The sequence below is a fragment of the Vigna unguiculata genome, chromosome 5, assembly GCF_004118075.2.
Source record: "Vigna unguiculata cultivar IT97K-499-35 chromosome 5, ASM411807v1, whole genome shotgun sequence".
Classification (NCBI taxonomy): Eukaryota; Viridiplantae; Streptophyta; class Magnoliopsida; order Fabales; family Fabaceae; genus Vigna; species Vigna unguiculata.
Genome location: NC_040283.1, coordinates 14,198,582 through 14,342,760, shown reverse-complemented (window position 1 = coordinate 14,342,760; position 144,179 = coordinate 14,198,582). Strand labels below are relative to the sequence as shown.

At 31.0% G+C, this 144,179-nt stretch overlaps 8 protein-coding genes across 17 annotated transcripts; 1 reads left to right on the top strand and 7 right to left on the bottom strand.

Moving 5' to 3' along the window:
• Positions 1-7,625: 7,625 nt before the first annotated feature.
• Positions 7,626-12,857, bottom strand: LOC114183027 (glycine-rich cell wall structural protein 1.8). Its single transcript, XM_028069858.1, has 8 exons — positions 12,603-12,857; positions 9,812-9,892; positions 9,460-9,548; positions 9,305-9,379; positions 9,053-9,153; positions 8,818-8,961; positions 8,577-8,639; positions 7,626-8,304 (listed from the first exon to the last, which is right to left on the bottom strand). The coding sequence occupies exons 1-8, from the start codon at positions 12,723-12,725 to the stop codon at positions 7,937-7,939; spliced, it is 1,044 nt and encodes a 347-aa protein (XP_027925659.1). The 5' UTR covers positions 12,726-12,857; the 3' UTR covers positions 7,626-7,936.
• A 10,102-nt stretch (positions 12,858-22,959) lies between these two features.
• On the bottom strand, positions 22,960-23,334 carry LOC114184382 (transcription factor GTE12-like). The gene has a single exon (XM_028071694.1). The coding sequence runs from the start codon at positions 23,332-23,334 to the stop codon at positions 22,960-22,962; it is 375 nt and encodes a 124-aa protein (XP_027927495.1).
• Positions 23,335-25,749: 2,415 nt separating this feature from the next.
• LOC114184381 (transcription factor GTE12-like) lies at positions 25,750-26,124 on the bottom strand. The gene has a single exon (XM_028071693.1). The coding sequence runs from the start codon at positions 26,122-26,124 to the stop codon at positions 25,750-25,752; it is 375 nt and encodes a 124-aa protein (XP_027927494.1).
• Positions 26,125-34,882: 8,758 nt separating this feature from the next.
• LOC114185269 (F-box/kelch-repeat protein At3g24760) lies at positions 34,883-37,214 on the bottom strand. The gene is made up of 2 exons (XM_028072899.1): positions 35,918-37,214; positions 34,883-35,233 (listed from the first exon to the last, which is right to left on the bottom strand). Exon 1 carries the CDS (start codon positions 37,067-37,069, stop codon positions 35,918-35,920), a length of 1,152 nt encoding a protein of 383 aa, XP_027928700.1. The 5' UTR covers positions 37,070-37,214; the 3' UTR covers positions 34,883-35,233.
• Positions 37,215-47,292: 10,078 nt separating this feature from the next.
• Positions 47,293-52,431, top strand: LOC114186106. 3 transcript variants are annotated; one of them, XM_028074129.1, is made up of 3 exons: positions 47,293-47,427; positions 49,000-49,361; positions 52,069-52,431. In XM_028074129.1, the coding sequence occupies exons 2-3, from the start codon at positions 49,002-49,004 to the stop codon at positions 52,150-52,152; spliced, it is 444 nt and encodes a 147-aa protein (XP_027929930.1). In that variant the 5' UTR covers positions 47,293-47,427; positions 49,000-49,001; the 3' UTR covers positions 52,153-52,431. The 3 variants fall into 3 exon arrangements, with proteins under 3 accessions (XP_027929930.1, XP_027929931.1, XP_027929929.1); XM_028074130.1 differs by lacking the exon at positions 52,069-52,431 and adding an exon at positions 51,584-51,811; XM_028074128.1 differs by lacking the exon at positions 52,069-52,431 and adding an exon at positions 49,440-49,863.
• Positions 52,432-65,161: 12,730 nt separating this feature from the next.
• On the bottom strand, positions 65,162-66,782 carry LOC114185637. The gene is made up of 5 exons (XM_028073490.1): positions 66,540-66,782; positions 66,331-66,427; positions 65,727-66,193; positions 65,375-65,636; positions 65,162-65,260 (listed from the first exon to the last, which is right to left on the bottom strand). Exons 1-5 carry the CDS (start codon positions 66,543-66,545, stop codon positions 65,241-65,243), a joined length of 852 nt encoding a protein of 283 aa, XP_027929291.1. The 5' UTR covers positions 66,546-66,782; the 3' UTR covers positions 65,162-65,240.
• A 9,071-nt stretch (positions 66,783-75,853) lies between these two features.
• On the bottom strand, positions 75,854-80,791 carry LOC114185113. 6 transcript variants are annotated; one of them, XM_028072639.1, is made up of 5 exons: positions 80,495-80,644; positions 78,800-79,015; positions 77,189-77,475; positions 76,282-77,083; positions 75,854-76,188 (listed from the first exon to the last, which is right to left on the bottom strand). In XM_028072639.1, exons 3-4 carry the CDS (start codon positions 77,454-77,456, stop codon positions 76,299-76,301), a joined length of 1,053 nt encoding a protein of 350 aa, XP_027928440.1. In that variant the 5' UTR covers positions 77,457-77,475; positions 78,800-79,015; positions 80,495-80,644; the 3' UTR covers positions 75,854-76,188; positions 76,282-76,298. The 6 variants fall into 6 exon arrangements, with proteins under 6 accessions (XP_027928440.1, XP_027928437.1, XP_027928436.1 ...); XM_028072636.1 differs by lacking the exon at positions 80,495-80,644 and adding an exon at positions 80,733-80,791 and having other exon boundaries at positions 76,282-77,475; XM_028072635.1 differs by having other exon boundaries at positions 76,282-77,475; positions 80,495-80,645.
• Positions 80,792-103,387: 22,596 nt separating this feature from the next.
• LOC114185620 lies at positions 103,388-124,610 on the bottom strand. Of its 3 annotated transcripts, XR_003604843.1 has the most exons (10): positions 124,328-124,610; positions 120,424-123,717; positions 120,273-120,350; positions 116,021-116,173; positions 110,565-110,728; positions 110,336-110,483; positions 108,241-108,363; positions 108,062-108,149; positions 105,037-107,791; positions 103,388-103,902 (listed from the first exon to the last, which is right to left on the bottom strand). XR_003604843.1 is itself a non-coding variant. In XM_028073461.1 (9 exons), exons 2-9 carry the CDS (start codon positions 123,262-123,264, stop codon positions 103,712-103,714), a joined length of 3,786 nt encoding a protein of 1,261 aa, XP_027929262.1. In that variant the 5' UTR covers positions 123,265-123,722; positions 124,328-124,600; the 3' UTR covers positions 103,388-103,711. The 3 variants fall into 3 exon arrangements, 2 of the variants coding, with proteins under 2 accessions (XP_027929262.1, XP_027929261.1); XM_028073461.1 differs by lacking the exon at positions 105,037-107,791 and having other exon boundaries at positions 120,424-123,722; positions 124,328-124,600; XM_028073460.1 differs by lacking the exon at positions 105,037-107,791 and having other exon boundaries at positions 124,328-124,600.
• Between the last annotated feature and the right edge of the window lie 19,569 nt (positions 124,611-144,179).

The following is a 144,179-nucleotide window of genomic DNA, read 5'->3' as shown; positions in this document are numbered from 1 at the left end:
TAATCCAAGTTTATTTTTCAAATACCTGTGACCGAAAACCCCTAAAAAGTTAATAATTGACGGCTGTGCATTTTTCCAACTTCAGGAATTGGAATTGCATTCTTTTGGGATACGATTATTGTCACTATCATGATGTTGACGTTGAATGCCGATGTTTTAGGAATTTTATCGTAAACTGTGATTTTTAGTTTGAAATTATTTATTGTTTAAATAGTTGATCATCAATTCTGGTAAGTCAACCGAGAAAAGTGATTTTATTAATTTTTTATTAAATATTAAGTATTTTTGTTCCAAGTTTTTTAATTTTGAAATAATTTTATTGTTTGTTTTGAAGATAAGAACAGTTATTTATGTTTTTATATAACCATGAGATTAAGGATTTGAATGCAGAAGTCACGTGATTACATTATCTTGTAGGAATTGTGGTTGATTGAAAATGTTCAAATAATGTTATTGAATTTTGTTTCATGAATTGATATTTTTATTGATTACTTTAGTATCTAGATTATGTATGTTAAGTATATAGTATGTTGTTTCGAACCAAGCTTTAATTATGAGTTCGATAAATAGAATAAATTCCTACATCTTTCTTTAAGAGTTTGATGAGTGTAAATATGCACTCTTTTAGTTAAGGAACCAATGTTTATTTGTAATGAACAAACAATAATATTTGAACAAAGCACAATTTTTGGATTAGGCATTTGAATTAATTAGAAGTTGTATTAAGATATTTCTGGAATTATATTTGAAAATTTGGTTTCATTTATATTATACTAAATGAGGTTGATTTTTTGATATTTTGCTCAAGAAAAAAATTTTGCTCAAGAGAGCATATTTTCTTTCAATCCAAAATATTGTTGCTCAAGCTAAAATTTTATTTCTTCTTCTGGTCTCTTAACTCATTGAATAAAAATGTTTTTATAAATACAAAATTGAATGTTAATTTCCATATATGATTTAATTTATGGTTTTAGTTAAATGAGTTATATTATATAACAATATTTACTAAGGATGGAATTTACATGTTATATGAAAATTATTATCAAGATTGATGAAAATCATGTGAATTTCTAATCTTATATTTGTGATTATATGTGAATTATTTTTTATTTGAGTATTAAGTATTGACGCTTATGTTCTGATGGTCTAACTCGGATAGACTAAGATATCATGTGATAAAAATTTGAGGGGGAGTTCTTTTACACTCACATGTGTAAATGTGCAAAGGTTATAATAAACTTACCTTGATTATTTTTCCTAGATTCGCTTGCAAAATTAAATCTTGCGTATTATGTGTTAGTTTGCGATAGGACATACTTATCACATGTATTTTGGAATGCGTCAATTAATATTTTGTTTGTTGAATATCTTGATATATAGATACACATGGTTTATGTGGTTATTGTATGTTAGATTTTGAATGAAAATGAATTGTTTTGACTTATTAATTAAAATATATTTTTATATATTTTTCCTTAACTTACAAATTTGTTTCAATTTAAGTTTTGGTATTAACATTTTAAAATATTTATTTTAGTTATAATTTTATTTCAATTTCCATTTAGGTTTTAAAAGCATATTTTTCACATTATTTATTTAATGACCGAATCAAATAATTCACTATTATTATTTATAAATAGGTTATTTGTATTTATTATTTATTTCATTTGAAATTTCCTCTTTAAACTTATTCAGTAATAAAAAAATGTAACTACTGTAATAACATAATACAATCTTAAAGAGGTAGTCATCTGCATCGATATTCAATAAACTTCATGGCAAAGAGGGAATGACATGTCCCTAATGAAACTTACATGCCTCGTCTCAAACAATTTATTCATATATTATTGTTACAAAAAAAGTTGACATAAGTACAAACAAAAATGGTTAAATGTACCCTAGTATCTAAGAAATTGTCTAAATTAATTCCATGTCTATATTATTCTAAAAATTTTGGTAGATGCTCGTGAAATCAAACAATATCTAATCTATTCTTTGTCCATCTTTCCATCATATATACATTTTAGTATCTCCCAACATGATGATACTTTTGGCCCTTACACTAACAATAACACTGTTGAATGTTTAACACTTATTATTTACATGTGTGTCATAGTTAGCGATAAGGGTGAATAGAAATTTGGACCAATACCTAATTTAATAACAACCACATAAGAAATACATTAATAACCACTCAAATGAAAATTGTTCTTAAATTTAATGAATGCCTTACGAGTGTTTGAAAGCCTCTAGGTTAACTTCTTTAATATGCATCATTTCCCACTCTCATACTTGTGGATATGTGGTTGTTGTGTCTTTCACATCACATTCTCTAGTTTTTTTTTCTAGGAACTTGCTATAAAAATTTTATTATATATATTGAGTGCAAAACCTTTTATCAACTTCAACAAGTAAAATTTTAGGGGTAAAACCTATATTTGATCAACTTCAAGTAAACCCCACCAGAATTTTACCAAAAAAATTAATCATATGTTTTCCGGTTGGGTCGAGATATTCTCAAAGGCACACTAGTCTTTTGTTTAGGTCGAGACATATCAGGTAGCTCTATTATCCAGTGTTCTATTTGTTCTTCAGATAACAAGTCTTCTTCACTACAGATGTCAGGATGTTCTCTTCCGATGAGGATGATGAGACCTTGGCGGGGGAGATTGCAAAGACACTTTCACGCTCAAGTTAATTACTAGCAATAAGATAACAAGATTGTAATAAATGATATCACTTATATACTTTGTGAACGATGACTATTTATAATACCTGGATTGCCCCTGCTTGTTGGGCCTAGGGTTACCTTGCTTTTAGGGTTTCCATATATGTTTACTTCCCTATGACTTATCATTTTGCTTATGTGGATTCGTACTACAGTAGTGATACACGTGTCCATAACTTTTTGGTGTAGGTCGAGCACAAAGGTGTACTAGGCCCATGTATGTACACTAACCCCTTAGAGTCGAGACGTGTTAGGTGAGAGTTTTGTTTAGGTTTCTTGGGGAAGTAGGACAAGCACCCTTAAGACCCTTGGATCTGGTCAGATTTGACGGTTGGGAGGCGAAGGGGTGCGACTCTTTACCTTTGGTCATTTCCCTATAAATAGGCTAGTGGGGGTACTAAGGGGCCACTTGTACTCGTTGTGATAGTTGGTGAGATTCCTAATTACTTATTCTTTCTACTTTGTAGGTATGTATCCATCCTCATCTTCTTCTGATTCTAGTTCCCTAGCCAATAATGCCCATTTAGATCGTGTTAGCATGTCTTCGGTAGTCTCTTCCAGTAGTTCCAGTAGTGTCACCACCTCTTTCACGGAGATACTAAGACAACCGAGCAGAGGAACAAACCTATGTACAACAGGTAGGGCTAACACATCCAATATGCTCCTAGGCACAAGGAGGCATCCTCTCATAGATGGTATTGTTGAGACGCTTCTCCCCCTTAGATGGAAGGCGCTCCATATGAATAAGTATATTGGCAATACTGACTCGGATGACTATACACATGTCTACCTTACCCAATAAAAATATTATTAAAAAAAAATATTGATGAAGATAAATTTTGTCACTACTAATATCCTATTTGTAACAAATTTTCTATTGTTACAAATATTTTATAATAGCTGACAAAATGAAAAAAAAAATGACATAAGTTTATTAAAATATTAAAATACAATTTTACTAACATGTAAATTAATAATTAATAATTAATTATTATTATTTATTAAAATATTTGTCTCAATAATAACGTGTTACAAATTATTTTATATTTAATAAAAAATTTATTATTATATATAATATTTGTGGAAAAAAATACTAAATTTGTGTTATTTTGTCAATGTTGTTTTTTGAGTAATATAGGTAACAGTGATAAATTTTGTATTTGTCACAAATTTATTAAAATTTATAAAATATATATATCACAAATAATTATTTATTAATGAAATGTTATACGATAAACTTATTTTTATTAGATAAAAATATAATTAATAAAATTTTTAAATATTTATAAATTAAAAATAATCATATAATAGTAATAATTATTAATTGCTAATAACAAAATTAAATTAAATTTGTTCTAACTTCACTAAAAAAAATAATTTTTATTAGCGTGTTTTTTGTTGAGGTTATACTAAACCGCTAAAAAGAATGTTATTTCTATTATTTTATTCTAACCGCAACACATTTATATCATTTAAATATTTTTAACTTTTTATTAAGATGTAATTTGAATATTTCACATCGTTTTTTTTTTCTTGTGTACCGTCTTCTTCATCTCCTTGCTTGGTTTTTACTTCTTGAGCTCATAATCAATGGACTCTCACATGTTTATTCAATTTGTTGTCTAAAGTTTTCAGAAGCTTCTGAAATTTCTGCAACCATCCAAAGAGGTATGTGATAATGTTATTTTTTTCAAATTTCATGTGAGATTTCTCATCTTCCTTTGAAGCAACGTGACCTATTTGTTATTGTCTTCGTAAAATAGTAGTAATTTTCTACTCTACTATTTTTTTTTATTTAGTGTCAATGTTTGTAACTTTCAATTCTATTGATTTTTTTTCATTTTGCAACAAAAGATCTAATCACGAATAAGCATGGCTAAGTATGGATTTATAATGAGAAATATAAATACATGCGACATGAGTCAGAGCTAAAAACATGCCAAGAAAAAAACAAACAAAGATAACACTCACAAAGTAATGTCTAGACCTCCGCTATCCAAAACACCAAGATTCACTAGGTACACCCCTTTGAACGCCCCCAAGTTTTTGGTACTACAGGAGGCTTTGCATGCCGACCTTCTCACTACCTTGAGGAAGGGAAACTCACCTCCCAATGCAGACACACTCGACAATGCTTTGCATGCCACTCTCTCCTTCACCAACACAGATTTTAAGGCCATAAATACTAAGCAGGATGACCCAACGATGATAAAGGTGGAAATAGAATGTTTTGCGATCAAGAAGGTGTTAGTTAATCAAGGAAGCTCAATAGAGATCCTCTACTGGGAAATGTTCAAGAAACTACAAATCCTGAAGGACATGATGTGTCCATACATTGATGAACGTTGAATTTTCAGGAGAAAGAGTAGAAACCTAGGGATATATAGACTTGTACACCACGTTTGGTGAAGGCAACACCAAGACTATATCCATAAAGTATTTTGTACTTGACGCAAACACTTCGTACAACATTTTCCTCGGACATCCCTCCATAAATAGCTTAGGAGCTATTATATCAACACCTCATTTAGCTATAAAATTCTTATTCTCGACAGGAGACATTATCACAGTTCATGTGAATCAGAAGACATCGCGGGAATGCTACATCGCTAGTTTGTAGCTTCCTACACCACAAACTCCTCCAACAACGTATAGAAAGATACTCCCTAGAATGAGCATGAAGCTAAAGATATCGACCCAAAGGGAACACCAAGTCTTTTACAATGATCCCAGAAAAGTGTTTACAAATTAAAACTACTCTCTCAGAACAAGATGAGGAAACGTTGGTTGTCGTTCTAAAAGACAATATTAAGTCATTCACCAGCATAGCAGCAAAACTACCCGATATACATCCTAGAGTAGCGTGTCACAAGCTAAGGAGGTCAAGCCTGTAGCCCAAAAGAAAATGTTGACTCAGCTCGACCTTCGGCCTAGACCAACTAAGGTCGATCATCAACCCAAGCCAACTCAAGTCGTCTATCAACTCAGTTGACTTAGCTCAACCATCGGTCCAGACCGACTCGGCTTGACCTTTGTCCCGGACCGACTCAACTCGAACTTTCATCTCGGGCTATGTCGTCCCAACCTACGAACCGACTCAAATCGTATATCAACCCTGGCCGATTTAACTTGGATCAACCATTGATCTAGATCGACTTGGATCGAGCATTGGTTAAAATCGTCTCTGCTCAACTTTTTCGTCATGTAATAACTCAATTCGACTTTCGCCACGTACTAACTTGGCTTGACTTTCGTCATGTACTAACTCGACTCGACTTTTGTCATGTACTAACTCGACTTGGCTTTCATTACGTACTAACTCGACTTGACCTCAATCTCAAGCTAACTCAGGTCGAGCTTCATGAATAGAGTGATAGTGAAAGGAAATGAGTGGATTTTTCAAATTTCTTTATACTTATGAAAGTATTTGAGATTCTTTTATTTCATTCATTTGAAATACTTCTAAATTTTCTTAAATTTAAATTTCTTTTTAATTACTTTATCCAAACAAGTTATTTTGGTATAAAATATTTTAAATTTTTCAAATAAATAAATTATCCTTCTAAAAACTTCATCCAAATACAACATTAAGAAAATTACCCCCATAGTTACAAATAAATGAAACTTTGGAGTCTAATTGATGGGTATATCTCATTTCCTTAAAAATCCCTAATATTTCCAAATAACCCCATCTATTTACGTTATAGGACCATGTAAATAACTAACAACATATTTCATTTCATACATATTAGCAAACTCTCCCATGGTCAACTTCGAAAGATCCCTTGTACCTAAAAATATAATAGTTATATAACACTCTCAGATACGAGAATTCACAAATAAACTATAAATATTATAAATAAAACCAATGGCACGTACACTGACAAACAAATAGTGAACCACTGACTAAAAGTATTTGGGTGTTGTGTGACAAAGTGAACTAAAATTACAACTCATAATTAATTACTCAAGCCAGCCAAAATCCTATCTGTGCACTATTTCAATCTCTTCGTTAAGCAGTGAAAGAAACATCACAACATTAATCAAATAGTCACAAATGATATTGACCTTAAGAAGTAAATGCAAAACCAGCGAACTCCACAAACCCATAACGACTCAAAGACACCTCAGATACCAAGCAACGACCACCAATGTATTCTTCAAAAATCTCACCAACAAACCACTGATCCAAAAATATTTGTACTTCACTTTAAGTGACCAATTAATTTCCACCCAGAAAACAATGTCAAATTACTATCACGGTTCACTCTATTGCTAACTAATGCAATGACATCAAAAGAAATTACATTAACTCCTTTTATACCTTGAAAATGCCCATAAGTTGACGCTCTTAAAGGTTAATCATGTGAGGCTCATGACTCTCCTCAAGATGTTGGAAGGATAGAATCTCTAAAGCGTGAGGGAATTGTCTTCAGCATATAAACTATATGCAAATTGATCACTAGCACATTGCAGGCAGAAAAGGACTTCATTAATTTATCAAAAATAAGACTAAATACACATTTTTTTAAAAAAATATACTAAAATATTAATTACTTAATTAACTTATAAGCCATTTAGTTTAATTAAACTTAACATAGATAATTATGAAAATAAAAGTTTGTAATTTAACAATTGAATTGAAAAAACATTCAGTTACTAATAATTTAACATTCGATAAGAATTTATTATACCTGTTAATTCAAACAGTATACTTTTTATCATTAACATTATTGTTCACATGAATGAGTTGCATTAATAACATATCACTTCGAAGCACTATGAATCTTAAACTACTTATGCATAGATGGAATTCACAATTTACAAGCTCCAGCGTCCATGAAGGCTGTCTTCGTAAAACATAGGAATACACATGGATTTATTTGAACCCCGTAAGTTTATCAAAGAAAAAGCTACTTTTTGATTAAAATAAAAGCCATATATAAACCAGATACAGATAAAAATATGGTGTTGGCAACCATAAAAGTTGAAATGAATTACAGCAATCATAACCAAGATGCTTTGCAACTAAATCTAAAGATGAACAAAACCTTGCCCATTTCAATTTCATGACAAATGAAACATAAAATACTGCCTAATAATGCTGGATCATGAAGCCACATCACACTATCAACACAGTATTCTTAAAACATTAACCCCACTGTCAAGGCAAGCATTTAGCAAGAATGACAAGAGCACCCTTCGCAATCATGCCTGGTTTGCACCACCCCTTGTACGTCCACCCATTCGGCCCCTCCCACGTCCATAACCCCTTCCTCCACCTCTGCCTCTTTCATAACCACCACCTCTTCCACCTTCATAACCACCACCTCTGCCGCCTTCATAACCACCACCTCTGCCGCCTTCATAACCACCACCTCTGCCACCTTCATAACCACCACCTCTGCCACCTTCATACCCACCACCTCTTCCACCCTCATACCCACCACCTCTTCCACCCTCATACCCACCACCCCTCCCACCCTCATACCCACCACCCCTCCCACCTTCATAACCACCGCCCCTCCCACCCTCATACCCTGCACCTCCACCCCTGCCACCATCATAACCTGTACCTGTTGCAAAATGCGACAGTTGAAGGATCAGATTAAACCTGGACGAGAATCTTTCAGGGCATACATCCTTAAAAATTTATAACAAGTTTTTCCTTTCTGATAGGATCGATGCGAACACTGAGAAAAGCATATACTTCAGGCATAGACACAAGACTAGGTCAAGAGTAGAAAAAAAACTCTATCCATAGACAACAGTTGAAAATAATCCCATAGATGGAAAACCTCATAACACATCACAAAAAATAGGGAGAATAAATATCTAATAAACTTACCACGATAACCCCAACCTCTACCTCGCCCACCACCTCGTCCCCGGTTTGAATAACCCCCATTATCTGCAGTGGACAAAGCACAAATAAAAATTCTAATAAAAGAGAAAGGTATATAAGCATCCAAAATTAAGATGAACAATCAAAGCAAATGAAATGCCCAATATATTGAAAAGTACATAAACCACCAAAAATAATATGAACAACCAACGCATTACAGCTCAATGAACAAAATGGATAATACCTTGATAATTTGCATAACCCCCCTGGTAGTATCCATATCCACCTTGATAATTTCCATAACCACCTTGATAGCCATAACCGCCTCTTCCCCAATTCCTTCCTCTTCCTCTCCCCCGACCCCGACCTCGTCCTCGCCCATATGAGTCTAAATTAAGATATTAGATGTGCTGAAAGTTAGAAATTATTGTATTTAACAATTTCATTATTAATTATTGTAGTAGCTATATCCAGAGCACCTTCATTTACAGCATTATATGGAACACGTGCTGGTTTTATAGGTTGCTGCTGATAATTGGTGTGTTGCTTTGGTTGTTCAACGTTACTTGGAGCTTGATACCTGTAAACAAAATTGTATAGAAAACATTCCAGATTTGTCAGATCAAACATCCAGAAGAGGATTCCAGATTTGTCGGAAAGACCATTTTTACTGGCAATAACTCAACCGAACAAAAAGATTGAAAATAGGGCCCCAATTTAGTTAAACTCACCCAGGAGAATTTTTGTTTAATTCTCTAGCTGATAAGGTGATTGAGATCATAGAAACATGTCGAGTCATTTCCACACTGCATTAAAAGTAGAAGTTCAATCTTAGCCACCAAACATACATAAATGCATGCAGGTTAAAACTTCATATAACACTTACGGTACAAGACCCTCTTCAATGGGTTCCCACACATCTGTTATGCTAACTGAGCTGATGCCAGTATCTTGGTGCAGCCTGGGAATTCTCTTCTGTTTAAGATGAGAGCCAACTATGAAAACCAACCTCGATTTTAATGTTTCTCATATCCTCTAGACTATATTATATGAAATTTTAACCAACAAGTTAATATAAATTTATATGCCTGGTAACTTTCCAATTTCCACAGCCAATTAACTTAGTTATTTGCAATTTTTGTGTTCAACTCCAATTCACAACATAGACCTAACAGTCATTTGCATGCATTTCAAAGTATATACAAGAAACACAAGGATATCTTTCAAGGAAAAGTAACCTTTAAAATCTCTGCAATGGCAACTGTCTTGCTGATTGCTTGTCCCATTGCCTTTAAGACAATCTCTCTTGCATGCTTTTCCTGGATAAATTACAACAGAAATCAATAAGAAAGGATAAGCATGGATAATAGGCATAATTAATTGAAGTGTATTAAACATGATAAAAAATACATGGAGAGATGCACGTACATGAGTGTATATAGTTTTAGTCATTCATGACTATGCAGACACAACAAATATACTTAAAAATAACTCGTACATATTATATTTACTACAAGGACTACGTCAATTTTATAACTAACCAGGCCAATCACAAGCTTCAACAAGTCAACCAAAACTTTTTTTTTTTTCCATTTAAAAAGTGTATAAAGCTTGAATCAATATATTTTCACAATCTAAGTTGAGGAAAAAGTGCTCACAATCAAACTAATATCATAAAGATAAATGTGAGAGATAAACTAACTAGAAATGTTCTTTTGTGAATGGAAAAACAAAACTTATCATATAACAGGTTAACAAAATGATATATAACTTGGAGTGTGTGTGTGTGTGTGTGTGTGTGTATATATATATATATATCAGTATCTGGACATAAAATGAACAAAAGATATCAATTCACAATAGCACAAATAACAACACATTACACCGGACCAAATGTTTACCAACATAGGTTTAAACAAGTTAGGCATAAGTCAAAACACACATTCATAAATCAGAAAATAAAGCAACATGCATGAATCTCGAGCAAATTTTGCATAATGTCAATTATGCAACAATATTAAGCTATGCCATTTGGAGAAGAGAGTTGGACAGTCGAGAAATAACCTAAATTTTAAGAGGATTGGAAAAACTAGCACAATCAACAGATTCTTTTATTGGCTATGTGAATTTTCAAGTGATCATATATGCTCATTGGGGAAACATCAACAAACTAAATGTTCTGTCAATTGTGGCACAGCCTGGGTTGGATGTGACCAATCAATTTAAAGCACTTAATGGTATTCTAACAATCATAATTACAATTTACAAAAGATTCCTAATTGAACTTCGGATTGGAATTGTTGCAATTATTTATTAGATTGAATTGGACAATTTGAATAAAACATTGTATATTATCCGTTACTGTGGTTATTGTTATTAGTGCAACAAAAGTGAAAAATGGAGTAAGGAAGTAAAATAAAGATAAAATAAGATTGGTAAAAATTCAATCAGAATAATGTAGAATAAACACCTATACATGAGAAGATCAGACTAAATCATAATAGAAAGTGTGCTAACGTTAGAGAACCAACCAAGGCATCAGTGCAAAAAATATCAATTTTGATCTTGTGAATTTCGTATCTGACAGGATTCAAAAGCATTTATTGATCTATGCAGCGAATGCCATCATGTGCAGTAACGTTTGACATATTGATTTAGTCCTGATACTTCTATCGCAAAACTTTCTAGTTAACAAACACAACATACTTAATTTGTACTATTCTCGGTCTGTATATATACACACGCACACACATAAATAACACGCACGATTGAATACATCCGTAATTAATAAGATGAATCTTAGAGAAACATAAAAGAAGTAAGGGTTGAGTAAAGGAAGAGAGGGTAATAGAGTGTGCTTGGTGGAGTTTGAATAGCAGGGGGCAGCAATCAGTAGGGTTGTAGAGAACAGATAATGCAGGTGTTGGCCATAAATAGTAAGGTGATCAGTGGGCTGGAGTTCTCGACGACGGATTTAAATTTGCTGCAGTTTGCTTTAAATGTGAATAGGGGAGAAAAATGAACACAAGGCTTAATGTTTTCTGGTGCCATATATGCTGGGGATGCTACAAAAATAATTTAAAACAAATAATATGGTGAAAAAAGTCAGTGAGAGCAAAATAGTGCTTCAGAAAGGATGCAATAGCATCGCAAAGAGCTCTGAAATGATGCAATTGACGAACAAGACCTCTAAATGCTTCCTGACTGAAAATCCATAGCGGCCACCAGCCACAAAGAGCTTCAATGGTATACGATTGGTCACACGTTTTAGCATCGTTTCAAAAGCTTGGCTGATATACAAAACCCTAATTCCATATCCATAGCACAGCCTTTTAGTGTACTTCCCCTAAGCCTTCGAATTGAAGCCACAATACTATGACTTTGAAGGCCTCCGCAATAGGATAGGAACCAAAATAGAAGCCGCATGTCACATTTTCCCAAAATTTTGGCAAATGCCAAACAACCGCTACGTCAAACCTTGACATTTCCTATTGCAAGGAATAACTGCCAATTTAAATCAGTCATGGAACAAACAGGCAAAACACGCACATCGTACATCACCCCATTCCGCAATTACCATATGTAAGCGCCCATGTTTGTTATCATCATAATAAAACATGACAAATCGATCATCGATCATCAAAACACGAACCCCAAATAGTGAAACAAAACAAAAACATCATATCAAAGCATGTAGCCAACAACCTGAACAATAAAAAAACCGAGACAATCTCCACACTCAACCCACAGAAAATGCATTCTAACACAAATAAAGGGTTTCCATAACCAAAGACCAAACAAAAACAAACCCAAACACAAAATGCCACCAATCACAAACCAAACCCAATCAATCGAACCCCGACACACCAGCATTGAGCAAACAACCAGAAGAACAAATAAAAAAAAACGAATCCCAAAGCCAGGAAATGCAACCCTCAAAGAAAACCCCAATCAGTAGAAAATGCGAGGGTTTCTCATTCAGCGGAATCATCGACTCATTCACCAAACGGTAACTGAACATCAAAGGACCTGAAGAAGCGAAGTGGCGTAGGTGATGTAGTTGCGAATAGCGCCCTGAGTCGTGATTCGGATCTCATTCTCGTTGATAGGAGACTCTGGCTTTGGTTTCTCCACCTTCTGGTACCTATCCATGGCTATGCCGAGAGAGAGAGAGAGAAACAGAGTAAAAGAAGAATAGAGAGTGAAACACTGAAACCCTAGCGTTAAAACCCTAGGGAAGAAGAGAAAAGAAAATAGAATAGAATAAAAGGGTAAAGTGTTTTCTTAAACCTCAGGCTCCGTATTATTCTCAGGTTTGTTTACTCTGCTTTGCAGGTGCAGGCGGGTATCTTATGCTCCTCTCTCACCCGCGCGCGTGCATTTCACGCACTGCTGCGATTCATTTTCATTGGGACCTTCTCTCTTGTTTTCGGATAAAGGACCTTTTATTTCATTCCTTTTGCGAAAACGGGTAACGGATAGGTTGTTTCGCAAGCGTGGTACATGTGCTTTCCTTTGTTAGACACATAATTTTACTCTTTTTTTTTCATTTTTAAGAGATTATGCAGATCATATATGTTTCAATTAAAAATCAACGTAAATTATGAAGTTAAAATCTTAATTTTCAATAAAAATCATTGTAACGTTTAGAAAATTCTACCTGAATTTCACGTCTTAGGTACAAGTTTAACAGACTTTATTTTTTATTAAAATAAAACGATTCAATTAAATATAAATTTTTTCCAGTACATATATTATCACTATCAAAATTCAGTTGTGACTTAACGTAAGATGATGAGATTTATATAAAAATTAGAAAGCACAAATTAACCAGGTATGGTATGTATGCAATTGGATTCAATTTTTACAATAAGAGCCAAAATCTAAAGAAATCACAATATTTTTTTAGGTATGACTATTAAAATGGTTTTCTTCAATTTAAGAGTCCCTAAAATTTTAACATAATTTTTACGAATTTTCTTGGAAGTCGAAAACTTGTGAAAATCTTGCCCCTTATTTAATTTTGCGCGAGTACCACTTTTATTTAATTAATTACAGTTATAATTTTGTAGTATGAACTTGTAATTAATTTTAACTAAGAGGACATGATCAGTTAAAAATGTTATTAGCGCGATGAATTTAAGTAATTGGAATAGATAAGTTGGAATAGTAAAATAGGAAAATGTTATATAACAATCTCTCTGACGTAATATTTTCAAAACTCGATTATTCACAAAGATTTATTGAAAATCAGGTGGCTTGATGAATCTTATTTTTTATTTAATTATTCTCCATTATGATCTTTTAGTTTTTAATAATTTTTTAAATGTTAATATAGATAATTTCTTAAAAGAAATGAGTTAGAAAGCATGATGCGCTACATTTCATTTATATATATATATATATATATATATATATATATATATATATATATATATATATATTGGCGGAGGATTAAAAGGGCCTGTTTTCTTGGGTGGATTAAACTGTTCACAGAAATAACCGAGCGCGGATTGATGAATATAGTTGTGTTCCATTGCATTGATTTGGACGGATAAGCGAAGGCGGAGTTGAGGGATCTACAATTTTTTTCATCCATCATCCAAGGAGAAGATTAGCGAGTATTATGAGCACATTATCATATTGCCCTCGCTTTTCATTTCACACGCAGTACAATATTGCATGAGAGGTGTTGTGGTTGGGCTGTGATTGGTGTTGCGGGGTGGTGGCGTGAATGGTGTTGGAGGTGGAGTGGCGCACCGATGTGTTGGGGTGGTCATAGATGGCACTGGCAGGTGAGGGGTGGTGAGCGAGGCACCGGTGTCATTGTTGCGTGAGGTTGGATGGCACCAGTGTGGGCACCGGTGTTGTGAGTGATGTTGCAGGGGGCGTGGCAAGTGTTGAGGTGGTGAGTGGGTGGCACTAGCAGGTGAGGGTGGTGAGTGAGGCACCGGTGTCTTCCAGTGGTGGTGAGGTGTTGTGTATTTGCGTGAGGTTGGGATGGCACCGATGTTGTGCTGAGAAGAGAGAGGGACGACACCGGTTACGTAACCGGTGCCTTGTTTTCGAAGGGGTTACGTAACCGGTGTTTTCATAAAATTTGACTTTTTTTATTTTAAAATTTTAGGTATAATTAATCGTATAGTACCAAGTTTGGGGCTAGTGTGTCAAATAGGTACCCGGTTTTTAAAAAGTGTCAATTGCATCCCAATTTTTGAAAATTGCTTCAATTAGGTCCCTTTCAAACAGAGTTGACTAACGCCGTTAGTCAACGTGCCACGTGTCAATCTGTGGTTTTTTTGATTTTTTTTTTTTAAATTTAATTTTTTTTAATTTTTAATTTTAATTTTTTTTAAGAAAAATTAAAAATGCCACGTGTCAAGTCCCTGTGTGTGCCACGTGGCATTGTCAGTGCCACGTGACATTGTAATGCCATGTGTCAGTGTTTTCCGTTTCAATTTAGTACCTACTCATGTGTATTTGATTCAATTTTGACCTAATAATATTTAATAATTAAAATATTTTTTTATAAAATTAAAAGTAATTAAGTATAAAAGTTTTACAAAAATTAAATATTTGATATTTATATTAAAATTTAGTGGTAAAAGTTATTTTATTAAGTCATTTTTAATAAAAAAAATTAGTATAAAATTCATACCAATAAAAATTTTGATTTAAAATTAGTAAGAGACAATATTGTTCTATTTTGAAAAAAAAATAAAAATTAACAAAACATGAGTACTTAATAAAAAAGTAATTAATAAAGTAATATGTTAAAAAGTCGTTTTTAATTAAAAATATTAGTATAACATTTATACAAATAATAAATTTGGTCTGAAATTGAGAGAAACATTATAAATATTAGTACTTAATTTTGTAAAAATATTTATACTTAATTAATTTTAATCTTATAAAAAATGGATTACAAAATATTTTAATTATTAAAAAAAAATTGGGATAAAATTGAATCAGATACACATACTTAGGTACTAAATTGAAACAAAAAGACATATATGGGGACTAAATCGAAATCAACACAATGACATCTGATAGTGACACTGACACGTGACACACACAGGGACTTAACACGTGGCATTTTTAAATTTTTTTTTTAAATTAAAAAAATTAAAAAATTAAAAAAAATAAACTTTTTTAAAAAAAATCAAAAAAATCATAGATTGACACGTGGCACGTTGACTAACGGCGTTAGTCAACTCTGTCTGAAAGGGACCTAATTGAAGCAATTTTCAAAAGTTGGGATGCAATTTATACTTTTTTAAAACCGGATACCTATTTGACACAGTAGCCCCAAACTGGGTACTATACAATTAATTATACCAAAATTTTATATAATTATAATATTTTTTTAATTCGTATTAATTAATTATAATTATTTTTATAACATCAAATTACAAAATCATTTTCTTTTTTTACACAAGAGTATTATGGTAACTTAATAAATATATCTATTTTAACATATAATTTTATCTATCACATCAATCAAATCTTTCACTAACTTTCATAAAAATTATCTCCAAATCTACTCACTTTACCCTCTAAATCCACTCAAAAAAACGCAAATATTCATCCACCTAAATCTACACAAATTCATCTTCACACTCTCCCCCATATCCCTCTACACAAAGGAACACACCCTAAAGGGGCAAGCAGGGGCCACGCCCCCCTCCCCCAATCTTTTTTATTTTTTTTTCATTATTTTGTATTTATTTTTTTAAAAAATTATATAAATTTTTAAAACTATTTGTATTTTTTTAAATTAAATAATATTATATTCAAAATTAATAAAAATTAAATTAAGTATTTATTTATTTATTTTATAAAGTACAATAATAAATAATAAAATATAAAATTAAATATATAAAGAAACAAAATTATTAAGATATTTTTTATTTTCTTTTTTATTGTCTTTTGAGTTTTTCATAAGTTGTATTCTTCTTTCATGCTTATTTATTTTCTTTTATTACTAGAAAAAGTTAGACATAAACTCAGTATTTTTATTCTCATCTTTTCATATTTTCTCTTCCATTATTAAATAAATAAATAAGGTAATTTTCTCCTATCTCACTTGATAGTGAACTATTTGTTTAACATTTAACATTATTTTTTATCTCATAACCTTTTTGTATATTCATTTTTTATTAATATAGAAGAAGAAACAATGTACTATGTGATTTTTCATAGTCGATTTTTAATTATAACTTGATTATCATAGTTTTTTTTTAGTAATTATGTCTCTCAACTTTTGATTAGATGATGATAAATTATTTTTTAGTCTTAAAATTATTTTTTAAATAGGTATATTAATGAAAAACAAAAGAATAAATTTATTTTTTTAAATTGATAAAGAAACTACTAGTGAAAATGAAAACATGATAATATGGTTATTTATCGCATAACAATAAAATAAAAGCTTGTGAATATTTTTGAATCAAATACATGTTAATAAAATGGAAGATGAATATTTTGCAGATAATATGGTTATTTACATCGAAAAAAAATTAACTGAAAAATTTAATTATAATTTAATTACTCTCAGTTCAAAAATATGAAAAAATGATAGACATTTCTTTATATATGTGTAATTTCTTTGATAATTATAAATGTACTAGATTATGTATTCATTTTTATTGAATTAGTCATAATAATATTAAATATATAAATTTTGAGTATATTATTTTGGCTACTCCAAAAATTTTGGTGAAGATCCGCCATTATATATATATATATATATATATATATATATATATATATATATATATATATATATATATATATATATATATATATATATATATAAGTTAAAGAAACAAGAATTAGTAATTTATATTGCTCACATATAGTTTTATAATGGTAGTTAGTTTATATTTCTAACAAATTATTATGACAAGTAAATTTAACAATTTTTTCAAATTTTAGTTTTAATAATTCTTTTACAACCCAAGTATCATCTATTATCAACAATTTTGCATAACCTAAATAAGATACTTTTAAATAATTATGATCATCTGTATTTCAAATGATTTTATCATTGTTTAAAATTTTGATTGTCGATGTTTAGTATTTATCATTGTTTAAAATTTCGAGTGTCGATGTTTATCATTGATATGATAAATATTAATAATATGAAATAAAAGTTATATATTTTTTCAAGCAAATTTTAATACATGTGTCTAGTTTTATTTCTTTTTCTTCGTAAATAATTTTGTGAGATAACAAGTGTCAAATTGACTTAATGTATATTATTTATTGTCAAAATCTTAAGACTGTAGGATTTACTTTGTTGTAATAAATTAACGTTTGATTGATATATGTTGAAGTTTGAACGTAATACTATTCCGTTAGTATTATCAATTTATCTCTTTTTTTAAACTTTAAATTATAAAAATGGATGTTGGTGAGTTACAACGGTAAGAAAGTGTTTAGAAGAGGTGACATTGCAACAATGAGAATCTCCATGATAGATATTGTCATAAACAACAATTATATTATCGGAGCCAAGTGTTGAGTATTAACAAAAAATCCACCTTGACTTGAGTTTGAAACAAATTTAAATGAGTGATATCAAGCAATTGTTAGCATGAGTTTGCTTTAAGGAATAGGCTTCATGAATATACCAATTGGATTCTGCTTCGTAACAATTTTTCACCCTTCAACTTGTTTATTTTGTGAGAAGAAAGTGATCACTAAGATTATTTAATTACTTAAGAAAAATAAAAACATATTTAAATTTATATTTAGTATTTAATTATTGAAAAATCATTCAGATATTACAAATTTTGTGAAAATTAAATATAGTTTTAAATGAAATTAAGGATTAAATATATTTTTGTCTCTCAACTTTCCCGATTAGAATTAGTTCTTTTTTGAAACTTTTGATCAATTTAGTTCTTCATCTTTATAAATGCATCGATTTAGTCTTTTAACCAATTTTTTTAAAAATTTATTTGATGTTTCAAATGTGTTTCTCAACTAACATTGAACTGAGTGCAAATATGTCAAACGGTGCAAACAACTCAAATGCTATCATAAAACGCGTTTGAAATGTCAAATAAACTTATCAAATGTTGGTTACAATGACTAAATCAACACATTTATAAAGATGAAGTACTAACTTGGGCCAAATTTGCGAGGAGAGACTAATTTCAATTTTCACTTAAAGTTATGGGACCAAAAATATATTTAATCCTACAATTAATGTAATAATTAACATTATTAACATACAATTTACACTATTTTTGTTTAATATATAATTTGTAAACAAAATATTTGACAAAGTATATTATATCACCGTGAACGATATAAATTATAAAAAAGAGTTATGTTCTTCCTATATGGCTATAGTGGGACAAGAAAAACATTCATGTGGAAAACATTGGCTTCAGCTTTGCGTAGTCAACGAAAAATTGTCTTAACAGTCGCATCAAGTGGAATTGCATCTCTATTGTTACAAGGAGGAAGAACAGTGCATTCAAAATTTAAAATTCCAGTACCAACACTAGATACCTCAGTTTGTAATATCCAACAAGGAAGTGAGGTTTCTGAATTATTACAGCAGGATGAGTTCATTATAAGGGATGAGGCACCAATGGCACATAAATTATGTTTCGAAGCACTAGACAGAACATTGAATGATATAATGAGAAAAGAAAATAAATCTAAGTTTGTATTTGGTGGAAAAGTAATAGTTTTTGGAGGTGATTTCAAACAAATTCTACTTGTTATTCCTAGAGGAAACAGATATTGTTCATGCAACAATTAATGCTTCATATCTTTGGGACCAATGTCAAATATTAACATTTACAAAGGATATGCGTTTATTTTAAAACAGGTTACAAAAAGTCAATGTAAGACAAATTCAAGAATTCTCTGAATGGATAGTGAAACTCGGAGATGGTAAATTATTTGAACCTAATGATGGTATAGCTGAAATACAAATCCCGCTAGAATTGCTAATCACAAACTTTGTTGATCCTGTTGAAGCTATAGTTACAAGTACTTATCCAGAATTAATTGAAAACTTCAGAGATCTTAATTTCTTACAATGTAGGGCAATATTGGCTAGCAGAATTGAAATAGTTGATCAGATCAATGACTATGTTTTATCGTTAATACTTGGAACTTTTACATGACATATCCTAAAATTTATTTTATTTAATGATATACATATTTATAAAAAAGTATTCCATATCAATAGCTTTTATTGACTATTTTTGCAGGAGAACAAAAGGAGTATCTTATCTCTGATATCATAGACAATTCTGAGGGAATAGAAGCCGATGTTTTTGATCAAATTACTCCAAAGTTTTTAAATTCATTAACCACATCAGGTATTCCAAACCATAAACTTAAGTTGAAAATTGAAACACCAATAATGCTCTTGAGGAACTTGGATCAAACTCAAGGTTTATGTAATGGAAGTAGATTGATAATAACAAGGCTAGCAAATCATGTTATTGGTGCAAAAGTTATCACAGGAAGCACAAGTGGTGATGAAATATATATTTCGCGAATGTCTATGTCTCTATCACAATCACCATGACCTTTTAAACTTATTAGAAGACAATTTCCTATCATGGTATCATATGCTATGATAATAAACAAATCCCAAGGTCAATCTTTAGCTTCAATGGGACTATATTTACCAACACCAGTTTTTAGCCACAAACAACTGTATGTTGTTGTGTTTAGGATTCAAAGCAAATATAGATTAAAGATTCTTATTCATGACAACAACAAAAGGGCTTTGGACTCTACAACTTATGTGGTTTTCAAAGAAGTTCTCCAAAATTTATAGCAAATAAGTACACACCAATAACTAAATTAATATTGCATAGTCTAACACTAATTTAACTTGATTGACAAATTTTGTTCTAAATGTAAAGGATTTTAAACAACTTCAACATTTACCAACATCCAATAAACATTACATGGTGCTCTTCTATTCAACCTCAAGTTATTTTATTCACAACATTACACTATTCATGGCGGTCTTTCAAATCCCTTGCTCATGAATCTTTGTTTGGTTTATATATACTTACCACTTACCATGTCTTATGCCTATACGAACTTAAAGATCCCCTTATTCTAATATGTGTAAAAATATTAAATAAAAATTAATATAATTACTGTTAATAAAATACAATAATATAGTAATAGTAAAGTTTAAATTAAAATAAAATATATTAATAAGTGAAAATTATGTTTTTTATACCTACCAACATCTTAATATTTTTTGAAAAATTTGGAAAAAGTAGATTGATCGAAGCAAGTTAAAAATATATGAAAAGAACTTTACCAAAAGAAAACGACGAGAATAATCGAGTAAATCAGAAATCAAAACCTAAGAATCCAATATGATAGACTTGCTTCCATTTATGATGCGTTCCTAGTTGTTGAAATCCAGATTTTTTGGTTTGGGTGATTCTTTGAGCGGCGTTTATTCTTGAAGAGCGAGATGGGAGAAAAGTGTTTTGCTTTTTACCTTTTTGAAGTAAGATCGAAGAATGTGCTATGTAATTGTTGAATATATTCAATTATAATAATGAAATTTTACAGTTGTTTATATATTTTTAAATTAGGTTAAAATACTTCGTTGGTCCTCGTTTTTGTCGCAAAATCTCAATTTGGTCCTCGTATTTTTATTAGTCTCAATTAGGTCCTCATTTTTGTAAATTAGTATCAATTAAGTCCTTTCCGTTAGTAGAGAACTAACACCGTTAAGTAGATGCCACGTGTCAGCTCCTCGTTTTTTTGATTTTTTTTAAATTTTTTTAAATTTTTAAATTTTTTTAAATTTTTATTTTTTTTAAAAAAATATTTATGCCACGTGTCATGTCTGTAGTGTGCCACGTGTCAATTTAATATGGTGACACGTGTCAAATTATTGTATGAATATCAATTTGGTCCTCATATTTGTTAATTTGATTTGATTTGAGTCCCAATTTTTTTTAAAAGTTTTCAATTTCAAGCACTCCATATTTAGACCAAATTTTACTTTTATATAATGTTATTTATATAATGTTATGATTATTTTTATTAAAATTGATATTTTTATTAAATTTTTTAATAATATTAATTGTATTTAATATTAAAATTTTAAATATATTTATTTTAATTTGTTATAAAATTATTTTAAAATTTTACATTTGAATTTATAAAATTGTTATTTTTAAGTCAACTCTAAAATATTGTTGATATTGAATATTATACAAATATTTCGAATATAAATTTATTAATCTATATATTTATAATTTTAAAATAAAATTCAAATAAAGTTTAATGTAAAATATAAATATAAATATAAATAAATTAAATATTGTTAAAAATATGTAATAGAAAAATCACTTATAATAAAAGTATCATCATTAAATTTATAAAAATATTAAATTTGTTCTAAATTTAGAGCACATGAAATTAAAATTTTTAAAAAAAATTTGGGACTGAAATCAAATAAAATTAACAAATATGAGGACCAAATTGAGATTCATACAATAATTTGACACGTGTCACCATATTAGATTGACACGTGGCACACTACAAACCTGACACGTGGCATAAATATTTTTTTAAAAATTAAAAAAAATTAAAAAAATAAAAAAAACGTGGAGTTGACATGTGGCACCGACTTAACGCTGTTAGTTCTCTACTAACGAAAATGACCTAATTGATACTAATTTACAAAAATGAGGACCTAATTGAGACTAATAAAAATACGATGAACAAATTGAGATTTTGCAACAAAAACGAGGACCAACGGAGTATTTTAACTTTAAAATTACTATTCCACTTTTTATACAATTACTTTTATATACTTATACACTTAAATGTTTTATTACCATGACTTATTTTTATACATTTACAAATTATAATTATAATTCTAAATGTAATATAAACTAAATTTAACATAGTGTAATAGAAATTTTAATATGTAAAATAATTATTTTTAAAATTACTATATCATTAGTTATTCAATTAAGTTGTTTTAAGCAATATGAAGATTATTATGTCACAATTTATTTTTTATTTTTTTATTTTTTCAAAAATCTCATTTAATAAAATATATATTATAAACAAAATTTAATATAATACAATACAAATTTTAATATAAATAATTATTTCTAAAATTACTAATACCGAATTAATATTATTAAACTATAACAAACATTTACCACTGATATCAACTAAATTACTCTTAATAAAAATATCTTAATAATTATACACAAAATATTTAAACAAAATCAATAAATAAAACATGAATTACCCGTGCCTAGTAAATTATAAAAACACATAACCTCAATAAAATATAAAATAATATTGAAACTTTAAAATCGTCATTTGATTGAATAAGGCATAAAGGCAAAATCTATTACAAATTTTGTTTTTCTAATATCCATTTCCTTTTGGTAATTTTCCACTTAAACTCAAAAGATTGACTAATCTCCCTTGCAATTCTATGAACTTCACTTTTGGAAGGATACCCCAATGGATAAGAGAACACCTTCCTCATGTCATCTGCAAAGTCATCAACTTTTGAATATTCCAATCTTTTCAACTTTAACTCAATATCCTGCAAACTCATTATCTTTTTGTTTAGATCATTCTTCTTGAAAACCCATGCATATCTTCCCACCATCAAACGCTTCATCATCGTCCAACACTGCATCCTTTTGCAATTGTCCATTCTCGTTGCATCTTCTACCTTCCATTTCTTCTCTCTTTTCTTCCACTCTTTCTGCGACATTTCCTTATCTTCTCTCTTATCACACTTCTCGTACCTAATTTTTTGATTACTCTCACAAGAGTTTGATGTATTTTTCACATCAACCCATATTGCTGTTGCATAATATTCTCTTTTATTCTTCAATTCACATACTCCTTCATGATTCTTAGGACATGAAGGAGAAATTTTTATGATGAGTTTCTTCTTATATTGTTGTGTTTCTTCCATGAAGAAAATGGGTATAGAAAATGAATAAAGAAAGTGTGAAGAGAATTCAAAATATTGAAAGCTATGAGTGAAATGAATATAATTATACTATGTTATTATATAGAGATTTAGAGATATGAAAATATTTACAAAATCATATTATCTACTTAAATATGCTTTAAATAATGATGATAGTGAACCTAAACGGTTAAATCATTCATCATATATAATCTAACATAATTTAGTTAGATACTGTAAGATTTAGTAAGTCATATTTCCGCCATCATCTTATCTAATCATATGAAAAACTTAATTAAATGGTATTCAATTAATAATTGAGTGTAACGAAATCTAGTTTAGTTAGATATAATAGTAATAATTAACCATATCTTTTTTAGGTAATTATCTTGTTAAATAATGTAAATGTAGTAACATGTATAATTAGTTATATTATCTAATCATATTTAATTTAAAAATAGATTAAGTAATTATCTTTCGGATTAAAATTATTTGATTTCGTGGTAATTAAGTCAAATTAAAAATATTATTTGATCAATTGAAATCTAATTTGTATATGATATCGTGATAATTGGTTAAATTATCTTATGAATTTAATTAAATTGTATTTAATTTATTCACATGTTATAGAAATTTTATAGATGATTATGAGAATTGAACATTGTCGAGTACGTCCCTAAAACTTAATGGTCGACGTAGGATGAAACGACAAACACGTGTGTCACTGTTGCAACGGATCCACCTAGACAAAATGGTGAGTGACAAAACAATTAAGGGTAAGTTAACATGTTAAGCGAAACCTTAAGATGATCTAATCATGCATAATCCCATGCCTAACAATTTGGACCCATCCAGATAGTATAAATACGACGTTCACGATGTGAGAGACTGATCACATTTATTGCAAACACTCTATTTACTGCAGAAATTTACTTAAGCGTCAGAGTTAGGTATCCTCGCCGTCGAGGACTCTACCCTCTTATATGAAAAGGATATCTCATATAGAAGAAAATGGAAAGGACTAGTAACTTATAGAAAAGATTGAAGAGTGGACCCAAGTGTCGACCTGACCCGAGACATGTTGACCTTGATAAAAGGTTTGTCCCTTTGCGAACATTTTGGTCCTTGCAGGAACAATAATGTTTTTACTTTTCTAAATTATTACAAATTTATATTTTATTTTATTGAATAATAATATGTTAAATTCACTATATAAGAAACTAACATAGAATTAATATATGTGAATTCTTATTACATTTAAACAATATTAAATTCACCTTTTTCTTTTATCACAAAACACGGACCAAGTTAAGAAAGAAAGAGAAAATGATACCTCTATATTTCAAAGATATATATAAACTTTAAAAATATATGTATAATCATAAATAATATTTTATATTTGATATTTAATTATCAAGAACAATCTAAACATAATAAATATTAGAAATAATTATTTTAAAATATGTATGATGATTCAAGTCAATTTATTTTATTTTTGTTATCTTATTTGATTAAATAAACTTTAAAAGTTACTTCTTTAAACGTTATTTATTTATTTTTACTATTTAAAAATTACTTAAGAAGAATAAAAAGATATTTAAATATAAATTTGGTATTTAATTATTTAAAAATCATTCAGATATTATAAATTTTATGTCAATTAAATATAACTTTAAATGAAATTAATGATTAAATATGTTTTACTCCCTTAATTTTCCCAGCGTGAATATAGTACTTCATCTTTAAGTTTATTTGATAAGTTTATTTGACGTTTCAAACACATTTTATGATAGCATTTGAGTTGTTTACACCGTTTGACATATTTCCATTTTAATGTTAGATGAGAAACACATCTGAAACATCAAATAAATTTTAAAAAAATTTGGTTGAAAAACTAAATTCACTCATTTATAAAGATGAAGAACTAACTTGGGCCAAACGTGCGAGAAAAGACTAATTCCAATTTTCACTGAAAGTAATGAGACCAAAAACATATTTAATCCTAAAATTAATCTAATAATTTACATTATTAACATACAATTTACACTATTTTTGTTTAATATATAATTTGTAAACAGAATATTTGACAGAGTATATTATATCACCGCGAACGATATAAATTATAAAAATACATAACCTCAATAAAATATAAAATAATATTGAAACTTTAAAATCGTCATTTGATTGAATAAGGCACAAAGGCAAAATCTATTACAAATTTTGTTTTTCTAATATCCACTTATTTTTCGTAGTTTTCCACTTAAACTCAAAAGATTGACTAATCTCCCTTGCAATTCTATGAACTTCACTTTTGGAAGGATACCCCAATGGATAAGAGAACACCTTCCTCATGTCATCTGCAAAGTCATCAACTTTTGAATATTCTAATCTTTTCAACTTTAACTCAATATCCCGCAAACTCATTATCTTTTTGTTTAGATCATTCTTCTTGAAAACCCATGCATATCTTCCCACCATCAAACGCTTCATCATCATCCAACACTGCATCCTTTTGCAATTGTCCATTCTCGTTGCATCTTCTACCTTCCGTTTCTTCTCTCTTTTCTTCCACTCTTTCTGCGACATTTCCTTATCTTCTCTCTTATCACACTTCTCGTACCTAATTTTTTGATTACTCTCACAAGAGTTTGATGTATTTTTCACATCAACCCATATTGCTGTTGCATAATATTCCCTTTTATTCTTCAATTCGCATACTCCTTCACGATTCTTAGGACATGAAGAAGAAATTTTTATGATGAGTTTCTTCCTATATTGTTGTGTTTCTTCCATGAAGAAAATGGGTATAGAAAATGAATAAAGAAAGTGTGAAGAGAATTCAAAATATTGAAAGCTATGAAAAATATCGAAAGCTATGAGTGAAATGAATATTATTATAGTGTGTTATTATATAGAGATCTAGAGATATGAAAATATTTACAAAATCATATTATCTAGTTATATTATAAATTTAAATATGCTTTAAATAATGATGATAGTGAACCTAAACGGTTAAATAATTCATCATATATAATCTAACATAATTTAATTAGATACTGTAAGATTTGGTTAAGTCATATTTCCGCCATGATCTTATCTAATCATATGAAAAACTTAATTAAATGGTATTCAATTAATAATTAAGTGTAACGAAATCTAGTTTAGTTAGATATAATAGTAATAATTAACCATATCTTTTTTAGGTAATTATCTTGTTAAATAATGTAAATGTAGTAACACGTATAATTAGTTATATTATCTAATCAGATCTAATTTAAAAATAGATTAAATAATTATCTTTCGGATTAAAATTATTTGATTTCGTGGTAATTAAATCAAATTTAAAATATTATTTGATCAATTGAAATCTAATTTGTATATGATATCGGGATAATTGGTTAAAATATCTTATGAATTTAATTAAATTGTATTTAATTTATTCACATGTTATGGAAATTTTTTAAGTTGACACAAGATTAATATTTTTATTGTTTTCAATAATATTGTAATTTTTTAATTTTTTATTACATATTCTCTGAAAGTATTCTTGAATTAGCTGTTTTAATCATTTTGATTTGCCAAAAAAAATGTACTCATTTATTTTGTGTGATGAAAATTTTTCACGCATAAACATTTATTTAGCTACTCTATATTTCAGTGTGTGTAAAAGAAACATCACTTTTATAAATTTTATTCGTGAGGGTGATTCTTTCTTTTTTTCTTTTTGTAAAGCTCATTTTTTTCTCTTTTAAAGATTTGATTTTAAATATTTGATTCCAAATCTAATTTATCTTTAAGTAATTTAATTAGTTTTGAATCTTTCTTTAAGTATGGTGATTGTATGTTGGTGTCCTTGAATTTTAATCTTGCATGCTTCATGTCTAACAATTTGAACTCATCGATGTAATATAAATAGTATTGTTGATGTAATATAAATAGTATTGTTCACGAAGTGAGAGACTGATCACATCTATTGTAACCACCATATTTACTGCAAAAACTAACTTGAGCGTCAGAGTTAGGCACCCTCGCCACTAAGGACTCTACCCTTTGAAAAAGATATTTCAATAGAAAAAATGAAAATGACTAGTGACTTATAGAAAAAAATTGAAGAGTGAACCCAAGTATCAACCTGATCTGAAATATCTTGATCTTAATTAAAGATTTGTATATTTGACTCTTTGCGAACGTTTTTGGTTTCTTTAGGAACAATACTGTTTTTACTTTTCTAAATTGTTACAAATTTATATATTTTATTTTATTGAATAATAATATGTTAAATTCATTGTATAAGAAACTAACATAGAATTAACATTTGTGTACTCTTATTACATTTAAACAATAATTAAGCATATCTTTTTTAGGTAATTATCTTATTAAATAATGTAAATGTAGTGACATATATAATTAGTTATATTATCTAATCAAATCTAATTTAAAAAATAGATTAAGTAATCATCTTTCAGATCAAAATTTTTTTTTTTGGTGATAATTAAGTCCTTTTTAAAAGGTTTAATTATGCCTTTGGTCCCCATTTTAGAGTCAAAATCTCAAAATGGTACCCATATTTTTAAAAGTCTCAAAATAGTCCTCTTTTTTGTTGAAACGTAACGTTTGCCCTTGCCGTTAAGTCAAGGTTGACGCCGTTAGAGGAAGTGCCACGTGTCAGTTCCTCGATTTTTTGAATTTTTTTATTAATTTTTTTTGAATTTTTTTTTATTTTTATTTTTTATTTTGAATTTTTTTTAAAAAAATCAAAAAATTGCCACGTGTCAAGTTGTCATCGTGCCACGTGGCAGTGACAGTGACACGTGTCAGTATTACGCCAGGTGTCATTTCCTTAGTCTCAATTTGGTCCCTTTATTTTAATTTGTCTCAATTTAGTCCCAATTTTTGTAAAAAATGAGCAATTTTGTCCCTCTCCAAATTGAAATCAAATTTAATTTATGTATAAATGTACACAAATATTTCCATCAAAATTGATATTTCAAGTAAATATTTTTAACCAAATTAAGTTCATTTAATTAATATTTTACATTGAACTTTAATTAAAATGGTTTAAAAGTTGTTAATAGAAAATAATGTTCATAGAAAAAAATTCATAAATTACCTAGTTCATGTTACAATAAAACACATATAAATTTAAAATTTTAAAACAATTTTAAGTAAAGTTAAATGTGAAACATAATTTTAACTAAACTTAGCTATGTTAAAATATATAATAAAAATATCAATTTGAATACAAATATCAAATTTAATAAAAATATTTGTATAACATTTATATAAAATTAAATTTTGTTTCAATTTGAAGGGGGACAAAATTGCTAATTTTTACAAAAATTGGGACTAAATTGAGACAAATTAAAATAAAGAAACCAAATTGAGACTAACAAAATGACACATGTCAGTATTATGCCACGTGTCACTGTCACTGCCATGTGGCACGATGACAATAAAAAAACTATTATTAAAAGAACATATTATACCCACATTTTCTATGTTATTAATAATACTATTTAAGGATGTAAGTAAAGAAAAAATATCAATAAGTATCAAAAATATATTTTACAATGAATTTAAGTAAATTTTTGAAAGGTCTCTTTTTCAATAACAATCAGGTATATCAAACATAAATCAATCCTAGCTTCACAACCAATCATTACACTAATTAAAAGTCAACCACAAAATTTTAAACTTTAACCTCAAATAAAATTTAAAATAATCATAAAATTCAAAAACACCGAAATACAAACACTGTACTCAGATAAAGATTCGAACCTAATTAAATAAAGTAATTTTGAAATCAAATATTTTAAATCAAATCTTGAAGAGAACAAAAACTCACAGAGTCTACAAAAAGAATAAAAATTGCAACAACTTCACGAAATAAAATTTATAAAATTGGTATGTATTTTTTATTAACACTGGAATATAAAGTAGCTAAATAACTGTTTATGCGTGAAAAGACTTTCATCACACAAAATAAATGAGAACAAATTTTCATTAAAATACAATGATGAGAATAGTTAATTAGAAAACAAATTACCACGTGTCATTAAAATAATATTAAAACACTTAAAACAATTTTAAGAAAAATTAAAAAGCTATAATTTTATTATTGAAAAAAAATAAAATTATTAGTCTTGTGTAAACTTAAAAGATTATACACAATTTATTTTAGTGAGTAAATTAAATATAATTTAATTAAACTCAAAAGATAACAATGGTTAAATATAATTATCACGACATCTTATTAAATTAGATTTCAATAGATGAAATAATATTTTAAAAAGGTTTAATTATGCCTTTGGTCCCTATTTTTATTATTATTTTTTGAATTTTTTTTTATTTTTTATTTTTTTTGATTTTTTTTTAAAAATTGTCACGTGTCAAGCTGTCATCGTGCCACGTGGCAGTGACAGTGACACATGGTATAATACTGACACGTGTCATTTTGTTAGTCTCAATTTGGTCCATTTATTTTAATTTGTCTCAATTTAGTTCCAATTTTTGTAAAAATTAGCAATTTTGTCCCCCTTCAAATTGAAACAAAATTTAATTTTATATAAATGTTATACAAATATTTTTATTAAATTTGATATTTGTATTCAAATTGATATTTTTATTATATATTTTTAACATAGCTAAGTTTAATTAAAATTATGTTTCACATTCAACTTTACTTAAAATTGTTTTAAAATTTTAAATTTATATGTGTTTTATTGTAACATGAACTAGGTAATTTATGAATTTTTTCTATGAACATTATTTTCTATTAACAACTTTTAAACCATTTTAATTAAAGTTCAATGTAAAATATTAATTAAATGAACTTAATTTGGTTAAAAATATTTACTTGAAATATCAATTTTGATGGAAATATTTGTGTACATTTATACATAAATTAAATTTGATTTCAATTTGGAGAGGGACAAAATTGCTCATTTTTTACAAAAATTGGGACTAAATTGAGACAAATTAAAATAAAGGGATCAAATTGAGACTACGGAAATGACACATGGCGTAATACTGACACGTGTCACTGTCACTGCCACGTGGCACGATGATAGCTTGACATGTGGCAATTTTTTTTTTTTTAAATTCAAAAAAAAAATAAATAAAAAATTTTCAAAAAAATAAAAATAAAAAAATTCAAAAAATCGAGGAACTGACACGTGGCACTCCCTCTAACGGCGTCAACGTTGACTTAACGGCAAGGGCAAACGTGAGACGTTTCAACAAAAAAGGGGACTATTTGGAGACTTTTAAAAATATGGGTACCATTTTGAGATTTTGACTCCAAAATGGGGACCAAAGGCATAATTAAACCTTATATATAATACTAATTATTTAATATAAATATATTATCATTTACTATTATAAATTATTAAATACATTAAAACATGAATAATAGATATAAAAAAATATTATCATTGAATAAAATAAAAATATTAAATCTTAACAAAATTTTTATTACTATTATTAATTATTATAGACATTTATATAAATTTTAGTTTTATTGAATATTATATACATTATTAAAAAAATATTATATATATTATTTATTACATCTATTATTAATTAATATATATATATATATATATATTTCAATAAATGTATTGTTTATTATATATTATTTATTACATCTATTATTAATATATATATATATATATATTTCAATGTATTATTAATTAGAACATAAATTTTTAATAACTAAAAAATATACTAATCATTATTAAATAAAATATTTATTATTATTATTTTATTATATATATATATAAATAATTAAAATTATTAATAATTAATAATATACAATAAAATATTTATTGTAAATAAATGAAATAATAATATATTATAATTAAGAATTATATTAATAGATATATATTTATATAAAATTTATAGAGGGTATAAGTGAAAAATATTTATTGATCTTCTCAAATCTTTAAAAAATAAGTGGGATAGATTTTTAAATGTTATTGGCAAATCTATCCTCGTTTTTTCTTTCAAAAATCATGCAATGTGAACATAAATTCTTTTTAAATTAATCATTGGAAATCGTTATACACATTACAATCTATCATCCAAAACACAGTACAATCTATCATCCAAACAGGGTTTTAGGGCATGTTCTCATGCATAGATTTATTGTAGTGGATGAAATAAGATAGATTTATTGTAGTGGATGAAATAAGGGCGATGATTTAACAAAGATTTGATTGTTCATTTTTAGTGAAAACAAGTGATTGACAGGCGATGATTTGCAAGATTATAGCATGTGATCTATCTTGCTGTTTTAAAGAGATTAACAAGATTAATGTGCCAAATTACCACTCTATTCTTTTATTATATTGCAAAAAAATTAGCTCCGCGCTACTACTTATCTGATTACAAAATTTATGTATCCGATTCCATGCTTCAGTATCCAGATCCATATTAATTATATCCGATTCCACTTCTTTTTAATTTTTTGATTGTATTATGTGGCATGAAGTTTGGATAGTTCTAAAGGAGTTCAAAACACTTTTTTGTTTCTGTATTGAAAAAATTTAAATATTTTATTTTTCAGTTTAGATACATTAATTTTTTTTCAATTAAAATTTATCTTTAATATTTAAATTTATGTAGAAAAAAATTCAAAATTAATTACCACTTATCTAAACATCATTTTATACTATATTTAACACTAAGGACAATTTGGTAATCTAACTTTTTCATACGTTAAATTTTATTTTTTATTAGTCACATCATTCAAATCCTACACAAATTTTTACAAAATTTACTCTTAAATCAACTCTTCTATCACCTCCAAATCCCTTAAAAAAAACAACACAAACTTCACCTTTAAATCTACTCAAATCAATCATTCCCTCTCCCTTAAATCAATCCTTTTATAAGAACACACCCTTAGGCAGTGTTTCTTTGTGCCATCCGCACTGTTTGAATGCATGCATTTCCGCTGATGGATTTATGTGCGGGTCGTTGTTCTTTTGAGTGAATATGAATCGATTTATAAGAGCGGATTTGCGGGATCCCTATCATATTCCATCTTTGTATATATGCAACGATTTGAAAATGTTATAATTACTTTTACCAAATTAACCTACAGTTTTACTAACATGTGACCAAACTTGTCTCTCATTGTTTGAAGGTGATGCACGGGTTTGGATGGAGTGAAGCAGTGGTGGTGGTGTTATGTAATGGCATGCATTGGTGTGGGGAAAGTGAAGTAGTGTTGGTGTGAGTGTGTGAGTGAAGGAGATGGGCAAGAGTGTGAGTGCATGTGAGGGTTTCAGAGTGTGAGTGCATGTGAGGGGTTGTGCACCGGTGCAATGCATTGTGTGCAGTGGCGAATTTTGACTAAAAATGTTGGAGGAGTCAAAGTAATATAATTTTAATATCATTATATTTCGTCATTAGTATAATGCTTTGAAAAAATGTCTTATCTACTAAACAATTTGATTATAATGTTTCAAAATATGTGAATTTATCTTATTTTCATCAATAATTTTCTTTTTTTTTATCACTTTTTAGTAATGAATTTATTCTTTTATTCTTTATCAACATATTTTTTTACATAATATTAAAAAATAATTTATCAAAATTTAATAAAAAATTGAGGCACAAAATTATTAAAAGAAAAATATATTATAGTTAAGTCACAATTAGAAATCAATTATGAAAAAATACATGATACATTTTTTTCTATATTCATAAAAAATGAATAAACAAAAAGCTAATGAGATAACAAATAATGTTTTCATTATCAAGTGACACAAGAGACAAGATAGGAAGAGGATAAAGATAAATGAAAGCAAAAATAATTTTGTGTCTAACTTTTATTTCTTAAAATACAAAAAGAAAATATATGAGATGAGAGATTATTACAATTTGTGAAAAAATTAAAAAGAAAATAAGAAGGAAAATAAAAATTGTGTTAATAAATATTTGATTTAAGTACTCTTTTGATTTATGTTTCCGTTTACAAATATTAAATTGGTCCTTCAATTTTTTAGTTTCAATTTGGTCCCAAATTTTTGAAAAATTAATACAATTTGGTCTTTTACTTAAATTTCTTGAAACAGGTAGATGATTCTTTCATTAAAATTGAAATTTTTAATATGAATGATTTACTTCGTTGATGTGATTAATATAATCCTAGTGTCAATTTTTTGACAAAAACAGGAACCAAAAGAAAAGTTAAGCCTAAATATTTTTATTCTTTACTATCTATTAACATTAAATATTGTGTTTTATAAAAGAAATAAAAAATACACCATTTAATGTAATTAATATACACCATTCATTGATGTGATTAATATAATCCTAGTGTCAATTTTTTGACATAAAAAGGAACCAAATGAAAAATTAAGTTTAAATATTTTTATTCCTTATTATTTATTAATATTAAATATTGTGCTTTATAAAAAAAAATAAAAAAACACACCATTTAATTTTCATCAATTCCTAAAATATATTACCTATAATTTAAAAAATTTAATAAAATTTTAATATTATATATATATATATATGTAATTAAAAAAATTTAAAATTTTGGGAAGACCATGGCCCCTCCCTACACTAATAAACATCCGTCCCTGATTGTGTGTTTGTATGACACCGGTGTAACCGATGCTTTTGCAAAAAGAGGGTGACACCGATTATGTAACCGGTGTCGTATATTTTGTTTTGTTTTGTTTTTTTTTTACTTTTTTGTATTGTTTAACATTTATTTATATAACCAATTTTTTAATTTTAGTTGTACAATTTTTTTATATTTAAAAAATTTAAATTTTTTTATTTTATAATTTCATATAATTTTAATATTTTTTTAATTCATATTAATTATTTATAATTATTTTTATAACATCAAATTACAAAATCACTCTCTTTTTTTTATCAAGGGTATTTTGGTAACTTCCTAATTCTATCAATTTTTATAATTAATTTTATCTATTCCATCAATAAATCTAACTTTCATAAGACTTATCTCCAAATCCACTCACTTAAAACACACAAAAATTCATCTACCCAAATCTACACAAATCCATCTTCACACTCTCTTCCATATCCATCCCCTCAAACGAACATACCCTTGGGGTCTTAATCTATCCGTCTCTTGAAATCAGCTTGAATAATCAACTTAAATAGTGTAATTGGCACAAAGGAACACTACGTTAAAGGAACACTACATTAATGTTGACAGAATAGAATCCAGAAAAACCAGTCTCAACAAAAATCTTATATTTAAGATTGAACTGGGACAACGTTCATGTTGAAAGAGTAGAATTAAGAGGAACTAAGAATAGAATCAGAATAGAAATATGTAGAGATCCAACTATGTTACTATCAGCATTACCCAAAAATGATTTGAGTAATTCATTTTGATTGTAGACTGAAGTTTTCAGTTGAATAGTCTTTCGAACGGTGATACAAGAAAATGGATCACTCTTGCAATTTTAAAATGTAGTTATATCAACATGAAACTAAATAATTCACATGATTATTAATTAAAATTACAAAATGTCAACATCCATGCTTTGTAACAGCTAAACTAGACATAAAATACATATAGAACTATTGCCTATTACATACTTTATGTCAGCTTCTGTTCCTGATTCTGTCAATGTTGCACATACTTTTCGTAATTCTTCAAACTCATATTTTCTTCTTTCAGAAGTTGTGTTCCGTTACTTTTCTGATTAATAGATATAAAAGGAAACAACATCATATTGCTGAATGTTGAACAATTGAGAAATGGAGTACTTGTCTTAAAAAGGGAGAAACCAAGATCATAAACTTTCACAATGGAGTACTTGTTTTAAAAACCCAAGCACTTTACTACAACCCAGATGCTTCAATGTAGAAGATCATACACAAAAGCGTATTTCATACCCAGTTCATTAACAATTCAAACCTCTAAGGCTTATTTCACTAGTTCATATGAAAAATAATGAATCTTCACCATATTTCGATCATAAAAGGATTTTGTTCATCAAGAAAGATTGTTTTAGTCAATTCTAATTTTCTTCAGCCCTATACGGTAAAGTAGTGAAGATTAATTGTTCCTATGATAACAAGTGGGAACAATTCCCACTTCACATGAATACCCTTAAGCCAACTAATAAGAAACTTATCTATAATTGAACCAAAGAGATGATAAGATAATTGGGACTACAAATAATATCATGATCAAAAGGCACAAACAGAACATTTACAAACAAGGGCAAAAGAACACACATTTAACTTAATTTCACAATCACAAGCCACTATAATCATTGGTAAAACAGAAAAAAAAAAGACATTTTATGAGGTTAATTAAATTAAGTGCTCCCTAAAAAACTATGAACCGAAAATTGGTAATGTCAAGAAACAAAGATACCTAGAATTGAAGAGCAGGGCCTGGAAGTTCACGCAGAACACTATGCAGCGAAACTGTGGAACAAAAGCTACTAACTTTGTGAAACCTGTTCATCAGTGATGGCAACGGTGGCACTTTCCTCCACACACACCTCCCACTCTCCGCATCAATCTCACACACACAAGCAGGGTACATCCTATGATAATCCTCATTGTAAACATATATAAGATCCCCCAACCCAACACACTTCAAGCTTGCAAATTTATCATCCTCATCACCATCAAACAAGCTACAGAGCAAATCATGTGGCATGACATCAATCTGGGTGAGCCTCATGGTCCTCTCATCAACCTTCCACAGCACAAAGGAAGAAGATCCATGGGGGAAATTGCAGACCCCAGCAAGCACCAGCATCTCCCTGCAAGCGACCAAGAAGGAGAACACAGCCCCATGAGGCCTAAGGGTGTGAACCTCACTCCAAACCCTATGATGCAAGTCAAAAGAGGAAACAAAGCAAGAGTATATCCCAAAGACATAAAATTTCCCTTCGAAGAGGGCAGAGGATAGGGAAGAGGAGGAGTTTCCTGATCTGAAATCAGGAGGGAGAGGAGGCCCAAGGTCCCAATTCCCCAGAAGAGGGTCATAAATCTCCACATCCAAACGGTCCTCTATGTCAACAAGGTTCCCGATGAACTTGACCCCACCAACGACAATGAAGTTGGGGTGATTAAAGTTGGTAGCTTTAGCATCGTGGAAGACACCCATGAGAGGATTGATCCTGGGGAAGTGGAGGGGCGGGGCGAGGTGCCAGGAGGGGTGGAGGATAGGGGTGTAGAGGAAGTTGGGGGCGGTGATGAAGAAGAAGGAGTTGGTGCCGATGAAGGAGGTGTTGGGTTGGTGTGGATGGTGGTGTTGGGGTGTGGGGAGGAGGAACCAGGTGTTGGAGGAAGGGTCAAAGGCAAAGGTCTGGTTGTTCTTGGAGGAGATGTTATGGATGCCATGGAGGAAGAACCATGGGTGGTTGGAATGATTGGAGAGAGTGGAGAAAGAAGGAGAGGAGATGATGGAGTGCCATAGCTTGCACACTGTTGAGACTCTGATGAGGTTGGGGATTGGGAGCAGGGACAGGATCAGCTCTACGAGGTCGGAACTTAGGTTTGTGATCTCTGTCATCTCATCTTCATCAGATTTTGCAACACAGAAAAGGGAAGAAGAAGGAAAGAGAAGACTAATGGTGAGTGGTTGAAGAGATGATTGGTGCCGTGTTGAAGTGTGTCACACTTTATCATAAATTCAAGTTTCTTCCTTCTGGCAAGTTCTCTCGTCAGAAACCACACGTGTCTATTGGAAGCAGTTGGGTCTGATTCCAACACAATCACTGTGTGAACATGATCTGATTAGCATTTACTCTAGAACAATTCTCGCGTTGAAAAATAATGCGAATTTGCTTTACTATATTATACGATTTTTCAAAAATTTATATTTAAAATTATATTTTTTTAATGTTTTGATTTAAATTTAATTGTGATACAAAATAATATTTATTATTGAAAATTTACGAAAATTTAATTATCTTATTATAAAAATAAATTATATTTTCAAAAAATTGTTTATTTTTTTATAATTTATGTACCACACCTAGTCGGCTTAGTCGAATAATAACCAGAAAATTCGTCCATGTAACTACCAAGACTATAAATAATAACAATTACCATACACATGTTAGGGTACCCCGACTAAACCGCTCAGGGGCGACATTGATCAAACAAACCAACACAACAATAGCGGCTTAAGCCGCTAAAGGGTAACCGGCCTAGGCCGATAACTCCACGAAACTAACCAAGGACTTGGCAAAAACAAAATATTTCAATAAGATTCATCAAGCCCACAATAATCGAACTAAGAGCCTGGACTAGGGCCCAGGCCCATCTACAGCTCAAACAAGGGCCCAGCCCATGACGTGACCAGACATAATTAATAATCTATAAATATGTCTGGACCCCACAAATTAAAGGTACGCATTAATTACTTCCCTAATCACCAGATTTGGATTTGACTTTCTTAGAGATTTCGCTGACTTGAGCTTCGAAGTCCCTTCTACAGGTAACCCCTCTCGGGTCCAAACCGATCACACCGAGATACCCATAAGCGACATGTATCAACCGGGAAGAAGCCTACTGAGGAGATAGCGGACCAGGACAAGGTAATACCTGTGTCTAACATATCTTGTTTGTTCTCTGCAGGGACAATTTATAATAATATCATAATTTAAAAAAATAATACAAGTATTTAGCATGCATAACGTAAAAAGTACACACAAAAATCTTTTACAAAATAAATTTCCATTATTTTCTCTTCTGTGTTTTTTTTTAAATATATTTGAAATCTTGATTAATTTAGAAAGAATGTAGATAACAAATCTAAGAATTTAAGAATGATTAACTATAAGGTGTCATGTTTTATTAGATTTAATCAATATGATTTTGAATTGAGATTGAAATATTTTAGATATACCTGGAATTTTTTTAACTTATCTTTGTTATTATTATATAATGAAATTATTTTCACAAATATATAGTTTTCATAAATTCATAAGTTTTATATTTTACTGTTTTAAGAATGATACTCTAATAAATTATTTCCATGTAATTGGATAATTTTTTCATACATACAACTAATTGATTTTAATATATTTGGAAATTCGAATCTCTCTCTAGTTTTTAGTTTTTAGTAGTGAATTGGTGCTTTGTTGTTCAACCTCTTTGCCAATCATCTTTAGATATTACAAAACATTCTTGTACAAATTCTCAGTAGGAAAGTCATAAGTCAATACACAATACTATCAATAGTGTTATCGTTATCATCACCAAAAATCAATACAATTTCTATAAATAGATTTGTTTGCATGTTAAAATAATGAAAATGAGTTTTTGTGTACACTCAATCTTTTGAACAATAATTATGACCTTTCTTCTTTAATTGTCATTACTAATGTTATGACTTATTGTTGGGGCTTAAATATTAACCTGATGATTTCTTCATCAATAATGGTTTTTCAAGATTTTAATGTATGCTTTAACCCAACGTTGATATAAAATTCGTGTTTTTCAAAATTCATGGTATAAATAATTGAAACAAAAGCATGTGACAATGAGATAACACTACAAAATTACATAGTTTTGTAACTATTAGTTTTATATTACTAGGTTTTTTACAATAAATACAAATAAATTTGTTAGTTATAAAATTGATTAATTGATAATATATAATAATATTTTAATTTAACAATAATTTCAATTACATAAAATTTAAATAAACACATAACAATTAAATGATTATTACATTTTAAACCCTTATTTTCTACCTAATAAAGTCAAAATATTTTTCATGGTCTTTCCATTTCTTTAAAGCATGTTAAATTTATCTTTACGAGAATTTCATATGCCAAACACATTTTTTGTTTTTTTTTAATCTTTCGTGAAAATTTCATGTGTGAATGACATGATATTTGTCTCAACCCAACCATCAGTACAAAAAAAATTACATTTAACGAGGGTTATTTAGCAAAGGTTAATATAACCTTAGCAATGAATTAACTTAACTAAGGTTTTTAAAATCTCTGTTAAATTATAAAGGTTTAGTGTTAAACTTTTATAAAAATAGTGTAGGTTTTCAAAACCTCCGTTAAATTACAAAGGTTTAACTTTAAACCTCTAAAAAATAGTATACGTTTTTAAAACCTCCCTTAAATTACAAAAGTTTAGTGTTAAACCTCTAAAAGGTAGTATAGGTTTTTAAAATCTTTGCTAAATTACAAAGATTTAGTTTTAAACTTCTAGAAAATAGTCTAAGTTTCTTTCAAACTCCATAAAATGTATACAATTATTACTAATAATATTTTTTCCAAATATATGTAATGTTCCTTAAAAATTATTTATTAAAAAAATACATGTAGATTATTTTCTTTTAAAAAAAACCTTCCACAATTAATTCACGTGAATTTTATTATATAAAATTATCATAAAGTAATTATACTTATTATGATTTATTTTTTAATAATTAAATTAAGTATTGTTATCAAATTAAAGAAAAGATGTTTTATTTTTATGATAATTTTTATTTTAAGAAATATGAAAGTAATTTTATAATAAATAAAATTAATTTGCAGCAAATTAAAGATCCATTTTTTAAATTATAAGACATTCTTCCTCAAGCCAAATTTCCTCTCACAGTCAACCACCCGATCACATTATCAACCCTTCCAATCCTCTTTATCTCCATCCTGGCGAAAACCCGGCGATTGTTCATGTTACTTCGCTTCTTACCGAAAGCAACTTTTATCAATGGGAAAAGGAAATGATGGTTGCCTTAGAAACCAAGAATAAGGAAAGATTCCTCTTTCCTGATTTTGTTTGTCCTCCAATCTCCGACCCTCTACATGATGCCTGGAAGCGATGTAATAGAATGGTGATTTCTTGGCTCACTCGATCCATGACTCCAGCCATCAAGCATTATGTGATGTGGATGGAGACCACTGCTAAAATTTGGAAGGATCTCAAAGATCGGTTTTCCCATGCTGACAAATTTCGCATTGCTGATCTTCAGGATCAAATTCAAAATTGTAAACAAGGAGATTCTTCTATTTCTGAATACTATACTCGATTGAAAATCATGTGGAAAGAACTTGAAATGTATCATTGTGTTCTTTCTTGTTCTTATTCACCGCCCTGTTCTTGTGGCCTTCTTCTCAAACTTCAAAAAGAGCGTGAAGACGACCATGTCATTCGGTTTTTGCGTGGATTAAATGATACCTATGCGCATGTTCGTTCCCAAATTATGTTGATGGACCCAATGCCTACACTGGTCAAAAGCTTTTCTTTGGTTTTGCAACATGAAAGAGAATTTATTAGTATTTCTCCCAATATTTCTTCACAAGATTCAATAGCTTTCACTGCTTCCTCAAAAGGCACATCAACTTCAAACAAGAATGGTTCATCTAGCAAACCTACGGGTCGCAATACAAAATATTGTGACAATTGCAAGAAAACCAATCACACCATAGATACTTGTTATTGGCGTATTGGTTTTCCTCCTGGCTATTGAAAATCTGTTCGTAACACCATTTCCAACCCAAATGCTTCGACCAGTTTGCCAAACGTAAATTCAGCAACCTCCTCACAATCTCCTTCCTTGGCTGACAGTTCTAGTCATGATCACTTTCAATTCTCTAAAGAGCAATATCAAGCCCTCATGACCCTTCTCCAACAGACCAAGGATCCTTCTTCTTCCATCAACCATACCACTACTTCATCAAACACTACTTCAGGTGCTGGTTTTTATTACTCTCACTGGATCTTAGATAGTGGGGCCACATATCATATTTGTCCCTCTAAATTTTCTTTTGTTTCTTTACATTCTATCGCACCCATTCCTATAAAATTACCAAATAAAACTACTGTGTTTGCAAAATTTGCTGGCACCATTCATCTTGGTTCTTTAACTCTCAAAAATGCTCTTTATGTACCAAATTTTTCTGTTCATTTAATCTCCATTCCTAAACTCATTTCCACTCTTAATTGCATGATTTTATTTTGTGACATTCATTGTTTCATCATGCAGACATCCCCTCTTCAGATGATTGGTACAGTTAGACAACAACATGGCTTATTTTACCTACAACAATTCAGTGACTCGGTTCTGAACAGAAACATTTCTCATAAGCCTTGTTTTCCTGCACATTTTTCTTCTGTAATGACCATTGATAATTCTTAGTTGTGGCATCTCGCTTAGGCCATACATCTCATAAAGTGTTGAAACATTTATCTTCCATATATACTGATATTCCGTTTCAGTCTTTACCACCATGTGACACTTGCCATTTTGCAAAGCAAAAGAAATTACCTTTTTCACACAGTCATAATCGTGCTTCCAAGTTTTTTGAGTTAATCCATGTAGATATATGGGGTCCTGTTTCTCATACTTCTCTTGATGGTTTTCAATATTTTTTAACGGTTGTCGATGACTTCACAAGATTTACATGGACACATTTTTTAACTGTTAAGTCTGCTGTTAAAACTATCCTACCATCTTTTGTTCAACTAATAGAGACACAATTTACTGTCAAACTTAAGAAAGTTCGTTCAGATAATGGAAGAGAATTTTTCTTACATGATTTCTTCTCTAGCAAAGGTATTTTACATGAGGTATCGTGTGTTGAAACCCCTCAACAAAATGGGATTGTTGAGCGGAAACATCAACACTTGCTTAATGTTGATCGTGCTTTACTCTTTCAAGCTAAATTACCGATATGTTTTTGGTCCTATGCCATAAAACATGCCATTTATCTTATTAACAGATTACCAACTCCTTTTTTAAAATTAAAATCCCCTTATGAACTTGTACATGGTAATCCACCTGATTTACATCTCTTACGTGTTTTCGGATGTTTAGCTTTTGCTTCTACTATTAAGGCTGCACGCACCAAGTTTGACAATAGAGCCTCTAAATGTGTTTTCTTGGGTTTTAAAACTGGAATTAAAGGTTATGTTTTATATAATCTCACCCACAAATCATGCTTCATATCACGCAATGTTCTTTTTTATGAGACACATTTCCCATATGACAAAGCGGATTGCCATTTCCCACACACTGATCAGGTCAAGGACATTATCGATCCACCTTATTTTCCCAATTTGATACAATTTGAAACAGATTCTGTTACTACCCTTATACATGATGAGGTTTCTGTTTCTAAATATGATGCACCTTCAAGTTCTGTTCATTTTCCAGCCACTGAATCTGTTGCACGAGTTCCCACTCGAGTAAGAAAGCCACCTTCCTATCTAGCTGACTATCAATGTAACAATGCTTCTTCCCCTATATCTTCTTCTACTGTTCTTTATCCTTTGGATTCTTACTTATCTTATTCACAATGCTTTTCTAACCATATTGCTTTTTGCCTTTCTGTTTCTGGTACAATTGATCCCACTTCCTACAAAGAAGCAAGTCAACTTGAATGTTGGAGGAAGGCTATGATGGTTGAATTGCAAGCTCTTGAACGAAATAAAACCTGGTCGTTGATTACTCTTCCTCCTGGGAAGAAAATTGTAGGTTGCAAATGGGTTTACCGCACCAAACACCGTGCAGATGGCTCCATCGAATGTCATAAAGCACGCCTAGTCGTGCAAGGTTTCACACAAACAGAGGGGGTCAATTTTTTTGAAACCTTTTCTCCTGTTGTCAAGCTAACTACTTTCAGGTTTCTCTTATCTTTTGTTGTCTCTTCTGGATGGTTTCTCCATCAATTAGATGTAGACAATACATTTTTACATGGTGACCTCCATGAAGAGGTTTATATGCGTCTCCCTCCCGGGCTCCAATCATCCTCCCCCAACATGGTTTGCAAGCTGCATAAGTCTTTATATGGGTTGCGTTAGGCCAGCAGGCAGTGGAATGCGAAGTTGACATCTGCCTTACTTTCTTTTGGCTTTGTTCAAAGCACCGCTGACCATTCGCTTTTCACACATAATAAGGACCATTCTTTTACGGTCTTTTTGATATATGTTGATGATGTTGTTCTAGCCGGCAATGATTTATCCTTCATTAATCACGTCAAGCACTATCTTCATGCTCAATTTCATATTAAGGATCTTGGTGATCTTAAATATTTTCTTGGTTTTGAGGTTGCTAGATCTCGTCGTGGTCTTGTTCTCAATCAACGCAAATATTGCCTTGACATTTTATCTGAGTTTGGTCTTACTGCATGTAAACCAATCAACACACCTTCTTCACCCACTGTGAAGTTAAATGATGATACTAGTGATTTGCTAGATGATCCTATCAATTTTCGACGCTTAATTGGCAAACTAGTTTATTTGACGAACACCCGTCCAGATATATGCTTTGCTGTTCAACAGATTAGTCAATTCATGTCACAGCCGAGACAACCTCATCTTCAAGCTGCTTTTCGAATCCTCAAGTATCTCAAAGGTGCACCGGCCAAAGGTCTATTCTATCTCGTCAATAATCCCCACAAGCTTCAAGCTTTTTCTGATTCAGATTGGGCAACTTGCAACACCACAAGGAAATCTATAACTGGTTACTGTGTTTTCTATGGTAAATGTTTGATCTCTTGGAAGTCCAAGAAGCAGAATTCTGTCTCACGCTGCTCCACCGAGGCTGAATACAGGGCTCTAGCTTCCCTAGCTTGTGAATTACAATGGTTGAAGTATATTGCTGCTAATTTAACCATGTCCATTCCTATGCCCTTTGCAGTTTATTGTGACAATCAATATGCTATTCAACAAGCCAAAAATCCCTCATTTCATGAACGTACGAAACACATAGAAGTGGATTGTCACTTCATTCGATCCAAGGTTCATGAAGGTCTTCTTATTCTTTCTCATGTTCCCTCTAAACATCAACTCGCGGACATGCTTACGAAATCTCTCTTTCCCACTGCTTTTCAGACCAATATGAGCAAGATGAGGTTGCTTAACATCCACACTCCATCTTGAGAGGGGGTATTAGGACAAGATTTATAAATAACTGTTTTTCAGTTACTTTGTATATGGTTATTTTCAGTTTCGTTTCACATTTATTGTGTTGGGTATATAATTCATGTATCTTATAACTTTCTGTGTTCGTTGATCAATAATATTTTTGGCTTTTATCCTTTAAGCCATTTTTCATATCATTATATCTGTTTCTCCAATATGTGTCTATAATCTAGGTTTTATTTGTTTGAATTTGGATTTGTTGCTCCCCGAGTATACAATGAATCGATTTCAACTTCCTTTCAATTTCTTTATCGATTTTGCAGAGCTTTTTTGCCTTCATTGTCAATATTTAGTTCACTGCAAAAGTTTTCAGAGGGAGTATTTTAAGAATTCCTGCTTAGTAAGTGAAATTTATTCTCTTTATGTTTTGGAAGCATTTCTAATTTTGAATTGATTTTTGTTTGCTCTCTCTGTTGTCAGTTAATCAATTCGGCTGAAACATTTGGTGACATCGTTATTGATTATCCGTAAGCTATCAAATGTTTGCTAAATATCATTTTTTGTATTTATCTTTTATTTCTCTTACTCCACTATTTTAATTTTTTATTTTAACTTGATGGTTCCTTATGTGCTCTATAGTTATGTGGAATGTACATCAACAACAATTCAAGCTTTGGCATCATTTAGGAAATTATCGCCGAGAAGAAATACAATGTTGTATAGAGAAAGCCGCTGCCTTCATTGAAAAAATACAAGCTTCAGATGGTTCATGGTATGCTCCGCCTATTTGGGAATTTTCTACTGATATTGTGTATAATGGTAAAGTGTGTTTTTTGGGATATTCACACATCTCATATTTGGTCTATACGCTTTTTTCTTCCTTCCTGCTTCTGTTTCTGCATGGATTTGAAATTAATATTATGCATTGATTTAAGTTGTCAACATTCCTTCTTATTTTTTTAGCTAGTATCTTTTCATGTGCGTGTCTGTCTTTTGTTCTACAGACTAACAAGAGAAAAGACCCTTGTAGTGTTGCTGATTCAAGATTCTCAATATAATGTGGAAGTTAATTGAATCATTTTATGTTTTGAGAATCATTGCAGTACTTCATGATAGTTTTTGCTGACTAATATTGTACTTGAATTTGAATTTGAATTTGTATATTTGTTATACTTTGATATACATTTAGTCATCTATAAATAATTTGTCAATTTGATGAGTTTATATCTATTTATGTATAATTTCATTAAATATAGATTAAAAAAATAAAATAAATGTAAATAATTGTGATTGAAAAAATATATATGAATACATAAATGATAAATGAGTAAAAAAAATATAATAATAATAATTTAAAAATCTATGGTACTTTACGGAGGTTTTGAAACCTATAGCATTTTACGGAGGTTTTGAAACCCAGGGTATTTTAGGGGGTTTTGAAACCCATGGTATTTTATGGGGGTTCTGAAACCTATGTTATTTTATGGAGATTCTAAAACCCATAGTATTTTATGGAGGTTTCAAAATCCACGATATTTTACGGAGGTTTCAAAATTCATGGTAATTAACCGGGAGTTTTAAACCCACAAAACTTAACTAAGGTTTTAAAACCTATGTTAAATACAAGAGGATAAAAAATCTCCGTTATTGATTGGTGTTTCCTGGGGTTCGTAGAAACCCCGACTAACACATTCTCCAGGGATGACTTAGCGGGAGAAATCGAAACCCCGGGTAAAGAACTTAGTATAGATTTTAACCCTGGGTAATGTAAAAATAAACCTCCGTTAAAAATATTTTTTCTTGCATTATTCCTTTATTGATTGTTTCTTTACACTTAGTTTATTTCTAACAAAAATAAAAAAAATATACATGTATATTTTTCTTTTCTTAAAAAATTTTAATATTTTCATTTGAAATATAAGTAGTTTTCTTTTTAATTAACTTCTCTTTAAGAGTAAAATGGTAAGTCTAATTTGAATTCTATTCTTAAGTGATAATTGATCTCAACTCTTTACTAAGAAACAGAAATGACTCGTCCGTAATAATAATGGAAGTTATTTTTAAACTATTCGTATGATTGTATATTATCAGTTACCGGCTATAAATCTTTTTTTTAATCACTGACAACTATAGAATATATCTTTTTTTTCTTCTCATTTTTTGTTTTATTAATAAATATTTATAACGATATATACCTAAACATGTTCTTAAATATCTCCACTTATGGTTATAAATATCTTTGTGATAATGACCCTTTATTCTTTAACTTCTTATAACTTATGTTTAAAAAATAATAGTCACCCTCTCAACATATCTTAAGAGTTTCAAAATTAATAAAGAACTTTTTATACGTAATTTCAAGAATGCCAACATTTTTTCTTTCGGCTTATTTGTTAGGTAGAAAAAAAAAGACAAATATTCAAAGAAAATTAAAATAAAAAATAATAAAAATTATTAGAATAAAGTAAATGTAAATTAAATTACATAAATAAAATATTTAATAAAAAAGGGGAAACAAAATAGAATTTTATGAATTTTATTTGTTAATCCTTATTTATCTTTTTTTTTCTCTCGTTTTTTTTTTTTTTTTTTTTTTTATGTTTTCCAACAGAACAATACAATTACTAAAGGCCCACATTTAATTTTGGTATGGATAACCTTAGTTTGGTTATTGCTTTCTGCACCACTCAATTATTAACTGTACTTGTGTAATAAGATGAAAAAAGACAAACACTCTTTATCAGTGTCCCACACCATCACTATTGGGTTTTTCTTCCTGCAACCCCAATATTTCTTCTGCACCTCCAAACTTTTCATAAATTCCAAAACTACCCTTTTAGTATTTTAAAATCTTAAATCAATCAATTTCTATTTCTCTCTCCTATTTAATGCCTCACTTTCTTTTCACTCAACCCTAGCCGCCGTACACCCTCCAGTCTCTCATCTGCCCACTTTCCTCCTCTCTAACGTGCCCCACTGCTGTCTATTTTTTTATCCGCTCTCCCTCTTCCCTTCACCATTCCTCTCCAACAGGTAAGTAAACCTATCCCTGTTGTATATTTTAATTTTTTAATTTTTTGTTTGTTTCTGCCATGTTTGTTGTATGGTATGTAGTTATTTTTTTATTTGAATATAGATTTGTAAAAACACGGGAGTCGATTACGGAAGTAGACTTCCATAAAACCAATTTCGGTAGTGTAGACGACGCAAAAAAAAATGGCACTTACGGAAGTCGACTTCCATAAGCCATCAATACCGGAAGTCGACTTCCGTAGTTAAAACTGAGTGACTTCCGTAAACATTATTGACTTCCGTAAGAGCATATGATCGGTAGAGTGTGGTGCGACTTTCGTACGCGACTTCCACTTCCGTAACGACGTGTTGCGTTATTTTGTTTTACTTAATTTTAATTTTAATGTAAATAATTTTGATATTAATTAATTTTAATTATTATTAATTATAATTAATTATAATTTTAAATAAGTAAAATTTAGAATAATTAAAATTTTAGTTATTTACGATTTTGAATAATTTTAATTTTATTTAATTTTATTATTGAGTAAATATAATTTTAAAAAATTAGAATTTTAAATAATTAGAATTTTAAATAATTATAATTTAAAATAATTAAAATTATAGTTATTTACGATTTTGAATAATTTAAATTTAAATTAATTTTATTATTGAGTAAATATAATTTTAAATAATTATAATTTAGAATAATTAAATTTTTAGTTATTAACGATTTAGAATAATTTTAATTTTAATTATTTTTATTATTGAGCAAATATAAATATAAATAATTGTAATTTAGAATAATTAAAATTTTAGTTATTTATGATTTTGATAAATTTTAATTTTAATTAATTTTATTATTGAGTAAATATAAATTTAAATAATTATAATTTTGAATAATTAAAAATTTAGTTATTTACGATATTGAATAATTTTAATTTTAATTAATTTTATTATTGAGTAAACATAATTTTAAATAATTAAAATTTTAGTTATTTACGATTTTGAATAATTTAAATTTTAATTAATTTTATTATTGAGTAAATATAAATTTAAATAATTATAAATTTAAATAATTATAATTTTGAATAATTAAAATTTTGGTTATTTATGATTTTTGAATAATTTAAACTTTAATTAATTTTATTATTGAGTAAATATAATTTTAAATAATTATAATTTTGAATAATTTTAATTTTAATTAATTTAATTATTGAGTAAATATAAATTTAAATAATTATAATTTTAAATAATTATAATTTTGAATAATTAAAATTTTAGTTATTTACGATTTTGAATAATTTTAATTTTAATTAATTTTATTATTGAGTAAATATAATTTTAAATAATTATAATTTTGAACAAATTTATTTGAAATTTATTTTAATATTAATATAATATAATATAATTAATTAAAATATTAATTAATTTTATTTATAAATAATTATAATTTTGAATAATAATAATATATTATAATTTTGAATTTAATAATTATAAATAATTATTATTTGTAAAAATTATAATTATTATTTATAATTTTGGATAATTTTAATTAATTATATTGTTCGAATAATTTATTTTTAATGACAGACATGGCTGGGACAAGAGGAGCACATCGTGGTGGCTCAAGTTCTTCACATGCTGAGGCTTCTGAGCAAGAGCCTAGGCAGAGACCTACTGCATCTGTTCGTAGAAGAGGTAAGGGTCGTCATAGAGAGAGTGGTCCATCATCTCATGGGGAAGCTGGTTCATCAACTGGTCATGGAGAAGCTGGTCCATCATTACCAACTCCTACAGATATTCATGAGGAGCAAGAAAATATAATTCACCATGAGAAGGTTGTTGCTAGGCAGGACCACGATGTTTTAGGAGGATTTCCTGGAGGACCCGAGGATACATCTTTGTTGACCGAATTTGCTGATCATGTTGCATGTGCTATTTGGGATGACCAGGTTAGTATTATACTTTAATAATTTATTTGTTGAAATTGGTGGATGAATTTAAAATATTTGTATAATGGTTTTTATCAGGACCGAGTGGACATGAAGTTAGTGTCCCATGGCAAGAATACGATATTAAATGCATTCAACAATTTAACAGAATTAGGATGTGTCCAAAACAGATCACTAACCACTTCAGATTCTTCTTGACATCTACTCTAATGGATGTAATTATCACGATCTAACAACATCATCAAGTGTTGTAATTCAGTTCTTGAACCTCTCAACGATCGTTTATAAGTGTATCTTGCATTATAAATTTGCTTTATCGTTGTGACATTACACTCACTATTTTCTTTGAGAGTGAGTAGAATATTTGCTGGCTTGACTTGACTCTTGGACATGTCAACAAGCAAGGATTGTTCAGAAGATTTTAACCTCCCAGCAAATGGGTGACCAACTAGTGTATGAGACACATCATGGTTATGATATCCACACATTACCTTCAACATCCAACCATCTCCATTACAAATTGGTTTGCCTATGAGTTTAAATGGACAATCACATTTTCTTGTGCCAGAGACACTAGGCTGAACATCAGATTTATACTTCCTATACTTACCACCCCTTTCACAGCCTAACAATACATACGTTTTCCTCCCAGGTTGACCGGTAGCTTTGTCAGATCTGATAGTGACAACAACAAAACCAAGATGAAATGCTATTCCTCGAATCCACTGAATCAACTCATCTCGTGTTGAAAATATCTGATCAGTCGTAAAATTATTTGTATAGTCTCCATCACTCATCTCATTTATAAAAGAAGAGAAATCTGAGATGAAACTCGAATTTACTTGTGAATCCATGAAATTTAAAGGGAGATCGTCCATCTTAGATAACTTTAACCACCTATAATCTAACATTAGTAATCAATACCACTTTTTACAAAATAAAATAAATATAAAAAAATTAAAATATTCCTCAAACAATTAAATAAATATAAAAAAATTAAAATATACATAAACACTCAACCATAAAAAATCAAAATAAATAAAATTAAATCAATAAAAAAATAAAAATATTCATTCAAAAATATAAAACAAACACACAATAAATAAATAATAAACTTAAACAAATAATAATTAAAACACACAAAAATATAACAATAAAAAATATATAAACAAAAAATAAATATTCATGTAAATAAAAGTTAAATAAATAATATAAATAAATAATAAATAAAACATAAGTTATTATTCAAATCCTAACAAAATTATAAATTACAAAATAAAATAAATTAAAATATCACTAAGACTAAAAGCATGGAAGTAGAAAAGTGAAAGAAAAAAGAAAAAAGAAAACTTAGTGTAAAAGCATCTACGGAAGTGGAAAACTGAAAAAAAAAAAACAAAGTAGTCTAAAACCATCTACGGAAGTGGAGTGGAAAAGTAAAAAAAAAAGAAACCATCGGAAGTGGAAAAAAAGAAAAACAAGATAAACCATTAACTACGGAAGTGGAAAAAATTTACTCACCACACTACTTACCAAATAAATACTCGACTTCCGGGCGAAAAATTCACTTAACAGACCGGAAGTCCACTTTCATAACAGTCTAAAAATTTTACTTCACCGGAAGTCCACTCCCGATTTAATCATACACTTCCAGAAGTCGACTTCCGTTTCACACATACATTTCCGGAAGTCGACTTCCGTAGAAGGGAAAAAATAATTTGATTTCGTGAAATTTCACTTGCCTTCCGGAAGTCGACTTCCGTTTTACATATACACTTTCGGAAGTCAACTTCCGTATATGGAAATAATAACTTGACTTCATGACACTTCCGTAAATAAAAATGACTTCCACAAACGTAAGAATGAAATATTAAAAACGCAGCAACATAAGCAACATTTATCTGAGACATAAACTTATCAAATATAAACTTCTATTCTAAATGCGCGTACCTTTTTCTGAGAAGAAATGAAGCAAATGGTAAAATAGGAGTGGACCCTCGACTGAAAATTACAAACCTCAACCACCAACGAAATTTTTTACAGTGAAAGTGAAAGTGAAAATAAGTGTAAGTGAAAGTGTAAGTGAAACTGAAGAGCGGGTGCAGGGTATATAAACCACTGGCTGGTAATTAATTCAGGCTGCCAACTAACTCTGCCATTCATTATTGTTTAATTATTGTGTCTACCTAATTAAACTTTTTTTATTTATTTAATTTTCCAAGGGCATAAATGGAAGAGCATGAATATTTGGAGGTGCAGAAGAAATATTGGGGGTGCAAGAAGAAACCCCCCACTATTTCTCTCATTACTATCATCATTGCTGCCACGAATCTAGGGGTGGCAATGGGACCGGCCCGACCCCTTTAGGCCCGACCTGCACAACGTGAGCTGGCCTGCCCTGCCCATTTTTTTTTTTTTAGTTTTTATGATAAAACTTTCAATGTTTAAAAATTGAGAAATTTTAAGAAGTTCACAAAATTAAGTAAAGACTTTGGGAAATTAGATGATAAATTGATAATTCAACATTTTCATCATATTCATACTATGACATACACAATGTATTCTTTAAATTTTAGCACATTAAAAGTTACATAATACTTGTCTTTTCCAGTTATACAAGAATTTGAAACGTTAATACAATAGTTCATAAAAAAAGTAATTAATATACATAAGTGCAATTTTTTTTTAATTTTATGTGGGCTTGCAGACCGGCCCGTGCAGGCCTATGCGGACCTGCAGGCTCACTACCCTGGTCCGCCTCGACGGGCTAAGCCATAATTGCCACCCCTAGCCACGAACATCACCATTGTTGCAGAGGAAGAAGAAGAGTGAAAGAACGCCAACAGAAAAAGAAGGGAGAAAATACAAAAAGAAAAAACTCTCTCTTTTATGGTAACCATGGTGGGGATGTTTTTGGTTTCCGGTGGTTGGCAAAAAGTTGTGTTAGAACTAAAGATGTTCAAGCTAAGTAGTGTGGTAAGTGTTATTATGTAATTCACAAAGCATCTTGATTAATTATGAAGTTTTTGACATTGATTTTTATATTTTTCAAATTGTGTAATTCATACTATTGTATATCGGATAATCTAGGATACTAATTAAGATGATTATTGTTATGAATTTTACTTTCTGAAGTATGAATGTAATCTTCTGAAAATTATATATGTAATAATAACATGAGATTTTTTTTAATAACTTTATTTAAGAATACCAATTAAAGTATTTCAGATTATGCAACCTAATTTCATTTTTTAAATTTAGAATAGGTTGATATAAAAGATAACTCAAAAGGGTTATATTGGACAATGTAATTAGGTAGATACTTCATAAGGCATTTATTGATTATTTAATCTCTTAAATATGTTTTTGTCTTTTAATTTTTATCGAAAATTAGAATTAGTCATTCTTCAATACTTTGACCCAATTTAGTCATCTAATCTTAGAAATGCGTAGATTTAGTCATTTTAACCAGAGTTTGTTAGTTTATTTAACGTTGAAAATATGTTTCTTAGATAACATTGAAGAGACATTAAAGCGAAAATGTGTCAAAAAATATAAACAACTCAAATGCTACATGAAACATGTTTGAAATGTTAAATAAACTTAACAAAATTTGGTTAAAAAGATTAAATTCACGCATTTTTAAAGTTGGAGGACTAAATTGGGTCAAAATTTCGAAGATGAATCAATTTTAATTTTCACTAGAAGTTGAGGGGTCAAAAACATATTTAACCCTTACTTAATCTTAAAGTGAATTTATGACTTTGAAATTTGTCAATTGAAAATATATTTTGATAATTTTGTTTTCACCAATTGTGTCATGGATTCTATAATCTAGTTGATTTTTTATAATTTTGAATTACATGTTTTAGAATGTAATTTGTTGTATTGTATTTCATTTGTTTGATTAATAAATTTTCGAATAAAATATCAAACAAAGTTGATATATGGAATGGTATGAAAGTTGATGATGTTATGACATGTGGTTCAACAACAAAATAATTAGTTAAAAGGTCATAACAAAAATTACTTTAGCAACAACATAAAATCATGGTTTGAAGTATAAAAATTGTGGCCTAAAGTTTAGGCAATGTTTTTTAGTCATGGTCTGGATTTGTGTGGTTGTAGGTAATATGCCATAGTTTTTAATATGACAATATTTTCAAAACCGTGGCTTAAAGTTCTAAGAATGACCATGGTTTCTAATGGACTTTAGACCACACTTATATGTGTATTGCCTTTGAGTTTAGGCCATTAGTTAAACTCTTGTTTTATACTTTAGACCACACTTACAAATGTGTTGTCTTTGGATTTAGGCTACGTTTATTAAACTATTTTTTTTATGTGAACTAAGTGTTTTTAATTTTGTATGAATCGCTCATAGAAGACTTGAAGATGGACAATTTATTAAATATGTTTTCAAATCACAACATTACACAGCTAAAGGCCACACAACATTAAGTGAAAACAACACTTAAATGTTCATAGACAAAATATATAAAACTGAATCCATAAATTGTTGAAAATATATTTCAAGGTTATAAGAACCAACATGACATGACTAAAATGGTTGTCTTCAGCGGGAAATCTTGACCAATAAGTTTGGGAGAGCCAAAATAATATACTCAAAATTTATATTTTTAATTATTGTCACTAATACAATAAAAATTAATACATAATTTAGTATAATTGTAACTAGAAAACAAATCACACATATATAAAATATTGTTCTTTCTTGAACTCATCAATAATTAAATTAGAACTAAAATTTTCAACTATTTTTTTCCAACTTAAATATGAAAACCTTTCCAAAGAATTGATACGAAATTTCTCACTTGTAATTTATTGAACATTAAGAGAAAGGCTCATCTAATTGAACGATATGATCATTAGTATTATGTTTCAGAATATGTAAAAAAGATAAATTTGTTTTGTTTTCATCCTCACAAGTAGTTTCCCTTTTATCACTTTCAAAAATGAATCTATTATTTTATTTTTCATCAATATTTATGACAATCTAATCAAAAATTGAGAGTTCCTAAAAAAAGTTTAAAATAAAAAATAAGTTATCACAATTTAATCAAAAATTGAGAGTTCCTAAAGAAAATCTATGAAAATCAAGCAACAATTAGAAGCCGGTTATGAAACAACACATAGTACATTACTTTTACTTCTATATTCATAAAAAATGAACATAAGACTCATGAGATAAAAAATATGCTAACTATTAAACAAATATTCTAAGATCAAGTGAGACCAGAGAATTACCTTTTTTTTTTCTTTAATAATGGAAGATAACAAATGAAACCAAATAAAAAATAATGAATGTGTCCTGTTATGAATTAATGATTGTCCATTAATTTGATACATTTACTCATATGATTGATAGATTGATACTCATATGATTCATTACTCTTTATGTAAATATTTTGTTTCCTTTATGGATTACATGTTGTATCTATAAATAGGACTCTTCCTATCAATAATAATACACAGATGAGTTGCTCCCTATTCTCTATTATCCATTGTTTCTTCTCTTCTCTATTATCTATTATTCTCTCTCTATTATTCGCTTTATTTCATAACACGTTATCAGCACGAAGCTCCAACCAATTGAGGACTAGTGGAAGTTTTTTATCTCTAACGATAATGTTCTGCATGTCTCAATTCAGGCTCTTTCTATTCTTTTCTCAAATTATAATTTTACCTTATATTCTTCCCCTTGTGATAGAATTGTTTGACTTTATCAATTTTCATCTCCATCTCCATCTTATTATTTTTATTATGACGGTGATTATTATTATTATTTTGATGATTATTATTATTAATATTATTATTTTATGTTATAGTTCTAAACACGCGGAACGTTGCAAAATTTGGATTTGTGACCCTTTATATTACAAAAAAGAATTCCTTATATCGGATTTTAAATGTTGAAATACATTTAGATGCAATGGATATTGGGATACCATTAAATAAAGAATTAAAGCATCTAAGCAACTAATTTGCTCATGAGACAAAAATATTGTGAAAAGAGATTTCACAAATATTATGAATCTATTTCATGCCTATGTATGGTTGGCTGGACAAAGCAATAAAGCTTTTGATGAAAAATCATGAAACCTGTCCAAATTGGTTCTGCTCCATTCCCAGAAGTGAATGCAACAACATTTGATTTATATTTTCATGATCGTGATCATGATCTTGATTTTGGACATGGTTATAAAGAAAATTTCAAAGACACATTTTGTCACTAGAAGTGACACAATAATGTGAAAAAAGGAAAAAGAAAAGGAAAATGTGAAAATATTGACAAAAAGATAAAAGTATATATTATTATTACGGTGGTAAAGGCCATTTGAGTTGTACTTATTGTACACCAAAGCATCTTACAAATAATGAGAAGAACATGGAAACACACTTTGCGTATGAAGATGGTGATTCTGATTACGACCATATGGATGCTACTCATCTTGATATTGTTATTTTCTTTGCTAAAGAAAATGGGAGCATTGATCACCTCATTGATTATGCGAGTGTTAAAAAAAAATCTCATATTGATATTTATGTTTATATGAAAAATGAATGTTTGCACTAGTACCAAAAGATATGTGTCTTATTGATAGTGCAACAACTTATACAATTCTCAAGAGTAATAAATTTTTCTCTTGTTTGATAATGTGATACATCGATGTTAGTATTATTTATAGTACTACATATATTTTAAGACTCTAGAAGAGCTATTATACTTCTACCAAGAAGTTGAATAGAAACTTATTAAGTTTCAATGATATTTGTCTAAATGGATATTATATTGAGAAAAACAATAAAAAAATATGAAATATCTTTATATCTCTATGATTGAGTTGAAAAAGAAAGTGTATTGGAGAAATTATCAACATTCTCTTATAGTTTGTACTACAAGTTTATTAGTACAATTGAAATGCATGTCATGGTAAACCAGAAATTTACAAATCAAAATGATTGCCTTGTTTGACATGATCAGTTATTATGATGCGAAAAAAAAAGGTTGAAAAACTCATGTGGACACGTTTGAAGCATGGTAGACCTATTGGTTCCAAACATAAAAGCTCTTGAATGAAAAAGGGAGCTAATATGTAAAATGACCTAATCGAAAAGGTTGAAATCCCAAAAAGATTCATTTGACATAATTAATGGTTCGTTCTAAAAGAACCTCAGGTACCTGAAATGGTTGAAAATGATGAGATCTCAATAAATTATGTCATGAATCATATAATATGGAACCAAAATGAAGTCAACATTGATGAAACTTTTACATATAATATAGCGATGAATGCTATGAATGACAATGAACATCAATAGCCAATGATCATTGAAGATTGTCGACAAAGACATGATTGGCCAAAATGAAAATATGCAAAGAAGCATAATTGCTTGCTAAATGAAAGATTTTTGGACCTATAGTTCTCACACCTGAATGTGTGAAACCCGTTGGGTACATATGGATTTTTGCGCAAAAATCAAATAAAGAATGATAAGATACAAAGCACAATTGGTTGCTCAAGGTTGTTCACAAAACTTTGTATTGATTTGTGAAAAAAACATATTCACTATTATTGGATGCAACAACATTGCAATATTCGATTATCCTAATTGCACAACAAGGTTTGCATTTACATCTAATGGATTATGTTACAACCTATTTGTACGGTTCTTTTGAGAATCATATTTATATGAAAATCCTTGAAGGATTTTATTTGCCTAACAATGCAAATTTTAAAGAGGATTATTCAGTAAAATTGAATAAGTCCCTTTATGGATTGAAACAATCAAGACGTATGTGGTATAATTGTCTTAGTGAGTACTTGTTAAAGGAAGGGTATAAAAATGACTCTATTTCTCCTAGTATTTATATGAAAAAATTTGAAAATGAATTTTCCATAATTATTGTTTATGTAAGTGACATAAACATTGAAACTCCTAATGAGCTTACAAAGGCAATTGATTGCTTAAAGAAAGGATTTGAGATGAAGGATCTTGAAAAGGCAATTTTTTTTTGAGATTACAAATTGAGTATTTAACAAAGATGTTTTCATACATCAAGAGGCTTGTATAATTAAGGTGTGTAAAATGTTCTAAATGGACAAGTCACATTCATTATGCACTCTAATAGTTGTGAGGTCGTTAGATGTTGATAAATGCTCTTCTTAGACCTCTAGAAAATGAAGAGATCTTCTTGGTCCAGAAGCACCATATTTTAGTGTCATAGAAACACTAATGTATCTTGCTAATTATACTCGATATGATATTGCATTTGCTGTAAATTTGTTAAGCAAAATATATTTCTTCAACTACAAGAAGAAAATGATTTGGAGTAAAACATATGTTTCATTACCTTAAGGGTACTATGAATATGAGATTATTTCATCCAAATGATTTAGAATCAGACCTAATGGGTTATGTATATGCATGTTATTTTACATATTCTCACAATGTCAGAATGGTTGATCACAACAAGATGTTTGTTCACATGTGGTAGCATAATGGTTTCATGATGGTATATGAAACAAACCATAGTAGCAACATCGTCTAATCATACAAAATTACGAGAAAAGTTGTGAATATGTTTGGTTAAGGTTTATAATTCAACATGTGCAAGAAACTTGTGACTATCCCCGACAAAGATGGAATCAACAACCATATATGAAGACAACAGTGTATTATTCAATTGGTTCAATTGAAAGGATGATATAGATATCCAAAAATTCATTCATCTGAAAATATGGCAGGTCTATTTGTAAAGTTTTTGCTAAGAAGAACTTTTGAGCAAATGACTCACAAGTTTGAACTCCGTCACCTTAATGATGTAAGTTTATATGAGGGGAAGAAATAGAATATGTGATGAACAATATTGTATTAAAGAATACATAATGTTGTACTCTTTTTCCTTCACTAGGTTTTTTATCCCAACGGGTTTTTCCTAGTAAGGTTTTAATGAGGCACATTCTCTTATATCAATGGACACTTAAGGGGGAGTGTTATAAATTAATGATTGTCCATTGATTTGATACATTTACTCATATGATTGATAGATTGATACTCATATGATTCATTACTCTTTATGTAAATATTTGTATTAACTGATTTGATTTGTTTCCTTTATGGATTACATGTTGTATCTATAAATAAGACTCTTCCTATCAATAATAATACACAAATGAGTTGCTCCCTATTCTCTATTCTCTATTGTTTCTTCTCTTCTCTATTATCTATTATTCTCTCTCTGTTATTCGCTTTATTTCATAACATGTCCAACTGTTTTTTCTTTTAAAAACAAAAAGAAAACAAGTGAAAGTGAGAAAAAACTCAAAAAGAGAATAAAAAAGAAAATAAAATATATCTTAATAAATATTTTTATTCTTTATTATATTTGATTTTATGTTTTATTATTTATTATTATTAAATATTATGCTTTATAAAAAAATAAAATGATACCTAATTTAATAACCATCAATTTTGAATATAAATTACATATAATTTAAAAATTGAAAAAAATTAAAAATTATTAAATTACATATAATATAAAAAAAAGTAAAAAAAGAAAATAGGGGAACATGGCCACCCCTGCCCTTGAAAAGCTCCGCCACTAGTTTTCTTGAAGTCATTACTAAAGATCACTTTATCAAAATTAAAACTACAAAATAAAAAAACAACATATCTAGAAGTATTTCTTTACTGCATAACAATAATTTTATTAATATAAAAAGACAACATCTTCACCATCTAAGCTTCAATGCCTTAATATCATGCCCATCTAGTATTACTTATCCTGCAAAACAGTGTAGTAAGACACACAAGTTACATGAGTAGATCACTAACAGCGTGTTCGTTTGTGGGGATACACTATTAAAAGAGAATGATGAGCGATGATTATGAATGATTTTATGTGTTCGTTTGGGTGTATTTGAATGGAAGGGAAGATACGGATTAGCGGGAGGAGTAGCGGACTATAGTTATGACAAAGGGGGGCCATGGCCTCCCCATTTTTTTTATATTTATATAATTTTAAATATATTTTTAAAAATTAAAATTTATTAATATATTTTAATATTTGATATTCTAAAAAAATTTATACATCTATATTTATATACAAGAATTTTCTTTTTGATGTCTATATTTATTTTTCAATCTTAACTTTTAAATGTTTTTTAAATAAAAATAATTATTTTATTAATATTATCTTTTAAGTGATTATTTTCTTAATTTAACCATTTTTTTATTTTCTATTTTCAAAAATTAATTATTATAAATGAAAATTAAATATTATAAAACTATAAAAATTATTTATATTTAATTTTATAATTATAATAATAACAATAATTATAGTTTTATTTTTTTTATTAGCATAAAAAAACTTAAATACAATGTTTTTACTAGTTTATATAAAAAATTGAAATTACTCTTTTAGTTTTTATTTTCATTCAAAAATATGAAGTTTGTCTTTTGGTGTTTTTTAGTCTCAATATAGTATCGATGTTTGAAAAAAATGATGCAATTTAGTCATTTTTTGTTAAATTTCTTGAATTATATAAATGTTTTTACATAAAAATTGAAGTTGTGAATAAGAATGGTTTGCTTTGTTGGTATAATTGACATAATCATAGTGTCAATTTTGAAAAATCGATTTTAAAAATCGAGACCAAATTGAGACTAAAAAACACTAAAGAACCAACTTGATATTTTTGGTCTAAAAATATAGATCAAAAGAGTAATTCAACCAAAATTTTGGCACCCCCAAAATATTGATCGAAGATCCACCACTGAGCGGGAGAAGTTAAAATCCCATCCTACTTCATCTAATAAGATTTGCAGGTGGATGTTGGTAATTTACGAAGCTAACCTCGCACCCCGTCCCACTTCATCTGATCCTATTCCTCATATATGTGTTGGAGTTGTGGTGCGTGATGAAGAACCCATCGTTGAAGGTGGCCTATGTGGTCCAACATGGGGAGAAAATGAAGTAGCCGTTGGCCAAAATGATGCATGAATAAAGGCCACACATGAATGGAATCAACTCTGTTTTCTTTGTAACCTATTTCACTTTCTCAAAAATATGATAACAAATATTTAACTTTTTGAGCTTTAATATTGAAAATAAAAAAACATTAAATTTGTTATACCAAATATATTATAATTTTTATTTATTTCAATTAATAATTATTTTTAATAATTTTATTCATCATAAAAAATTTCAAAAATAATTACAACTAATCTAAATATCATTTTATATTACTTTTAACACCAAGGACAATTATGTCATTCTACATTTTCATATATTAAATTTAATTTTTTTAGTCACATAAATCAAAATTTTCACAAACTTTCACAAAAATTACTTTCAAATCCACTCCACTATCACCTCCAAATCTATAAAAAAGAACAGTATAAATATCACCTTATAATCAACTCAAATCAATCATCTACCTCTCCCTTCAATCATCATCCACATAAGAACACACCCTAAGAGAAACTACCACAACTTTAGTAAGCCGATTTTAACCTCTCAAATAACAAGTTAAATTTCTAATTTAGTTTATTTTCAATGTGAATGAATTTGCAGTAATTAGTACTTTAGAAGTATGCATTTAAATCAATATGAGCATGTTGAAATTAAGAAAAGAACTTTAATAAAAACCATTTATAACTAAAATCTGTCTTACTGATATAATTACTGATATAATTACCCATCTCTCAGCGTATGGTTTCACAATAAATTAAAGTACCTATAAAAGATTAAATGGACTTAATATAAATAATGCCCAATTTTAATTCACTAAAGTTGTCACTCATTCATTGTTTTAATCAATACACATAAATTTGACCTATAGACCAATAAAGTTTTAGAAGTATTAATTAATAGAAAAATATAAGAATAGAAAAAAGATAATGAGAACTCTTATACATGCTATTAACGTCATTAATATTACTAAAATTTTGGATTTTTGCGTCAGTTTAATGTGTTATTTAGTGGCGGTTAGAATCGTCACTATTTTTTTTTACCATCAATTAATTAATTGTCATAGAATCTAGCGCCACAAAGTAATATAACATCAGTTTACTGTAACCGTCGGAATAACCGCCAGTAAAATGATTAAAGTCAGTTTCAACCGCCTCTAAATCAAATTTTTTAAAAATTAAATAAATACTTAGCGGCACTTATAATCACCAGTAAGCCTAGGAATTTAAAAAATTGGTGGCGGTTGTAATTGCCAGTAAGTTTAGGAATATAAAAAATTTTAGTGGTGGTGGAAACAGTCAAGAAGTTTTAAAGTTTGGTAGCAGTTGTAACCGCCAGGCTAAAAAACTAATCTTTTAGCAAAATATAAATTACAAAGAGCGAAAAAAGAAAAACACTTCCAAAATTCAACAATACTTTTTCAATTGCATTAACTCTCAAATCTTTGCTCTCTGTTTCATGACTGTGGGATGGAGCTACTATCTATCATAGTGAAAAAAAACAAAACCTACTACACCTCTATTTATGAAACTAGATTTTTTCCCCGTTTTTTAAGGAAGACACAACAAACATTTTTATAAGTCAATAATCGTTGTAGACTTTATAACTTCATAGATCCAACAGTTTCATAAATAGGCACAATCTAAAATATTAAAAAAGCATAAAACCAAGAATAAACTCTAATCAACAACTGATTATCACCGAAACACAAAATTTCAAGTTAGAGTTAATAGAATTGAAATTAGGTTTATAACAAGGTGAAACTAAAATTTGCAGTGAGAAGAAAAACAACTACTATAAAGGGGGAAAACATTTACAAAAAGGATTTTCATGAGGAAATGAGTGTAGATGATGGCTCTAACAAAAGAGAAAATGATTTGAACTTTGAGAAAAGATGATGGTTCGTCCGTGGAGAGGATGAGCGGGGAGATGATGGCTCTGCAACATTTTCATTTTGGTTCAGTGAGAAGCTCGTGCACGAGACTTAGTAAGAAAGAAGCATCTCACTTGTGCAAGAAGAGAGTGCGTTGTTGAAGGGAAAGATGGAGCGGGAAGAAAAATAAAGTAAAAGAAGAAGAAGTAAACTTACCGCCAGTTTTAAACTGACCACAAATATTTATGTAAATTTAAATTTTTTTAATAAAGTAAAGTCAGCTTTTATAACCACAAGAAAACTATTGACGCTATTAAATATTTTTGTTATAGTGTAATATTTTTTTTAAATGACCTAATTGATACACTTATCCAAAAGATGGGATACAATTGAAATAAATAGTAAAGTGGGGACAATAAAACAAGTAATTGAGTCTTGTTTTATCTACAATATACAAAAAAACAATCAATTATAAATTATTCTTGAAAAGATTTTACAATTTCATTTTCAACATTTTTATCAAATTATTTCTTTCTATTATTAATGATTTTTTTTAGAATCTTAAGCTCTGTATGCATTTTCAAATTCATCTTTTCTGTATTTTTCAAAAAATGAAAGAAGATCTTTTACCTATTCAATAACTCTATCGATTTACATATCTTTTTATCGTAAATTCTTACCAAGTTAATTGTAAATAAAATGTCATACAAATTATCCATATTTAGCAAAAGTTCAAAATTTTCTTACTTATGAGTAGATGAGAAATCACGAGAAAAAAAAATCAGAACTAATTATTTAATAACCATTTTTTAAAAAATAAAATTATGATTTATTAAAAAAATTATATTTAGTACTAATAAAAATTAACAGTTTAGCCTTTTTGGTACAACTAAATATCCAGGACGTTATAAGCCTTCATGGCTTTCTCGGTTTCGCGACTCTTTCCCTCCTGTATTTTTGTTTCACGTTTATTATGAATTAACAAACTTTACCTTTTAGTTTCTATATTTATCATAATTCAATTCAATTCTTTTTTTAGTTTCTTTTAACCTCTTTAGTTCTTAATATTCAGATTTTATTTAACCTATAAAAATATTGTATAATTTCTTAATATATTCTGTCTCTTTTGTACTTTTCCAGATTTTCTCACTCTACAATAAATGGTTAGAGATATTATAAGAACAAAATATTTAGTTTTTCAGTGGTACTATAGTGTGTAGTTAAAATGAGACAACTTTTTGTGATTAAACCGTTAAATAAAATGGAAGAATGCAAGTGACTACAATGGATAATCAAAAGTTACATAACGATCAGAATAGCAATTATTGAAATTTAGAAAGAGATGAAATGATTAAATAGTGGAACCCAATTTTGAGGTGAACAACATAATTAGAATAAAGGTTACTTTTCATGCATGGCACTTAGAGGTTGGTGGTGGATTTTGGATACACTACCACTCACATGAGTATAGGACGTGGCTATTTATAGGCTTCATTAAGTTATACACATTCTAAAGTTTTCTAAGAAAATCTTTTAAAGTGTTTCATCATGTAAGACCTAAACATTTCTAGAATTTTCTACTTCATTCCCTTCATTCCCTTTAAGCTTTCACATCCTTGCCTTTTAATTCTTATATTTTCTTCAATTTACATATTTTTATTATATTATATCCAGAAATTTGAAATATGTTAAAAATTTAAGTATAAGTTTTAAGTCTCGGTAGGTAGAGATTATAAAAGTGAACATTTTATAGAAAAAAAAACTTATAATTCATTATTTTAAGGTTTTTCGTGATTTCAATCTCGTAAATAAATTAAATTCAAATTTTATTAGTGTTGTATTTTGTCGGTGATTCCTACCTTTTTAGAAGTCTTATATTAATGTTAGAAAATGGATTTTAAATCTAATTTTAGCTTATCAAATTAACTTATAAAATAAGGTTTGCACTCATTTATATATTGTGAATTGATCTCATTTTTAGTCGATGTAGGACATTCAACACACTCCTTTCATGTCGAGTCATATACATATCGTACGTGAGATTAAATATTGATAAGGGATTCGACATAGTGAGTGGAATAGTAAACCCAACAAACAATAATTTTAACAAAATAGATTATAACCCGTGTCTATAATACTGTAAGGTGAGGTTTACACCTATCTATATGTATTATGAATTGACCTTATTTATAACGAAACATCCAACTATTAATCATATTAAAGTTGATAATAACTTTATTATTTCTATTTAATGCGTGACTCTTAATTTATATTTAAATTTTTAATACAAAATTAATTATTTTAAAGGAGTGGTAAAGCAATATGGTGCAATATATATGGTCCATGAGTTAATCTCAAAATACTTCTGGGCATGTATGATCCATTCAATAAATATCAAGTTAATTAATTAATTAACATCTTTGCAAAATTCACTCTCCTTCTCCTAGTCTAATTGCTTGAACCATTTAAGTTCCAATTCCAAAAAAAAACAATTACAATAAACCAACTTTGAAGCTCTTGCACTTCACAATAGAGATGTTTGTTATATGAACATATTCAAAAAATTTAATGTTGGTTACACATGACTACTATACTAATAGCATAAACATGACATTAAACTTTAACTTCAGACAATCATCAAAAGAGATTTACAGGAATAAGTGGTTCCACTGATTGGGAAAACCATCTACATTAATTAGTTGAGTCAACAAGTAATTAATTTATACTCCTAATAATGCAGACACCAAACATTCTCATGTCATGCACATGGGCATTCCATCTGTTTGATCACCATAGCACATTCAGATAATTAATTACTGATTTTGCATCTTTTTTCCTTATGCCTCTTCATCTCTCTATCTTTAGTTAAGTTACATAAAATCTCTAGGAATAATATCTCACAAAATAATCCATCATCAACATGACACATTTTAGAGCATTAACTTCTGATGTAGATTGCCACCAAACACTTCACCACACATGCAATATCCCCTTCACCATATTCTTTTCACAGTTCCAGCACCACAACTGCAAAAGATGGTGAACAAAATATTAGTCATATTAGTCAAAGTGGTGAAGCTAAAGATGAAGCTTGTGATCTTAGAATGAAAATGAACAAATATGTGTGGAGATGTTGCATACATTCAGAATCTGTTGTGATCCAGTTTCCTTTTCTGGCAGATTTATGGTGGCAAGTGTGTTCATGAGGGATGGATAAAGTGGAAGTTGAAATTTGGTTAAGTCCATTTTTTGATGAGGAAGCTATTGAAATAGCTGAGTAAACAGAGGAAGTGGTGGAGCAACTTTCCACATCCCATCTGAAACTGATCTTGGGTGACTCAGTGCACCCTTGATCATCATCTGGAACTGCTTTCAGGTTTCCACGCCTTCTGAACATTAAAACCTGAAAATATTTTGAAGTTGAGAACATCCAATTTCGTCCGAGTAAATAAATTAAATGGAAAGTCATTTTAGAGATTGAAAAATAGTTCACCTTTCTTCCATTGAATTTCCCTCCTTTCTCTGACTTGGCAGAAGCAGAAGCCCATCTAAGAAGCTCTTTCATTCTTGACATTGGTTTTTTCTTGTTTTGATCTTTAGTTTCTGTGGCATCACCACCACATTGGTCTTTTCTTTCAGACAGTGGTGTCTCACTTATGGGCAAAACCTTGTTTCCAACATGGCTACCTGAATCTGCTTTGTTACCACTTCCAACATCTTTGGAGGCCTCTTCTTTCTTCATCTTCATGAAGTACAGAAACTGTTTACTGTTAAAACTTCCTAACCTCTTCAAGTTGAGGGTGCTGTAAAAGAAAGCTTTCGGAATGTCTTTTCTGTATACAAAAGTGAATATCTTAAAGTTCTTGCAACCAAACGTGCCCCATTTGTCTCTTCTTCCTCCTCTTTTCTGCGATCTCTCACGCTTTAGCAGATTCACCTCTTTCCCTTTACCATTTTTCCCTGAAAATGAAACCATTAGCATCAAGATTCCTCATTCATCACACCAAAAATCAGAAAAACAAGTTCATTTTCATTTGACAAATATTAAGCACTACTAATGATTGTAACTTGTAAGAACAAGAAAGAGTTGATCTTACCACTGGAATCTTCCCTTTTGGGAGGGATACTGAAGTTGTTGCTGCTGCTCCTCTTTCTTTCTGGTTCATGTGCACCTTTAAAGAGCCATTGAAGAATCTGATATATATAATATATCACACACCAAAAAAAAGAAGAGGTGTTAGCTTTGATGTGAATAATGCATGGTGTAGATTCCACTATATATATTATGATCACATAACAATCATACCTGCATGCCTAGAGTGGATAGTTTTTGATAAAAAATAAAAAAAATTTGTCTGTGTTTGTGGGTCTGTGTGTGACTGTACCAGTCAAATGAACAGGTTTGCAGATCTATCTGTGCTGTCTGGATGCCAAAGATTCCTGTCTACTCTATGAGTCCTTTGGTGAGATAAGACAAACAAGATTGCAGTGAATCTAAGGATGATGGTGAGACAACCAGGCTGTGAATGGGGAATAGTTGGCTTGTGATTCTTTCTAACATGGGGTTTAATGCTTTATTATATATATATATACAACATCATCAAGTGGCACATTCCTAAGTAAAACCACTTCAAATTTTGATATTAATTAAGAAACAACATGTTTCAGTGCAGCCTCTGCGGCAATGTTCTTGGCCATACGTTTTTGTGTGTCTGTGAGATGTTTGGACCCCATCTTGGAAGTGCCACCAATTGGAGATTTGTTTAATAGGGTAGTTTCTAATGAAGGTGGTGCAGAGTTAGCATGGATTTCTACCAAAATGCAGAACAATTGTTAATGTTGCTTCAAACAAAAAGCTACTTGCAATAGGGTGAGAATAAAAGAATGAAACAAGCAACAACGTTCAATGTCATCATTTGTTTCAACCAAGATTACTTGATGGTCTCAATTATAATTTGTGTACTTGTCCTTTCAGCTATGCACAGGTATCAATATGCCTTTTAAGACCTTCGAATATATATATAAGTAATATTTTTTTTAATGTTATTCTTAGAATATTTTTGTTCTGAGATGATGATATATAGACACTTTAATATATCATCAAGCTTCTGTTCTTTTTTTTGTTCTGTTATTCAATATTAGATTTCTGCGAACCCATCCTCTTCTTTCTGTTTTGTTGAATGATATTTTTGTAGGTTTACCACTTTGGGAATTGAATCAGTAAATAGAAAATGAGACTGACACATCATCTCTTGGGATCTACATTAATATCAAGTATAAAATATGAAAGTGTGTTAAAAGAGAGAAATTATCTGATAATCAATACTCACATGAAACATAATCACATTACTCTTTTAAGTTAGAAAACTAATAACATGCACTGATAAAAGAAATTAACCGCATATCATATGAAAATAGACCCAAACTGCATTAGCTTAAAAGAATGTCTTGTTTTTCTTGTTCCTTGAATCGATGCTCCAATGCAAAGGCAAAAGCAACATTTTTGTGCAAAGTAAATATGATACGACTTTACTTAAAAGTATTTTTTTAAGTTGAAATTGTATTAATGTATAATGGTTTTTTGAAAAATGTTTTTTGACTACTAAAATGTATTTTCAAATAATTTTTTTACTATTAAATTTTGAAAATTTTCTCTTACACGTTTATGTGACATTTTCTAAATAATTTTTCATTTTTTAATGTTGTCAATCATGGTATTCCAAAACCACTTAAAAAATATCATTTTATGTGGTAAGAGAAAGTTGTCAAAATTTAATAATAAAAAAATTATTGCATTTATTTTTTAGGATATTTTAAATTGAAGTTATGTGACCATCAACTTCTATTATGATTAAACTATCATTATATTATTATATCATTCAAACATAATTTCAATTTAAAATATACCGAACTAAGTTGGAATTTGAAATTTTTTACACTAAAGTTATGTAACTTTAACTTATATCCATAATTATTTTTCAAAACTGCTTGTTAATTTTTCAAAAAAATTGATTGGATGCTGAATCATGGAAAGCAATTATATGGTTGAAGGAAATTATGTAACCAATAGAGAAATATGTGTGCAATGAGAGAAAAAAAAAAGGATAAGATGTATGAGTTTTTAAAGGCAAAGGTCCTTGCAAAAGAGGGAGATAAGATGCATAGAAAGAGTAGTTTATATCGAAAGTGGCCAATATTTGGGGGGGCACATGGAAATAGAAGACAGATTTGGATTAAGAAACAAAATTTGGATGCACATGGTGCATGGTGATCCCTTTGAAAATAAAAATGTTGTAAAATGATGTGTATTTGAGAAAAGTTACATAGGTATATTTTTTGTTGTTGATGTTGCAGTTAAGCATGTGGGGGCTTGCAGAAGATATTTAGCCAGCGGTGAATTCCTGTGGGTACAAATTGGGGAACCATCAGTATCACATGGCTGAGCTATGCAACGCACCACACTCTCTCACAAACACCTAGGAACGCCTTTTCATTAGGAAAATCATCATTTTTACAACTAAATTTTTACATTTTTTTAAATAGTATTTTTTTATATTTTAAAAATATTTAAAAAATATCATCTTAAATTATAAAAAAAAAAACTGTTAAAATTTACTTATCAAAATATCCTTTGATTAATATGTTTTAAAAGAATTTAGACGTAATAAAGTTTAAAATATCTTGTAGATTTCATTTTTTTTAATATATTTTCTTTATTCCTTATTCCTTATAATTTTAATATAAAAAAATGACAAAAACTTCAACTATTATTGAGGTATTAAAAAGTAGGTTAGCAACGAAAAAATCAGACTAATTTACGGTTGATTCTTACCCATTTTTCTTTTGCCAGATGAATCTTTCAAGTTTTAAGCTTTTTTTTTTTTAATTTGTAATAATGAATCAAATGATTTATGGATTAAATTAGAAATAAGTCCACTTAAAACGAGATTAATTAAGTCAAATATAAGTAATATAAGCTTTCACTTCTTATTGATGTTTTTTTTATCAGCTCTCACTTCTTATTGATGTTTTTTTTTTTTTTTTTTATCATTTCACTTCTTATTAATGTGTTTGAAAATTGAAGAATAATTTCTTTCATTGTTATTATATGAACTAGAATATACCTAATAAAAAAAGGTTAAATATTTTTTCATTCCTAAATTGTTAGTAAAAATTATATTTCTTCCGTAAATTAGATTAAGTATTTTGCTCCTGGATTCTAAAGATACTTAAAACATCATTCTCAATAAATTGCATATAAAGGTTATATATATTATAGTTCACGTATAACTCCTTAAATACTTTACTCTTTGTTGAAGAAATATTTTACATGAGTTTCATAAAGCATAATACTAAATACTTTATAATTAAATTTGAGATAAAAGCACAAATTTTTACAATAGTTTAGAGATGAAAAAAATATTTAATCTTAAAAAATAATAATTTTAACATCATTATGAAAAATATGAATAACATAAAATGTTTTCTCATTTCCTTTTCGTTATCAAATTTGTGAAGATATTTATTGTCATTATTATTAAAAAAAAGTAGTTTAATTTTAGTCTTTTAAATTTGTGTTATTTTTTCTCCTCTAAATTCAAAATAGATTTTTAAGGTTTTGAATTTCATAAAATGTTAGTTTTAGACCTTGTCCTTAATGGCATAAATGAATTCATTTATGACATCGAGATGAATGAACCATATCAATGTATGTCACATATAATCATTCAATGAATGAAATGAGATTTCTTTTTTAATTTTAAATATCTTTTAGTTTCTTTAATTAATATATATATATATATATATATATATATATATATATATATATATATATATATATATATATATATTGTTCTGAAAATTAAAAAAATATTTTTGTCCATTAATTCAAAAGTGATTATTTTAGTTTTCATATCAAACCTTCTCTTACACATTTTTCCTCTAACTCATTCTTTTCAAATTCTTGTTCGTCCTTGCGATCTCTCCCTTTTTGCTAGTCATATTATCATTTATGGCATTTTTCCTTGATTTTGTTAGGAATTAAGATATGATGACTAGTGATTAGATTATGAAAAATGTAATGTTTGCATTTATTAGAAAAGAGAATGATTTTAGATGGTAAGTTGAACTATAGATTCTGATGAAAAAAAGAGATTTATTTAAATGGAGATTCAGTGTCAATTACTTTTCGACCCTTAAGTTAATAATACATTAAACAAATTAATAGTAAATAGAAAAAGAATATGAATTGGATTGGAACTCTCTATGGTGTATGTATTATTATATAGATTTTTAGAAGTTTTTATAAGGACAAAATATATATGAATTATGATATCAAATTTATTCTTAGGAAGATTTGTTCCAATTGACATTATTCCGTAGATAAATTAAAAAATGATTAGTTATTATCTAATAATAAAACTTTTTTTATAAGATATTGAACTTATATTAAGAGTATCTTTTATACGAGTAAGAACAAGTTCCTTGAATAAAAATTTGAGAAATCTTCTGTACTGTACATTTCTTTATTGAATTCAATCGTTATTCTTTATTAAAACTATTCAAATATATTTTCACATACCTATAGATATAAAAGACTCCACCCATTAGAAATTGAAATATGACTTGGATTATAATAAATGAGCTTGGATAAGCGATATTGTTTTATTGGATAAATAGTTCTATTTGAGTATTGGTTTATAATAAAAATATTTGTTTTCTAATATGAAGATAGAGACGACTCAGTCAGTCAATGGTCAATACGTGTTGACTTATGACAATGGTCAAGTCGAGTCGGTTTAGGACGAATATTAAGTTGAGTTGATTCGAATTAAAAGTCGAACTAAGTCAGTTTGAGATAAAAGTCGAATTGAGTCGGCTCGTATTGAAGGTTGAGTTGATTTAGCTCAAGCTAAAGGTCGTACCAAGACAGTCTGAACCGAAGGTTAAGCTAGATCAGTTTGGTCTGAAGGTTAAGCAGGTACAAGTTTAAGAGACGTGTCTAACAAGGTTGAAGGTTTAGTTGAGTTGACCTGAGCTAAAGGACTAACTGAATCAGTCTATTTCAAATGTTAATATAGGTCGAACGAGCCCATGTCGAGTTGAGTTGGCTCATCCCAAATTGAGCCTAGTCAACCTAGGTCTAGGACGAGTTGAGTTAGTTTGGACCCAAATAAACTCAGTCAACTCTAGTTGAAGGTGAGGTGAGGTGGCCTGATTTAGGTCGACACAAGTTAGCCCATGTCCAAATCGATTCAGATCCAAACCCATACCCAAAACCGATCCCAAGTCAAGTCGAGTCGAGTTAAGTCCAATTGGAAATAAATAATGTCCGGACCCAAAGCAAGTTAAATTGACTTGGACTCATGTATAAGAGACCTAATAACTAGTTTTATTAGATCAATCTCACTATATGTAATCTAATTGACAAAAGTGAATTCAATATATATTTAGTATAATTTAAATTGAATTGAAAAAAAATCAAATCTATTTTATCTAATTAAAAATTGAAGTGTAGATCCATTCTATTTTATTGGAACTAGATTAAATTTTAATTCAGAAGTATTGCTAAGGACATTCAGAAATTCAAAATTATCATTTTGTAATGGAGACTAAAAGTTGAATTTTAGTTTGAGAAGAAAATGTTTTAAGTATAAAATAAATATTTCGATGCTTCGATTTTTTTTTTTAATTTTCATTATTGTTAATTAATATAATTTTACTTGAATTGTTAAATAATACTTCTAACATATATTAAGAGCAAAATAATTTGAAGTTAGCTAAATGAATATATTTTATTGATGGATTTAATATAGTTAACTTCTATAATTGATCAAAATATGAAATAAAAAATTATTTATATACCATGGAGAAATGAAATAGTTTTAATCATATGAGTGGGAGAGAAATGTAAAATAATTAAGTGGAGAATAAATAGAAATATAAACCTCCAAATGAGAGTAAAGACCTAGAAAATGATATTTCAGAATTCAAAGTGGTTTAAAAATAGTGAGACTTAACTATTTTAATATTAAAAGATTTTAGTATAAATAGAAATGTTATAAATGAGTTTCATTATTTTAAAATCCATAATCTCTAGAAACCACATTTCTGAGTTTTTTGATTTCTCTATAAGAGTTCTTCATTGTTGCTCATCTGATTGAAGAATCAAGATCGTAGGATTGATCCTTACGACAAGCTCTTCAATTTGGACCGACTAGTTTCACCGTTTGGGCAAGTTCAGTTTCATCCCTTTTTTTCTTGGTTTTTATTCTGTCTTCTATTGTACGCAAGTCTTCTTTCACTTACATGCACCTTTTTAGTCATTAACATAAGTCATTATTGATCAATGATCATAACAGTAGGTCCTGATCGTTTTTGTGATGTTTCTATGTGTAGATAGAACATCCTGTGTGATTGGAGGTAGTTTGGAGTTCTTAGAGTTGTTTGGGTCTGTTAAGCTGTTTTGTCAGGTAAGGGAAGCTAGTTGCTTTTGGTGTGCATGAGTTTCATAAATTTGATGTTTTGCATTTTGATGATTAATTTTATTTTGAGAATGGAATTGGGCCATTATGATAATTTTGATTGGTGTGTATGATTGGTTTAAATTGAATGATTGATTCATGCTTGAGTGATTTTGTTTGATTTTGTATTAATTGGGAGAATTTATAATATGAATCATTGATCAAATTGATACAAGCTCAAATGTTTCTTAAAATTGTTTTTCAAACGTACTCTAAGAGAGGAGTACCAATTTGAGCAGTGGAATAGGTCCAAATTTCCCCAAAACCATAAAAGTTCATCTGTTTATGGTGCAGTGTTGAGCGGCAATAAGGTGCCGCTGAGCATTAGTTGTGTACTATAAGTCTGGGAGCATTTTAACTCCAGGGTGCTAAGCGGTGCCAAGGTGGTGTTGAGCACCACTTATTGCAAGAAGAATGGCGTTGAGCGCCAATTTCCTCTGCTGATCCTATTTTGCTTTTTCTTCTTTGTGATGGTTCTATTTGGATGAGTTGATTTTGTTTATTGTTTCAATAATTGATAATTGATATGAGAATAATGTTATGAGCATGTGAAATAATGGTATTAAGGAGTTTCAAGGAAAATTCTTTGTGATGGTAATTAGTGTATGCCTTAACATAGGAGATGTCAATAAAGAGGTATCCTAAACTCTAATCACACTTAAATAGAGTAGAATGAGTTATGTGTTGAGAGTTGTAGGAGGTCCTAGTCATTGAGTCGATTTGGTTCTAGACGCAAAGAGAATTTACCTTGTTTGTGGTTAGGTGATATCCCATTAAGGCTAGGCTTTGCAAAGTTTAAGTACCAACATATGTGTAAACCTCCAGGAATTCTATGTCAAGTACATATATACGAATAATTGAGTTTAGTATCAATCGCTTTAGGTTTAATTATGCCTTTGGTCTGTATTTTCTTAGCGAAATCTCAATTTCGTCCCTCTATTTTTTTCATCTCAATTTGGTTCCTGTTTTGGAAAATTGGATCTCAATGTAGTCCTTTCCGTTAGTGGTACAATAACAACGTCAAATGGGGTGCCACGTGTCGTTCTTCAATTTTTTTGAATTATTTATTTATTTTTTAATTTTTTTTTAATTGCCACGTGTCAAGATGTCATCGTGCCACGTGGCAATGACAGAGTGATGTGGTAGTGACAATGACACGTGCCACTTATGTCATTTCCACTTTCTCAATTTGGTCCCTTTATTTTAATTATTGTTTCAATTCAGTCCCAATTTTTGTAAAAATTGAGCAATTTTGTAAATGTACACCAATATTTGTATTAAAATTGATATTTCAAGTAAATATTTTTAACAAAATTAAGTTCATTTAATTAATATTTTACATTGAACTTTATTTAAAATTTTTTAAAGTTGTTAATAAAAAGTAATGTTAATAGAAAAAAAAATCATAAATTAACCAATTCATGTAAAAAAACATATAAATTTAAAATTTATAAACAATTTTAAGTAAAGTTGAATGTGACACACAAATTTAAATAAACTTAGCTATGTTAAAAATATATAATAAAAATATCAATTTGAATAAAAATATCAAATTTAAGAAAAATATTTGTATAACATTTATATAAAAATTAATTTTTGTTTCAATTTGGAGAGGGACGAAATTGCACTATTTTTACAAAAATGAGAACTAAATTGAGATAAAAATTAGAATATAGGGACCAAATTGAGATGGAGAAAATGACACTTGACATAATATTGACACTTGGCATTATCACTGTCACATCACTCTGTCATTGCTACATGGCACGACGACAGCTCGACATATGGCAAATTTTTTATTTTTTAAAAAAAATTAAAAAAATAAATAAATAAATAAAAAATTCAAAAAATTCAAAAAATTGAGGAACTAACATGTGGCACCCCAGCCCCATTAATGTTGTTACTGTACCACTAACGGAAAGGACTACATTGAGATCAAATTTTCCAAAACAAAGACCAAATTGAGATGAAAAAAAAATAGAGAGACTAAATTGAGATTTCGCTACGAAAATAAGGACCAAAGACATAATTAAACCATTGCTTTATGCGCATATCTATTTTATCTATGTTGGTGTGCAATTCACAAAATTTACTTATTTTTATACATTAGCTTACCTTTTTCTGCGCTTTTTGTTATCTTGTGTTTGTTCATCTCTTTCTTTTGCGATGATCACCTATTCAGTAGGAGCCGATGAAATTGCAAGTTTAAAGACACATTTGAAAAATGAAGAACCATCAGTTAGAGTAGTGGAAGATCTTGAGAAATTTTCGCTTTAGTTTGTTTTTTAATAAAACTTGATAGTTTAATTTGAGTGTATAAATATTATTTTTAGTCTTATTTTTTTGTAAAACTATATTAATATACTTTATACACAGTATTGAATATTATGATAAAGTGTTCTATTTATTAATTTTAAACTACTAAAATGATCTAGTAACTAGAAAGAGGAGAGAAAGTGAGCAATTTAAGTAATGGAGAGACAATAAGAGATTGGCTAAAACTTAATAAATTGACAATGTAATCGTAGACACTGACCAAATATTTTATATTTATAAATTCTCTTAATACTTTCCAAAATCTTTAATAAAACTAGAATTGATATTTTAGAAATAAGAAACACATTAAAAGGAATCTAAAACATAAACAATATCAATTGAAATTTAGACTTATTCTATCTTTAGTCACGAATTTGAATTCATTATATACTAATCTTGATTAAATAAATCATTCCCACACAGCCTTATATTTTATTTATTTATTATTCCGTAACGTGGCAAGGCAGCGTTTCAAGGAGGAGAGAAGAGGGGTTGGCCGTACAAAGGAGGTTGAGCCATGTTGAACAGTCAACACATAAATCATTTGATTCCATCACCATTCTGAAACCTTTTGAACACACCCTCCGATGTCTTCCAAATCACACACACTTTCTTTTGTCCCTTTCATGCTTTTTCTTCAATGACCTCCCAAAAATAATAACCAGTTTGAACCATTGCTTCAAACGTGTGACAATGTTTCAGGTGAAGTCACTTGTCTTGATTTTTTTCATCATGTCCCAACAAACAAAGAATCAACGAGTCTTAAAAGAATCACACAATATTCCCCAGCTCAAAGCAAACGATTTAGTTCAGATAAGGATTGAACAGCAGCATAGGTTCAAAGTACAAATTATGCATGATAACTATATTAACAGTGGAACAACCTTCCAAAACACCAAATGTTTAGTGTTTCCAAGGCTATATGCATTTTACAATAAACGTGTTTTTGAAAACATCCTTCTGAGATTCTCCTTGTTTCAATGAAACTAATGTTCAAGCAAACGAATATGCTTTATTCTGAACTTGCTGCTTCAGCATATTCTTCTGGGTCCCAAGCTGGAACATAGGTCTGAATGCATGCATTTCCCACATAACTTTGAACAAGTTCAAACAATTCTAATGAATAAACCAAGTGTGTTAAGTGATGAATTATTCAAAACAATTCAAGTAATACAAGTCTCTGCCATAAAACTGAACTATAAACATTACCAAGTAAGTGATGGCAATCATCGTGGTTGATCTTCATTGGATCTTGTCCGGGTCAAACGCCTTCGCCTCCTTGGGACAGGGGATGGATCTTCACCTGCATCACTGAATATCCTAAGATCATCTTCAATGTCGTTTTCATGAAGACCCAATAAATTTTCACCCCAAAGATAGCGCCGGCGTTCAGACGAACGCCGGTGCCTTGTCCATGTACTTGAATGAGCTCTTGGTTCCCTAACTATTTCAATGGTACTATCCATCACTTGAAACAATATAGTGGTGGTTAACCAAGGTCCATTTGCATTGCTGATGTTGCCTTCACGTTCATCTGATAACCTACCAATACCATCTCCATTCTCAAGAACATAGTCTCCAACCAGCACAGCTCCTGGCATGGCAGACTGAATAGCACTCATAATATCGCCATATTCTCTCTGGCGCTCAAAATTTCGCCACGCTCTTTCTCTTGTAGGATCAATGTCAGAGGGTCGAGAAGTAGGATGAACTCTCCTTGCATGCCTTCGCAGTTCCAGATAATCACCAACAAATGAGCATGAGTCCCTTGAGCAACTTCTCTTCTTCACGTTCAGATAGTTTCTAGCCTCTTCATCCACCTCCCAGCTCAATACTGCACCTCGGCACAAAGGGCATTTTAGTTTCAATTTTGAATCAGATGAATTATCTGCATCTAAATCCTCAAGCACAGCCCTGTCCTGCAAGGTCTCAGAATCAGCAGTTTCTAAAATTCCTTCATCATGTTGGTTTAAATGCCTACTTGGATCTTGGGCATCACCCTGTCTTGATCCTTGTGCAAGTCCAACAGACAATAGAGTATTAATTTCATTTGCATGGAGTTCATTAACATCATGCATGTCAGATTGCATAGTAATGTTAATATCAAAACTATTACCAGAATTGTTTGTGTTAACTAAAGAACTGGGTAAATTTTGGTTCTCCTTAGAATTGTCCCTCATTTTTTTAAATCTGTCCAGGCAATTTGAATGTCTATAACTTGTATCACAAATGTATGATCTGCAGCCCTTCTCATGAGAGCTGCAAAGTAGGAGAACAGCATTATGTGGATGGTCCATGCAGATAGGACATGAAACTTCATCCAGTTCTTTGTGAAGAGCATGGATATCTGAATCACTACATAATCTTCTCTTAACACCAGCCATCTTCTTCGCAAGGTGTTAACTACTCAACATATTGAACCAATTAGAAAAGGATGCAAGTAACCGGACCAAATTTTTTTCACTTTTACAAACTTGGATATCATACACACGATTCTTTGGCATTAAATTAAAAATAAAATACATGATCAGCAGTAGAAGAGAAATTCTATTAGTCTAGGAACAAGCAAAGAGTTACAAAAAAAATGTAAGGAACAAAAACTAGATATAATAAGAACTCCACACAAACCACTTAAGCTTAGTCTATTGTGAAATGCTCAAGAAAAGCAATAACTGACAAGCTTTATGTATAATATTGCTCGGACTTGTAGTCACTGGCTTCCCTCTAATTTCTATGTATTCATCTAGTTTTAGTTCTATTTGCCCTTACCCATTAAAACATGAAAAAGGATTAAATAATACAAAATGCATAACGTTTTCCTATTACATCCTTCCTACACAACATGATAAGAGGATAATGTTTAGATTCTATGTGTGATTTTGAGATTTAAATAAACAAGGTATAATTTACATCTGGAGGGCATCGATTTATAATTCAAAATGATATATATCACACCTTTTACACTGCTCAAAAGATCAAACTTTACTGACACAAAACCTGTTATTTTGTTTGACTCTATATAATTATATAAGAAAAGTAAAAAAGGAAAAGAAAAAAAAAACTGATAAGAAGCACAGGCTGTTTTAACACAAAATGAAGCATAACTAAATGATTAGGTAGCCCCATATTTACAACACGTGCAGTAACTTCTTCATACATCTCCAAAGACAACAATATAACAATCTTGGATCCAAAACCAAGCATTTGGCTAGTATTATTAATCATCATTCAAGATTAATGGCACCTTCGTCATCGGATTCTTTAAGCTAAAAGACCTATAGTAGAATGGTGTCCTTGCTTCAGACTAAACTAAAACTAATTTGACAAAGACTGACAATTACTCTTATCTGTTGTAACAGCACCCTGTATCCTTACCCAAATGTTATAACTTCCAATATAACGGCACCTTGCTCTAGTGACTATTAACGAAGACTTTCTTGTCAATAGAAAAATCTAGATTCCTCATAGAAGAAAATTAGGTATACTCATTGTAAAGTCCAGCTTTTTTCATAGAAGAAAACTATGTATAAGAAAAAGAGAGTTTTAACAGATAAAAATGACTAGAAAAGTATTTGTCAATGAAAAATATGAAAAAGGAGATCCATACAAAAAATGAAATGAAATAGTTCAACAAATATGTAGTGAGCACAATGCAAAAGGAATTTTTCAGACATTAATAAAGGACATGAGATTAACAATATGATGTATTGTTAGCTTATAAACTTACCAAGGCGATAAGCTCTAGCTATATTCACTACCAGCTTCTGGCTCAGTTTGTAATTATAAGAACTTTAGATGACTTCACAAAAGAATCAGAGGGCAATCCCTCATGCAATGCTCCAAAGTACGATACTAAAAATGAATCAATGTATACAATAATCTTGGACACATGTATAACTAACGAACACTTCTGTACAACAGAATCACCAACAAGCCCCAAAATCTGCGGGTACACCATAAAAAAAAGAAGAAAAAGACCATGTTCAGCAACACAAGATCTCAATCCAATAAATTTCAATAACAATTAAGTTTAAAATCTACAAATCGTCAATTAGAAACAGAACCATATATACAGAGAAATAAGGACAGTTCAATCAAACTGATTCATTAACCCAACACTATACTTAGAATGAGATGATACTAAGAGTGTTTACTATTCTCACAAGTTTATACCTAGTATGCCAGATCACATTACCAGAAGTCAACATGGATTATGTGATGCAGACTCCCGTTTATTTTTGTTTTGCATCTAAGATCAAACAAGTCAACATGGATTCAACCCAGCAGAGGATATGAATGGAACTGACATAATGAAATGTCATATATGTGGGAATGAGTTTTTCTAGTTATTTGAGTAAAACTCAAATGAGCATGCAGGAAAATAAATGAGAAACAAAAGCACTTCAGTGCATTATTGTTACAGAAGCAACACTCCGGATATATCATGATGGTGAGGACAGAAAAGTTCAGGAAATTACAAAGACATTATCAGGGTGAGTTGTAAAAATGTAAGTAAGGATTACTGCATTGGTAATAGCCAAAAAAAGGTAAGGTTAGCAGTGTAGGCAAGAATTCTTCTTATCCAATAAAACCCAACATTTCAAGTACTCTGGAAAATCAAATCAAATTTTACACATTCAGGATGTCTATCCCACATACTCTTCAAAAGTCCTAAAGCATGGCAGCCATTAGCACTATTAAGTCATATAATCAATCAAATGGACATGGATCATAACATAGAGTATCAAATTCGATTCTTCGCCCGTATATCAAATATTATAAGTAGAAACCAATAATAGAATAAAAATAGACATCAAGAAAAATAACAAAATCCCATACAGAAATATCAAGCCACAAAGTGTTGCAAGTTCACAAGATTCATGAACAACAACAACCCCTTATTTGCCAAATAAGACATCTACCACACAAATTTATATAGATAATCAAGCAAAAAAGTAATGATTTTCACGCACAAACCTCTGTTTCACTAAAAAGAACAGGGCAATTGCAGAACATTCCAATTGCACGCATCCAAACCAAATCAATCACAAAAAAAATTTAAACTAAGTGGAATGAAGAAACAGAAAGGAGTCCCACAGTAGATTGGAGATAACCAAGCACCAAATTCCAAAACCTAATTAAATCCCAAGGAAGGTCATACATGGCCGGCACTAACCCCAGATGAACCTTCAACCACCACACCCATGAGAAACAAACCCTAAACCTAACCCCCAAACCCTGAACAAAATTCAATCACCATTAAATTTCAAGATTTTTTTTGGGAAAATTAAAATCCAAAAGCAACACAACACAATTATCAAATTGAGAGAGAAAGATCAAACCGAATTACGATCGACAAAGATGATACAGAAACTAAGAAAGAAAAAAGAAATCGTTAGCAGAAAAAAAGGTGGGGATTTACAAAAGGTTAATTTTTTTTTTTATTTATTTCCTTCTTCTTCTTCTTCTTCTTCTGGGGTTGGTCTATGCACGAGATCCCATAGATGCAGAGAACAAACTAGACAAGGAAGAGAATGGATTTCCAAAATCGAAGGCTTTATTATTTAATTATATATATACATATATATATATATATATATATATATTATTATTTTATATAATAGAATTGTGACGAACAAAGAAGAAAATGCAGTGTGCACCTATCAACAAGGATATTGATTCACGGGTCCAAACACATTTTGGGCTAAATTGTGGGTTTAAATACTCAGCGTACATGAAACTGCTAGGATACGTATACGATACAATTACGGCTAAGGTACATCTGTACATACCTCTTTTGTAAAAATATACGATTTATTTTATTTATACTGATGGAAATATATATATATATATATAGAATAGTAAAGATATATGAATTTATTTTTTTATGATATTAAAAATATTAATTTTTATTTTTCTGTAAATATTTTTTTATAATAAATACAATTTATTTTAATTTTAAAAGTAATCATTATATAATAGTATAGATGAAACGAGTATGATAGTAACATTTCAAAAGATAATATTAATAAAAAAGTTGTGTATAATAAAAATAATAAAATATTCTTTATATCGGTTATTATGGAGTTTAGTGAGATACATATTTTTCGTTAACGGAAAAAAGTTTCATGAGATTCCTTTCCTTAGTGCTGTCACGCATATTTTTTTAAAATTTTACAACAAGGTTAAATTTTTTTTTTTCATTTATTTGTTATAAAATTTTAGTTTGATTTTCATTATCTCAATTTGGTCATCATATTTTTAAAAGTGACTTAATTTGGTTTTCATCGTGAATTTTGATCAAACAGTGTTAAAATCAATGTCATTTGTCAATTTCTGTTTTTTTTTTGAATTTTTTTAAATTTTTTTTAAATTTTTTATTTTTGACACGTGTCACTTCATAGTTGTGCCACGTGTCAAAGTGATTCAATTTGGTCCCTATATTTGTTTTTAGTTTCAATTTAATCTTAATTTTGTAAAAATAAAACAATATTATCCTTTCTTAAATTGACACTAAATTTATTTTTTTATAAATTTTATGGTGATATTCTTACTAAAATTAACGTTTTTATTAAATATTTTTATAAATATTTTAAATTAACTTTAAATTCTACAAAAACATTAGACTTTGGTTTTGTTTTGAACTTGAAATTTAGTTCCTAAACTTATGTGTGACAAGTTATTTGATTTTTAATCTTTACTAAGTTTGTATAATATGATACACTTGATGCCTTTATATATGATGACAAAATTGTTAATTTTTGAAATTAAGTTTGGGGTTTAACTTTGTTTAATAATAAAACTAAAAAAAAACTTATTTAAAAATATTTCTACAAATATTTAATAAAAACGTTAATTTTATTAAGAATATCATCATAAATTTTATATAAAGATTAAAGAGTGTCAATTTAAGGAGGAATAATATTGCTTCATTTTTACAAATATTGAGACTAAATTGAAACTAAAAACAAATATAGAGACCAAATTGAGTCACTTTGACACGTGGCACAACACGTGGCACATGTCAAAAATAAAAAAAAATTAACAAAAAATCAACAAAAATCCAAAAAACCAGAAATTGACACGTGGCGTTGACTTTAACACCATCTGGTCAAAATTAACGGTAAGGACCAAATTGAGTCATTTTTAAGAAAATGAGGACCAAATTGAGACAACGAAGAACTTGAGGACCAAAAGAATAATTTAACCTTTGATTTATAATAAAATATTTGAAAATGATAATAGTTGTAATAATTATATTTAAAGATAATTCATTTAAAAAAATTACATTAAACAAAAAATATTTTTTGTATGTTGATATTATTTTTATTTGAATTAGTTATAAATATTATAAAATTATCTTAACTATTTTTATTTTACAATAGAATAAATACACATAAAATGTTTTTTTTTATCAAAATGGAGAAATTTTAAAAAAATTATAGATATGGATAAATTGTGTTAAGGTGACGTAATTTTGAAGTATGTTAAAACCTCTAAAATAAAACAATAGAATTAAAGATAAAAAGTAAAGCAACATAATCAACGATGAAAAGTACACCATCATGAGCAATTGATTATATTATTTAATAGATATGCAATTTCTTTAGTTAGTTATGATATTTTATCTTAGATTATGTTATGTACATATTTTATCTTTATATTATCTTAGAATCATTTATTTAAACACTTTATCTTTAGATTATCTTAGAGCCACAACAATAGAATTTTGTTAGCTTGTGTCTCTATAGATGAACTTATCATGTAACTTTCAAAAGATTAGAAATTGATTTAAGAGGTTATCTTTTGTGAAGTTTGTGGACTTAACTCGAAAAAAAGCTCAACATTGGTGCTTTAATTGATTCATTCCATGATGGATGCAACAAGACTTAATAAAATTAAGGGTGAGTCGTCTCGTATTAAGGCACAAAACTCCAAATTCCAAAAACGCATGGAAACCCAAATAAATCAACTTATGTCTCTCTTACAAAAGAATAAATCAAATACGGACAACCATGACGTCAAATCTACACATTCCATTCCATACACCTTATCATGCTTTGTCACACGCATCTCCACTAAAGATTTCAAATTTTTTTATATTACAAAATCCCCTTTGGAGTAACATATCAAAGTTGCAAGTTTTCATATGATCATGGTCATTCATATTTGATTTATTCCATAGTAAGAGAGACATGAGTTGGTCCATTTGGATTTCCATGCGTTCTTGAAAACTGGAGTTTTATGCCTCAATACGAGACAACCCACCCTCAACTTTGCTAAGCCTTGCTCCGTTCGCCATGGAATGAATCAAAGAAAGCACCAATATTGAGTCAAGCCCACAAACTTCCCAAGGTAGCACAACTTTAATTCAAAACATTTTAAGCTGAAGTCTTGCCACCTTGTTACAACTTGAACTAGAGTCGTATTGCCTTGGCACAACTTCCATTTAAAATACACAGATGTCATGTCATCTTGGCACAATTCCAACTTAAAAATGTTTTGCATTAAAGTTATCATCCTAACACAACTTTTCTACAACATATATGTAATTTCTTTTAAATGATCATTTTGATAATTTTTTTAAAAAAATACACTAGTTAGGTAAAAAAAAAACAATCAAATTTACCCATAATAAATATATTTATATAGTTTAAACAAAATAAAAATGTGAAAATCCATATATATATATATATATATATATATATAAAAGAAAAAAATAATAACAACAAATTATTATTTGAAATATTCTTTTACATATCCATATTTTCTCATATTTCTATTTATTATACTTTTTGTTGGATAATATTAAATATTGATATTTTTCTATTAAAGTTTCTCTTAAATGCAACCTTCCACGTTGGTCATTATTTCATTTAACTCTCATTTATCAATTAAATTAATGACAAATAGTTTTGTAATTCTATATTATTACTATAAAAACAAATTAAAAAATAACAATAACTATTGTAGAAATAAAATATTCCTTTATATTCAAAATCAACTTCTATGACATCAAAACTTATATAACAACTATTTTAATGTTACACAAGTGTTGGTTAAACAAATTAAAAACAAAAAAGAAAATTACACTAGTTTGGTAAAATGTCCACACAAATTTAGCCATAATAAATACATTTATATAATTTAAACAAAATAGAAGTGTGAAAAATCTCACACACACACACACATATATATATATATATATATATATATATATATATATATATATATATATATAAACTAAATTAAAATCAAAATAACGACATTTGAGACCGAAAATGACATTTGATACTGACACTAATATTGACATATCACATTGTCTTATGTGACATTGACAATGTTATGTGTCATACCAAAGACCTAACACGTGGACCACAAAAAATTTCCATAAAAAAATTTAAAGAATAAAAAAAATCACATATTGATCCGTGATATATTGTTAACGTTGTTTGTAATTTTTTTTAAATGACTTAATTAAGACATTTTTTTAAAAAGTTGGAAAACAATTGAAACATAAGTTTAGCAGGAACCAATTTGAAACTTTCCAACTAAAGTGAGACCAAATGAGGAATTAAGTCTAAATAATAAATTTTGTATATTTTTTAATTTTCATCATATTAAAATGTATGGATAGTAGGTTTTTCTTTCTTATACCTAGGGATGTCAAAAATATCCATACCTGTGGGTATCCGTGAATAAAACTCGCAACAGGTAGGAAACAAATATTAAAAATGGATACCCGCTACCCATAGGTACGTATATTTTTGATACCCGCATGTTAAGGTGGCGGGTACAGTATTATAGTATCAGTACCTGTGGATATCCGTACCCGCTAAACTTTAATTCACAAAAAATACCCTTATATATATAAGTAAAAAACATTCTGACCTAATTTTTTCTAAGCTACACATCTTTTCTTGTCTTCTATCTTCATTCGTTCAGGTTCAAGTATTGGTACGCTGTCTTCTTCCAAGTACACCCCTTGACATTCTTCTCTTTTCTTTCTTTGAAATTGGGCATATACATCAAACCCTATATAGACAGTGACGTTTATGGTATGCTTGTTGTCAACTGATGAATCAAAATAAGAATACTTGTGGCAGTTGAGGTTTATTATTTGTTTATTTTGTTTATTTTTCAGGAATCAATCAGAGAAAGTGAACTTGTTGATCAAAGCACTAATTAAAGAATTTCCATTGTGTTGAACATAATTTTATATTTATTTTTATAATTATTTGGACTTGTATGAACTTGAGTTTATTTGAACTTTTTTAAAATTTATGACATTGATGTATTTTATTTTATTTTATTTGAATTTATGATTAAATATGTTTTTTAAATAATTTTGTAAATACCCGCAGGTACTCGTGGATATCCACGGATATGAAAAAAATAGGCGGGTACCCACATAACGGATACCCGATGGACATGGGTGTGGGTACGGGACAAATATTTATCCAGCGGGTAGGGTACGAGGGAGGTACTACCCGTACTCTACCCGCCCCGTTGACATCCCTACTTATACCCCTTAATTACTATTTGCATATCTGTAACTTTTTATATGATCATCCTACCCTTAGCGTTTTATTTGAATGTAAGACCTCCTATATGGAGGCTCCAAACAACTTTGGTGGTGGCTTGAAGTTGGACGGTGAATTTTTGTTTACTTTATAAAACTATTTTAAAAATTTGAAATTAGCATTATTGGAATCACTAATATAAATGCTAAATTTACCATTTACCAACCGAAATTTATCAACAGATGAAAATTCATCGATAACATGCACTTACTGTGGGAAATTAGTGATGAATTTTGATATTTCACCAAAAATTTCCATATGTAAGTGAATGGGTAATTGTGGACCAACTCTTCGTAGTAATATCCGTCAATAAGGTTGGTGTGGTTGTTTATCGATGAATGCAGGTCATCGGTAATTGAGTGGGAAAATTAAAATGAAATTTTGAGATTTAGAGGAGGTGTTTCCTCCATTCCCCATTTTGTGAAGAAGCCTTATCTTCCCTTATATCTTCCATTTCCTAAATTTCACCTCAAATTCGTCTTCCCAAAGTCCCAATTTCCCGGACCTTCGTTGCCATATCATATGGCCTTAAAAAACCCATCTCCGAGCGCGGTTTCTATAATGTAAGAAGTGATTAAAGGTGACGCCACTTGATATGATCCTAAGAAGTATTTTGAATTCTTTTTGTAATTTAATGAAATGATCTTGATGAGTTTTTTGAATTCTCTTTGTAATTTTTATCTTTTAATTTAATATAGGAAATACTGATTCATATAATACTGTTAACTACAACATTAGTGGGTTTTAAATATTAGTTATTGAAAATTAATGTGGAATGTAGAGGGTTTTGTCTAATTTATCTTATAAAAGGATACACTTGTAATACAAATATAACATATATGAATGTGATAGAAAGAGTTTTCTCGTTGTGAGAATTTGTGGAGTTTTGAGTTGTGAGAATTTGTGGAGTTTTGAGTTATAAAAACCCTAATTTCGATCTTATTAGGGTACCCTGGTCATCATCCCCATGACTTATCACTCACCTTCTCATCTTTTTTTTAGTGTGACATCAATATGCTTTCCCAAACTGAATATGAAAACGAACTCCCTTGGTTTGTCATCACTTGGTATCAAGAGGTTCTTACTAGTGTTTATTTATTTTAGGATTTATTTATTTATTTAAGAGATTATATCTTGCTAAAAAAAGCAAAAAAGAAAACTCAATTTTCTATCAAATATCACTAGTGCAGAAATAACATATTACAACAAGATATTATAACAATTACAAAAAACTGATGTAGCATAGTGCGATGTGGCATTTTTGAAATTTCTGCGAACTTTATTACCTTGGTTGCCCCATATAACCGATGTAATACCCATTTTTTAAAAAAAAAAATTGAAAAAACCTAGGTATTTTGCACAAAACACATATACTACATCGATTCCCCCATATAACCGATGTAGTACAACCTTTTTTTCCCAGCAGGGGTTTCCCCCTCATTTCTCCTTTTCGTCTTTGTAACGTCCTAGCCGGAAATTACTTAATAAAATAAAAAAAAAATTAATAAAACAACCTCATTTATTATTCAACAATTTCCCAAAACGCGGGAAATATTTAAAACCTTAAGCTCAACGCGCCAAAACAGATAAAATAATTCGCGTTAATACTGTAATACAATTAAAATGGTCTATAAAATTATTACAATAACACCATAGTCCAATAAAATAAACTAGTGAGAAAATCCCCAAGAGTTCCCCACTCCGTCTCTATGCATCCGTCCGTTCACCCGCATCAACAGTTGCTCCCATGTAACAAGTTACATGATCATCGCCACACACACAGATAGGGTGAGCTCATTTAAATAAACCAACCAATAAAATATTAAATACAACAACAAAACAATTAAACCTGGGTTAGTATTCTTCTCCATTTTTCCTTACTTCTCTACTTCCAATACTTTCATTAGACGTCTAACATTTCTATACCCTTTAGGTGAGAACAATGATCGATCTTCGCTGCACGAGTGTCTACTCGCCCCTCCGACTACAGGCCACCACCTGATAGTCCACATGTGGGAATAACCTTGCCAAAACATCTCACCGTGACACCAAGTAGAGCTCCCCGAAACAAACATAAAGTTTGTAGCTGTTCCAGACTACCAAAACTCTATCAGAATACTCTGAAGAGGGCAATCACCCAAACCTCGACGTACGAGCCACAACTCGCACACTCCACTGGACTTCCTAAACCACCAGGCTACAACCTAAAGTGGTCACGTGTTATTCCAATACAGGTTACACTCGTAACTGGACCCCCAGCCAAAGCCTCACATCATGAACATCACCTAAAGCTGTGTAGAAACCCTTTCCTCGCGCTCCATCACTGAACCAAAACCGCCTAGCGCGCATCCCACGTCGCTTGGTGGACACTGGGTCCAAACCGCCTGGCGGGCATCACACATCGCCAGGCGCCGCGCGCCTACAGCATCATCACTGCACCGTCATTGCCGGGCGGACTCCACCATGCCGTCGGACGCCACTTGCCGCCACCGCCTCGCGCATCCGCCTCGCGCCGCCAAGCGCCACTGCCCCTTCAGGGTCTCTGCTGCACCACTTCACCTGGTGGAACCCTCCCTACCGCCAGCCGCCCTGCTCGCATTGTGACCCTTGTCACAGATTTGTGTCCTGTCCGCCTGGCGGCTCACTCGCGCCGTCAGGCGCCATACCAGCAGCGCAATGCTACTGGTTTTTGGCACTTAAACAGATCCTATTGGACCTCAAATCACACATTAACCAAACTCCAATCACATTCACAATTATTCATTTATACTACATAGCTCAATTACAATACACACATTTAAGTCACATCAACAAGACAATTCTTTTCATTTATACGCACCATGTTGTTTTTCAGGTACTGAATTGAAACCTATCTCATCCCACTCAATATGGTCCAAATCTTATACTCATACTAATCAATATTCATACACATCATGCTATCAAGATTTTCAATAATATACATTTAATTTTGAACTATACAAACATGGATGCGTACAAACTCAATCATTCTTGGCATTACACACCTTCATTCATTTATGAATATAATTACAGTAAGCACTCCTACTCACCCTGTACCTACCATCTTACTAAGTTATTAGCATATATTTTAATTAACTATAATGCACATTCTTGTACACAATTCACTTCACAACTTCTAGCACCCAAAGTTCATCATCTCACATGTAAGGTTTTATTCTCACACTTCGGTCCCTTACATAAATTTTACATGCCAAGGTTTCATTCCCTTCCACTCCCGAACCCATCACGAGACAAATCAATGTCTTTTCTTGTGTCTACGTTGTCGCCTGGCGGTAACCGAGGTGCCGCCAAGCGGTGTATAAAAATTTTGGATCTTGCCCAGATTGCTCTCGCCCAGCCATGACTCAAACATCCCACTTACAGCACACCATCATATTGACATAAATTCTAGTGCACACATCATACCATATTAGACATCATCCATATTATTCTCAAATCTGTAAAATCTGTGTACTAATTATTGAGATAGTTTATGTTCATTGTCCCCAATCCTAGCATAAACCCTAACCCCCAATTTCCTTCACGAGTTCATGCAACTTCCATCAATTTAGGAACTGTAGACCACAATTCGTCATACAATTCATATATGTGCAATAAGAATACCACCTACTACCACAACATCATTGACAACACATCAAAAAGAGAGAGAGAAATAACAATAGCGAGAACAGCGCCTGGCGGGTCACTGCCGGCCGTCAGGCGGATCATACGAAAACCCAGAAACTGGGTGCAACCACATGTGCCACCTGGCGGCAGTTCATGCGTCGCCAGGTGGTTTCTGGAAAATTCCAGAAAAATGCAAACAGAACCAGGATTCAAAGTTTTCACAATTCAAACATGATCCAAAACACATCATTATAAGATAGCAAAAAATAAACACAGAATAGGAACTCCCCTAACCTGTATTCCTTGCTTAATTTGATAAGTTCTCTATTTCCTCCTTGATCGCCAATAGCCTTCTTGCTCTTCTTCCAACTCAGCCCCCAACCTCACTCAACACTCATCAAAACTCACAATTTCGTGCTCTCTTCTGCAACCACAATTACAGCCCAACCAAAACCTTCTCTCCTACCTCAAAATACCCTTTTAAAAAGGTCTTAAAGTGGGTTTAATGTGAGAAAACGAAAATGGCATTAATCCTAAGTTAATTACCATTCAATATCCTAATTAACTTCTATTTTTCAGCCACTCTTGGCTGCCATGTCCATTAGAGTTTTCCTTTAACCCTTCAAATTCGAATCCAAAGCCAAAATAGCCAAAAATGAAGTTCAATTTAGGTTCCCCAAGGTTTGAACCCACAACCCTGAAATGCCAAGTCAATACCAAACCATCATGTCAATTCATGTTTCATGCTAACGAATATAATTTAATTACTATATCATTCCCCAACATAATTATATATATATATATATAAATATAAAATCACATAAATAACACATAATTGGCATACAAAGGACTCAAACCCAAATCCTCTCACCCAATCAAAGTACTCTCAACCACATGAGCTAGTACTTTTTAACGTCATGAGGGTTAACATTTAATGCCATAAAGGCTTCTCCTACCAGCATTTATTAAATAATTATTTAAATTTAGTGGGTCTTAAAGTCTTCGTGCTTCTTCTCTGCATTCTCGTTTTTTCTCCGCGTTCTCGTTCTTGTTTCAGCACTTCCACTCCACACCACCATCATCTTTCCCGTTTACTACTACTGTCGTTGTTGTCGGTACTTCCCGCTGCTGTCATCGCTTCCTGCTGTTGTCGCCGCTTGTCCCCTTATCCCATTTGTTGATGCCGCCCTCTATGGGGTTGTTCAAGGCTCCTCTAAGTGTTGCATTGGTGGTTTGAAGGTTCAAACATAATAGGAAAAAAATTTGACCTTCTAACGGTTAGTTTTTTCAAATTTTATATAATTTCAATTTCTTATTATTTATTAGAATTAGAATTAAATTTAAATTTGAATTGAATACCTAATTAAGATTGTATTTGTTGTTGTATGTTTACGGTTATTAATGAACGTGTTGGTTGAGTTCGAAGGTGTCTGACCCTCAACAATTTTTTTAGAAATGAGTTTTAGTGGTTTCAATCAATGATTTAAATATGTTTTTCAATCATCAATAAAATCATTCTTACATACTTCAATTGTCGTATGGTCGTATGGTTTTGTTCATTACACAAGAAGCCAAGCAAAGAAATGAAAACTTTAATTCAAAGGTATGTGTTCATTATAAATGTAATGTGTTTTATCATGATTATATTGTAAATTACTAATGACTTTTATTTTAGTGATATTAATGTAAGTGGTGTCTTGGATGGTAAATCCACTACATCTTCATCTCATCTTGATTGGATTATCTTAAGGTATGTACTTTGCATTGAATCTACATATTATCAACTAAAATGTCTTAGTTCTTCATATATTAATTACATAAATTTCATATATTAGTGCAATAGGCAACGTGGAAGCTTTGAGTGTGGATACTACGTTATGCATTGGATGTGGACCATAGCTCGTGCTACCATTGTTGATTCATGGGCCGATGTAAGAGTTAATTCAATTATTGATGTTTAACTTTGCTTCCTATGATACACCATAATTAATATATTCCATATTTCAGGTTTTTGATGGAGTGGAGCCATTGGGTAAAGATAAAGTTAAGGAAATTCGCAAAGAATGGGCAAGATATTTTTTGAGGCTAAAACATTAGTTTTGATAGCCATTAGAAATGCCATTAGAAATGTTTTATTTTGGATATTTAAGGTATTTTGTAGCCTTAACATTTAGCCTAATAGTTTTGATAGACTTTAGTAAATGATTGTATCTTAGCAAATGAAAATTTGAATTGTCTGGAATCTGGATTGTTGTGACTTTTGCAGGTTATTGGATAGTTCCAAAAACCAATCTACTATTGAAAAAAAAACACGTCTCTATTACATCGATTGTGACACTAACCGATGTAATAGTACCCATGTATTACATCGGTTCAGACTTTAACCGATGTAATAACACGCAAGTAGTTTAGGCTCCGCTTTCTTGATTTTAAAGCACTTACAACGGTTACAATTCCACCGAGGTAATATGTTACAACTATTACAGCAGTTAGGGGGATCAATGTAATATATAAAACACTTTCTACAGTGGAGGATACCACATCGATGCGAAGACCGATGTAATAAGCCCAAAATAACCGATATAATATGCATTTTTTGCACTAGTGTATATATATGAGTGTGTGTGTGTGTGTGTGTCATATTTGTATTACAATATTCTTTTGTAGAATAAATTGAACTAGACTCTCTATATTCTACATTAATTTTCAATAACTAATATTTAATACTCATTAATACTATAATGCTACACTTAAGCCCGTTACATGGATTATTTATGAAGAGAATTCAAAAGACTTATTAGGATCATATCACCACCGCTTGACCTTTATCGCAAGTGTCAGTTGTCATAGTAAGGCATTTTGTTCCTACTCTTGAGGTTCCTGTTATTGCAATAAGGTTACGTTGATGGGTGAAAGCGTAACCCTGTACTATTTTTCCAATTCAATCCTTGTTTATGATATTCTATATTGATGCATCTCGGTTGTACTATAGTGATTGGTCTTTTTAAGACAAGTACTCCATTTTAAAAGTTTATGATATCAATTTCTCCATTTTGCATAAGCTAGTTTCAATTGTTCAACGTTCAACAATATGATGATGTTTCCTTTAATCTATGTCCGTGTGAACCTGTGATTTTAAATTAATCAAAAAGTAAGGGAGCACAACTTCTGAAAGAAGAAAATATTAGTTTGAAGAATTATTTGCTGCAAATGGTAGTATCCGGATGTTGGCATGTTGTTGTATCAAAAGTATGTGTAACATTCATAGTTTTTCCTAGTGATATTGGCAAACTATATTCTGCAATATATTTTCGTAATTTTAATCAATAATCATGTGAATTATTTAGTTTCATGTTTCATTTATAAGTGAACTATTATTGCAATTTTAATGAGGTGGGGTTACACAACTAACTACACATTAAAATTGCAATAGTGATCCATTTTCTTGTATCACCATTTGAAAGACTATTTATAGAAAGCTTGAGTATGCAATAAAAGTAAATTACTCAAATCATCTTTGGCTAATGCTGATAGTAAGAGAGTTGGTAGGATTGGGCATAATTTACTAAATTATACTGGTATGTGATTAACTACATTGTTTTATACTGAAAAAAATGAACTATTTATATTTAAAACTGCACTGCATTGTTTTTTAGTTTAGCTTCAGAGTTAACTGTTCCGTATATGAACTGAACTGTCGCATTTTAGTTTCCCCTTCCTCTTCACTATCTGAACACTCTCCATTTCTTTTGTTTCAATCAACATTGTCACAGTAAAAAAAAGCTGAGATTTTTATATTTCAAAGTTAATAAACAAGGCTAAAAAATCTTGGACAACGATAAACTTTAATGAGGAGAAGAATCAATTTAGATGCATGTTCTTTTTGGAAGAAATGATTAAAGTTGTTGACGAATTTGTAAAGCATTGGCTTCCTCTATAGAATAAAAGAGTATTTTTTAAGCATTGGTATGGGTAGGATATTAATATGTTTTTCTATTTCTATTTTAAAAAATATCTTTCTTTAAATTCAATCTTTGTGAATAATAATTTCAGCAATTCTTATCTATTATATGTGACATTCCATTTAAATAGAATAAATCTACTAAATAAAACATCACATAAATATCATATAAAAGAGAACACGTCATGAAGTATATAGGTACTAACTATTACAATTATCCATAATATACTAGAAAGAAAGTTAAGGCACAAAACAATGCCAACAACACAACACAACACAAAAGTTAATAGTTTCCTAGAAACTTTGCTTATAGAGCACAAAATTGCAAAGTAGTAGTTGTTCTTCAAAAGTAGCTCAATAATGGGCTAACCCCAACTATTAACCATCTAAATCGCAACATTTCCATCATTCTGATGATCACTAGGGGTTTTCACATCTGCTCACACCAAATAAACTTTGGTGATCATTGTAAAAAGGAAAAGTCAAACAGAGAAACAAACACCAACAAAAGGGTAAGTTAGAGTAAAAATATTTTTGATCATGTGATTGAGCAAGTAAATAATATATCAGATTATGAACATACAAAACACCAGGCACCCAAACCATGTGACAACAAACAAATGCAAAACCTCTTTGACTCAATTATCCGGATTATACTCTTGATATAGAATTCTAAAGGAAGTATGCACCTACGCTGGTTTCTAAAATCTGCAGAGTCTGGACACAAGGGGTTATCACCCAACCACACACAAGGTTAATCCTCTAATGTCTTAGGCCCAGTACGTCCCAAGACTAGGACCTCCTGCCACTCTCACCACATAAATCATTCTACTCTACGTGACTGTGAACGATTATTAGAGTTCAGGATACCTTCCTTTATCTAGACATCTCCTATATCAAGGTATTTACTAACCACACCATCACCAAGAGTTTCCCATGAAACTCTTTTATCAACAACATTCCACATGCCATCTTAAGCATTATCATCTCATATCAAAGCACCACCAACCAACCAATTCATGTTTCATTTCACGCTCAATATAGCAAAATGTCATTCTCATTCAATCTCATACAATATACATAGCATCATACTTCATGCTTTTACAGTAAAACACTCTATCATACAGCCAAACAACCACATCAGAGAAGAAAACAAAACTAAGCGAGAGAGGTTCTCTCACTCAAGAGAGTCCTTTTTGCCTAGGCGAGAGCTTGAGCAATGGAACAGTGGGCTTCAGCGATTTTTTGCTTAGGCGAGACCTCCTCGTTTGAGCGAGATTACTCATCGCTCAAAACGAAGGCTTGTCGCCTGAGCGACAATTCGAGCAGAATCCAGGGTGAGCTTATGCTATTCTCGCCTAGGCGAGACATGCTCGCTTAGGCGAGAATATCAGTTCTCACCATTGTTCATGCATGCAACAAACGGACATTCGAAGCCAAACAATGTTTTAACATATTTTAGGCAACCACAACAACCAACAAGCTACATAAACATGATACAAAACCAAAACAAGCAAAATATTGGAAAAAAAAACATGCAAACCCTAGCTTCCCTTACTTGGACAATGTTAATCAACCAACATGGACACCAAAGAAGAGCACCACAACTCCAAGGACAAACTAAGCAATTGTACAGTACGAACGTAAGGGTTAGAATAAGTCTCTAAGGGCAACCCTAGATTGAACCAAGGCAATTGTGCGAAAAATGAGAAAAGGGAAGGTTGAGCTTAACTTACTTGGAGGAAAAAGGGGTTCAACTAGCTCAACGTGGGAAGGAGCCTATGCCCTAGCAAAGCTCTAGGTTTTAGCAGTGAGAGGAAGGAGAGGAATAGTTTTTGGAAAAGAATTGAATGAGAGTGAGTGGGGTTAAGTAGGGAGGATTCTGAAGGTTCCTAATGGGCTGGCCTTAGGCCATAAAAAAAGAGGCCAGGCCAAACCTTTTTAAAGTAGAAAATGGGGCTTACATTATATATATATATATATATATATATATATATATATATATATATTAAAATTCATCACTTATATTTTACTTAAACATCACATTTTATTATGTGTTTGACAACTAATAAGATGAGTATTAAAACATGTTTAGAAAAAGAAAAATTAATAAAATTGATAAATACATTGAGATTAGTTAGGAAAAATGATTAGTATTGTGTTGACTTATATTAATTTTTTTTTAAAAATTATAAAAAAAATAAGAAATAAAAATAAAAAACTACGTGCTGACACGTAGCACATAATTAACATCGTTACTGTACAAACTAACGGAAAGGAACTGATTGCAATGAATTTTCAAAATAGGGACTCGATTGAGTCAAATAAAAATAGGGGGATCTACTTGAGATTTCACTACAAAAATGGCGACCTCTTGAATGATTTAACCTTTTTTTTTCCTAAACTTAAAAATCAGTTCTGTACATTTTGTGAGCCAAGTGTAGATCGGGCTTAAGCGGTCGGACCGGCCCGCATTGTCATTTATACCTTTTTGTGTACCAAGATACTAATTATCTATACTTGTATATAAAGAAGATTTTTTGTGTTCATATTTATTTTTTAATTTTATGTTTGAAATAATTATTTTAAAAATTAAAATAATTTTAAAAGTTAAAATAATATTTTTATTTTTATTATCATAAATAAGTGATACATATGTATTTTTACTAGTATAAAATAATAATTCTAAAATAATATTAAAGAAAAAGTAAGATAAAATTTAAATAAAATAATAAAATCATGTACGTATATTACAATTAAAAGTATTATTTGTTAGATTAGTTAATATAGAAATTTCTATGATGATTATTAGATTATATAAATATATCAAAATAGTTTTTTAATTGTTACTGGGCATTATATTTTTAAATAAAATATGAGAAAAATGGTCATTTCTTATTTAGAAGTTATCCAAAGGTATTACCTTTTAAAGGATAAGCTTAGAGAAAATATCAAGATATTAATAAATTTTTTAACTTCTCAAACAATTGGTATTGTAATTATATAATTTTACTATGAATCAATCAGTCAAGTAATTATAATATGTTATAATATTTCAGAAAATGTCTCTTTCTCAATAACAGGACAAATATCAAATATAAATAAACTCTAATTCGACATTCAATAACTAACCAATTAAAAATAATCTCAAAATGTAATTCTAAACTCTAACCTAAAAAAAAATTCAACAATTTTAAAATTAAAATATATAGAATACAAACACCATACTCAGAGAAAGATCAAATCTAATTAGACACGCAAAGATAAATTAGATTTGAAATCAAATAAATCTTTAAAAGAACAAAAATTGAGGATCTAAAAAAAATAAATACGAATAACATGAAATAAAATTTATAAAATTGGTATATTTTTCTTTATTATCCTTGAGATATAAAGTAGCTAAATAACGTGAAAAAAATTTCATCACACAAAATAAATGAGAAGAAATTTTGGTCAAAAGAAAATGAGAAAAATTAAAACAATTAAAATTTTATTCAAAACAAATAAAATATTTTTCAGAACATGTGAATAAAAAAGTTACAACATAATGCACAATTTTTTTTTTCGAAACATGTGAAATTAAATATAATTTAATTAAATTCATAATATAACCATTGTTAAATGTAATTATCACTATATCTGATTAAATTAGATTTCACTAGATGAAATAATATTTCAAATATGACTTAATGATCATTAATAAAATTAATTTTGATTGGAAAGATAATTACTTAATCTATTTTTTAAATTAGATTTGATTAGATAATATAACTAATTACATATGTTACTACATTTACATTACCCAAATAAGATATAGTTAATTATTATTATTATTATTATTATTATTATTATTATTATTATTATTATTATTATTATTATTATTATTATATCCCATTAAACTATATTTTTACACTTAAGTATTAATTGAATACCATTTAATTAAGTTTTACTTTCATATGATTAGATAAGATATTTGCTTGAATATTATTTAACTAAATATTACAATATAAATTAGATTAGATCATATATGATGAATGATCTACCCGATTTAAATTACTATCATCATTAATTAAAGTAAATTAAAATAAATAAGACAAGTAACTAAATATTTTCTATTCTTATCTCTAATTCTTTATATAATTACACAAAATATAGTCATATTTGTTATCATAATACTTTTCAACATTTTGAGTTGTCTTCATACTTCCTGTAAGGCCTAATTATTTTTTTCCCAATATTTAAGGGCTTGTCTTAAATCAGTTAGGTTTAGGGTTGACCCATAGGTAACCAAAGACCTTAAACTGTCCTAACACCCTTATTCACTTCACTTTCAGAAAAACAACCTTCCCTCTCTTAGAAACTTCAATCGTGTTCTGTTAGGGTTTGGTCCCAACTCTTGGTCAAGCAAGCTCAAGTTTTTTCCGCTCCACGTAAGTTGCTTCTTAGCTCATACTAGTTCTTCTCTAACCTTATTTTCTTGTATCCTTTGAGGCTCATTTAATGACCTTGTTTCCATATTGTTCCGCTATTGTTTCCAGCTCACTGAGCTATTCACGGAGCTGTGGTGCTCACTGTTTGGGTATACAAGTTGTTTGGCTAGCTCCTTCCAAGTAAGGGAAGTTAGGGTTCATATGTTTTGCTATGTCTTGCCTGTTTTGACTTTATTTTCGTGTCTGTATGATTTGTATGCTGTGTTGGTTGTATGAAATGCTTGGAAAGTGTTATTTGGTATGAGTGGTCTGTTGATGCGTGCTATAACAGTGGCGAGATATGCTATTTTCGCCCAAGCGAACTTGTCTCGCCTAGGCAAAAATAGTAGAAGTTGACCCAGGTTCCTGCTCGATCTTTCGCTCAGGTAGAGAGCTCTTGTTTTTAGCGAGGTGTTATCTCGCTCAGGCGAGAGGGGCTCGCCTAAACGAGAACGCGTGAGAGCTTGTTTGTGTTTCGCTTGGTTGTGGCTCTGGTGAGAGGCCTTACCCTTGAGCAAAGAGTAGTCTCGCTCAGGCGAGGAGGTCTCGCCTAAGCGAGAACTCACAAACACTGTCGTGCTCTCTATTGGCAGACTCACCTAAGCGAGGACCTGCAGCTTGAGCGAAAGACCTCTTTCGCCTTAGCGAGGGTCCATGACTTGAGCGAGACTAGTACATGGATTTGCTCTATGGTTGTTCTTCTCTCTGTTTTTGGTTGATGAGCATTGATATGATTTGATTACTCTGTTAAGGCATGATTTGGGTGGATATGCATGAGTAAAATGGTTTATGGGTTGTAATTGATGAGTTTGGCATGATCTTGGCATGAAACATGAATGAAGTGATTGGTTATAATGTGGTATGAATTGGTATGTATGAAGACTTTATGTTGGTTGGAGGAACATGATTTTGGTGTGATTAGGACGTAATTCCACCAGGGTTTCGTGGTGGTGCCTCATTTTATCAGGACGTAATTCCATGAAATCTCTAGGTGAGATCTCATGGTGGTGCCTCATTTGGTCAGGACATAATTCCACGATGCTTGTATGGTGGTGCCTCATTGGTCAGGATGTAATTCCATGACCCCTGTTATTGGAAGCTCATGGTAGTGCCTCATACTTAGGACGTAATTCCACGAAGTTTGTGGTGGTGCCTCATTATATAATTTAGTAAGGATTTAAGTAAGGATTGCATCCTGACACTCTAGAGAGTCAGTTAGTCTCACGTAGAACGTACTGACTCAAATGGTGAGAGTAGCAGGAGGCCTTAGATATTTGAAGGCTAACCTTGTGAGTGGTAGGATGAAACCCATTGGCAATTGGCTTTGTAGAGCAATAGAAACCACCACAAGTGCAAGCATCCGGTGAATCCGACTAATTATATGTATCCGGATAAGTCGTGTCTTGAGTCTTAGTGTATGGTTTGCGAGTCATCACATGATTGGTTGATGTATGTATCTTTGACTATGAAAATGTATGCAATTGTATGATAAAACGTTTTTCTACTCTAGCTTACCCTTTCGGCTTGTTTGTATGTTCTATATGTGGTTTTCTCTTACGATGATCATTAATTTATTGGTGTGAGCAGATATGAGAACTCCTCGTGGTCATCAGGGTCATGGAGACTCCGCTACTTAGCTTTAGGTTGGATTCTGCTGTCAAGTTTCTTTTAGGGCTATAGCCCATGTATTTGTCTGTCTCTTGGGCAATTATTTTGAATATTGTCGATCCTTGTACTCTGTTTTGTATTGGCATCGTGGTGTGCCTCAGTATTTCATTTTTAGTACCTTGGATATTTGCAAGGAGTGACGTTATACTTCATGACTTTGTTTCTTATATTATTCTGTGTGACATTTCATTTAATTAAGGTTATTATTTAAGTGGAATGTTACACTTCCTATATTCATTCTTTTTATGGAAGAAGCACAACAATCTCAGAAAAAACTAATCATAAAAATTTATTCTTCACGTCCTGAGAATCATGAAGGAGTAAGCGAATTGAAGAATAAAAAGAGATATTATGCAAAAGCAATATGGATTGATGTGAAAAATACATCAAAATCTTGTGAGAGTAATCAAAAAATTAGGCATGAAGAGTGTGATAAGAGGAAAGATAAGGAGATGTTACAGAAAGAGTGGAATAAAAGAGAGAAGAAACGAAAGGTAGAAGATGTAATGAGAATGAACCGTTGCAAAAGGATGCAGTGTTGGATGACAATGAAGCGTTTGATGGTGGGAAAATATGCATGGATTTTTAAGAAGAATGACCAAAATAAAAAGATCACTAGTTTGCAGGATATTGAATTAAAGATGAAAAGATTGGAGTATTCAAAAGTTGATGACTTTGCAGATGATATGAAGAACGTGTTCTCTTATCCATTGGGATATCCTCCCAAAAATGAAGTTCACAAAATTCAAGAGATTAGTCAAGCTTTTGAGCTTAACTGAAAAATATGAAGAAAAAGTGGATATTTCAAGAAAAATAGAAAAACAAAATTTGTAATAAATTTTCTGTTTATACCTTATTCAATAAAATAACAGTTTTAAAGTTTTAATATTATTTTATATTTTAATAAGATTAGATGGAAATAGTGTAAATTATATATTAAGAATGTAAAATATTACATTAATTTTATTTAGAAGTATATTTAATTTATATAAAATTTATAATATCTTAATGATTTTTAAATAATTAGATACTAAAGATGACATATAATTATGAATTTAAATATTTTTTTAGTAATTTTTAAATAGTAAAAAACAAAATAACGTTTAAGTAACTAACTATTAAAGTTTATTTAGTCAAATAAGATACCAAAAATAAAATGGTTTGACTGATCATACATATTTATAAATAATTATTTTTAACATCGATTATGTTTAAATTATTTTTAATAATTAAATATTAAGGCCTAAGAAAGTAAATCCCTTATTTCAGGCATCTGAAAAAAAAAATTCAACAGAAAAATTAATATTAATAGCTTTAGATTTTCAAGAAAGATCTCCAAAAAAAATATTAGTACAAATTATTTTAGGTTTTCAAAAAATAAAAAATAAAACTTCAAAGAACTTAAAAAATAAATTTTAAATAAAATTATAATACATTTTTGCATAAATTATTTTATTAATAAACAAAAATGTCTCATTAAATTTGATTTAACCATCTTAAACCTTTGAGTCATGCATTATAAGGCCTAGATTTTTTTATGCTGCCTTAATTTTAAAGGGGCTACCCAAAGTGAGTTGGGCCTAGGGCTGGCCCAAAAGGAAATCAGACCATAAGTCTGCCCTAACCCTAACTCTCTTACTCACTTTCAGAAATATGCCCCATTTGTTCTAAGAGTTGCAGCTGTTACTCGGCTAGGGTTTGCTTTCTCGCCTCGGACAAGTTCGCTCGAAGCTCGTTTCTACTCAACGTAAGTTACCCATCCACTCATATTCTCCCCTCCTTAGTGTAATCTCGTGTTTTTCTCAGTTGGGGTTTCGTAGTGAGCCCAATCTTAAAATCTATTCAACTGTTTTCCAGTTCTAAGCCTTTTCTTAGAGTTGTTGTGCTCCGTGGTTGGTGTCGACGCACTGTACTAGCTTATTCCAGGTAAGGGAAGCTAGAGACCCTTGTTTAAATCTGATTCTTGCACATTTGCTGCCGTTTTCATGATTATATGGTTGTAGTGCTACTGTAAAATATTGGATGAATGTGTGTTGTTGTTGGGATGTGATTGTATGGCTGTTGCAGGGTGAATAGTGGCGAGACCTGACGTTCTTGCCCAAGCGACCCAGTCTCGCCTAGGCGAGACTTGCAGAAACAAATTCGAGCTCGCGCTCGAGCTCTCCCTCAGGCGGAGAGTTTTTGTTTGAGCACACAATCTCACTCAAGCGAGAGAGGCCCGTCTAAGCGAGGATGAGTGAGGGGTTTGAGGCACGTTGCTGCATGTGTAGCTCAGGCGAGGAGACTCGCTTTTGAGCGAGGGGTACTCTCGCCCAGGCGAGTAGCGGCTCGCTTAAGCGAGAACCCGTGAGTCTCGCTGGGTCCTCTATTGACAGCCTAAGCGAGAACCTGTGGCTTGGGCGAGACTAGCACGAGACTTCACTATGTAACAATTCCTTCCATGTTTTTGGGATGTTAATTGTATGCTTGGCTTGGTATAATTTATCTTGAACATGAACTGTATGAATATGCTTATGAGACTTGTTTGTATGGGCTGAAATGTTTAGTCAACATGAGTTTGGCATGAACCGAGTATGAGGTGGTTGGTAATTAAAGTGGCATGGCATTGGCATGAATGGAAATTCTATATTCGTGGTTTGGGAAGAATGAGTTGGCATGAATTTCACGTGTGATATGAATGAGGATTGGTTATTGGGATTGGCAGGAAATTCTATGCATGATGAGTATTCTTTCATTATTTGATTATGATTGGTCTGTGGTTAGTGCGTAATTCCTTAGAATCTTTAGGTGAGATTTCAGGGTCGTGCTTCAGTGGTCGGTACGTAATTTCATGACCCCTGTTAGTGGGGATTCATGGTGGTGCCCTGTCTATATAATTGGGTAAGGATTCAAGGTAAGGTTGCATCCTGACACTCTAAGGAATCCGTTAGTCTGACTTAGAGCGGACTGACTCTTGTGGTAAGAGTAGCAGGAGGCCTGAAACTCATTAAGGGCTAACCTTGTGTGTGGAGGATTGGATATATTGTAACACTTGTAACACTTAGCTTAGGGGTGAGCAGAGATATCCACCACAAGTGCAAGCATCTGTTGAATCCGACCTAATTCTACATATCCGGATGAGTCGAGTCGAGTCTTAGTGTATTGATTTGAAAGTCATAACATGCTTGGATGACATGTGTATATTTGACTGTGTAATTATATCTGATTGCATGATAAACCTACTTTTGGCTCTAGCTTACCCTTCTGTTGTTTGTTGTATGTTTTGTGGTGTGATATTTTCTTTTGCAATGATCATCAACTTGTTGATGTGAGCAGATGGGAGAACTCCCCGTAATCATCAGGGTGATGGAGGTTCCGCTGCTTAGTCACTTGTACTAGATCTAAGTTTATTTAGACTTTCCTTTAGGGCTATGACCCGTGTACTACTTACCTTTATGCTAAAATACTAAATATTGTTGTTTTATATTTTATACTTTGTTATGACATCGTGGTATGCCCTTTTATTCAGATTTCTTTTGGATAATTGTGAAGAGTAATGTTTACACTCCAAGACTTTGTTTCTAATACTATTCCGTGTGACATTCCTTTAATTAGCATTATTAATTAAATGGGGTGTTACATACATCTACAAAGTCAAAATATTACCTTCTATCTCGTTTTGTCTCTAAATGACAAAATTGTACAACTAATTTCTCCATTGTTGAACATCCATTATGCAATAGTTTGTATATTTTACTGGATTTTTCAATACTAAGAAAGATTACTTATTATGATTTATAATATGTAACGAAATATTACATCTATAATTGTCACTTTTGAGATGGAATTCATTGTTTATTCCTTTTATCTTCAACTACCAAAAATAATGTGTTCACTTTTTCTTTATAATAAAAATAATAAAATTATTATTATTATTATCATATTATTATTATTATTATTATTTTGATCTCTGAGTCCATCTCCATAACATCATGTATGCAACATACATCTCACATCAGCAATCAAAACAAATATTACAAGCACTGTTGGTTGTATACACCTTTTCTTTCCTATTTTGATATATCTTATGCAAAATATTCAGTGATGCACTAAGTACAAAATTCCATAGATCTAAGTGACTACTATACCATGATCTTAACCTCAAATTTCTACAAAAAAGAATAAACAAATGAAGAAATAAATTGTAGCTAATAAAAATCACATGAAACAATGTTGTGATAACCCTGGAAGCATGTGCTTCTATAAACAAACACATTACTGTACAATGAAAATGCTGCAATCATGAAACATAACTGCAGAAAATGTGGCATCTTTCAGAAGGGTCTTAACTGATAATTCCCTTTTGTTTGAAGGAGTAGAGACATGGATCTTAACCTGCTGGTTATCTCTGTGAATGATGGCCGGCTTTCGGGATCCGGTGACCAACACTCTTCCATAAGCTTCCTCCATCCAGAATCACACCGTTCAGGCACAGGAGGTCTAAGAGTGTTCTTTACAATACCCCCTAAAACAACATATAACCAAATAATCAAAGTTAGAAAGATGTTGATATTCTCAAAAGAATTTGGATTTTATGTTGAATTTTTCTGTGCTGATCTTATGCTGTACCTTTAAAATACATCGGTGCATATTGTTTTTAATGTTTTAAAATATATCAAAAAAGATTTTTAAAATAGGAATATCAGTATATTGTTAATGTTCAGCAGATAACACTATCAAAAAACTAGTACGAAATCTGGACACTAAGACATACAACAAAGAACCATATGGAGATACGTCAACAGTACATATCCCTCATTGCATCCTTAAGATTTGGTAGACTAGATGGGATAGGATAACTACCATATCCTGATGTAATGCATTGTTTATTGCAAAATATGATATACTAGTATTATCTTCTCCATCAAGTTTAAAATCTTATATAAAAATTTTATAATATAAAAAGAAGTTATATAAATAAAATATAACTTTGTATAATTTAGTTAAAATTATATTTTTTATAGTTTTCAATTCATCAAAAATATACATTAAAATTCAGCTTATAGAAAATTATATGTAATTTTAATGAAAACTCATTTCAACATAATTTACATTATATTCCATCTGTTGAAATGTATGTGTTTCTATTATTATTTTTTTCATGTATGCTAACCCAAGGATTGGGTTTTTTTGCAAGTTCATTGCCTCTTTGTAGTTTTTTTTATTTATCTGGGTTAATTTGATTTTGAGATTATAGATCTGGGTCGCATTTTAAAAAAATTACATTGAGGAAATAAGTCATGCCTACATGGTACAATCTTGTTGTGAAGAAGTCGTTAGGTTTTTAACCCTATCGGCTTTTGTATTTATACAGAAGTTGTCATGTGCTCGCACGAATTCAACTCCACTGGTATAAATTCATCCATGATGGTCACGATTTCTTCACAATGAAGTCGTGCCATGTAGACACCAATTGTCCCTGGACGTAATTTTTTTAAAATACAACTCAAATCTGTAATTTCAAAATCCAATTGATCCAAATAGGTGAAAAAACCCTTCTTTGTATCCTATAAATATAATAAATATAAACATGTCCTCCTATAAATACATCCTCCTATAAATACATCAGTAAAAGTGTAATAGTGTAAGGAAAACATACATTGTTTTTCTTATCTCATTTATTTTTGGTATCAGAGTCTAGGTCATCTCTATTGGTGTCATCGCTGTCGATTGGTATCGCCCTTTGTCGTCATCGTTGTATATCTTCCAACGAAGTCAGGGATTTGCCACGTGTCGCCTCCTATTGGCCAACTTCAGGCGCATGTCACCCACATGTCACCTTCATGTTGCTAGAATCACACCGGACCAACGTCATTCGTCTTGTTGGAGCCTTTTGGGTTTGTTTCTGCCCTTGACCTTCTATTCTAGTGGTAGTATCTCTCACCTAGGGTTTTTCCTCTCAAGGCTAGGGTATTTCCTTCCCTCTTCAAGTCTTTGGAATGACTTTTCCTTTCTACTACACCTATTACCATGACAAAACTCAACTAGAAAAATTATTTATCTTGGTCCGCTCTTGTGGAGTTATGGTTCCTAGGTCAAGGATAAAGAAGAATCTCTGTGTTGTTTCGGATGAAGAGAAACCTCACTGGTAGGAATTGGATTTCCACTTATATGTTGTTTTATGGTAATAAGTTGAACAAGATGTCTTAGAAATTGTGAGACCATATAAGGCAAGCTCATCCTTTTAGCTCAAGACATTTTTACTTATGGCATTAATGTCTCTTTGATGCAACTCAAAGAGTAGCCTCTCACACATAGACCAATCATGATATGGTCACTCATGTGGCAAAGGCTCGAGTTGTAGTGGAAGAAGTGAAGATATTTTTTGTGACTAATTCATTGGAAGATAGCAACAAAAAGTTTGATAAGTTATACATGGTCCTAATTCGGAGAAGCCTACACTCGAAATTTGGTCAAGTATATGACCAAGTTTTAGTTGGTGATAAAATTCCATCAATGAACAACTTCATCAATAGACTTCTTCAGGTGCCTACATTGTTAAAAGATGAAAATTCAATTGATGTAATTGAAATAACATTGGATTCAATTTATATGTTCCAAGCTTGGTGTGCATATAATCTATATGCTCTAGCTTGAGTATGAGTATTGAAATCTAATGTTTTTATTATTTATTTTTTCATGTATACCTAACTTTAGGGTTAGGGTTTTCTAGCAAGTTCCTTACTTCTTCTTTATATCTTATAGATACAACAGTTAAAATGTAACAGTATAAGGAAAATATACACTGTTTTTTTCTTTCATCTCATTCATTTAAATCCATCATTATTTAGTTATGCACCAGACACAAAAATAAGATTATAACTTAACCTACTCTTGGTATATTATTTGTTTACCCTATAATATAAAATTTTATTCTCTTATCATATCATACTAAGTCCATCAAATTAGTTATAAAAAATCCTTCAACGGCTTAGACAAAATACGATAATATCTTGTCCTAATATTGTTTCAGGTATGGGGGCTTAAGATCTACTTCAACAATTTTGTCCAATCTTCTAGTCCTCACTCCATTGACCCGTTCGGCTCTACTGTTGTTCGTCTGATTGTTCATGTCGATAGGTGTACCTGATAAAGAGGCTTCGATGCTCAAGTCGACAATGGTTCGACCGGCAGTAACAGTTAATGTTATAATAAATGTGAGAAAAAAGTCTCAACAACCATACATTTGACTTGTATTTATAGTTTTCTTCATGGGACCTTGATTAGGGTTGAACTAATTAGGGCCCACTTGCTTTTAAAACCTGATTATTGACCTGCTTGACATAATTACAGGAGTCCTTGTTGACACACAAATATTCCTGATCTCTGAAGTGATCGCCACATCGTAGTGGTATATATCGAGCATCACACCTTGGACAGATGGTTAATCGTTGACGAACAAATATTCCTGATCTCCGAAGTGATCGCCACATCTTAGTGATATATATCGAGCATCGCACCTTGGATGACTAGTCAATCGTTGATGCACAAATCTTTATGATTTTCGTAGTTATCACCACATCTTAGTGATATATAGCGAGCATCGCACCTTGGACGATTGGCTGATTGTTGACACACAAATCTTCATGATTTTTGCAATGATTGCCATATCCAGGGCTAGTCGATCGTCACATCAAGAACAAGATCTATTTGTAGGCATACCTCTCCGGTGTTGCTCGATCAGTTGCTCAATAGTTGGTGGATAACTTTGGGTGTAGTGTTTTATAACTTTTACGGTATTATACTGCTCAAAATTGTTCTAGGGCATCTATCCTAAATGGGGCCTTCGGCTGGCCGATCGGTCCATACAGTACAAATATAATTTATTCTTTTGATATATTAATAGGAAATTAGTTCTTTATGGTATTATTCTATATAAGATCCTATAAAAAGTGTTTTGCTTAGATAGAATATTCGCTTCCTCCCTCTCCCTCTTGCCATCACCACCATTACTATAGTGACCTCACTGCCATTACCATTGTTGGAAAGCCACCTTCACCTCATCACCACTACCACCATCACTACCACTACCACCACCCATTGTTGTCATGACCATTGTTCACAACCACAACCACCACCAATAATTATCACTATCTGCCGTGAGTCAAATATGACAACATGATACATTATTTTCTAGTGTGTATTAAATGTTGAATAAGATTAAAGTTTATTCTATTCTTATTCCATCATACTGTTTTCTTGTTCCTATATTCTGTTATAACCTATCCACCAAATGATCCTAATAGTAGTAACAATAGTTTGTTTAGAATAAATACTCAATGGCCGCCTTGTCTGGTGAGTTTCAAACAACTATGAACAACATTGAATTCAGAAGAGTTTATCACAGGGATTTCCTGCACACAGTTTCAGCAATCATTTGAGTTTAAAGTTCTGAAAATACCAATATTGGTTGAATATTAAAAGAAAAATATTTTATGCCTTATATACCCACCAATACACATGACTAATGTTGTAAGGTTTTGATAACCGTATGAACCAATCTCTGCATTCTAACAGTACAAGTCTACTAAACCAATGTACGAAAAACTAATGAAATGCGAAACAGACTACAAAAGGTGGAGGCACTTCATTTAAGGCATAAACTATTGTTGACAGATTCTTACCAATAATGGCGCCACAATGCATATCTGCATAAGGTTCCTCTCCTGTTAATAACTCCCACATTGAGATGCCAAATGAGAAAACGTCAACCTGTCAAAAGTCATTCCACAAGCTGAATGATTGCCAAAAAGTCATTGATTCTTCTATATTACTAAACTTTATATTAATGGTCTCAAGTTACCTTTTCAGAAACACGACTGCTATTCCCATTCAACAGCTCTGGTGCCATCCATGGAAGGGTTCCTCGCACACCTCCAGATACAAGGGTATTGCGTTTAATTCTTGATAATCCAAAATCTCCAACCTAGGCAAAAAATAATCAACAACGTTGCAAAAGAAAATGTATGTCATATTATGTAATAAGACAACTTCATAAAATTTCATTAAATTAGGTCAGACTAATATTTGTCTTTGATGTACATGTTGTAGTCGCCTTCTACACTGTGCTTTTGCCTAACCCAATGTACTTGTTAAAACATAGGAAATGAACCATGTGGATGAGCTGCCAAAACAGAGAAGTTCATTCCATGCTGCTTCTCAGTTCACACGTTTTCTTCAAGCATATGCTACAAATCTTATTCAATTCGTCGCTATAACTTTACAGTGCTCAAATAGGAATTGACAGGGATTTCTTCATTTCTCAGTTTTTAGCCTGACAAAGTAGGATCTTTGTCACTTACAATGGACATTGTCAGCCCATTAACTACCCTTGTAATACCACCTGCTCTGCTCTAGACTATAGCACAAATGTCAATTCGGATAATTTTGTCCAAAACTGAATTTATTTTAACCTATTCAATAATCTATGCAATGTCCAACCAAATGGGTCTTGATATGACTTGCACTTCTTTAACCCCATCCCTCCTAGGCATTCGCAACTTGGAAGCACCCAAGTTGTACACTATCTCAAATTCATACCTTACTAGCTTTGCCAGCCAATTTTGCTTGTTTGGAATAGTTATTCTCTGATCCAATAGATTTCTAAAACTTTTCTGGTCTGTAAATACAGTAAATTTCTAACATAACATATAAGGCCTCCAATGTTGGATAGTTTGTACCAAAAGCATCCATTTTTTTCTTGTAAACTGATTTAGCAAGTGTAATATGAAAAGTCCTTGCTAAAATATGCAATAGGTCTTTCATTTTGTGTCCGTAAAACCCCTGTTCCCTCTTTTGATGTAATATAAACTAAAAAAGCTATCCTTATTTTTCTAAAAACGCACCTTTTCTAATTAACAAAGACAGACTGTTTTGTTAACTTAGCCAGCACATGCCTCAAATGATCCATATGATCTCCCCATGTCCTGTTCTATACCAATATATCATAAAAGAAAACAAGGACAAACCTTCCAAGGAAAGACCTTAAGATAGAATTCATGGTGCATTGGTTAATCCAAAGGCATTACAAAGATTCATACTAATGTTAAGGTATTATAGAAATGGTTTTTAGTACACTTGATTCGTGTATCCTAATTTTATGATACTCTACCCTAAAATCTATCTTGCAAAAGTACATAGCCCCATTTAATTAATCCATCAACTCCTTAATTGCTAGGAACAGGGAATTTGGTACAATGGCTTAGTTTAGAGCACTGTAATCCACATAAAACCTTCACTTGCCACCCTCTTCCTCTGCCAAAGTGACTCGGGCCTAAATATGGGGCTACTGTTGGGCCTTATGACCGGGCTCTCTATTTCCTTTTTCTGCAAATGGGGGTATCCTTACAGTCTTACTTTGACTGAATCTATCTCTGATTTGATAAGAATTTGGTTATCTACATCCCTTGGTGGGGACAATCCTTTAGGTTCTTGAAATATTGCTGCAAATTCATCTAATACCCATTGCAACATTCTGATTTGGGCAATTATCAACGCTTGTTCTTCTAAATTGTTCCTCTCTACAAACCATAGCACGGCCATTTAGTCAACTTCCTCTTTGGCCAATTTCTTTAGAGCTTTGGGGGATATCATGGATTTGGATGGGCTTGGATTTCTTTGTACTTTTATATTCTGCCTTTCATGTTTTAAAGTGATGCTGCTAAGTTTTTGAATTTGCTTTAACCTCCCCTAAAGTGACCAACCTTATAAATTTTATTGTGTAGAATGACCCAATCATGTCTTTATGATAGTTTGGATATTTGTTACTTTATATTTAACATAATTTTTTCCGTATAATCCAATGTTTGCAATGTAGTTTAACATATGGATTTCATTAAATCTCTTACTCTTGCTCCTTATCATTAAACAAATTGAAACTTGACATCTATAATTCTTACCTTGCATATTGGTCGTTGTGGATCCCTTAGATTCACAAGCAAATTGTCACATTTCAAATCAAAATGGACAATATTTTTTGAGTGCAAATATTCCATACCAAAAGCTGCATCCATGGCAATTATTAGCTTTTTACGGCGATCAAGTAATCTGCACAAAAGAGTTGAAATTTGGAACATGCATAAATAACATTCAAAATTATATTGAAAGAAAACTTCTACGTTAGAATACCTATTGTTCTTTACAAGGACATGCCTAAGGGAACCATTAACCATGTATTCTGTTACAGTTGCTAAGGTTCCTTCAGCCCCATCCGGTACTATTCCATAAAATGCAACCACATTGGGATGGTGAAGATTTGAAAGGATTTGTGCTTCTCTCCAAAAATCTTTTGCCTACCAAAGCCATGAAATATTGTAAGATTCAGCGCTCAAGTAACTTATCTTCCAACACAAACGAACAGAACTACTTTTGAAACTAGCATACAATTCTTAAATGAATGTAAACTTTGTAAAAAATGGCAAAATAGTATGTAAGGCATGTCTTCACCTTATTGTTCATGTAAAATAAGATGAAATAGGGTTTTGGGATTAATCTCCCTTGTGTTAACCCTACACAAAGGACAGTTTATTTATATTGATAATGGGCCAAATCCCAGAAATACATAATGGGCTGAGCCCAACTATTAAACACAATATTATATCATCTAACACTCCCCCTCAAGCTGGTGCATACAAATCGTATGTACCAAGCTTGTTACAAAGATAATCAATTCTAGGTCCTCGAAGAGACTTAGTGAAAATATCTGCTAATTGATCACTTGAGTTGACAAACTCGGTCTTGATGTCCCCGGATAGGATTTTTTCTCGAATGAAGTGACAGTCAATTTCAATGTGTTTGGTCCTCTCATGAAAGACAGGATTAGAGCTAATATGAAGAGCAGCCTGATTGTTACATATGAGTGTCATTTGAGTGACATCTCCAAATTGCAATTCTTGAAGCAATTGCTTAAGCCAAACAAGTTCACATGTGGCTAAAGCCATAGCTCTATATTCTGCTTCTGCACTAGATCTTGCCACAACACTTTGTTTCTTGCTCTTCCAAGAGATCAAATTACCACCAATTGAGACACAATATCTGGAAGTAGATCTTCTGTCGGAAGGAGATCTTGCCCAGTCAGCATCTGAATAACATACAACTTTTGTATCAGAGTTGGAATCATATAGTAAACCTTTTCCAGGAGAGCTTTTGATATACTTTAATATGCGAATAACTGCATTCCAATGTTCTTCACATGGGGAATTAAGGAATTGACTCACCACGCTAACAGCAAAGGAAATATCAGGACGAGTAACAGTAAGATAATTCAACTTTCCAACTAACCGTCTGTACCGTTCAGGATCTGAGAAAGGCTCCCCCTGTTTAGGTAGAAGTTTAATATTAGGATCCATGGGTGTTTCTACTGCTTTAGAATTCATTAATCCAGTTTCTTCCAGAATATCCAATGCATATTTCCTCTGAGATATGACAATACCACTATTGGATTGTGCTACTTCAATACCCAAGAAATACCTGAGTTTTCCAAGATCTTTGGTCTGAAAATGACGACAAAGATGTTGCTTTAAGAGGGAGATGCCAAGGTTGTCGCTTCCTGTGAGAACAATGTCATCAACATACACTATTAAGTAGATACATCCAGCACTGGAGTGACGATAAAAAACTGAATGATCCACTTCACTGCGAGACATGCCAAATTGTTGAACAACACTACTGAATTTTCCAAACCAGGCCCGAGGAGACTGCTTTAGGCCATATAAAGATTTGTGAAGACGACAAACCAATCCAGAAGACTCCCCCTGAGCAACAAAACCCGGAGGTTGCTCCATATAAATTTCTTCATTCAAATCGCCATTAAGGAATGCATTTTTGACATCAAGTTGGTGAAGAGGCCATTGGCGAAGAGCAGCCATGGCAATGAATAAGCGAACAGATGCCATCTTGGCCACTGGAGAAAAAGTATCACCATAATCCAAACCAAAGATCTGTGTGTAACCTTTGGCAACAAGGCGAGCTTTGAGACGGTCAACAGTGCCATCAGGGCCAACTTTGATAGCATAGACCCACCTGCAACCAACAGCAGATTTCCCGGATGGTAATTGAACAAGATCCCATGTTCCACTATGCCTGAGAGCACTCAATTCATCAAGCATGGCCTGACGCCAACCAGGGTGGGGTAATGCATCACCTAAAGATTTTGGAATTGACAAAGAGGAAATAGACGAAAGGCATGTATAGAAAGATGGAGAGATTCTATGATAACTCAAAGCAGCATAATGAGGGGAATGATTACGGGTAGAACGCATACCTTTACGAAGGACAATGGGAAGATCAGACTCAGTTGTTGGAACCGGAGGAGACAAATAACTCGGCACTTGATGTGAGTCATGAGTTGGTGGTTGGCAACGATGTCTTCTGCTATAAACCTGAAGAGGTGGTCTATCCGCAATAGGTACACTCGGAGGTGGCTGAGGAGAATCCGAGGTGGCACTGGAAGTGGGCACACTAGGAGGATCACACACAACAGGGATATCTATAGTAGTAGATGGTGGCTCACAACGAGAAGAGGGGTGTGTGAAGTAAAAAGAAGACTCGTCAAAGGTGACATCAGCGGAGATAAAATGACGGTTGAGGGAAGGAGAGAAACACTTATACCCTTTTTGTGAGCGGGGGAATCCTAAGAAGACACATTTGTGGGCTCTCGGAGACAACTTATCCAAGCCAGGACTAAAATCATGAACAAAACATGTGGACCCAAAGACTTTAAGAGGTAAAGGGTGAAGAGGGTCGTGAGGAAATAAAATAGAATGAGGAACTTGGTTATGCAAGACTGAAGAAGGCATGCGATTAATAAGATAACAAGCAGTAAGAACCGCATCACCCCAAAAATGTGAAGGAACTGCACCATGAATTAAAAGAGTGCGAGTTGTTTCAATAAGGTGCCTATTCTTGCGCTCAGCCACTCCATTTTGTTGGGGTGTATAAGCGCATGATGTTTGATGAAGAATGCCCTGAGAAGCCATAAAATGTTTGAAGGATTGAGAGAGATATTCACGACCATTATCACTCCGCAAATTTCGGATAGAAACCCCAAACTGTGTTTTAATTTCATGAAAGAATGATTGAAAAATAGAGAACAACTCAGAACGATTTTTCATTAAATATAACCAAGTACATCTTGAATAATCATCAATAAAAGTAACAAAATACTGAAAACCTAAAGTAGACTTAACACGACTAGGTCCCCAAATGTCCGAATGAACTAATGCAAAAGGGGACAAAGCTCGTTGTGAGACACTACAAGGAAACGAACTACGACTATGCTTTCCTAATTGACAAGACTCACACGACAAACTAGATAATTTGGACAAGCTGGGGACAAGTTGTTGTAGTTTGGCAAGGCTGGGATGACCAAATTGTGCATGAAGAAGGGATGGTGATTCCATAGCCGCGCCAACATGTGAAGGAGGACGAAGATGATACAGACCATGAGACTCACATCCGGTGCCAATCATGTGTCTCGAACTCCGGTCCTGTAAACAAACAGAATCTTTGGTAAAGGAAATAATACAATCAAGAGAACGAGTTAGTCGACTGACAGATAATAAATTGAATGGAGACCCAGGAACATAAAGAACATGATCAATGGATATGGATGGAAAAATATTAACAGTACCAACACCATGAGATGAGACTCTAGACCCATCAGCCATTGTAACTGAGGGTAAATGATCCGGACAAGACAAAGAAGAAAACAAAGATTTGTTACCAGTAATATGGTCTGTGGCGCCTAAGTCAAGAACCCAAGGACCAAGAGAATCAGAGTGAGTCAGGCCAACAAATGATGTACCTGTGCGTGCAACAGAGGCAGATGTAGTGGAACTAGAACTTTGACGTTCCTCATACCATTTGAGAAAGTCGTTGAAAATGGCAGGGTGCCCTGCGGTATCAGATGAAGCAGGATCCACAGTCGCTGATCGGGGAGGAGGATCAGAGTGAACTACTGCAGTAGACCGAGGAGGACGTCCATGTAGAGCATAACATTTGTCAATCTTGTGGCCTAATTTGCCACAATGGTCACACTTGGGTCGTCCCTTTCCCGGCTTGCGAGAACGATTGCGATCATCCCGCTGAGAGACCAAGACTGAGGAATCATCAGCACAAGTAGATGTATCAATGATTTGTTTTCTTGGCACACGTAAAAGGGCAGAACTAGTAGCAGTGAAGTTGGGCACAACAGGAGACCCCAAAATCTGGTCGCGAACATGGGAATATTCATCAGAAAGACCATGTAATGCCAATAACATAAAGAACTTTGACCGTTGCTCAAGTTCTTCAGCTGGAGTGGAGGCCGGAGGCAATAACTCATTAAACTCATGCAGAAGGGCATGAATTTTGCCCAAATATTCAGCCATGGGTCCAGGACTCTGCGGAGCAACAACTTTGAAAAGATCCTGACAAACACCATAAAGACGCTGAGTGTCATTGGTGTATAACAATTTGGCCTGTGCCCAAACGTCTGAACATGTTTCATATGAACGAAACATTTGTTTCAGCGAAGAGTTAATGGTGGACTTAATGACGATGCATAATTGGGCATCAATTTTCGTCCAGCGGGAAACTTCATCTGCAGCAACTGTAGTTACACTCTGGATGAGATGATCTTCATATCCTTGACTCTTGAGCCAAAGTTTGATATCGGATGCCCATGTCGCGTAATTTGTGCCATCCAACTTGTCAATGGATAAATGCACATTGACGTAGTTGGTATAAACAGAGGGTTCAGACAGCGGAGTGCTTGAAGATGACACACTCGAATTGGCAGCGGAAGAAGCCATAGAGGGAGAAACCCTAAAAATTCAAGGTGCTCCGATTGAAACAACAACCACAGATTCAGAAAGAGCTCAAGAAGGCGATTCAGGCGAAGTTGATCGGCGCAGAAAACGACCGGCGGAGAGGTGGCGGCTGCCGGAGCTTGCGGCGGCGCGTGGAGGCGCGTGAGAGCTCCGATGGCGGCGATCTCTGCGGCGTTGGAGTCGCCTGGCCGAGACGAACAAAACCGTCTGGTCGTCGGTCGAAACTGCAGCTCCGACGACGGCGGCGGCGGCGGAGGCGACGGTGACGACGGCAGAAGCGGCGGCAATGAGCGGCGGCGGGACGGTGGCTGTAGTAAACTAACCTAAGCTCTAGATACCATGTAAAATAAGATGAAATAGGGTTTTGGGATTAATCTCCCTTGTGTTAACCCTACACAAAGGACAGTTTATTTATATTGATAATGGGCCAAATCCCAGAAATACATAATGGGCTGAGCCCAACTATTAAACACAATATTATATCATCTAACAGTTCAAATTTAAAAACTTACGTTTTTGATTCATTTGAATTTGAGATATAATAAAATTTAACTTCCAACATGATCTATATGGGAGAGAAGACTCAAAAAGAGAGAAAAAGGAGAGGGTGAGGGACAAAGACAAGGAGGGTGGAAGAGAGAATGCAAATGCATTTGGACTCCTTTCACTTTATTATGAGTAGTAACATTAAACATACGAGTAGATTGAGATGTAAATATTTATGTCATTCAACATAACAAAGTTGTTAAGAAAAGAAATGCATTGAATACTTACCAACCGTTCTTGCTCAGAAGACCTTCCGGCAAAGCAACTCTTTTTAATTCTCTTTATAGCAATATCTGTTCCCCGCCATTTTCCATGATAAACAGTGCCATAAGTACCAGAACCCAACTCTGTAAGTTCTTCAAGATCAGCATTCCTTATTATCTGAAAGTATACGAAGTTAGTTATAGAATAACAAAAGATGTAAATGTAAACGAGCACTAGAAAACTAGAAATTATTTAGTAACAAACACAAACAAGTCAATGAAACTCTAATGTGAGAAACATCTCATAAACAAATAAATAAAACCCTTCTTTCAGGCTTATTTGGAGCTAGAACTCAATTTTATCAAATTACAAACAAGAGAGTTTGGTCTCCCTGTTTATCTATAATAGAAATAGTTGTATTTATTGTTCATAAATTTTCTTCTAACTATTATGGCATCAGACCAATTGATTTTTTTAGGTAATGGAAAATAATGCTAGCAAACTAGGAGAATTTCTTACTGTATTAGCTACGGAGTTTTTGTAGATTCAACTTGTAAACTCATAAGAAGTTTACCCAACATAAAAATAATATTAAAAAATTTATTAATGACATAACATAATGCTCTTAACACAACAATAATTCAACAATTCAACTTCATAATAAAAAAAGTAACATGATCCTAGAGCCTTAAAATATGTCTATGTAGGACACTTTGCTGACACGTTTGTCATACGAGTTTGTATGTGTGTCGGTGTTCAATACGTGTCGGTGTTCAATACGTGTCGGGCAAAGGACACACCATATCATATGGCATGTCCAGGCTTCACAGATATTCACCCACACAAAATGGATATAAATGTTATCACCCACCATCCAAAAAATTGTGTCTATAGATGTCACTTTATTTTAGCAATAGAGTGACTTTCACCTTAATCATCTTCAAGGGGAGACTATAAGAAAGGAATATGATTCTCCTCTGTTGCCTATTCATTTTAGACTTAGACCAAAAACATCAAAAAAGGGACTAAAAAAAAAAGAGATTATGAGAAAGAAACAAATTTTGAGGAAGAAGTTCAACCCATTGAACCTACTAAATCCACTCATGATGGTAGTGATGTAAGATTTTGGAAAAACTTGTTTATACAAGGAAGACAAAGGCCAGTCCAAAATATGTCCATGTCCATGAATCCAATCCAACATTACATGAGGTAACTATTTTTCTTAGTGAATCAATCTCTGATTTTTCAATTTCATAGGAACTTGAATCCAGTTTGACCCCAACTTACAAGGACCTAAACATTCCAATTGACTTTGGGAAAGGGACTAGAAAGTTTACTACCAAGCCACAATACCCTTTAACCAATTATCTATCCTTTAAATAAACACTTCTCACCTACTCATAAAGCCTTCTTTACAAGCTTAAACACTACCACAACACCTAAATCTCTACTAAGGTATTCATTGACAGAAAATGGGAACATGTCATGAACCTCGAAATGGAGGCACTAGAAAAGAATAGTACTTGGAAACTGGTTACTCTTAAAAAAAAAAACAGTAGGATGCAAATAGGTATATAATATAAATTACAAGGCTGATGGATCCATTGAAAGGTACAAAGCAAAGCTAGTAGCCAAGAGATTCACTCAAACTTATGGAGTTGATTACTAGGAAACATTTGCTTCAGTTGCAAAAATGAATACAGTCAGGGTGATATTTCTCTAGTAGCTAATTATGGTTGGAACTTGCAACAATTTGATGTAAAAAATGTCTTCCTTCATAGAGAACTTGAAGAGGAGATTTCCATGGAATTGCCCAATAGATATAGTGATAAAATTGTTACCAATATTGGTTGCACACTGAAAAGGACATTGTATGGACTAAAACAATCACCATGAGTATGGTTTGAAAGGTTTACTAAAATCATGATAGTTTTGGGCTTCAAATAAAGTCAAAGAGACCACACATTGTTTATTAAACAAACTGAGTCAGGGCAGTAACAGAGTTACTAGTGTGTGTGGATGATATTATAGTGACAGGTGGTGATGAAGAGGAGCAACAATTATTAAGTCAACATCTAGCTAAGGGGTTTGAAATGAAGACCTTAACAGAAAAAAAAAGAATTACTGATTTGTTAATGGAAACAGGTAAGCTAGAATGTAAGCCTACACGTAAATATATCAAAGATTAGTTGGCAGAATCATATATTGGTCACACACTAGACCTGATGTTGCATTTGCAGCGAGTCTAGTAAGCCAGTTCATACACTAGCCAAAAGAGATTTACTTACGGGTTGCACTAAGAATTGTGCCATAATTGAAAGGGACTCCGGGCAAGGGAATTTTGTTCAAATGAAATGAAAAGTAAATCTCAAAGTGTATAGAGATGCAGACTATGTTGGATAAATTATGGATGGAAGATCAACTACTAGATGTTTTACTTTACTTGGTGGGAATCTAGTAACTTGGAAGAATGAAAAACAAAATGTGGTAGCAAGATCAAGTACCAAAGCATAGTTCAGACAATGGCACTAGGGATATGTGAGAACAACTATGGCTGAAAATCATCTTGTAAGACTTAATAATAAAGTGGGATGAACCAATGAAACTAGACTGTGACAATAAATCTACTGTTAGCGTAGCCCATAATCTAGTGCAACATGGTAAAACTAAAAACATTGAAATTGATTGACATTTCATCAAAGAAAGACAGTGGTCAAATCTGCATTCCATGTTTCCTCTCAAAACAACCTTGTAGACCTTCTAACAAAGGGGCTGAATAGCAACAACTTTGAGAGGATTGTTTTCAAGATGGAAATGGAAAATGTACATTTACTAGCTTGAAAAGGAGTGTGAGCAATCATATTTTATTATTCCATATTTAGCATATTATAGTTAAACTCTATAATGTAAATATCCCTAAATCATAAGGATCTAATTATATCCAGAATAATAGGAATCTGATTATATTCCTAAATAATAGAGATCTTATTATATCACAAAATCATAGGTTGTTTACATTAAGTGTTGTTATTATATTTCCAAAATTAGTTCTCCATATATATATTTGATGTACTTTAAGCAATAAAATTATTCTATTCTATCCTATTATTTGAGAAATTGTTCACCCATTGATAAATAAGTAAAAGGCTTAGTTAGTACTTTGGTCCCTTATATTGGAGCCAAATAGTCAATTGTTTCCCAATATCTTTTTTCTACTTAATTGAGTCCTGATTTTGTTTAAAATCATGCAAGTTGGCCCTTCCATTAAATTGGAGTTAACGTTTTTTGGTGATGCCACCTGTCAGTATCTTGAATTTTTATTTTTTTGATTTTTGATTTTATTTTTTTTGTTTTCTTTTTCTGAGTTTTTTTTTCATCCTTCATCTCCTTCCTCTTTCTCCCAAACTACCCCTTCCATCTCCTTCTTCCTCCTCCCCCTCATACTACCTCTCCATCTTCTTTCTCCTCCTCCCGCACACACCACCAACCGCAACCTCCACAACCACCTCCCTCACACACCTATCCTCCGCCAATTTAATGGATGAAAGTGTGTGGTCTATGATGTGCTTGAAGATGAAGGTGATGATGGATGGGGAGAGTGATGAAGGAATGTGGAAGATGAAGATGAAGATGATAATGATTGCTATGTGAATGTGTTTTATGGCAGAGGAAGGTGAAGTTGTGATGGTGGGTTGTATGTGAGCTGCAAAAATGTGTCTCTTTGTTTCTATACCAGTATGGGTGCAGTGAAGATGATGGAGCTGATAATGATGGATTAGATGAACAATGGAATGGTGGTGGTGTGTGGAGGAGGAGGAGGAATGAGATGGTGGGGGGTGTAGGAGGGGGAAGAGATGGAGATGGAGGGATAGTGTGTGAAGGATGAAAAAAACTCAGAAAACAAAAAAAAAAAAAACTAAAAACTAAAAAAAACTAAAAAATAAAAAAAATAAAAAACTAAAAAAAAAATTCAAGATACTGACATGTGACACCACCAAACGGATTTTAACGTCAATCTACCGGAAGGTTCAACATTGTGTGATTTTAAACAAAATTGGGACTCAATTGAGTCAAAAATAAATATTGGGAAACAACTGAATACTTGTCTTCAATATAGGAACCAAAATACTAATTCAACCCAAGTAAAACTATGTCATTAATGGCAAATATCTAATAGCTAAGGCTTAGGAATCAACAATCATTAATAGCCACGTTTATGTTATCTTTAGAAGTTAGAGTAAGAAACCAGAACTGAAGCATTTCAGTGATGGTCAACCTGTAAACCATAATTGCTAGCCTCCATTTCTGCTATCATTGCATCAGAAAACAATTCATTTTTGTCTTCATTAAAATCCTGTAAATAAAAGAAACAAGATTAGGAAGACATAAAGAAAATATCATTAACATCTTATTTCAATTTTTCATACCTCAGGCTCAGACTCAGGGATGATGCTCCCAGCTTCTGTATGAGATGGGGATATAACAACACTTCCAATATTACTAAAAATATAAGGATGAACAACACGAGTCATGTCTGCTACATTGAACGACTCCACTTGATTCACATTAGTGTAGCCTTCTAAAATATTTTGTTGTTCTGAAACTTTATCTTCAACATTTGACATTCCAGAGGCAGAGTGTTTGGGGATGAACTGATCCACCATTTGACCAGTGCTGGTAATGAAGTCATCATGCAAAGGTGGTGCCTTTTTAAGTGGCATAATATTGCTTGAGTTATCAGGGTCATTCATAGGCATGTTTACACTTGGATCAAGCTCATCACAAAATGCAGCAGGATACAAACTTCCATAGCATATTGTAGGATTTTCTTGAAAAGCTATAGCCATATGATTCTTTGAAGGATGAATTTGTGCAGCTTTATGAGAAGCTGGATGAATGGTCAACTTATAAGTATGATCTCCTCGGGAACTTTTATCACTAGAGCCTACTTCAGAATTTAAAATTGGAGCATTTAAGTCAAAATTTCTGGTCCATGAAAAATCAAACCCTTGTTCACCATTCAGACCTTTAGCCAAAGCGTTGATTTTGTGCTCACTAGTCCTTTCGCTCATGTTAGAATCACATGTGGTCTTTTCAGCATAATTATTTAAGGAGAGATCCATCGTATCTGATGGAATAGGGACAATACCCTCAAAAGGTAGATCCCTATTCTTTTGCGTATTAATATCAGCATTTAAGTTATTAGCAGGGAAGGAGTCCAAGAGATGCAACTCAGCCACAAATCGCTTGTCAATAGCAAATGATTTCCCCTGCTGACCATTGCTATCCTTGGGAATACAATTCTTTTGTTCAATTATCTTCATCCTTTCTAATTTCACAGAATTTTCCTTAACATCCTTTGCATCGTAGCTGGGTATCCCCAAGTCTGTTTGAGCAATTGAGTTCTTTCTTTCAGCTAATGTGTTATCCATGTGAACAAGATTATTCATTCCCATGGATTCATAGTATGGAGATGTCAAATCTTGTCTTTTGGGTGCATGAGCTGACTCCTCTTTTGGTGTTGTACTTTGTATATGAGGATGATGGACAAAAGAATCATGCTGATGCTCCATGACATTCACCCGTGAGACACTAGGGATTAACAATGAAGATATTTGACCCTTTTCAAGGTTCAGGGAGAAAGATTGACCATATCCATTTTGGGAGCAACAATCAGACCTTGCTCCAGTCTCTAGCAATTGTGGATCAGAAAAAGCATGGGGTATCCCATGAGGGGAGTCTGTAGTTCCATAAGATTCACCCTGTTGACAAATTACATCATCCAAGAATGAAAGAGGAGTTTTAGAGTAGACCCTTTCCCTTTGCAAGGACCTTCCACCAAAAAATTCATCTCTGGGATTAACATATACAGGAGTGACTAATTCCTTGCTAGGATTGTAGTCTAAATGACCTCCATTGAGCTTCTTGGGCTGACCAACATCACCACCCTGATAAGAACAAGTGTCACTCACGTGCTGAGGATATATGCAACCAATAGTTCTTATATTAGAGTACTCAGGATGTAGCTTTGTAGTAGCATAAGATGCATTGCTCTCAATGCTACCCTGACATGAGTGGTCACCCAGTAATTGTATATAACCTGTGTTAGAACCTGCTACCGGAATTGGAGCAGGAGGAATTGACAAAGGCCTTTGCAAACTCAGGGAATCATTAAAAAGCCCATCTGGATTTAAAGCATTAATACCATCCCTGATCTCCAAAGGAGAAGCATTTGGTGTTTTTTGGAGAACTGGAGTAAAGTTCAAATCTGTCCCCAACTGACTGGATTCATTTGTCAAATTTTGCCCACCAATGTTTGTTCGAGTAGAGTCTCCCATTCCATTTACAGCAACAACATATTGGTAATCAGGATCACTCTGCTGAACAGCACTCACCTCTGTTGATGATGTCTCTTCAGATTCACACAAAGGAACTAAAAAAATTCTGAGTTTTTGAGAACGTTCATGCCTTTCAAGTCCATGGTACTCCTCTTTCATATTTTGAAGATCTTCATCAGAGGAAACAGATATTAGAGCATCAAGATCCTCTCCTGGAAGCTGGTACTTTATTGTGTGAGGTTGATTGCAAATACCCAAGGTCTTCTTCATAAGCTCTTGCCACGAAATATCCTTTGGGATAGATATGATGTGGGTATCTCCCCCTACATACCTGAGTTTCCCATCACTGGGTCTTGGTAATATTTTTCCACCAAAACTGCACAGAAACTTCACTTTCCCAGACAAAAAATCGTCTACAACTCCTGAACCAGAAAATACATTGGACTGAGAAGCTTCATATCTACAAAGTGGTGATACAACTGCGAGACCAGACTGGTCACCCACTGGTTCTTGAACAGCCTTCCTCAACATACCATCACCCTTTTGAATTTTGTTTGAAATGTTTACAGAAGCTCCATTTTCCATCTCATGTACTGACTGTTTCAAAGATACAAAGTCAGATATATCAGAAGAATTCTGAGAGTCCATTCTCCTCAGCCCCAAAATATTAGTAAGATCTTCATATCTCACATTGCGATTCTCTCTATTCAAACCAAACACATTCTCATGATTTCGAGGTATATCTGGTGAAACAAGAACCTTTCCAGCAGCAATTCCATCACGACCAACATTCGCGTAAAATTCTTCCCCTGCCAGCATAGTGATATTATTTTGCACATGACGCCCTGTATTTGAAACACTACTAGATAGGTCTTGTTGGGCATGTTGAGGAAACATGCTAGGATCCTTACCAGTGTTGGTACCTAACATTCTTCCTGTCTTATATAGTGCCCTTTTCTCATCTTCTCTCGTAACTAATTCTTTTCATAGTGCCAGTATAATAACAAGCCAGAAGTGTAAACATCTGACTAACCAACAAATTCGTGTCTAATTCCTTCTTTCTACTAACACCGTAGTTCTCAATTCTCAGCGGCCAAATACCATATCAAAGATAATCAAAACAAAGCAGATATATTTAAGGATAGTGAACGGCAGCAAGAAATCATGTACAGCCTCTTACAACCGAAGAGAGGAGGATCACATCTTCTAGCAATTAAACGCATAATCAATGCATACATCGACAGAAAACATAAAATACCCCCTTTTTCTAAGTTTGTCTAGCTGTGCATATACAAACCAATCAATCTTTAACTCTTTAGAAGGGCCAATAGTCCATGACAAACTGATGAGTATCTCAGACCAAGTTGTGAGCCACAAAACCAACTATCCTTCAAAAGGCAACATAAGCAAATCAGAAGCAACAAACACAACACTATCAACCCGTGCTTGTATGAATTGTAGGCGGGAACCAAACTATCAATCAGAACACAAAATTGTCCTAATTTAAGAAGTTGACATCCAAGCGACAAAAACAAACAAAACTTGTACAAGCCGTCAAGGGCTCAACACGGGTTATCAATCAAAATCCAATCGTTTCCATATTTCAAAACTGGACTCAACATAAAAAAAGTCCTGATTAAATAAAGGTGACACCAAAGGCAACAAAAAGTGAACCCTTTCAAGATGTTCATACGAGAATTCAACATGGGCATCAACCATGATTTTCCAGATTAAACAAATGGGCACCCAACCAAAAAGAACTATTTTTAATAAAAAAGAAAAGAAGCCAGAAATCAAGGGAAAATAAAACTATCCTGTGATCAACAAACTTTGTTTCCTATCTTCCAAGAGTGACACTATAGAAGCAAACATATCAGAGTGAAAAAAAAAAAAGAAAAAAAAAACAAGAAACAAAATTGGATCGCGGATTTGAATACAATTGAATTGAATTGAGAAAAGATTGAAAGTATGGGAAAGGGTGAAAGTAACTTACACATGAAGGTTCAATTTCTGCTTCGGAAAAGCAACATTGGCGAAATGGCGAGAATTAAGCAGCGACAACACACTGTGGTCATAACCACGAAAGCAAGTTTGGATCTCACACCACACACAGTCTCTTTTTCTCTCTCTTCTCCCTATGTTTGTTGCATATTCTTGTTCCGATGTTCCTACGTGGACACATTCTTTTTATGTTTGAAAATTTCTGGAATGACAAACAATCATCGGAAAATAATAAAATATTACAAAAAGATACCAAAGAAGAACAAAATAAACGCAAAAAAGACTCTTTCGTGCCCCCCTCCACTTTTTCTAGGAAATAAATTATTCTGGAATTTTCCTTTTGGTTTTATTGTTTTGCAGTATGTCATATGTCGCTAGTGTTATTCTTTTTCTGACTTTTATAAGAAAAACTTATGCATAAACTTTTATGAGTAATTAATAGGTACAATAATTATGTAAAAGGGGTTTATATTATTAAAAACTTAAGTACAAAAATTTTATTAATTTTGTCATAGTTTAAATTTTGTTTTTAACATAATTTAGCTTAGTTGTGTAAAAATAGTGAAACAACTTATACTATCTACACTTAGATTTTTTTTCTCGTAGTTTCATAAATGTGTAATTTTAATTATTAGAAAATTTTGATTATACATTAATTTTAAATATACGAATTTTAGTCAACTTGTTAAGCATATTTATTAAAAGCTTATACGGATAAGTTATTTGCATAGTATTAACTATGGGTCAATGTTACGATTCTAAAACTGAAGTACTTAATGTACAGTTAATTTGTTATAAACAGACTTTTTCTGATTTTTATCTATAATAATACATAATAATAGAGATTTTCTTTTTTTTCCCATTTCAAAATACTAACTTTATCTTTTTAAAATATAATTATTTATTAATTTTTGGGTTAAGTATTTTTTTTAGTCTCTGAATTTTGATCCAAAATTAGAATTTGTCTCTGTCCGAAACTTCAATATATTTTGGTCCCTAAACTTTAAAAATAAATAGATATAGTCCTTTTATTTTGATTACGTTAACTTTTTTTATGTGTCAAACTTATTTCTCATCAGATATTGAACCAAGAATGTGTCAAATAGTGTTAAAAACTCTAATACTAATATGAAAAGCGTTAGACACGTCAAAAAACATACTTAACTCTTAATTTTTTATAAATTGTCCATTATGTTTTTTCATTCACTCTATTTATCAATCGTTCTTCTCTCATCTTTTCTGATATATTTTACTTTATTTTTAATAAATATAATTTTATTTTATAAATTAACATAATAACATTATATTATCATTATTTATTAATATAATGTTATATATATTTAAAAAATTATACACATATTATTATCATCTATTAATATAATAAGAATGTTGATTTATATAGAGTAAAACTATAATACTTTTTGAAATTACGAGGTTAAAATTATTTATTTAATTGCATTAAATAAAATATATTATAGAAGAATGTGTGGCTATTTTTTATTTGGCCCTCGTTAGCTACAAAAGTGAAATGGCCGTCAGAGACGGTTTCTCGTGTGGTGCAGTGATGATGTGTCAATCTCAAAATTAAAAAATTAAAAAATTATTTGAATGAGAAGTACGTGCTTCCCTCCAATCCAATCCTTCTTATGCTGTGAGACACTTGTTTCATGTGACGTTGTTACGCTTCTCTGTCTCCTTTCTTAGGTCAGTTTCATAATAAATTTTTAAATAATTATGAAATTTTATACAGAGCAGAAAGAGTTTTTGCAGAGAAATTAAAAAATATCAGTTTAAGAAACTTTTTCTTTCATTGATTTATTGATCAACATAACTCGAATAAAAATCACAGCCAAGTACGTTACAGTTAAATATTTTTCTCTCAGATAACTGTTCAACTGAAAATACTTTTGCAAGAGGAACACAAATAGATAATCTTAACAACCTAGGTCGTGGATATTACTCTTTTCTTTTTTGAAAAAGAATTGGGTTACTTGTGTGAAAATAACATGAAATTAAAAATCTACTGCAGAGAACAAAATATTTAATAACAAATCCTTTTTACATGGAATTGTGATATTACATTATCTATAACATTATATTTCTGTAATCAGGGGCATGGGTCCGGCCGGTGGCATATAAATAAGTTAAATCAATCATATATACCAATATCTATATCTATAACAATCTATAACAATAAAGGGATTCTTCTTTTTGTGTTCATATTTTATAATATCCGTTTTATTTTTAGTTATTTTAAAAATTAATTATTTTATAAATAATTTATTTTTAATCATTTTTCTACAAATCTCTTTTGTCTTAAATCATTATTTAATTTTTTTTTACATATCTTATTTTTTTAAAATTTATATTTAACAACTATTTTAAAAATTATATATTTATTATTGATCTTAAATTTTTTGAAAATTAAAAAATACGAATACACAGGCACGACAACGTCTGCTGTGTGTTCGCTAGTATATAATAAAGAAGATTCTATTTTTTATTCACATTTTATAATATCAATTACACTATTTATAATATAATTATTTATTAAATTTTTTAAAATTAACAGTTACTTTTACCTATTTTTTATAAAATATTTTTTTTATTCATTAATAACTATTCTCTTTATTCATTCCATTTTATTTTTAATAAATATATATTTATTTTATATATTAACTTAATAATATTATACTATTATCATCTACTAGTATAATATTATTCATATTTAAAAAATGTGTACACATAGACGTTTTAACTATTATATTAAAAATGGTTTAAATTATATGGAACATACATGAAAGTTAAATTACATTTATTTAATTTTTTTATAAAGTATAATATTTAATGTTAATAAAAGATAAAAATATAAAATTAAATATAGTAGAATAAAAGTATTTAGTGAGATTTTTTTTTTCATTCACGTTCTCTTTGATTTTTTCAAATATATCGAAGAAAAAAGAAAATTAAATACAAATTTATTATTTTTACTCTCAGCAAAATATGTTTTCTTCTATTCTTGAAAAAAAAAAGAAAATTTTTTGTCTCAATTGATAATGAAATATTTTGTTAATAGTTAATATTTTTTTTTATCTCACGAGTCTTTGTATGTTCATTTATTATGAATATAGAAGAAAAATGAATGTACTATATGTTTTTTCATAACCAATTTTTAATATGGTTTGATTGTCATAGTTTTATTTTAGTAATTATGTCTTTGAATTTTTGATTAAAATATGATAAATTATTTTTGAATTTTAAACTTTTTAAAAGAAAAAAGGTAGATTGATGTGAAGAATAAAAGATTAGATTTATTTTTTAAAATAAATAAAAGGGAAGCTTTAGTGAAGATGAAAACAAATAAAACTCAACTTCTTTACATAAACATCATATTAATAATCTAATTGTTTAATTAGACAAGTCATTTCTTAATATTTAAAGAATTACAAGTGATGAATTTGATATTAATTCTTCGGAACGCGACAGAGACAAACGTACTTAAACATGAGAATATCCAATGAGAAAAAAAAAGATCAAATTATGAGAGCTTATTTCAAATGGTGTTCATATCAAATACAAGTTTATAAATTTTAAGTGTATTACTTTGGCTACCTAAAATTATTAGTCAAGATCTGCTACTGTTTGTAATAAAAGAATATGTTTAGAGTGTTAGAATCAATTGACGAATTAATTCTATTAGTGACTCATTTGAAATATTATGATGAGCTCAATTGTGATTTAATAAAATCTAAAGACTTATTGGTTATTATTATCAGAAGTGATAATAAAATAAAATAAAGATAAAATAAAAACCAACTTGGATGGACATTGCTTTATAAAAGGGACTGGGATTCTGTCTCTGGCCATAAGGTTCTTTTAACATTAACCTATCAAGAACGTGTGAGAAGAGAAAAAAAGGCGCAAAGAGATAGATTGGGTAACAGTGCTTTTTCTTATGCCATGCCTTGAATTAAATTGGATTCTTATTTTTCCGTTGTTACGTTGCATCGTTTTGCATTAATAGTATGAAAGTTGTTTATTTTATTTTAATTTGGAATAAAGTAATGCAGTAATGTGTGAATGGCTTAAAAACCGTTACTGTGTGAATGGCAAAGTGAATGGCATTGAAAGTTTAAAAAACCTACCTGTGAACGTGAATTTGAAATGAGGTAGTGAATGGAATAAAAACTGCCCATGTCTAAACGTGCTTAGGGAAAATAGGTAATGTTTTGATTAGTTTACGTCACCAATAAATTAATATTAATTATTTTATTTATATAAATAATTAATAACTTTATTTTAATTTGCAATAATATTTATGTTTTTTATTATTAAATTAAAATTAATAAAGATGTTATATAAAGTGTATAGCAATTAAATGTGTATTTATTTATTTGAAATCAAGTATGATAAATTTTTTTAGTCACCAAAGTGGCCAAAATTTTAAAGTTTTTCTTGTGATTTCAAATTATTAATGTTTTATTTCAATTACTCATAGTATTGATGCTAAATTATGAATAATTAAATTTATGGGTTAATTGAAATTCATTAATTATAAGGCATTTAAGAATCGCCCAAAGGTTGATTAATTGTTCTCATAATTAATGAACATGATTGTAGATAATTTTGTATGCGTCACTAGTTTTATTTATATACCCAAAGGTAGTAGGTAATTCTAGTTGATGCATATTTTAATTATCAATAATGTTATAATATGATTAACATCATTATGTTTATGTTTGTGTATTATTGGATCTCCCAAAGGAGAACATTAGTATGCATAGAATGATTGTTTATATTTGAATCTGTTTTTACGTTTAGTTTTATGACTAAAAGCATTAAGGTTAGGCGTGTGTTAATTGCAGTCTTTATTCCGGTATCTTTACACTTGCATGCTTCGTCTGTTCCAATCTTTAATGGGTTGAATTTCCCTGACTAGAGTGAGCAAGTCCAATTTCACTTAGGTGTATTGGATCTTGATCTAGCTTCTCAAGTTGAAAAGTCGGCTGCTATCACGGATGCTAGTAGCAATGAAGAGAAAGCCCATTACAAAGCTTGGGCAAGATCAAACAGACTTAGCTTAATGTTTATGAGAATGAGCATAGCAACCAATATAAAGTCAGCTCTTCCCAAAACCGATGACGCAAAAGAATTTATGAAATTTGTGGAAGAGCGCTCCCAAACTGCTGATAAATCTCTCGTTGGGACACTGATGCGTACGTTAACCACCATGAAGTTTGACAGTTCACGTACCATGCATGAGCATGTGATCGAAATGACAAATATCACAGCAAGACTTAAGTCTCTAGGAATGGCAGTGAATGAAGGTTTTCTCGTGCAGTTCATTCTGAACTCATTACCGTCTGAGTATGGTCCGTTTCAGATGAACTATAACACCATGAAAGACAAGTGGAATATGCATGAATTGCACAGTATGCTAGTTCAGGAGGAGACCCGACTTAAGAACTTAGGAAGCCACTCTATTCAGTATGTGAAGAATCAATGAGCTGTTGGAAAGAAATTTGTTAAGAAACATGGAAAGGGTAAAGGACTGCATAAAGCGTAGAGCTTAGTTCGAAAAGAAAGGTTACATAATGCTTACATATGTTTTGAATCAAACTTAACTAAAGTTCCCCATAATACGTGGTGGATTGATTATGGATGTACGACTCATGTTTCTAATGTGATGCAGGGATTTCTTACAACCCAAACCATAAACCCAAATGAGAAGTTTGTCTTTATGGGCAATAAAGAGAAAGTTCCAGTGGAAGCGGTCGAGACTTATCGTCAAATCCTCGACACTGGATATCACTTAGACCTTATGGATACTTTTTATGTACCTAGTATCACTAGGAATTTAATTTCTTTGCCTAAGCTTCATATTGCTGGATATTCTTTTAAGTTTGGGAATGGTTGTTTCAGTTTGTTTAAGCGTACTTTTATGATTGGATCTGGTACACTTTATGATGGTTTATATAAATTGAATTTGGATAATTTATATGCTGAAACTTTTATGACTTTACATCACAATGTTGGCACTAAACATAATTTAGTGGATGAACGATCTGCTTACTTGTGGCATAAATGTTTGGGACATATTTCAAAAGAAAGAATGCAAAGATTAGTAAAGAATGAAATCCTTCCGGATTTAGATTTTACTGATCTGAATGTGTGTGTGGATTGTATTAAAGGCAAACAAACTAAACACACAAAGAAAGGAGCCACCAGAAGCACTCAGCTTCTTGAAATCATACACACTGATATATGTGGTCCGTTTGATGTAAATTCTTTCAATAAAGAGAAGTACTTCATCACCTTTATTGATGATTTTTCGTGTTATGGACATGTCTATCTACTGCATGAGAAATCTCAATCAGTGAATGCCTTGGAAGTTTATATAAATGAAGTGGAAAGGCAATTAGACAGAAAGGTAAAAATTGTAAGGTCTGATAGAGGTGGTGAGTATTATGGAAGATATGATGAAAGTGGACAACACCATGGTCCATTCGCTAAGTTCCTTGAGAAACATGGTATTTGTGCTCAATACACAATGTCAGGCACACCACAACAAAATGGTGTATCAGAAAGGCGTAATCGAACCTTATTGGATATGGTTAGGAGTATGTTAAGTAATTCATGTTTACCTGTATCATTATGGATGTATGCTTTAAAGACTGCCATGTATTTGTTGAACATGGTTCCTAGTAAAGTTTTTCAAAAGACTCCTTTTGAGTTGTGGACGAGTAGGAAACCCAGTTTGAGACACCTGCATGTTTGGGGTTGTCAAGCAGAAGTAAGAATATACAATCCGAAAGAAAAGAAACTGGATGAAAGAACAATCAGTGGATTTTTCATTGGTTATCCAAAAAAATCAATAGGGTGTATATGTTTTACTATCCTACCCATAGTACAAGAATCATTGAAACTGGAAATGCTCAATTCATTGAGAATGGTGAAACCAGTGGGAGTGAAACTTCACGAAATGTGGAGATTAAGGAAGTTAGAGTACAAGTTCCTATACCTAGTACTTCTTTATCAAGAGTTGTTGTTCCACATGTTGTAGAAACTCACAACAATCAAGAAGAACAACAAATTAATGATCCCGAGGTTAATACTAAACCAATAGTAGAACAACCACAAGAAATAGTATTAAGAAGATCTCACAGAGATAGAAAGTCTGCTATTTCGAATGACTATGTGATTTATCTACAAGAGTCAGAAAATGACTTAAGTATTGATAATGATCCAATTTCTTTTTCAGAAGCCATTAATGGTGATAATTCTAATAAGTGGTTAGATGCCATAAAAGATGAGCTTAAATCAATGGCACATAATGACGTATGGAACCTTGTGGAATTGTCAGAAGGATGCAAGAGAGTTAGGTGTAAATGGGTCTTTAAGACTAAGCGTGACTCTCAAGGCAATATTGAACGTTACAAGGCCCGACTTGTTGCCAAAGGTTTTACTTAGAAAGATGGCATTGACTATAAGGAAACTTTTTTGCATGTTTCTAAGAAAGATTCTTTTAGAATTATCATGGCATTAGTAGCTCATTATGATCTTGAGTTGCATCAAATGGATGTTAAAACTGCTTTTCTGAATGGGGATTTAGAAGAGGATGTTTATATGGACCAACCGGTGGGGTTCACTGAAGAAGGAAAGGAGCACATGGTGTGTAAACTTAAGAGATCAATATATGGACTTAAGCAAGCTTCTCGGCAATGGTATCTAAAGTTCAATGATACTATTGTGTCCTTTGGATTTAAGAAAAACATCATTGATCGGTGTATATATCTGAAGGTCAATGGGAGTAAGTTTATATTTCTGATTCTGTATGTTGATGATATCTTGTTTGCGACTAATGATCTTGGTCTATTAAGTGAGACTAAGATGTTTCTCTCTAATAACTTTGAAATGAAAGATATGGGTGAGGTGCTAAACATATGGAGTTGAAATATTTTGCCGTTAAAGAAGAAGTTCAAAAACGTAGATTGTCAATAGGACATATTAACACAGATCTTATGATTGTTGACCATTTAACAAAAGGGTTACCGCCCAAATTGTATGTTGGCCATGTAAAGAATATGGGCATTATGTCTACTAGTGAATGTTAAATGTTGAATGTTAATGTTTTAATGTTTATGTGACACTCTGAGCTCCCTAATGTATAAATTTCTGAAATCTGTGTTTTCTTCTTTATGATTATGCATGCAAATTATGATAAAGAAAATAAATTATGTTATGTTATTGCTTTGTAAAATGACATTATGTTTGGACCCATTATGAACTTCTCGTTTTTAAGGTCATATTGAGGAGAAAGGGATGATATAGTAGTACATGGAAGGGATCATGTCGATCGAATGATGTGTGACCGCCATGACTCTTATTATTTCTGTATCTTTAATTATGAATAATGATGGAACCAATTTATGCAAGGTCTTTTAATGCGTATTATGTTTATGTATTAAATCACATAAAGTTATAGTATCATATGAGTCAAGTGGGAGAATGTTAGAATTAATTGACGAATTAATTCTATTAGTGACTCATTTGAAATATTATGATGAGTTCAATTGTGATTTAATAAAATCTAAAGACTTATTGGTTATTATTATGAGAAGTGATAATAAAACAAAATAAAGATAACGATAAAATAAAAACCAACTTGATGGACGTTGGCATTGGCGGAAGTATGAAGGACAGGGGGGAGTCGTGGCTCCCCCAACCATTTTTTTTTTAATTTTATTTTCTATGTATTTAAAAAATAATTTTTATAAATTATTATTTTATTTATATTAATTGATTTTTATTTTATTTTATTTTCTATATATTTAAAAAAATATTTATATATTATTACTTCATTTATATATTATTACTTATTTATATATTATTACCTTATTTATATTAATTTAGTTTGAAAAATCTTTTTTAAAATTTAAAAATTCTGTTTTTTTTCTAATATAATTTCTTAAACTTTTTTATTTTGTTTCTCTCTTCTGTGCCTTCATCTCTTTCTCCCGTTTTATTTTCATCTCAATTTTCACCATCAATTCCTTATTATTTTCAAAATCAAATTGCACTACGACAAAATTGAAGAGTTAAGGAACATTTTGGACCGAACAATTTCTTCTTTTGAGTAAGTTCATCTTTTCCTTTTTATTTTTGAAGCAATATGTTTCTCTATTGTATGTGGCTTTTCTACGCTCTAGACATATCTCTATCTGTTAGAGATTATAAAATCATGCTTTAATTGTTGATCAAACTCTTCTTTATGTAGATAGAGCTATTTTAGGCTTTGAAGTTGTGTAAGGAAGGAACAATATTAGGAATCTACTCTAAGGTAAGGGAAGCCAATCATTTAGAAGTTATTAGTTTTCTTAAAATATTGAGTCTTGCTTTTAAGATTTAATTTGGGGTATTCATAATTTTATCTTTTTGTAAATAGGTGAGAGGTGAAAAATTTATATTAAAAAAATTATGATAAAGAGTAAAAGAATTGATTCTTTTTTCAAGAGGAATGTTTGTGATGAAGATGAAAAAAATGCATCTACGTCATCTAAAATTGAGAAACTTCATGAGAATCCAAATATTGAAGAAAACGAAAAACAACTCTCTAAGATTCCTAAAGTTACATATAATGAATTTGAAAATACTTTAGAACGTGATCCGGGAAAGCGTCTTCAAATTTGGCAATACCCACCAAATTAAATTGATGAGGTACGAATGGCTTATGTAAAATGGGGTTCATATTAAATGCGTCTAGAAAATTATCCATTGTTATATTGTTTAGATTCTATTGTTTAGATTCTATTGTGATGATTGCTTATTTTGAATAAAAAAAATGATGTAAAGAAATTGATTTTTTTAATTAAAAGAAATTATTATTTTTTAATTAAAAAAAATAATTTATATATAACAAATATAATTTGGCCCCCTAGAATTTTTGGTCAAGTTCTGCCACTGGACGTTGGTTTATAAAAGGGACTGGGGTTCTGTATCTAGCATAAGGTTCTTTTCACAGTAACCCATCAAGAACGTGTGAGAAGAGAAAGAAAGGTAAAGAGATAGATTAGATAACGGTGGTTGAAGAACACACAAGATTATAAATTGAAGAATGCATATTCACAAGGTGGTTGAAGAACACACAAGATTATAAATTGAAGAATGCATATTCACAAGATCTCTCATGGATCAAGGTTAGTGCTCTATTATGTTTATCATGTGAGAATCCTAAATTCTAAAGATCCTTAATCAGTTTTATATAGAGCACTCTCCTTCCTAACTTTTCCTTTTTTTTGTTCTCTCTCTCAAATTCTCTCTCTTCTTCTCTTTAAGATTTCTCTTTCATGCCTTATCTATTGCGGGATTTGACTACATCTCACTATAATTGATAATTTAAACATTTATGCTAACATATTAGATTTTCAAACTTTAAGTTTCTATTTACTTTATAGATTCTTTATTCTTTTAATTTCCTTACCGTTTTATCATTAGTCTTTGTTTGGTTAGATGAGAAAAGTGATTCTCTCAACTTATTTTATTATATACTGAAATTTGGTTACATTTACGTATCTTACTCTAGGTCTTATATTTTGAGTAAATTCGTACTTAAATTAGAAATTTAATTAAATAAAAAATTCCAATTAATGAAAGATATTTATATTTTCTTATAGAACTTTAGAGAAAAAGGATCTCAATGTGAAGGTGATGTGGTCATAAAATTTTTATAGGGGTTTTGGTCGGTTAAGAATTTGTTTGAATTCTTAAGCTTAAATATTAGTTTTGTTTGATAAATGATTTTTAACATGTTTTTGGATTGCATACTCTTATGGATATACATTGATCTAAGGACTAGATTATGCTAGAGTTGTCAAAACGGGTAACCCGACTCGACCCACCACGGGTTAATGATTTAGTGCACCAACTCAACCTGCCTCACTTTTTAGCGAGCCAAAAAAATTTGAACCCGACCCGGCCCACTACGGATTGGTGGGTTAAACGGGTTGGCTCACGGGTTCACTTAATTAAAAAAAATGTTATTTTTTTATTTTTTTTTCAGTCAAAATTAAATTGTAATTTTAATTAAAATCTAAATAAACTTTAATATATTCCAAATACAAACCAAAATAAAAAAAAATACAAATTATTTATGTGTTGGATAAAAAAATAACTTAACATGACCCAAATGTAAAGCCCAACTTAATAAAAATAAATAAAAACATTTATGTGACCATTTTATCTGCGGGTTGGTGAGCCAATCCGGCTCACCACGGGTTCAACCTGGATGAGCCAGGTTCTAAATAAGTCGGGTCAAAAATCAACCCGTATTGAAATTTGTAAAAAAAATTTAACCCAACCCGACCCGAACCCGTGGTGAGCCGGGTTGGCTCGCGGGTTCCAACCCATTTTGACAGCTCTAGATTGTGCATTGTAGTTAGAGATTCCTTGAATGGAGTGTTGAATATAATTTAGATAAGTAGAGAAATTTTATATAATATTTATTACGATTGATTATGAATTTGATATGAGCATTAACTTGCATAGTTTGAGTTAAGAGACCAATGTTCATTTCAAATGAGTAAAAGATGATGTTTGAGTAAATTATGGTTTGGATTTTGAATTGTTTAGAAGTTGCATTACTAAAATGCTTTTGGAATTATTCCTGAAATCTTGTTGATTATGCTTTTGAGACTAATTTCTCTTATATTCTTGCTTAAGTGAAAATTGAAAAGAGACTCAAACCTTTCTTTTTGTCGTAATTTTGCTTAAGCGAAAGATTTTTCGCTCAACTGAAAATAGATTTTAAAATATACTTATTTTTTTCTCAATAGAAAATAATACTACAACTCAACCTAGTTTCTTCCATGCACAAATATCTTTGCTAAGCTATAAATAAAATTTATTCTAGTCTATTAAACTCATCAAAGTGTTAATGTTTTTATAAATTCAAATTGAATATTAATTCCTATATATGATTAATTGATGATTTTAGTTAAATGAGTTATATTGTGTAAAAATGTTTATGGAGATTGATAGAATTTGTATGTTATAAAAATGGTTGTAGAGATTGATGAGAATTACGTGATTGTAGTCATATATTTCGGATTATATAAGTATTTTTTTTATTTGAGTATTAACTATTGACACCTATGTTGTAACAAAGATATCCTTACTCATCTAAGTCATCTAAACTAAGATATCATGTGATGAGAAGCTAAGGAAAGTTCTTGCACATCGTGACATGTGTAGATGTACGACTTGGGTTGTGTTGAACTTACCTTATTATTTCTCCCAGATTCACATGTAAATTTAAGTCTTTTGGATATTAGATCAAACGTTAGATTATCTGGTAGGACATACTTAATATAAGTCTTTCAAAAGACATCATTTGATACTCCACTTTTGAATATCCTTGATGTACACATCCATGTATAATCTATGTGATTGTTGTATGTTCGGTGTTTGAATGAAAGTGAATTGTTGTATATAACTTTTTATTTAAAATGTGTTCTTGTGTATGTGTGTGTGTGTGTGTATATATATACATATATACATATGTATATATATACATATATACATATATATATGTATACATATACATATACATATATATATATATATATGTGTGTGTGTGTGTGTGTGTGTGTGTGTGTGTGTGATAAGAGTCACTCTTGTAGATCTTAGGAGGACAAGGTGTTTGTGTTAATGTTACTTAAGAAAACTTCAAGAAGACTCTCACTGGACATTAAGATAACTAAGAGATTATTTAGATGTGAATGTGCACTTCAAAGAAACTCAAAAAGAGAGAAAAGAAGGATTCAATTTAACCAAGAAAGAATACAAGACAACAAAGACAACATAAATTGTGAAAGCATTAAAGGAACAAAAGATATAAATGAACTTGAAATTGTAAGACCCGTGAAATTCATTAATTAAATAATTAATTAATTAATAAATGTGAGTAAAAAGAGCATTTTATGGCATTAATTGTGGGTTGGTGTGATGTGGAAAAGTACTAGCTCAAATGGTTGAGAGTACTTTGATTGTGTGAGAGAACTTGGGTTTGAGTCCTATGTATGCTAATTATGTGTTGTTGTTTTATTGTTATTTTTAATAATATGTATGAGTATGGAATTGATGATGTAAACTATTTTGCATTAGAAGGTATCACCAAATGTGAATTGGCATAGTGGTTGTGCTTTGGCATTGCGAGTGGAGGGTCACGAGTTCAAACCTTGATAAAAATAAATTAATCTCTTTATTTTTGCTATAATACTTGTGGTCTGAATGTGAAAGGGTGGGAAAGCCCTAGAGGTAATGGGGCAGCCAAGGGAGTTGGAAAAATAGTCCATAATGAAAGGTAATAATAGGCATTAAAAAGTCAATTTTCGTTTTATTTCTTTTTACCACTGAAAATTTGAGTGAGAAAGGATCACGAGTTTTGAGTGCGAAAGCTAATTGGGATTGAGAGCAAAGTGGTGGTGGTTGAGAGAGCAAAAAGGGAGGGTTCTAGCAATCACAAAGTCAGGGTTAGGCAACCTTTGGAAGCAAAGATTCACAGGTTAGGGGTGCTGAATTATGTGCATTTTATCTGGTTTGTATTCCTGCGTTTTATTCTCAATTGGGATTTTATGTGATGTGGTTTTTGGTATAAAGTGTACTGCAATTTAGAATTTGAAAGAGAATGTGGGTGTCAAGTCTTTTGGGTATGAGATAAGCAATGTGATGAGGGTTTCAGGTACTGTTATTGAATCATGGTTATTTTATGCGTTTTGGGGATTTAAACTTGTGTAAAATGTCTTTTTAGAGTTTGATTGATGGTACATATTGAATGAAACCTGAAGGTATTGTAAATTGGTATTGGTGTTGTGTTTGGTGCACTAGTAGTGGCGAAACTCTGCAGGTTTCGCCCAAGCGACTCCTTCTCGCCTAGGCGAGAGTTGCAGGGTCTTGTATTGGGAGTTGGTTCACCTAACTCGCCTAGGCGACCCAGTATTAGAGTTAAGTAACTTTCTTCTCGCTCAGGCGAGAGACACTCGCCTCAGCGAGGTTGTGATGAAGTTGCGCGTGTTGAGCGCGACTTCTCGTCCAAGCGAAGAGTTTATGGTTTTTTAGCGAACCAGGGTCTCGCCCAGGCGAGATGGCCTCCCCTAAGCGAGATGTCTTGGTTATGTGTGGTGCTTTGCTTGTATTTTAGCCCAGGCGAGATTGAAATGGGTGTTTGGGCGAGAGATGATCTCGCCTAGGCGAGGGGAGCTCGCCTAAGCGAGATATCGTGCTGTTGTTGTTGATTTAAGCTCGCTCAGGCGAGGTGGATTAGCCTAAGCGAGACTGAGGGTCTAGCTTGGGCGAGAGGTCCCTAGCTTAAGCGAGTTTATGCGAATTACTATGTTTCTATGTGCTTGTGAGTGTGTGTTTTGGCTGTTCTTACCAAGGTTAGGTTGTATATGCATGTGGTGTGATGTTTGGGCTTGAAGGACTAAGTCCAATAGAGGTCTGGGATGTGCTTGGTGGTTGGACACATGATGGGCATGGAACAGGTTGAGTTCCCGTCGGCTACTAATGGGTGATGAGTCCTTAGTATGGTGATTGCATGTGTCGGGCGCACGATGGGCAAGGAACTGATATGTTCCCGTCGGCTACTATTTGGCGAGGAGTCCATAGTATGGTGATTGCGTGCGTGCCAGGGCCCAAGTGTGAGACTTGGATGATTTACTATAGACGAGGAGTCTGTAGGGCAGGACTATGAGCGGGATAGGCTCATAGGGTTGGACCACGAATGAGTTAGTTTTGTGGGAGCACAGGGAGTCCCAAGACCTAGTTTATGCATATGACTCATGAAGGACTATGAGGTCATGGTTGGGTAATTTGAAAAGTATAAGAATTGTAGTTATGTTATTTGGGTTGGGAAACATGTTTATTCTTATATCTGTTTATATTTTATTGTGCATAGCTCACCCTATCTGTGTGTGTGTGGCGATGATCAGATATCTTGATATCCGGGAGCAGATGATGTGACAGGTGGGCCAGAAGATGCATAGACTCAGAGCGAGGGCTAGCAGGGGATATTTTGTATATACATATAGTATATGTTTATGATTTTGTTTTGAGAAACTTATGTAAACCTGGCGGGAGCCATTGATTTTGTATTTCAGTTTTATGAATTATGGACTCCTGGTTTTATGGCTTTATATATTAAAGTTTTGAATTTCCCATGTTTTGGGAAATAGTTTATAATAAATGCGACAATTATTGTATTTTGAATTTTATTTATTTAATATCAGTAATATTCCTTAGGGATGTTACAGAAATAAAGAAAAAAAAGATGGAAAGAAAGGAAATGGAAGGGGATGGGGAAGGTGGCACGCTAGTTGAGGGATGGATCAACCCAAGATGAGTAGTGGTTGTCACCAATTGAACCAAGGTTCAAGATAAGACCAAAAGATAGGCTCGTTCTCAAAGTGAGGCACTAACAACCAAAGTTGGCTATAATAACTCTACTTCAATCAACAACATTTAGCCCCATTTAAAAGACATAAAACAACTCACAAACTGCCTTACACAAAAGTTGGAACAAAACTTGAAAATTTGTTATAGAGGGTTTGTGCCCATCACCTAGATTTTACGCCCAATGAAGCATAACTCATACCTTCCAACAGAAATCAAGGACCAATGATTGGGAACCAGGGCCCAACGATAGGGAATCGGTGCCCAGCGGTGGCAGGTAGTGCCCAACCATGACAAGAGGTGTGTGCCTAGCGGTTGTAGTCAGGGACAGCTCAACGATCAACGATTTAGGAAGCCTAAAGCAAACTTAAAAAATGAGGCGTTTTATTTAAAATTTATTTTTTGAGTTTTTTTATGCAAAATTATTTATTAAATTGTCATAATTAATTTCATTTAACATTTCTTTCTCAATATATAATATGACTAATCTGTTTAATCTTTCTCGAGATACTGTTTAATCTTTCTTGAGATACTGTTTATCTTAAATAAGTTTTCATTATCTTTAACTTTGAGAAACTCCTTTCAGTTGAAACAACTAACACTAAAATTGTTAACATTTGAAAAAGAATTTATTCTTTTTATATAATTAAGAATGTCAATTGGTTTATCATTTTCCAAACCTATAATTTCTCTTTAAGATATTTAATTCTGAAATAAATTAAATCCAACAATATCCAACAAATTATCATGTTTTAAAGATTTTTCAAGGTTTAAGCATTTTTCTTTCAAAAATGAAATATCTACGCATAGTAATATACAAGACACTTGCTCTTTTTTGTTCATAACTCCTTTTTTTATATGCAAATAAAGTCTCAATTCTTCTTTTCTTTTGAATTTTTGAATAGACCAATTCAAAATTTCTAATTGACATATCTATATATTTTTATATGAAAAAAAATGATAATATATAAAACACTACTAAAGATAAATATATAAAACGAATGAATTAAAACAATAAAAACTAGTTCTGATTGTCAAGAAAATAAACTCGATAATGGACTTGTAGTATCTTAAAGTCTCAAGTCTCTTATTCGTTTTTAAGTCTCAACTTTTCACAAACATGCAAAGTTATTTGTTTTAAGATTAATCATTAATAAAAATAATTAAAAAAATATTATTCTTCTAAACTTGATAGCAAGTCTTTCATTTTTTTCCTAAACTTGAATTATCTTTCTAAAAAAACTCAACTTTGAATTATGCTCCAATTAATCTATTATCCACCAAAAGACTAAACTATAATCTAATTAATAGTTTTGTAAAAGAATTCAGTTTCTCCTCAAACATTTATGCAAAAAAAAAAACTCTCGAAACTCGTAAATCTAAAAGTACCGAAAAACAAAACTAGGTAAAAGAAACACATTTTTAATTCTAATACAAATCCAAAACAGAATAAAAATAACAACAACACAGAAAGAAAAAACATACAAACTAGAAATGAGGATGAAAAAATTGGTATTCACGAGCAATGAGATTCAAAAGATTTAAGGGATGTGGTCTATCAAAACTATAGAAAAATGACTATTATAAAGAAAATTAAGTAAGGAGAGGTAAGAGAAGTCATAGAGAGATAAAAGAAGAAAATAGAATCAACATTGATTATAAGAGAATAAAGATAGTTAATCATTATCTTTCTTGTAAACAAAATTATAATTTACTAAAAAAATGTTTTAACTCATTAATTAGCATTTTTACTACCAATAAAAATTAACATACACTAATAATAATTTAATTAAATTTTATTTCCAAACATAAACTTATAACTAATTTAGTAGAGCTATATTAGTATTAAAATATTTTTTAAGGTCTTTTTTATCTTAAACGTAATTTTATAATTAGTTTAATAGAGGTATATTTATTAGTACTAAAACAAATTTGAGGCCTTTTTTTCTTAAACATAATTTTATAATTAATTTAATAAAAAAAATATTAGTAGTAAATTTTTTAGGCCTTCTTATCCTTGAGGCCTAAAACAAGTACTTTACTCGCTTTACCCTTAAGCCGGTCCTGATCGTAGCCAACGCCTAGCCACGATAAGAGGCGCCTAGTGCAGACGAAGTCAGTGGTCAATGTGAACTTTTTCCAATCGCGAACATCCAATGAAACAAATGGCGTCTAACATGAAACAAAAGTCAATAGTTCACGTATTTGAGTTTTTGCACCAACTTAGCCAAGGATGTGATTATTTTGACCACTCTTAGATAGCTACCCAAGACAAGATTAAGAATAAACACACAAAAAACACCTTAAACCTAAGTTCATACCTAACTCATATTACCAAATGATAAGAATTACATGTTAATTTTTAGAAGACAAGGTATTTCTATTAATGTTACTTTTAGAAAAATCTTATAATATATATATATATATATATATATATATATATATATATATATATATATATATTAGTTTTTCTTAAATTAAAAATTTGTTTCAATAAACTATTGTATGTATTATTTGTTTTATGAAGTGCGATGATATTTAGAATATAATAGAAATAGATAATTCTTTTAATTTTATTTTAACTTTCTTTGGATATATATATATATATATATATATATATATATATATATATATATTGTATATTTTAGGTCGTATTAGTAAATTCTTTAATGATTTTACATAATAATTGATAATTTAATTTTTAGAGTGTTACAAAGTTACATATAACATCATTTATTTCATATAACATCAATTGTAATTTATGATATGCACGGATATGATACGTATATCAGATATGACATATATCCGATATATGTTGATATATTTATTTCGAAAATAATAGGACACGATACATGATAGATACGCGATATATGAATATTAAAAAATATGTACAATAATTCTTAACAATATAATAAATATATGATTGTTATTGTGTTAATCCAAATTAAAACTACATGTACAAAAGTTATCAACATAAAAAATATAAATTATTGTCATCATAAAAGTACCATTATAAGAAAACTCTTAAATAATGACCAATTTTAGTAACCAAAAATATATTAGAAACCAATTTCCTAATTAGAGACCAATTTATAGACTAATTATTTTGGTAGCCAAAACATTGGTAGTTAATGTTAGTGACTAATTTAGAAACCAATTATTTTGGTAGTCAAAATTATGGTAACTAATGTTAGTGACCAATTTAGAAATCAATTCATAATAAAAATTATTTTAATTATCAATTTAGAGACTAATTATAATTTTTTGGAACTATTTTAGTTGCCAATCATTTTTAGTTTCTAAATTGATACTTAAATTGGTCACTATATAGTGACTAATTATTTTTGTTACTAAAATTGATCATTATTCAAAGATTTTATTGTATTGTATTACGCCTTTGTAAATTAGATACTTCACTGGTCAATATCGATAAAGTATCCTAAAATATCATATATAAATACGTGTGAGATACATATACATGACCCAAATTGAAAAATCGGTGCATCATAGTTATAACTTATGTTATATTAAAAAAACTAAAGTAATGTTTAAAATATTTTAGTTTTTAAGTAATAATAAATTTGAAGGATTAAAATGATTTTGTTTAGTTGTACTAGTTAAACTTAAGTAATTTAACGTATTAAGTATTTTCATATATTATAAAGTTAATTATAATATAATTTATATATTAAGTCCCAACATTCTTTTTATTAATTCTAATAATCCAAAATTGAATATTTGACTTATAGAATAAATCGATTAAAATACAAGTTTATTTATACATTAATAAAGTAGACTTTTTTTTTACACAATTTTTTATCAGTTTTATCCCCTGTCTTAAACTTAGAAGATTACTTATAATTAGAAAAACCACCTACACATTAAATAAAGATATTGATTGGACTGGTTCTTAGGTTTATTAATTCAACTTAAGTTTTTTCTTTTGTTTTTAGGGAAATTTCTTTTCCCAACCCCCTCTTAACTTTTTTATGCACCCCGAATAAGTTGTTTTCTCGTTTACTTGTTAACAACACAAAATTCATAGAGAAAGTCGATCATGTACACACCAATTATCTCAAATAATGATAACCAATATATTGTGTTGTCCATCAACAAGATATAATGATAAAAGTATTCAGTAATTTCATTAAATTATGGTGGGTTCAGACAATGTAACAACTTGTGAGAACTCATCAAATTTATTCCTTCAAATATACATACAATGCTTTAACAACATCTTTATGTGAGATAAATTATGATCTTGATATGATATTTTATCCTAAATTTTGGATTTCTTTTTTAAATAAAACCACTAAAGAGATAGTGGTAATAATGATCAGAAAGGAATATAACACTTTAATATTGAGTTTCAATTAAATTATTATAAGTAGGATAAA

Coding starts and splice junctions, on each gene's coding strand:
- LOC114183027 (XM_028069858.1), bottom strand. CDS start 12,725: ATGGATAGGTACCAGAAGGTGGAGAAACCAAAGCCAGAGTCTCCTATC. Junction 9,154..9,304: donor TTAAACAAAAATTCTCCTGG/GTGAGTTTAACT, acceptor TTTTGTTTACAG/GTATCAAGCTCCAAGTAACG. Junction 8,305..8,576: donor TAGAGGTTGGGGTTATCGTG/GTAAGTTTATTA, acceptor ATTTTGCAACAG/GTACAGGTTATGATGGTGGC.
- LOC114184382 (XM_028071694.1), bottom strand. CDS start 23,334: ATGTCGCAGAAAGAGTGGAAGAAAAGAGAGAAGAAATGGAAGGTAGAA.
- LOC114184381 (XM_028071693.1), bottom strand. CDS start 26,124: ATGTCGCAGAAAGAGTGGAAGAAAAGAGAGAAGAAACGGAAGGTAGAA.
- LOC114185269 (XM_028072899.1), bottom strand. CDS start 37,069: ATGACAGAGATCACAAACCTAAGTTCCGACCTCGTAGAGCTGATCCTG.
- LOC114186106 (XM_028074128.1), top strand. CDS start 49,002: ATGGCTGGGACAAGAGGAGCACATCGTGGTGGCTCAAGTTCTTCACAT. Junction 49,362..49,439: donor GTGCTATTTGGGATGACCAG/GTTAGTATTATA, acceptor GGTTTTTATCAG/GACCGAGTGGACATGAAGTT.
- LOC114185637 (XM_028073490.1), bottom strand. Junction 66,194..66,330: donor CAAAAGGGAAGATTCCAGTG/GTAAGATCAACT, acceptor TTTCATTTTCAG/GGAAAAATGGTAAAGGGAAA. Junction 65,261..65,374: donor GATCACAACAGATTCTGAAT/GTATGCAACATC, acceptor CATCTTTTGCAG/TTGTGGTGCTGGAACTGTGA.
- LOC114185113 (XM_028072636.1), bottom strand. CDS start 77,456: ATGGCTGGTGTTAAGAGAAGATTATGTAGTGATTCAGATATCCATGCT.
- LOC114185620 (XM_028073461.1), bottom strand. CDS start 123,264: ATGTTAGGTACCAACACTGGTAAGGATCCTAGCATGTTTCCTCAACAT. Junction 120,351..120,423: donor TCCCTGAGTCTGAGCCTGAG/GTATGAAAAATT, acceptor TTTTATTTACAG/GATTTTAATGAAGACAAAAA. Junction 108,364..110,335: donor CACAACGACCAATATGCAAG/GTAAGAATTATA, acceptor TTTTTTGCCTAG/GTTGGAGATTTTGGATTATC.